Below are 143,178 nucleotides of genomic sequence, written 5' to 3'. Positions count from 1 at the left end.
TCTTCAGAGCAGCAGGCCTTCAGTCAGCGACTCTCCCCTTAGGTTGGGACAGACCCTGGCAGAGGTTGCTGCTGGGGAGGGACCTGTACTTGGCACTGGTGAGGCTGCACCTCAAATACTGTTTTCAGTTTTGGGCCCCTCACTACAAGAAAGACATTGAGGTGCTGGAGCGAGTCCAAAGAAGGGCAGCGAAGCTGGTGAAGGGTCTAGAGCACAAGTCTTATGAGGAGTAGCTGAGGGAACTGGGGTCGTTTAGTCTGGAGAGAAGGAGGCTCAGGGGAGACCTTATTGCTCTCTACAGGTACCTGAAAAGAGGTTGTGGCGAGGCGGGTGTCAGTCTCTTCTCCCAGGTAACAAGTGATAGTATGAGAGGAAACAGCCTCAAGTTGTGCTGGGGGAGGTTCAGATTGGATATCAGGAAAAATTTCTTCACTGAAAAGGTTATCAAACACTGGAACACGCTGCCCAGGAAAGTGGTGGAGTCACCATCCCTGGAGGTATTTAAAAGATGAGTAGATGTGGTGCTTAGGGATATGGTTTAGTGGTGGACCTGGTAGTGTTAGGTTAATGGTTGGACTCGATGATCTTAAAGGTCCTTTCCAACAAAAGCGATTCTATGATTCTACGATTCTATGACCCGGGTCAGGCACTGGATTGGCACCTGCTTCAAGTGCTGTCTCCATGCATCCCTACTGCGTTCACCAAGGTGTTCTTAGGAAGATTGAAGTCCTCCATTGGACTTGCAATCTAGATATACCTGTGCACATGTAAATGCTGAAGGAATATGGCCTGGGTGATTGCCAGGTCTGTGACAGAGCAAAAAGTATCTGGTTGGTTGTCTGGAGCCAGAATCTGGCCCAAGACCTCGCCACAAGGCAACACTGGCTTTGCTCTCACCGACGAGTGTAACCACATTGTGCCTCCTGGATTCATCTTGTTTCTTGTGGTGTTTACAGTACATTAAAGCCTTCTATATTGATCCTTCTGAAATGCTACTGCTGGATCAAAGAAAAAGTGTGCATTTGTTTCAGTGGCATCTCACCCGTCTGGTTTTACCAAAGCAGGGTAAGAAACGTCAGCAAGGCAGTCTACCCTATTTAATTTCCAGGGTTGTCAGTCATCTGATTTCACAAGTACTTCTCTATTCTCCTAAAAGAAAATAAGTTCAATTATATCTCAGGTTACTTCATGTATATGATGAAAACTCAGCATTAGCATTAAGCTAAAAGAATTTAGGCCTTTAGTGGAAGTGTCACAGAAATTTATCTCTGCTTGAGCCTCCATGAAGTCTGGCATAAAACATGAGATAGATATCTGAGGGGTTTCAAAGGCCTGTGACCAGCCATGGTGTCTTTCCTTGACTATTAAGACTATATTCTAGATGTTTCATTATCTCCTCAAAAAGCAACTTGTGCTGTGTGTTCATTGTTGGTAATAACAGGAATCAATTTTCTTCAAGCCATGAGGGTATATGGACATGCTGCCCACACACAGCTGGTGCAGAAGGGGACATCATCTTCTTGAAACTGTTTCCTTTGCTCCTTGGACTTATTCCAGCTGCCAGCGGAGCAGAAAGAGCTTCATCTGTGTCTCCTGCCCTTCCCAGTGCAGCAAGGCGGATCTGCTTGCTGCCTCCCCAGGTGTAACAAGCTCCTTGGGAACTCACAGGATCCAGGTGTGATCCTCTCTCTATGCCAGTCATACATTTTTTTCTGCTCTTGTCTTATGATAGCAGCTCTCAGACCAGTCTCTGCAATTTGTATAAGGCAGTCATCTTTTGTCCTTTTCTTCTGCTGGAGAAAATGCTGGGACCTAGGGCTGTTGTTCAAGTATCTTGGTATTCTGGGATACAGATTCACCATGATTTGTGTGAGAACATCCTTTAAAGCATTAAGGAAGCATATTCATTCAAGTCACATAAAGCATAGAAGCAGCATAGAAGCCAAGCTAGCTGTATGGAGGGTCTCCTATAAGGAGTAGTCCAGGAGGCACAAGTAGATTTCATCCTTTTCTGAAGTCTTACATATTTCTAACTCATTAGAAGTCATTCTTGTCTGACTTTCCTGGAGATAGAAATGCTAATTTCTAGGATAGGTACCTTCCCTGCACCTAACCTCCTCCTTCAGTCGGTGACCCAGTGTGTGAATTGTGGCGGAGAGGGTCTCCACTCAGCCTTACACTGCAGATCCGTGTGCACACTCACAACTACCCTTCACACAGAACTGTACTTGAAATAGGTAGATGTAGCTCATGATCAATTCTTATCTGGGCTCAGAGATGGTAGTAATTAATGGTGGTGGGGTGCTGGTGGGTTTGGGAGAGCTGACTCCTTCCCCCCAGGAACACAACAAAGGAGCAAGATGAGACCTTTCCAGACCATTCCTTGTTCTTGTTTTCCCTTCACTTTGATCACAGTAAGCCACAAAGAAACCCTCTGTTTGTAAATGAACCTAATATTAACCTTCTTTCCTAGGGGGATTGTGAGATATTTTTCCCCACTAATAAAGTGCTTTGAGATCTACAGAGAAAAAGCTGCTATGGTAGTATGAAGGAGCTGATGCTAGAGACTGCAAGAGTCAAAAAAGCAGAAAGGAGCGCTATATTAAAGTATCCTGGATCCTTGACTTCTGCCGGGATAAGCCACAGGCATCTTTGCCAAGCTGAGGCTCTCATGGGATTTCTTACTTCTCTCCCTGCAGCAGAGCACATGCTACCATCCTCATCCCCATCCTCATCCCCATCCTCATCCCTATCCTCATCCCCATCGCCATCCCCTGCATTTTGCCTTTGAGAGGAACTTCACAGCACAATGGAGATGGGAATGTCTCGTTCATGCCAGCGCTTCCCCATAAGCTTGACCTGGTTCAGTTAAAGGTGTCTATTCACCCAACTCTCACCAAAGCACAAGGGAAATCTCTCCAGAGACTTTCTTGGTGTATCACCCTACATGTAAGCGCTATATTTGCCTACATGACCGGAGAAATTATCACGGGGGACACAGCAATAGGACTGCTCCAATACTAACCAGAGTGACTGCGCTGATGTGGTGTTTGCTCTGAAAGCAGCAGAAAGTGAAATTAGGTCAAACTGTTCTTTCCATGCACACTGTTTACATAGTATTAATTTAGTAATACGTTTACGTACTCCGGGTGCTTTGCATCTCTTTGATCTTTGCAATCGCACAAGTTACAGCAGAAACAGAACAGGGTCTGCAGGAAATAATAGTGTTGCGTGCCTTTGTTTGCAGCAAGCATGACCTCAGGGGTTGCATTTCAGATGGGTCTACAGTACGAGAACCTTGGCTGTGTTGAGAAACAGGTACTGCAGAATAAAAATAATAAAACCATTGCAGATAAAAATAATAAAACCATTGCTCTGCTGTTTTCCAGTGGAATGTCTTACAAAGGACATGTGGCAAGGTATTTTAGGTAAACTTTGAATCAGATGAAAAAAGTAGTCAAAGTATTTAACATCACAAATACAATATTGTGGGATTCTGGGCTGTAAAATAATCTTTGTCCTGCCTTTTCTTCAATACCTCAAGCTGATTCTTAACAGGAGCAATATATGTCAGCATAGGTTCTTAGCAAAATTTTAGGGAATTTTTCTTCAAACTAATGAAGCAAAGAAGCTCAAAGTACCAGAGAAACCTGTAGCCCCAGAGTAGAAGACAGGTTTCTGTTCTTCACCAGTTAGGTACACCCTATATAAAGCAGAGGTGTCAGTTGGTCATGTCTATCGTGTTCTGATTTTCAGGGGACACACCAAGATTTTCAATGACCTGATGCTCTACCCATCACCTGCTACGTTTCATTTGCCACCCAGGGGACATACTCTGGCAATGGAGAATGTGTTTGTGTCTGCACACAGCAAAGCACGTGCGATCTCAGGGGCCATGGGGAAGAGCAGGTGCTGGATCAGATCCGCGGGCCGTTGGCCATTGCCTCTTGGAGCAAACAGCAATGCAGCAAGCTGCTCGGTGCCAATGGCAGCCATTGTCACCCATCCTTGACCAGGCTACTACATATGTTGGGTTAAATGAAGTGATTTTCTTTGTCTCTGAAGATGGTGTTTCCTATTCTCTTTGAAGATTAACAGAGAAATAATTTCCTCTCCCATGCATGGGTATCCAGAGTAGAACCTCAAAATAATGGGCCTAAGTGAACAGAAGAAACTTGACCTACAAAGTAAAGAACAACTTTCCTTAATCCTCAGCCCAACTTTGGAGATAAAAGTGCCCTGAAGAGTAATACATGTACTAGCTAATGAAACTCACTGCTGGCAATGTCCTTTTATAGGAAGAGTGGGCTTCTAGCTCAAAAGCTACTACCAATTTTAAATAAGACAGCAATGAACAACAAGAATCACAGACTCTTTGTTAAGCAATACCAAGTCCCAAAGACCATTCTGGATGTTTTGAGTTAAAATCAGCATCTTGGATTTTATCCATGACTTGAAATGGTCAGTATCGCTTCAAACAGAGGGGTCAAAGACATGGGTGAAATTCAATTACAGAAGTGAAATTCAGACCCATGGGGTCACCTCAGTTAAAGTTTGGGGACCACCCTAGATCTCAATAGACCCATTTTTCATACAGTTGGCCTTATTTTGAAGTAGTTTTCTGGCCTGGCTATGTATTACCCTCTGTTACTGTGATCCAGTCCCAATGTAAGATAAGCACAGGTAACTGAGACAAAGTTTGCATAGAAAAAGGCATGGTTGGAAAGATGCCTAGGTACACCGAACACTCCTCTTTCTCCAGGAGCAGGCCAGGCTATCGTAATACTTCTGTTTTTTTATGTGCTTATATTACAAGTGGCAGCTGAGTCCCATCCATCGGGTACACGGATATAGTTGTCACTTTTGCTTCTGGTTCCTTTCCAGAAATGAGGTAGGTTATCTCAGGCCTCGCTGTGCCGAGGCATTGCCAGGTGGCTCTCACCCGAGGCCAGGACTCACCTGAACACTGGATTCTTTGTTCCACTGCCCTTCCTCAGGTCAGACAAGGAGCAAATAATCAGATTGCTGTTCACCAATAACCTGTTTTCCTTAGACTAAGATCAAAATGTTCAATGACTGGGTTTATTTTTTGTCAAATCTTCAGCTAGCCTCCAGTATTTTTGGTGTAGTTAAAGTGCTAAGCTCCTAAATGGAGACAACCATACAGGCAGTTAACTGCAGGAGTGTTTTACTCCAAATAGGATGCATGTCCATGGATACACAGAAATATTTATTTCTTTTGTTTGGAAAACACTTTGCTTGTGGATTAGCAGCAGAATTGCTTTTCTTCTCACTGTCACACCAGTGAGGACAGCTGGAGTGTGCATACTCTTCAAAACTGAATGGTTCCTATTAAAAGCCAAACAATATGGCTCATTTCCTTTGTGGCTATCAATAAATGCGCTTTACTTGCTTATCAGTTCTCTAATGGTGTAGCTGATATCTTGTATTTTGCAGTCCTTTATGTTATCTGTGCATTATAGAAAGAATGAAGGACTCGTCTAGGGCTGTCTGTGTCTCACCTCTGTTAACAACATAATGATTGCATGTATCAAACAGGAATCCATCCAGACTTCCTGAAACCTAAAATAAGAAAGAAAATGTCATATTAACAGCAGCCTTCCATAATCAAGCTCAGCTTGTTCAGTCATCTTTAAAAGCCCAACAACAGAGATGAGCATGGCTACAGGCTGTGGATGCTATCAGATTTGAATCATTTTGGTTTCAGGAGGCGAGGAACTGATGTCCAGCCTCAGATTGTAAAATCCACTCTGCTAGCGCCTGCCAGAGCTGCTGGAGTAGCATGTTCCCTGCCATAGCTGTATCAAGATAGCCTAGAGATCTCAGATTTTAGGCATTTCAGATTCAGTAAAAACCAGCTCAAACTCAGCCCCCTAACCAGCACACCATTAGTATGGAGTGTGGGATCTGGGGTTTTGTGAACACAGCGATGCTATACATTCCTGTGGTCCAGCCTGTGTCTTGTGTGCCTACAAGTGTGTACATAGGACCCCGTGTAAGGAGAGTCACGAGGCTGCAGGTAGCGGGGTGATAAAATTGCTACTCATAATGAAGCCCGTGATGTTTTGACTGCAAGGAGTAGGTAGGATTAGGTAAGAGCATTAGGTTCAGCAGACTTTTGCAGTGCAGAAGGGAGAGTGCAACAGCTTGGCATCCTACAAGTAGTAATTGATGTCTGTACATAGCTGAGGACAGGCAGAGGAAGAGGTTTTAGGCTCTTCCCTCTCTTTGTTGATTTTCCCTCTTTGAGCTTGCTGGTTTAGCCAAAGCATTGTGCATTGAACATCTGTTTCGTTCTCTCTTTCATGTCACTGCTTTTACACTCTCCTGGCTTTCGGGCATTAAAGCTTTCAGTGACGAGGAAGGTAAGCTGGGCTTTGATGTTCTTCTTGTGCATTGTGTCTTTAGTGTCCTGTATCTCTAGGTAGAGGTTGAGAGTCTGGACGGGAGGAGGGAATCAATGCTCACGTGTATTAGCACAAGGTGACAGCAGAGCCAGCCCTGGCCCCATGCTTCTCACTTGTACAGTACAAGCCAGATCCAGATAAAGCAAGAACAATGTGAATTAGGACAGTGTTAATATACAAAAATGACAGTCCTAAAGCACTGTATTGTATTAGTCACTGACATTATGAAAAGGTCCACTCTACATTCCACTAACTGCAAGATAATGAAAATTATTGTGTTAGTTTGGGGAGACTTGCTTTTCTTGTAACTCTTGAAAGACATTACTGTACTGAATATACAATGAATGCTGTGTTTTGTCTGTGCTGCGCAAAAAATGTATATGAAGTATGGACATTTATCATCCTTTAGCATAATGTAGCCACGCCTCTCTAGCCAGTTATTTTTAGGATGAGGTGAATCAAGTACACATAACCCAGCAACCAGTCACTGTTCTGTGACCATCTGCACAGGTCAAGGGCACTCACCCTACCTGACCCTCAATGCAGAATGGTAGACACTCATCTGAGAACAAATGCTGCAGCTCCAGCTGGGGGATCTCCACCATCTACCCCAGCATTGGCCGATTCATCTACCCAGACGGAGATGCTGAAGGGAGAGGCTGCAGTGCAGACTTCAGGCTGCAGGAAGTGCCTTGACCTTTCTCCTGGGGCAGGGATGGGCAGCAGACCTGCCTGCATCAGGTGTGCCCAGGTGAAGGACCTCCTGCAGCTGGTGTCTGAGCTGCGGGAGGCAGTGAGGAGGAGGAGGGGAACCTCAGTCCATCCCACTCCTACCCGTTTGATGACAGTGCCAGCAATAGATGCCCAGAGCCTGGAGTACCTGGGGAAAAAACACAAGGTGAAACATGCTGGGATGGTGCTGGCAAAAGGGCATGCGCCATACAGCACAGATGTGGCCAGTTATTAGTGGTTTCACGGATGGATTAAGAGCATCTTGCAAGATCACTGGAGATGTACTGAACTGATGGCTGTTTGGGCTTTGCAGCCTGAGAAAGGAGCTGCCACTGGGGCTGACCACAGGGGAGCATCAAACCTGACTCCAGAATGTGAGTGTGCAACCAGCCACCTTGCTCTGCTTAAACAAGTTAGTGGTCAACTACATTATAAGCTCATTAGGGCAGGGACCATCTTTTTTGTTCTGTTTTGTTCTCTGCTTTTTGTCCTGACATTGTCACAGTAGAGATAATAATGCTTTTATTAAAACGTATTACAAGATTGGTGTAATAAATCATCTTCTGACCAAAGGTATTGGTATTTATGAGTGTTAGGCACAGAATGGTATAAATAAGTTAATTTCATTGTGTATAAAAATAAAACACTCTTTTGTAAAGTAATTTATCTTTGTTTTGTAAAATAATTTCTCTTTTACATTTTTGAACAAGAATTATAAGTGCCATACTAGTCATTAAGCCGATTGGGACAAGTTTAGTAAGATTAATTTTGCATTCTGATGCTGTGTACTCTTCTGGCCAAATGAAAAGCAATTAACTATAATGAACCTTCAGATTTGCTATTCTAGCAAATACTAGCTGCATCTAAACCTTGTCAATCCCACTAGACCCATTAAGAATGAATAATTTTGGGCTTTTCTCCCTATTTTAATTTTCTCCGTGCACTTTCTCCACACTGCGGGAGAGACTAGATTCATAATGCCAGAGAGGGGGAGGAAGGTTCACTGTAAGGGTCAAGATTTTGAAATAAATACCAGAAAGGCAATATCAGATGTCACAGACTGTAAAACAAGTAGAGTAACTTCCTTTTACTGCATTGCCCTGTTTTTCTGGGATCTGATTTGGGCAGTGGCTGAGCACTGGAAGGAGGGGACCTCACTGTGAGCGGCTCATAAGGCTGGAGCTTTAAATCAGCACCTGGAAACACAAAAGCACACTTGTGCAAAGTGCTCATCTCTGGTTTTAGGCAGTCATTACCTCTGAGAGGGTGCTCAGAACATGTATAGGAGTTTCCCTCTGCCAAGAGAATATTTTGAGATGTCTGGTTTTTGACATCCCCATTTTCTTTGCATGCTTCAACTCCTTGACTTCGCTTCCTGATGAGACAGTTCTGTCAAGGATTTGTAATCTTTTCGATTCGAAGAGATTAGTAAATCTAACCAGGGTGAAATCCTGCTAAAAAAAAAAAATAGTAGAGAAGGCTTTCTATTTTTTGGAGCAAATATTATCTGAGTTTTTAAAAAACAAATTTAAAATACAAATTTAAATATAATTTTTTAAAAAATCAACCCACATCTGCAGGTCGTCTTGACTGTCTCCTAGCATTGCTCAGAATTAAGAACGGGTTACCAGGATTGTTCAGACACAGAGCACCAAGGTGGTCCCCCGTGCATCACCCACAGCTCCCTGGCAAACACCACGCACTTCCCAAATTCAACAGGCACCCCGGCACTGGTAGCCCATCAGCAACCTCTTTGCTCCTTAAAAGCAGATGCGGGCTGCCGTTTGTCCCCTTGCTTTTACACCAGCACAGGGAAGGGGGGGGTGAGAAATAGCTCTTTAGAGATGGTATGAAGGCAGCACTGAAGAAATGAGGTTACCTTCCAGTGCTGCTGGCATGCACAGCCACGTGCTCCTTCTCTCACTGCTGCTCTCCTTCCTTTCCTTCAGCTTGTCTTTCCCTCAGCACCATGAATATCCCTTTCCTTCTAAAAGGTTTTAAATCTGCTCAAATTATTTGGTAATTTTTAAGGTAGCAAAAAAAGTCCACCCCATTTGAGTCACCATATTTCACCCTCTACTAATGAACGTAGTTTCAGCTATCTAAGTATGCTATCTCTATGTAGTTATTATCACATACAGCATCCTAGGGACAATCTCCATTTATGTTTAATTTGATTCAAAGGACATTAGTCCTAATATGGACAAAAAATTAAATATGTATCATCGTAAGTGATTTTTAAACCACTGATCTCAGCGTGGTAAGTGCAGGTAGCATACAGTAGTTAAAATGTCACTTTTACCCATTTTTGCACTTGTGGATAAGTTTAAGAACAGACAAATATTTATCCTTACAGCAGACATTTGTTTCTAATCACATTTTTGAGACAACAGTAAAAAAGATTTTCACAGAATCACAGAGTCACATTTTCCCTGGTTTATCGTGAAAAGGGAGTTTAGCACAAAGTTTCCCAGTTTATTATTAGTACTGAAATATTCCATTCATTTCAGGGAAGTCTCCTCTAATTTACAGTGATGATAAAACAGATCAGAATCCTGTCTGTTCTCTGATACTCCTCACGCGGGCATAAAGTATATCTGGCTAATAAGGTATATTCAGTTATATGAACAGGAATAAAGACATATCTGAATTTTCAGTGAAGATTGTCTGTATAATGAGCTTTGCTGAGGAGGTGATAAATTGAACTTTTGCTTAACAAGTACCTATAAACACAGGGAAAGTCTGGACCAGCCGCACACTGACAGAGAAGACAGCTCACAGTCCTCCCAGAACCTGGAAATGAGTCATCTTCTGTCCTTTGGAGTTAAATATAGGAATTGTTAAGCAACTGTTGCCAGCTGCCAGATCTTTTCCTGAGGAAGCACAGCCTTGTCTCCAATGCAGCTGTGTACAATATAGAAAAAAGAATTACTTTGTTTTTTTTACCCTGCCTTCAACTTGCTTGTTGAGAGTTGCTGCGTGGTTACCTGCCAACAGCTACAAAGCTGCCTGCCAAGCGTTCAGACATTGTAGTTGATAACAACATGGGGAAGTCCTCATCTGGTACATGGCAATGTGATATGGCACGTTTTTCTAACAGGTTGGGGTTAGTTTTTTGTCTAAAATGCCATGAGGCATCAGTCTCAATGCTCATCTGGCTTTGTGTTTGTGGTAAAACAGAAGGTGGCACTCCCCAGTTGTACATGTACTTGGACTCTTATGAAGTTTCCAAAACTAGCATGCTTGTTGCCATAAGCCGTGACAAACATAAAGCAGGCAATTCTGTGAGCACTCGGATCTCCTCTGGCTTATCCTCCCCAGTGCTAGATGACCATGTTCCTACAAACATACAAAGAGTGTCAGAAAAAGAAGTAGGATATAGATTATGCAATAAAAATCCTCCTGAGGATGCAAGTGCACTGGAGTCAGAGCATGAAATGAATGCTTTGTGTTATTTGTGAGGTCTAAAGAGTGGTCCCTTCTAGCTATAATGTCTATAAAATGGATGAGCTTCAGCCTGCTGACCCCTAAGAAGCTGCTATTGAAGGGGACGGTGTAGGGCAGGAAGGCCCAGCCCCCGCTCGACCGTCCATGACCAAAGTCATGCTGTGGTGTCTAAAATGCAAATTTCTACATGAATGTGAAATAGTTGTATAAATTCAAACAGCTTCCTGTATGATGTGTTTCACAAGTCATTTTTTGTTGGTGACACTCAAATGGTAATTATACATATTAATTTGTATGCACACGATACTGGATTTCAGGCTGCAGAGTTGCTACGTGACTCTTGGCATGTGCCTCTGTAGTTTGGTGCACATCAGGTTGCTCGTCCTGTTTCGTCAGGATTTGGCGATCACATTTTCTTCTTCCACAGAGCTACTTAAATATCAATGAGCATGGTGCTGTCATCGTTTATGCTGGTGAGGTAAAGGCTCATATCTTAGGGATTCGGAAAGTAGAAGATGATACATTTAACTCTTCTTGCAGGAAAGGGAACTGTTACCTGCAGTCTATATGCAAACTATTACACTTCTAAAAATGAACCTCATGAGGTTCAACAAGGTCAAGTGCAAGGTCCTTAACCTAGGTCAAGGCAACCCCTGGTATCAACACAGGCTGGGGGATGAAGGGATTGAGAGCAGCCCTGAGGAGAAGGACTTGGGGGTACTGGTGGATGACAAGTTCAACATGAGCCGGCAATGTGCACTTGCAACCCAGAAGGCCAACTGTATCCTGGGCTGCATCAAAAGCAGCGTGGCCAACAGGTCGAGGGAGGTGGTTCTGCCCATCTGCTCCGCTCTCGTGAGACCCCACCTGGAGTACTGCGTCCAGCTCTGGGGCCCCCAACATGAGAAGTATGTGGAGCTGTTGGAGCAAGTCCAGAGGAGGTCCACGAAGATGATCAGAGGTCTGGAGCACCTCTCCTGTGAAGAGAGGCTGAGAGAGTTGGGGCTGTTCAGTCTGGAGAAGAGAAGGCTCCGGGGAAACCTTACAGCAGCCTTTCAGTGCTTAAAGGGGGCTTATAAGAAAGATGGAAAGACACTTTTTGCTAGTCCCTGTTGCAACAGGACAAGGGGTAATGGTTTTAAACTAAAAGACAGTAAATTCAGACTAGATATAAGGAAGAAATGTTTTACACTGAGGGTGGTGAGATACTGGCACAGGTTGCCCAGAGAAGCTGTGGATGCCCCCTCCCCGGCAGCGTTCAAGGCCAGGGTGGAAGGGGCTTTGAGCAACCTGGTCTAGTGGAAGTTTTCCCTGACCGTGGCACAGGGGTTGGACTAGATGACCTTTAGAGGTCCCTTCCAACCCAAACCATTCTATGGTTCTATCTTTTTCAGAAATAGTGAGATCCAAAGCACCCTGCGTCGTATGAACTGAGGACTTTCTCTGGCTGCATCTGTACTCAGTAAAGTCTGGGGTGAACAGAAACAAGATGGAGATGCACTGTGCTCCTCAGTGCTAATCCTGATGTGAAATAGGAGGTGAACATTCATTTTCCAAAGTCAGGTGTGATTTTACTTTTTCATGTTATAGCAAATTGTTCTGCATTCATGGGTTTACCAGCTTTTTAAAATCGTTTTTGTTTCAATTGTGTTTCACCAGCCTAATCCCTCTTAAAGTGTTTGATTTTGTACAGCGCATGCTTAGGTTTATATATAACCAGTCCTTACTGATGGCAACAGGCAGGGAAAATGAAGACTAGAGTAGCACAATACATGGTAAAATTAGATGAAAACTGGGGGAAAAAAGGGTGAGAGAGATGTAGTGCAGGTAAAAATAAGAGGGTTTAAGAGCTGTGTGACAAATCAGTCATATGGAAAAGGCAGGGAAAGGGGTTTGGGGCTGGAACAGTGCTATTTTCCTTCAAAGCAGTGCCCTTCTCACCTAACACTGGGCTGGCAGCGGCACGTGCCTCTCCTGAGCCGAGAGGTGACCAAGTCCCCTAGATGGTGTTACAGCACTGCAGTTCTTGGTTACCTCTTAGTGCTTGCTCTACACTCTCAAGGGACTCGCTGGTAAAACAGGCAATATCCTAAGAAAGTCTTGTCTTTGGAGGAGACACGTCACGTTGGTAAATGCCACCCAATCTAATCAGCTAGTATTGGGTTGTTTTTCTGGAGTAATAGAGTGAAATACAACCATATTCTCTGAAAACTTGAATTTGCTTACTTAATAGCTGTTTCTTTCTGGATTTTGTTAGTGTGTACTTAAATTCTTGTCTTTTATATCAAACAAAATGCTTCTGCAGAAACAGGGGCTTATTTATATTGGCGATCTGGCCATGCAGCTTGTGTGCCAAATTTCTTTGAGTGGACTAGCTCTCCCAGCTGAGAAATTTTAATAAAAGAGCAAAGAGTAAATTCACAAACCTAATTTTCACCATAAATTGTGTATTTCTGTGTGTCTCTACAGTCTGGGACTGCCCATCAAGCGTTCTTTGTAGTAACACATCCGGGCTTTCAAACCCTGGGGAGAAAAGCCTGCTACTGGAGAAAGGCCAGCTACGTCCTTGCCTCCATTATAAGGAAAAAAGGATGGTTTCTGAATGGCTGTAGGGGATTGCTATTTAATGTTGCACAGTTTGTATTGCAGCTTATGTTCCTATGAGTACATGGTCCTTGGCTGCAGGAGGTGACCTTTCCATGCAGGGGTTTAGCTATCAGCACCATGCCTAGGGAGTGCAGCACTTTTTGATGTGAAATGATTGATCCATATTTGGAAACTTCATCGTAAGTTGTTGATGTGAAAGAATCAGCTATGTGCCTTACTGAGAGGAAAGGAAGAAAGGCTTGAAACTAAATTCCTTGTAAGTAGCAGGTATCAGGGCCATACTCGCTCAAACGCCATGGTGAGATGGCTCAGGCTGTCAGAGGTGCCTTGGTTTGCTTAGCAGGGTTTTCCAGTCTTGGTGCTTTATCACAGCCAAGGGTAGTAGTTAGTACTTGCATTCATATGCCTATTTCATCCAGCAGCACATAAAGACCTTTCATGTGCTTTTAAAATCAAAAAAAGGCACAAAATCTATGAAGGGCAAATGAAGACAGCTTCTTCACTCAGCCTGCTTCTCTCTCCAGTGCTGTGTTTGCTTTCAGTGTGCTCCCCACTGAGTGAGCTGCAGTCCCAGTCCACAGGGGTAAAAAAAGGGACCACTCTTCTCTTCCTTTGGATCTTCTCTCTGAAGATGTGTCCTCCCTACCACAGCTATTGAACTGCATTTCTATAACGGATGAGTAGCAGCCTCAGGTAGCTGGTATGAGGCACTCCTTCCTCTTTGTGTGTCTTCCCCAGGGATGCTGAGATGTTTGACTTCACGAGCCCAGAGCTGCGTTAGGTGTTAAGCTGTTTGGAGCAGGTACTGCTGGGCTAGAGATACTGTCAGGTCAGAGGTAGGTGCTGCAGCTCAATAACTGCCTGCCTGCCTGCCGAGGCAGTGCAACTGTCCATGCGTGCCCTTTGCTGGTCTGAGCTGTGAACTGTGGAACACCATCACTCGCATCAGCGTTCCCTGCAGCCCAGGTGTCTGGCTGGATAGTGCACGTGTGCACAGGCAGCGTTGTTAAATGGATGGGCAACAGCACATTCAGGTGTGGTGACCGGACCTGCAGTACGGTCCTGCGTTATGTGCTGCGCTCAAACTCCCCGTGCAAGAACAGTGGTGAGTTACAAATTTTCAGGCAGAGTTAGATACAGCTTTTAAGGTGCAGTTCATCTCACCTGTGAGTGGACAAGGAGCTGATCACCCCCGGGGTATGGTGCGTCACGCTCTCTGCAACGTGGTGACTTGGCTGTGCGGTTCCCCTGAGGTTTGAAGAGACTCGATGCTAATTTTGGAAGTGTGGGGAGGTGAATGAGTGGCATCAGTGGGCGGTAAGGCGGCAACAACGTCATCAGTCTGTCTTGTCTTCTGACAATGAAATAGACAGTGCTGATTTTTGTGATTATTTTGGGTCTCATCCTCTCCTGGGCTCCCAGGGCTGCACCAGGGCTAATAGATAAAAAGGGCCAGGGTTCCCCCTGCCTCTGAGGGCCAGCTGCACAGCACAGCTCCCTTCCTCATGGCTAAACACTCCCTGCCCGAAATTGGGTGATCTGAGCCCTGCTGCCTGCTGGGGAGGTCCCTGGCCTGTGTGCACCTTTTGAAAGACGTAGCAAGGGTGACAGCATCTGCAGGTGACAGTGTCTTCGTGCCCCGATTCCCTGGTGCTCAGAGCTCAGCCAGAGCTGCCTTGTGCAGGAGCGAGACCTGACTGGTCCTGATCATCTTGTCTTTTTTTGTCAGCATGAGCTCCTGCCACATGTTTGGAAATAGGAAAACAAATAAAAGGGGAAAAGAAATAAAGCAAGAAAGGAAAACAAGATCTGACACTCTGCTTTTGTCCCGACCTAGGGTTCATAGCTTTATGTGCACTGGAGATGGTCTCCAATGAAGTGCTCAGCTGCAGAGGAGTGTGGTGGACCTGGCTGCATCTCCAAGCCAGCTTCTGCCAGCCACTGGCACCACTTCCATACCTCCATCAGGATGGGAGTATGCAGGCTGGAGTGCTGGTTTTGTTTCAGCTATGAGCTCCCCGTCCTCGAGGAATACTGCACTGGCCGTCTGCAGCATCCCCCAGCGAGAGGATAACTGGAGTTATCTTGAAACACATTTTCATTGAATTGCCACATTTGACAGCTTGGTCTTTTGAGCTGGAGCTGTGATGTGAGTCTTTGCTCCGCGATTCACTTGCCCACTCTTCTCTGAACATGTCATTAGCTCCTGCTGGGTGGAAGATGGGTGCGGAGACTGGGTGTTCCTTGGCAGTGATGCCAACGGGCAGTTTGGTGCCGGCTGCATGACCACTCTCTTCCTTCTGCAAGGTGTCTGCAAGTGGCTCTGTGAACCGCCGCGTGGATTTTACACAGCTGTATGACACCCAGTTTTCCTTGAAATGTAACAGCCACAATAAAAGAAGAGCTGAGATGGCAGGGCTGCTTTGCCCCCTTTAAGTACTGGAAGGCTGCTGAAGGTCTCCCCAGAGCCTTTTCTTCTCCAGGCTGAACAACCCCAACTCTCTCAGCCTGTCTTCATAGGAGAGGTGCTCCAGTCCTCTGATCATCTTCGTTGCCCTCCTCTGGACTTGCTCCATCAGGTCCATGTTTGAACAAGGTGTATATGTCTGCAGAGGCTCAGTTTCTAGGGTCAGAGTGGCCAAAGAGACTGCTGTCACCTCAAGAAGCTGCTGTTGGGCACGCTACAGCATGCAGGTATTACTGCAGCATCCTTTATAGACTCATTCTGGAAACAATTTATTCCTTTTAAGAACTAGTTACACCCAAAGATCAGGTTTTATCAAAAAACAAAAAACCAAACATGAGGTTTTTGAGTATTATATTTGATAGATATGGTGTCACACTGGTGACTGGTCCTCATCTCGTCTCAGAAGATAAGCAGCAAACTGATATTTGCAAAGTCAGTGCACAGCTGGATGTGTTTACCGCACATGTTTTTGTTCAGATCACAAGCGCCCAAGCGCCGGGTGGCTTTCCCACAGGCAAGGCAGCAGCACATGAATTTTGGTGCACAGCTGGGGTTACTGCCTTTTCTTTACTCAGGCACCCATTTACACTGCATTTGAAGAAGATGCAGCCTTACTTCTGGCCCTTAGGGAGGGGAGATGGAGAAGGAATCAAGTGTTGACAGCTCAGAAATCAAAAACCTTAAAGCGGTTAGTTCGGATACTGGAACCGGCATGACTGCAAAGGAGGGGGGCTGCATCTTGCCCTGCAACCTGCACTGGAGGCTTTGCTCCCAGTTAGGCTGTGACTGGTACTTGGACGAGCTGGTTGAAAGCTGTATAAGGCATCTTTGTGCAAGGTGCTGTCATTTCTTTATTTTTTTGGGTAGGTGTGAAGAGGCTATGGAGGGAGCAGGGTGGAAGCACAGTAGGTGCAGGGGTGGCAGCTTGAGGGACACCACGTCCTGCTACACATCTAATGAAATATACCTGCTTTGTTTTCCCCCACCAGAATGAGCTAAAGTAAGCATGAAGCGTTTGCTCCCCCACCTGGCAGTGTTGCTATCACGGGGGCCTCACCCTCCAGTGTTTCAGCTCCTTTGATCATGGCAGGATGTGGCCTGGAGCTGAGCCACCGATTTATTCATCACGGTTCATTTAGGCAGGTATCTTCAGCCCCGTTATACAGATGTCATTTTCCAGCTGTCATCTTGTATGAAAAAGAAGTTTGTGGGACAACCAGTTCAGTCAGACTTCATAAATTCTTCCTGTTTCATGGGAAAACTCTTACCATTTCCCCCTGTACTCATCACTGGTGAGGCGGCACCTTGAATCCCGTTTTCAGTTTTGGGTCCCTCACTACAAGACAGACATTGAGGTGCTGGAGCGAGTCCAAAGAAGGTCAGCGAAGCTGGTGAAGGGTCTGGAGAACAAGTCTTATGAGGAGCGGCTGAAGGACCTGGGGTTGTTTAGTCTGGAGAAAAGGAGGCTCAGGGGAGACCTTATTGCTCTCTACCACTACCTGAAAGGAGGTTGCAGCAAGGCGGGTGTTAGTCTCTTCTCCCAAGTAACAAGTGACAGGACGAGAGGAAATGGCCTCAAGTTGTGCCAGGGGAGGTTTAGATTGGATATCAGGAAACATTTCTTCACCAAAAGGGTTGTCAAGCATTGGAAGAGGCTGCCCAGGGAAGTGGTGGAGTCACCATCCCTGGAGGTATTTAAAAGACGAGTAGACGTGGTGCTTAGGGACATGGTTTAGCGGTGGACTTGGCAGTTAACGGTTGGGCTCGATGATCTTAAAAGTCCTTTCCAACCAAAACGATTCTATGATTCTATGAAAAAAACATAGGTGTTTAAAAAAGTGGAAAGCCCTGAAGCGTGAGGAGATGTGCAGAAGTGGAACACTGCTCCATCACCTCCATGCTTCCTGGGCAGGGATGTGGGTGCTGCGAAATTTATAAGTGGATCTAGTTATAATATTGCTTGAATAATAAAACCAAAGGCATCTGAGACTGCCAGTGTGAAGGGGAGTATGTTGTAGGAAGGGGCACGTGCCAGGAGCCAGAGCCCACAGCAGGGAGTGTTACCCCCAGGATTACCTGGCCAGGGACACTGTCCTCCTGCGCAAGCAGGAGGACCAAGTCAGAGACAACATCTTCCTCTGCAGACTGCATGCTGGAAATAATAGTTTAGCCTTTTCTTCATGTAGGTCCCAGAGGTGTGGTGATCTGCCAAGGGATGTAGAATGTTTTAACAGGTAGGCTTGACCCTGGTGCTGTACCAGAACCAGCGTGAGGTGCCTGTCCCCTGGGGTCACTCTGTGTCCTGCCAGCGCTTTGGCACCGCAAGAGGTTGAAGCCAGAAGGGGCTGTGTGAGGGGTGTTTCACTCAGGTCACATGAAGTAGCTGACATGAGAGAATACTATAAAACTAATTAGCTTTTTCCATTCATCAATACATCAGAAATTAATTCTATCTCCTTTTCTAATTTGTCATTTGAGGGTGGATTAGCCATAAATTAAAATGTGTCTTGGTCTTCAAAAATAAGCAGATACCTAGTTAGACAATTACACAATTATTTAGAAAATATTATACATTTTATCAGTGTATTAGTAATAGGAAAAGTTTGCCCCTATGTTATTGACACATCAACAGTAAATCTGGCTTTCTTTACTATTTTTCTCCCCATCTTAATTATTAAAAAAGCTTTGTCAGCCCTGTAGTAGTTCAAACACCAGTATAATTGGGTCACACCATTTGATTTGAAGTGACCCATCCCTGTGAGGCCTCATTACTGAAATCTGCCCATTTGATTTGATTTCTGTGCATGGGGATGTCAGGGCCCAAGTCCAGTATGGGCCAGATTCCCACCTTGGTTATAGCCATAAAGCCAATTATTTTCTTCAAACCCTCTAACAGCACACAGGGATTGTGCAAAGTGCAGGGAGTGGCATCAGACACTATAAAAATCTTAATGTATTAAATGTGATAATGCATTAGCAGCTCATCTGTAGGTAGATTAGGGTACGGCGACCGGAAAATCTCGGGCTGTAACAGAAGGTAGGCGTGGCGAAAGGAGCAGGATGTGTCATTATCGTGCGAGTTCTTACGGGACAAGACGACTATATAAGGCTGTTGCACAGTTAAATAAACGCCATTTGTTGCATCCTCACATTGGTGTCAGTGCTCAATGGCCCTGGGGTGCGGATAGCCTCAGGCCAGCCAGCAACCGAACGGAGCTTGCTGCAGACAAGCGGCAAAAAGTGGTGACCCCGACGTGATTGCTGGGCTGGCGGACCGCAGGCGGTCGGAGTGGGTTCGCGAACCATGGAAACCTTGATAAAGGTGATTTCGTTACTGGGCGGGGAATTTAAGATTTCTGTGAAATCGAAAGACGTAGCCCAGTGTGTGGACCGTCTCGTTAAAGGGGGGGGCGGTGGCAGGACCGGCTGATTGTTTACAGCCGAATACCTGGGAGCGGTGCTCGATGCAGCTCGCTGAGCGAGCTATGGCAGCGGGTTCTGCCAAAGAATTAAAAAAATGGGGAGTTATCTTGTGGCTGCTACGGGCTGCGCGGGAGGACTGGGCGACATGGGATGCGGCTCGGACGTGTTTACATGGGGTCTACCCTGACCAAGACAGAAGTGGCAGTGGTGAAACTCCTCCAACATATACTCTCTGAGAGAGGAATTAAATATGACGAAGCTGCGTTAAAGCAGTTACTGTTTTGGGCAAAAGATAAAGGACATTTTACAACCTTTAATGATGTCTTTGAAGTGCCTTTATGGGAGAAGATTGGTGACTCTCTCTGGAATGTGGTGTCAAGTGATGATAAGGAAGCCTTTAAATTGTCTGCTACATGGAGGCTGGTTAGTGAAGCGTTAAAAGGAATAAAAGCAGAGAGAGAAGTCACACATACAGCTTTTATGGCTTTAGGACCACAGGCGCCTACTACCCCCTCACTGTTTGCGGGACCAACACCTCCCATGGCCCCGGTGGCTGTACCGGTGGCAGCTCCTTTATCACCATGGGTACGGACGGCTCCGAAAAAAGCTGAGGAGCGGGGAGCGAGAAAAATAGATACAGATCCATTAGAACCGGTAGTGCACCCTAAAACACAAACTTGATTTGAACTAATTGATTCAGACGCTGAACAGGAGACTTGGCAGAAACCCCCTCCGAAACCCCCTCCCTCTCATTGATCTCTCTACGGATGAGGCTGAGCAGGAGGACAAGAAGGAGGGTGAACATGCTTTGTACCCACCTTTACCGGATTAGCCATTTACGGAGTCAGCAGTACCAGAGTCACAAGGACTTAAAGGACTGTTACCATCACGAAATGGACACGAACTTGACATGACAGAGCTTGGTAGATGACTGGAAGAATTAAAGACGGAATTGCAGCAGCATCGTTCAGCCAACGCCTCGGGACACGTGACTATGTCTCCCCCAAAAACCCCCCTCTGTGTTCGAGACAAGTATTAGGGCCACCTCAACCTCCTTTACAACTCCCTACTCCACCTTTAGATCAGGGCTGGGGGGGAGGTTTGCGTCCATCTGGTAATGTGGGAGGTGGCGGAGAGGGTCAGCTTCCGCCCGCGTATACAGGGGAAGGGGGGGGAGGTGAGGGAGGAGTGAAATGGGTCATTCGAGATGCGTTATTAGAAGGAGTTATAATTCCACAAGCATATCCGGTGATTGTGGGTGCGGGTCCTGAGGGAAGAAATATTTGGCAACTGTTAGATTGGAAAATTGTAAAAGAAGCATTACCACTATAGTTAGCGAAAGACAACACAGGTGAGGACTGCAGAAAAGTTGTTGCAGGGATGGCAAATAGTAATGCCACCTTAACTGAGCTAATGGATGCTTGTGAGAAAGTAGGAACCACCACATTTCAGATGGAGCATTTAGCAAAAACTTTTGCGGCGGCAATTAAGGTAGCTCATCGTTGTTATACATGCGAACAGGAAGGTCACTTTAAGAAAAACTGCCTTAAGAAGTTGAAGCTGAGTGGGAGAGATAACTCTGTTTTGATGTGTCATTGCTGTGGGAAGCTAGGGCATTTTGTGAAGCTGTGCAGGTCTCAGTATAATGCTCAAGGTCAGCTGATAACAACCAGCTGCAGAATACAGGGAAACTGGAGAAAGAACGCGGAGGGGGGAACTGTATGCTGACACAAATGAATCTTCCCAACCAGTTCCAGGCCTATGCAGTTAACTCGCAGCCCAAACCGCAGGGAGCGCAGCACTGGTGTTTCCACGCAGGGTTAACCTGTGCGGCTGCCAAGCCTTGGACCTGTGGCAAACAGGGATAATGCTAATGCTGATTGTCAAAAGATCATTGAAGCTTTACCTGGAAAAACAGATTTGAATGCTATGATAAAGGCATGTGCAAAAGTGGGTACTGTGGAACATAAGGCTCAAGTTATGGCTGCGGCCGTACTTGGGGCTTACGTCGTCACAATTGCAGTCTCTATTCCAATTATTAGCAGGGGACACAACTTTAACAGCACCACGACACACTACTTCAGAGATACAGCAACTGATTACAGAAATAGAAAGCAGGCTACATTCCAAATTTGTACATCGTATTGATTTGAATCAGGAAATACAAATTATCACTTTGTTTGATAGGCAAATTCCATATGCAATAATTGGTCAATGGAATTCAGAATGATCAGATTCGTTACAGAGCTATTGGCACAGATTATTCATCAAAGGACGGATGCGATGTCGGGAGCTTGTGGCCAGAGATCCCTGCATCACTAACCGTTCCTATTGCAGCTCAATATTTTGAGTGGTGTATGGCTAATAGCTTTGCTTTGCAAACAGCTATGGAGAATTTCTCGGGACAGGTTGTTTACCACTTGCCCTCCCATCCTGTTATAAAATTGAGTGTGGAACTTCCAATTGCCACAGGAGTGTGGTGCGCAGACACTCCTGTGGATGGAACTACCATTTTTATGGATGGATCTGGGAACACAGGCAAGGCGGGCCTTGTCTGGTATTCTGATGGCAAGTGGGAATCTATGATAGTACAACAAAAGGGTTCACCTCAGTTGGTAGAATTACGAGCTGTATTAAAAATATTTCAGAATTTTCCCATTCCCTTTAATTTGATTACTGATTCAGCACATGTAGCTGGCATTATAAAGCAATTGGATAGATCTGTTATAGAGCATATATGTAATCAGTGTGTTTTTGAATTGCTGCGAGCTCTGTGGCAAGAAATTCAAATCCGAACTGCATTGTTTTATGTTTTACATGTAAGAAATCATACTAATTTGCCTGGGTTTATTGTAGAAGACAATGCTCGAGTGGACTCTTTGGTTTTTCATCCTAAAACAACACTTTGTACCAGAGTGGAAGCAATAGCACAATTGCTTCTCAAAGTACATAAAAGGATTACAGACATTACCGGACTAGACTCAGATGCTATCTATTTACCTATCAGAAAGGAATATCTACAGTGGTTAACAAATCAGTCAACTCTTTTTCAAATGGCCTTACAGGACTTTACTGGACAATTGTTAACACATTTGCCAAGAGATAAAAAGCTACAGTTTATTTGCAAACAGGATTGGGAAGAAAAACCTATCAGATCAGAGATACCTGTGACTGGACTAACTGTTTTTACTGATGCAGGAAAGCGATCACATTCAGCAGTTATTACCTGACAAAAGGATGGACAATGGAAACATTGTAAATTCTCAGGAATTTACTGAGGACTCATTGCAGACACTTGAATTTTTTGCGATATATCAGGTTTTTGTAAAATGGAAGGATTTACCTGTAAATATTGTAACAGACTCTCTTTATGCAACAGGCATTGTAAATCGAATTGAAAGAGCTTTTATACGACCAATAAGAAATATGCGACTTTACACCATTTTGCTACAGTTGCATCAAGCAATAAACCTCAGAGAGATACCTTATTTTGTCACCCACATTCGTAGTCATCAATTTGATCAAGATTTGAGCATTGGAAATAATAAAGCAGACACACTTGTGTCCTATACGCAAATATCACCAAATTTATTTGAACAAGTACACCTATCCCATCAATTCTTTCATCAATCAGCGAAAATGTTAGCGAAACAATTTAACCTCACCATGGCACAAGCACGTGAATTAGTTAGTGTTTGTCCTAGTTGTCAGAAAATTGGCATGGGAATTGGAATAGGGGTAAATCCTCGAGGATTGAGTGCGTTGCAACTGTGGCAAATGGACGTTACTCACATTGCAGAATTTGGAAGGCTCAAATATGTTCATGTATCTGTTGATACGTTTTCACATATAATATGGGCAACAGCACAAACTGGGGAAATAGGTCGTCATGTCAAATGACATTTACTTGCTTGCTTTACAAGTCTTGGGGTTCCACAACAACTTAAGACTGATAATGGACCAGCATACTGTTCATAAATTTTTCGTCAATTTTGTCAACTATGGGGTATTACACATGTCACCGGGATCCCTCATTTGCCTACGGGTCAGGCGATTGTGGAACGTGCTCATAGTACATTGAAACAGCTTCTGCAAAAACAAAAAGGGGGAGAGGAAACTGAACCTTCTGAGAGACTTGCAAAAGCTGTTTATGTACTTAACCATTTAACTTTAGCAGGAGATAAGGAGCGACCCCCAATTGTAATACATTGGGAGGCAGTTCGACAGGGAGCAAGCTATGTGCAAAACAAAGGCAAAGTGTGGTATAGGGAACCAGGTACTAACGAGTGGTTGGGACCAGGGGAACTATTACTAATGGGTCGAGGTTATGTTTCTGTCTCTACAGGCGCAGGAGTACGGTGGATTGTTTCTAAAAGGATGATTAGCCACATTATTAGAGGGAATAGTTTATTTAGTTGTGATTATAATTATCATAGGGATCTGCGTGGGTTGTGTTGAGGCAATCATTGAGAATAGTATATGGAAGTAGTGAGATAATAAATCTAACTACTTCCAAAGGGGGAAATTGATACCGGATGGTTTAGCAACGGTTTAGCAAGAGTAGGCCTCAGAGTAGGCTCTAAAAGGCCTGATCTGTGTTACCTTTAAACAGAATCAGCTTTCCTGTCAGTAATTTTCCTTTCAGCTAGAATAATAGAGAATAACAGTATGTTCTGAAATAAACTGCATGTTTTGTAGATAGAGTCTGCTTATGGGAATGTTTATAATAGGCATTATCCTACTTGTGTTACCCTGTTTGTTTGCATGTTTGCAGAAAACTGTGCAACGAATGGTCAATACAACCTTTGTGGCTCAACAACAGAGAGCAGGATTTATGGGTAACCAAGGCTGGGATTCTCTGACTGGGCTCTGCGAGACACAGGGAACCAGGTTTGAGTAAGAAACAAAAACACAGAATTAAGATTCTTGGGGAGGGGGAAGGATTCCCAGACGTAATTCCTGTCAACTACCAATCTCACATTTTACATCAGCCTCTTTATTCTTTAAATCATTTTGCCCGGGGAGACCAACAGCGTGCCCCAATTGAGCGACACTGGGGTCCAGGGGTGCCAGAAGTGGGCCCCCCAGTCAAGGTTCGGTTCCCTGGGACAGCGGAGTGGGAAACAGGTTGGGAGCTGCTACATCACGGGAGGGGGTATGCCACCATCAAACGGGATGATGTTATACAGTGGGTCCCTACACGCTGTTTGCGCCCTGATTTAAAACAAAAACCTAACCCGAAGTAATATGTACGCTGTCCGAGCTTTATGTTTTGCAGGAGTACCTGTGGGGGAAGCCGAAACAGCACCAGCCTCGACCTTCAGACGTGAGGAGTCATGACAGTACAGAGAGTCTAGTAAAGTGGCGGGGCGCCAAGAAAGATGAGGAACAGCGGCCGTTGCTGAGTGAAACAAAAGCTTTAAACAATGCGCTTATGATTAGCTTGCTTTTGCTTTGCATCTCAGGAGTTGCAGGGGAATCTTACTGGAGAACCTGGGCTCGGGATGTTGTATCCGCCAGCTACGCTTATGCTTTGACGCAAGGCTCCAGAATCAGCGATACGCTTTACTTCGCATGACTTGAAGCATGGGGAGGGGGAAATGTAGGTAGATTAGGGTACGGCGACCGGAAAATCTCGGGCTGTAACGGAAGGTAGGCGTGGCGAAAGGAGAAGGATGTGTCATTATCGTGCGAGTTCTTACGGGACAAGACGACTATATAAGGCTGTTGCACAGTTAAATAAACGCCATTTGTTGCATCCTCACATTGGTGTCAGTGCTCAATGGCCCTGGGGTGCAGATAGCCTCAGGCCAGCCAGCAACCGAACGGAGCTTGCTGCAGACAAGCGGCAACACTCATCAAAAACAGTTTATCACTAAATCACTCCAAATTTAAATAAGTTATTTCACAGTTCACATCACTCCTGGTGATTGATGTTGATAAAGAGCCCGTCGAGGCAGAAGGCTGGGTAATGGGGTTGGTGGCCCACCCTAATTCCAGCATCATGAGGTAAGGCTTTTCTAACACAGTCGCTATTATCGCTGTGGCTGCTTTCCTTATTAGGGCAGTCTGAGGTTTAATTTCTACTTGGACCGCCTCAGACAAATCAAATCATCACTGAACTGTAAGACTGCAAAATCCTTACTGGTAACACTCACAGCTGACCCAAACTCCAGGAAATGGGTAAAAGAGGAGGGAGGACAGCCTGCGGATGCTGAACAGCCCAAATTACCTCCGGCCATGGCCAAATTCTTGCTGAAGAGCCAGAGGTAGTGGCTCATCTGGTGAGCCTGGTTGTACAGCATGAGGCTTTGCTCCTGCGCCAAAGTGTGTGGCTTTGGGGGACCCAAGAGCAGCACCAGTGCCTATGGGGAGGGCATGGAGGAGCTGGAGCCGGGCTCTGCATGGCGGTGCAGGGCAAGAGGACAACAGGCAACAAGCACAAGCTTAAACATGAGAGGTTCAGATAGAAGCTTTTTCCTGATGAAGACATCCACCCAGCCACCCAGAGAGGCTCTGCAGCCTCCCTCCTTGGAGGCTTTCAAGGCCCAACTGAGTGACGCTCTGAGCAGCTGAGGCTGATCTTGGAGCCAATCATCTCCTGAGGACCCTTGCAGCCTGACTTTTCTTCTCATACTGTGGAAAACCTAATCACAGAATCACAGAATGTTAGGGATTGGAAGGGACCTCGAAAGATCATCTAGTCCAATCCCCCTGCCGGGGCAGGATTGCCTAGACCATATCACACAGGAACGCGTCCAGGCGGGTTTTGAATGTCTCCAGAGAAGGAGACTCCACAAACTCTCTGGGCAGCCTGTTCCAGTGTTCAGTCACCCTTACAGTAAAGAAGTTTTTCCTCAAATTTAAGTGGAACCTCCTGTGCTCCAGCTTGCACCCATTGCCCCTTGTCCTGTCAAGGGATGTCACTGAGAAGAGCCTGGCTTCATCCTCTTGACACTTGCCCTTTACATATTTATAAACATTAATGAGGTCACCCCTCAGTCTCCTCTTCTCTAAGCTAAAGAGACCCAGCTCCCTCAGCCTCTCCTCATAAGGGAGATGTTCCACTCCCTTAATCATCTTCGTGGCTCTGCGCTGGACTCTCTCTAGCAGTTCCCTGTCCTTCTTGAACTGAGGGGCCCAGAACTGGACACAATACTCCAGATGCGGCCTCACCAGGGCAGAGTAGAGAGGGAGGAGAACCTCTCTCGACCTGCTGACCACACCCCTTCTAATACACCCCAGGATGCCATTGGCCTTCTTGGCCACAAGGGCACACTGCTGGCTCATGGTCATCCTGTTGTCCACTAGGACCCCCAGGTCCCTTTCCCCTACGCTGGTCTCCAACAGCTCTGTCCCCAACTTGTACTGGTACATGGGGTTGTTCTTACCCAGATGCAGGACTCTACACTTGCCCTTGTTATATTTCATTAAATTTCTCCCCGCCCAACTCTCCAGCCTGTCCAGGTCTCTCTGAATGGCTGCGCAGCCTTCCGGTGTGTCAGCCACTCCTCCCAGTTTTGTGTCATCAGCGAACTTGCTGACAGCGCACTCTAATCCCTCATCCAAGTCATTAATGAATATATTGAATAGAACTGGTCCCAGAACCGACCCTTGCGGGACTCCGCTAGACACAGACCTCCAACTGGACTCTGTCCCATTGACCACCACTCTCTGGCTTCTTTCCTTCAGCCAGTTTACAATCCACCTCACTACCCGATCATCCAGACCACACTTCCCCAGTTTAGCTGCGAGGATGCTGTGGGAGACCTTGTCAAACGCTTTACTGAAATCGAGATAGACCACATCCACAGCTTTACCATCATCTATCCACCGGGTAACATCCTCATAAAAGGCTATCAAGTTGGTTGAGCAAGACTTCCCGTTGGTGAAGCCATGCTGAGTGCCCCTAATGATCCCCCTATCCTTGATGTGCCTAGAGACAGCACCAAGAACAAGTTGCTCCATCACCTTTCCAGAGATGGAGGTGAGGCTGACTGGTCTATAGTTACCCGGGTCCTCCTTCCTGCCCTTTTTGAAGACTGGAGTGACATTCGCTTTCCTCCAGTCCTCAGGCACCTCTCCCGTTGCCCACGACTTAGCAAAGATGATGGAGAGTGGCCTAGCAATGACTTCCGCCAGCTCCCTCAGCACCCGCGGGTGCATCCCATCAGGGCCCATGGACTTATGGACATCCAGGTTGCTTAATTGGTCCCTGACCCAGCCCTCATCAACCAAGACAGATTCCTCCTCTATCCTGACTTCTTCTGAGGCCGCAGGGGTCCAGGGCTCCTCAGGACAGCCTCCAACAGTATAGACAGAGGCAAAGAAGGCATTCAGTAACTCCGCCTTCTTTTTATCCTCTGTCTCCAGGGCCCCCACCTCATTCATCAGTGGGCCTGCATTGCCTCTAGTGTTGGCTTTACCTGCAATGTATTTGAAGAAGCCCTTTCTGTTGTCCTTGACCTCTCTTGCAAGGTTTAATTCCAAGGAGGCCTTAGCTTTCCTAGTTGCCTCCCTACATCCTCTGACAACAGACTTATATTCCTCCCAAGTGGCCAGCCCCTCCTTCCACGATCTGTACACCTTCTTCTTCCACTTGAGTTTGCCCAGCAGTTCCCTGTTCAACCATGCAGGTCTCCTGGTACCCTTCCTTGACTTCCTACCTGTTAGGATGCTCTGATCTTGAGCTCGGAAGAAGCAGTCCTTGAACGCTAACCAACTATCTTGGGCCCCCTTACCTTCTAGTACCCTGTCCCATGGGATTTCCCCTAGCAATTGCTTGAAAAGGCCAAAGTTGGCCCTCCTGAAGTTCAGGGTTGTGATTCTGCTAGCTATTCTGTTCCTGCCACATGAGATCCTGAACTCTACCATCTCATGGTCGCTACAACCAAGGCTGCCCTCAACCTTCACCTCTACAACCAGACCCTCCTTGTTAGTGAGGATCAGATCCAGCAGCGCTCCTCTCCTAGTTGGCTCATCCACCATTTGCATCAGAAAGTTATCATCAATGCACTGGAGGAACCTCCTGGACTGGGGATGGCTGGCTGAGTAGGCCTCCCAGCAAATATCAGGGTAGTTGAAATCCTCCACAACAACCAGGCCCTGTAATTGCGAGACTGCTCTCAGCTGCCTGTAGAAGGCCTCATCACCCTCCTCATCCTGATCCGGTGGCCTGTAATAGACACCCACAACAGTATCACCCCTGCCAGCCTGCCCCTTAATTCGCACCCACAAACTCTCAACTCACTCCTGATCTGCCTCTGGATAGAACTCAATACATTCTAGCTGCTCACTCACATAAAGAGCAACTCCACCACCTCTCCTTAGCGGCCTGTCTTTCCTGAACAGGACATAGCCATCCATGACCACATTCCAGTCATGCGAGGCGTCCCACCAAGTCTCTGTAATTGCCACTAGATCATAGCCCCCCGACCGAACACGGATTTCTAACTCCTCCTGCTTATTCCCCATGCTGCGTGCATTGGTGTACAGGCATTTCAGGGAGCGAGCTGGGCACACCGATTTCATCCCAGATTCACCCCCTGATTTCACCCCAGGGGGATGGGGGGCCTCTTGGTCTACCTCAACACTAGAGCATTGCCCCAGTGGTGCAAGCCCAGCTACCACCCCATCCCCCTTCGAATCTAGTTTAAAGCTCTCCGAATGAGCCCTGCTAATTCCTGTCCCAGAACCCTTTTGCCCCTACGACATAAACCTTTCCCATGTATCACTGTCACGCCTGTTGTCTTATAAAACCAGCCATTTTTTACCATATGCTAAAATCAACCATAATGCTACCCAGGGAAATGAAGGCAGGCAGGAAAATATCAAGTAGGAGTAGATGAGGTACTGTACCTCCTTGTTTGGCAGTGTTGTGATAATTCTTGACCTGTGATGGTTTCAGTAACCATTTAATGCTGGGACCGTTTAGGGGTGAGTCACAGATTTAATGAAGTATTGGGAAAAGTGCCTTTGTCGTGAGATTCTTAATGAGCTCGTCTACTTAGCTTAACAGAGTGAAGATAGATTGAGAGTCAACTTTGATCCCTGTAGATGTTTATTTGAGGAACAAATTTGCTTATGGACTTTCGAGTATATCACATAAAGTCACAGCAAAATCCAGTGGCTGAAGTCAAAGCTAGATGGATTCAGAAGAGAGGTCATTATTAATCATTAATAAATCATTTTAATAAGATATTTGATTTTTGGAAAAAGTTGTTGTGGGTCATGATCAGCCTTCTACTATGAGCTGTCTTTAAATCAAATATATATATTTTACAGATATGATCTACCTCAAAGGAGAATGTGTTCAGGTGAGTCCCATGCTCCACATTGGTGCAAGCTGAGATGGTTGAATAGGTGAACCTGAGCAGCTGGTGCTGGCCTCGTCCCTTGGACCAGTGCGACCCAGGGCAGGCACACAAAGCTGCGCTCGGGAGCCTGGCACAAAACCACAGCTTTGTCTCTTATGCTCTCTTTAGTCACTTGGAGAGACGTTCAGCAAAATGCTTGGTCTTGCTGTAAGAGTGTAAATGCTTCCATCATCAAAAAACAGCTTAAATTACACTTAGTTCCCATGACTTGGTCTCATGGATGGTCTATCTTTCCGTGCTTCACTTTCTATAACTGTCAGATACAGATAATGACTCACTAAAATGCAGCATTTCATTATTCATCTCTGTAATTCACAAAATGGGAAGCACTTTTGATGAAAACCACATATGAACATCACTGTGTTGCAACAAATTGACATTCACAGTCTTAACCTATATTTCAAATAATGCAAACTTAATGTGAGCTCACAGTAGAAAATGTACACACTTTGTCCTCTCCATGTTTAACCAGCACTCACAATGTCCTCCATTTTATGGAGCAGTTTTCATCATGAGGTTTAAATACATTTAAGTATTATCTAATTGACTGCCCAGCATTTTTGTGAGAAGGATGAGCAATAGTAAGGTAATGGTTTGAATTTAAGAGCACGTGCTGAGGACCAGCAGTACACTGAGCCTAATTCCAGATGTTAACAGTGGTCTCTGCAGCCCTGGACACTATCTTTTCAAGAGGATTTTTATTTAGAAAAGTGTATTTAAATTTTAAACAACCTAACATTGGCTAGTGTCACAATAATTGCCAGCTAGCAGTTGTCAGAGTGCTGCCAGCTGAGGTGTGAATGGGTATTGAGAAGCACAGATGGATAAGCAGATTCATGAGTAATGATTCATCTGGAAGTTGTGGGAGCCAGGAATAGAGCCCTAACCAGGAATCAGACCTCCCAGGCCACCCGCTCTGTATGTTACATATCGCCTTCCATGCTGATGGAGAAATGTGAAGACTTTCTTCTTCTAGTCCACAAACAACTCCCATAATTATTGCTGAGCACAGAGAAGTGATTTGTAATAAAATGAGAGCGTGGCATCACCTTGAACAATGAGAATGTCCTAAATGTCGTATGTAACAGTGGATAATCTCACATATGTTATAAAACTGTTCTGTTCTTTGACTTGATAGTAAAATCAGCCAAAGACGGCCATGGGTGTTGAGGTTCCCCAGCTGGTAAACGTCACCGCAGGATTCAGGACAGGGACAGGTATCTGAGGTTTCTTCTTTTCCTTTTCATAGGAGGAAAAGGAATCCTCCACAGTCCAGGAGCCTGAACAGGTTCAGCACTTACCTGCTCTGTGATTGTTTTTCCCCCAGAAAATACATATACAAAAACTTTAAAGTTTTAATGTTTCTGATTTCTATGAGGAAATTGAATGTAGACAGACACTGCTAATTTTATATCAGTGGATGTCTTTCTCCTCCCAAGTCCAACAAATTGCGTAGATGCAGAGGCTGCATTCGCAGTGAAGGGTCATGGTGTCACACACATTGCTTGCCTCTGTCTCTGCTGTTAGTGACACATTCACCTCCCCACCTCCTGACACACAGCTCAGATGACTATACGAAATGTGTGGTTGCTGTAGGCTCCACTGTTAGACAGTGAAGAAGAGTGTGCAGCTCCAGGAAGGTAACCATATCTTACAAGGGCTGAGCCCTTCTTCAGTGATGCTCAGCTCATGCAGTGACTGCATAGGGATCCTAGGGCAGGGCAGGATCCTAGGACTTAGCTGCTACAAGTGTATCCTTAGGTGAGATAAATCTGAGCTTAAATTCACTTACATTTGGGAAATATACTATATCTAAATACCTGGATCTGTGTGCTTTTGTCTTCTCTGTTGTTTCAACACTCAAAATGTCACAGCTGTGGTCTGGAAGAAATGTATCCCTTGGTTCCTTGCATGCAACCTGAATGGCGTAACCCTGAGTTACATCATGCTGAGCAAATGTGCGCTTGCAGCCCAGAAGGCCAACTGCATCCTGCGCTGCGTCACAAGCAGCATGGCCAGCAGGTCGTGGGAGGGGATTCTGCCCCTCAACTCTGCTCTTGTGAGACCCCACCTGCAGTGCTGCGTTCAGCTCTGAGTGCCCCAACATAAGAAGGACATGGAGCTGTTGGAGTAAGTCCAGAGGAGGGCCACGAAGATGATGAGAGGGCTGGAGCACCTCTCTTATGAAGAGAGGCTGAGAGAGTTGGGGCTGTTCAGCCTGGAGAAGAGAAGGCTCTGGGGAGACCTTCTAGCAGCCTTCCAGTACCTGAAGGGACCTCCAGGAAAGCTGGAGAGGGACTTTTTACAAGGGTGTGTAATGATAGAATGAGGGGTAATGGTTTTAAACTGAAAGAGGGTAGATTTAGATTAGATATTAGGAAGAAATTCTTGACTATGAGGGTGGTGAGACACTGGCACAGGTTGCCCTGAGAAGCTCTGGCTGCCCCCTCCCTGGCAGTGTTCAAGGCCAGGGTGGATGGGGCTTTGAGCAACCTGGTCTAGTGGAAGGTGTCCCTGCCTGTGGCAGGGGGGTTGGAACTAGATGACCTTTAAGGTCCCTTCCAACCCAAACCATTCTATGATTTTGTGAAATGTTTGGCATCTGCATGCAGCCCAGTGAAGAGAGCCAAGCTAAGAGGGAGTAACATTGTTCATAAGATATCTGCCACGCTTAGAGTTATGAGAAAATGTTCAATTCAAAAGCACGCCATATACCTGGACCGAATGAAGAAGTGTATGACTATTTTTAGCATTTCTTCATCTAATAAAACTTGTCTTGCCTTAACTATTTTACAGAAAATCTTACATTTTTAAAATGACAACTGTATATTACAATTCCAATATGGAACTTGCTGACAGAGTCGTTAGTTACATTGCAAAGGGTGCATAGCAATCCATGTTAACTTTTTTTATTGCTTTAGGATGATTGCAGTTCATTAAAAATACAAGACATTGCATATAGACCAATTTCACTGGTGTCGTCTTAGATTTTAAAGGTAAGTCCTAATATATGTCCCTCCTGGAAGAGAAAAATACACCAGTAGAATTTCTCTTAAAGTAATTCACATAAATCTGATTCCCCAGTTTCTTACAGCAGTTCTGTGTTGCTGCCAAAGCAATTTTAGAGTGAAGAGTAGAGTGAAGTAATAACCTTAATGGCCAGGAAACTATATTAAATAGGCATTGCAACAGATAGGTAATATATTCTGAAATCATGGAAGAAGTCTGCAGTTGGATATTTCATAACATTCAAAATCAGCGTTGAAGGTGTCATGGACAAGAAAGGCTCTCTTAGAATATAAACAAGAGGGTTTAGTGCTCATGAGCATGAAAATCTCTTCCACCTCCTGCCGCGTGGGTTCAGTGGGCACCAGCACTGCCACCTGCGCAGAAGCTTCTTTCTGATACTCAAGAGGTCCAGGGGAGCCTTGGAGATGCTGAGCAAGATGCAGCTTTCTATATGTGGTTCCTGGTGAATAGAAGGGTACATGGTGGGATGGTAGGCTCTGCCCAGGCTGGTGTTGGGCACAGGGAAGCCTTTCCCTGGCTGGAGCTGCCTGGAGGTCCTCAGGGACATGGGGGGCATTGCCACGCACTGCAAAGTCTTCCCAGAAAGCTTGCAGCTGCTAAAAAACTGCTAAATGTGCTTGTGGTCTGAACCTGTTGTTAGTGTGCCTGTGTTATGGCTTCTGGCCATGAAGAGCATCTCTAGTAGTTGCGGGAGAGGGGCTAACAGCTAATGTCTGCTCTTTCTGTGCTAGTGTTCAGGGAAGACTGCAAGTTTCGGTGAGCACTGGCTGGAAGTGTGGCTTGGACCCTGGGCCATCTGGGACCATTCCTTCTGGAACAAGACAGCGTCTGTAAAAACAATTATTTAAATATATTTGCATATCTGCAGACAACACACACACATGCACTATGGTGAAAGAAAAAAATGACAAAGATTGAAATGCTTGGTCTCACTTGTCTTGAAAGATGACTGAATAGAGAAGGCATCACAGCAGGCATCCCACCATGGCGTCTCAGTGCACATCACAGCAGACACCCCAGTAGGTAGCACAGCAGGAGTTACCGCAGGCGTCCCACCAGTGCATCTCAGCAGGCATGAGACCAGGCAACTCACCAGACAACACATCATCTCACCAGGATATCATAGCAGGAACCACGACAGGGTGGCTCTTTGCTGCCAGCCCTGTTTTTGAGCCTGGTGGGGGCAGATGGATGAGGAAGGCAGGGCTGTTGCATGGGCAGAAGCAGGCAGCGCAGGTGACTGACTACCAGGTTAGCCTGAGTGGGACGACGAAGGGCTCAGGGAGGGAGAAAGAGTAGCCTCTGAGAGCATCCAGTTGTCGTGTTGGTGGAAAGAAGAGTCCTGAAGATGTCATGCCTGCTCCTCAGCTGACTTTTAAGGATCTTTATGCATGTTTAGTCCAAAAATGGTAAAAAATGGCTTTCCTTCCACGAAGTATATATATATATATATCATGTCCCCAAAAATAGTTTTCATAGTGAAATTGAGCCTCTGGCTGAACATGCAGACCATGACCTTGGGTGGCCCATGCCCACCAGCAATGAAGAGAGCAATCCTACGACAGCACTGTGTACAGCAATGGTATTTCCCTGGGGCTTGTCTCTCTCAGACAAAAAGAAAGAAGTAGGAGTGATGCGGATGAGAAGTGACCATTTAGTTTCTTCAAATGCTTCTTTCGCGGGGTCTGGTCAGCTTGTGAGTACCCCATCCCCATGAGCAGGGGGAACAGAGAGGCCATAGGGAGCCAAGCCTGGAGCTGCCCAACTGGCTTCTCTGTCTAGTGAAGGAAATAACTTCATACCATAAAAATGATTTTCAGAAATCTCGCTGGAATCTCAAGGCTGCCAATACAGACTTGCTCCAACTCTCTCTTGCATTAGAGAGGGGAAAATATTTGGGTTTATACTTAAAATGAGGAATAATCTGTTCTCTCAGTTAGGACAGTTGAGGACTTTGTGTGCCTGGTGTAGCGCAGCATCATGAATTATGATATTTAAATTCACATTCTGGTGTCCAGGAGCAAACCCTTCCCTAATACCCTGAGACGTGGGACATAAATAAACCATGTCTTACTCTGCAGGCACACACATTTAACTTCTGGATTCCTTTTCAAGGTCGCTTCTCCATTTACAGAATTGTTTTTTACTGTCCTTTCAAGAGATTTCAAATAAAGTTTCATTGCATCCTAGGGGTATTTTTGCTACATAATATGAACGTTGAATTGCTAAAAATATATTATGCTGCACTTTTTTTCTGACCTCATTCTGTTGTTAATCTTGATACTGAGGTAGTTTTGGTAAGGAAACAGGCATTGGCCCAGATGGTTGTGAAAATGAACCTTCACGTCAATGTAGTGCAGCGTAGGAACAGATGAAGATGTTAAACCAGACTGACACATGGGCTGGAAATGGAGGAAATGCTCTAGGCCTTGCTCTGGGTTCAGCTTGTACAACTCGAGAGAGTCATTATGTTCTTCGTGTCTCCCCACCATGGTTACTTGAAGAGGACCATGCTCAGGCAGCGGCTGCAGTGCAAATTTGGCTCCCAAAAGACATAACTTGTAGTGATGAACTAGGACGAAGCCTTTTCTGCAGGGAGTTCATACATTTCCAGTCCACCCTTGCTGGACACCAGTGGGTTTCTGTCCAAACTGTTTCCACATGGTGTTGGAGGAAAGCACAGTGTTTGGCCGTGCAAATACGGCACCAAGTAACGCTCTTACTGTGGTTTGAATTTTATGTGGTGCAAGCATTGCTACGCAAGTAACGAGTCCAAGGAGCTAAAAAGATCAGATCACACATTTCAAATGGCAGTGTTTTGTGGGTTTCCTGTTTATATTTCAAATATTAGGAGGCTAATTCATTTATAGATGTTCATTTCATTTATAGATGGTTTGGCTGAGGCTGGCGTCCAGTATTTGTCCAGCCCTGCTGTTTTTGCAGTAGCTGTTTCCTGTATTTGACAACTCCCTGTGTTTTATCCACACGCTGGGCCAAGCTCTTCCCCCAGCTCTCATCCACGTGGTGGTTATAGGAGAACTGAGCTGTATGTGACTGTGAGTTTAAATACTGGCACATGAACAGCTGACATACTCTTAAACAGTAAGAAAACTTTCTGGAAATTGTTTTCAAGAAGGAGTGAAGGGAAAAGGATCACATGAGTTTATTTATTTGAGGGCAGGGAGAACTGTCAGAGACAAGGAAAACCTGTCTTTATTAATATATCAATAAGAGATCTCTCAATATCCAAATTTATTTCAGTTTTTAGTATCTTGCCATCCCCAGCTGGATCAGAAGTTCTTTAAATAAATGTAATGGGGCTGTTAAACATGTATACTTCATGCAAAGGCGATAGTTGCACTTCTGTGCTTTCTTTTCAAACTCTTTTCAAAAGAATTCCTTTCAAAATAAGTAAATTAATTTCAAAATAAGTAAATTCATTTCAAAATAAGAGTGAGTGGGAGTTTTAACAGGATAAAACTGGGTTTGACTCAATGTTTTCATTCCCTGGTAACATTGCAGCATAATAATTTGTGGATCAAGGAAAGCTATGGGATATTCAAGCATCAGTATCCAATACTTTACATTTTTATAGAAAGAACTTACTTTTACAGCAAACGGCTAACTCGCAGAGGTGGTAAGGACCAGGAGGTGCATGTCACCTTGCAATATCTCACCTTGCATTTTATCCACGGCCTGAAGGCCCACGTGTGGCTCTGGACTCTGCCCTGGCAGCCCCAGAACAAGAGCTGGGTCCAGCAGTATCTGACTTCTAGGGACCCTCTCTCCTGCCTGGATCTAGCCCTGGAGCATCTCAGCTGTTGGAGCTGCGTGCGTTCACGGGCACGGCAGCCACTCGGCTTCCGACAGGAGGTCTCCCCATGCAGTACATTGATTAATAACAGTAACATTTCAAACACCTTTTTTTTTTTTTTAACCACAGAGACTAAATAAAGCCAAACACTGAATGTGAGGATGGTTTTATTTAGAACAGGTTTGAATCCAGCATCTAATTTAGCCTATATAGTTTGAATTATATATAGATTTCACATTTACTCTTGAGAAGCTTAAGGTTCCTTAAAAGGTCATATTTCATTTTGTATTAGAACATGCCACGTTGGCTTTCTGCTCGTGGTTTTTTTGCATGTATGAGCACTTAAGGTAATACGTTTTCTTTTTCCAAAAGCAGCAAGTGTACAGACACTTAATAAAAAAATGTTTTCTTCATGCCCGTTTCTGGTCAGTAGGAATTTTTCTTCTCTTTTTTGAGCATCAGGGTAGAGGAATTCAGGCTGATATCGTCAGGTTTCAATCTCAGATTCTCCAGAGAGCAATGAATACCGTAATAATACAAAATTATTCTTCATGTTCAGCACCATTCCCGAACGATTTGCCTGTCTAACTCATCACGCTGATCTCAGCTGCCCGCTTTGTTTTTATGAGTTCTGGGAAATCAAAACACAAACCAATTTTGCTTTAGCAATTGTAACTTCAACCAGACAAGAAACAAAGCATGTGTGAGTCCTCCTCCCTTCCCCATCAGGTTTAAAAGCATCATGACTGAAGTTAGGGGAGTAACACCCGCATTACAACTACCAGAGTAAACCAGAAGAGAATGAAGCCCATGATATTTACTCTAAGTTTTACAAGAGTGGTCTGGTTTTGACTCTTTGGTGAAGCTCCAAAGTAAAGTGGCAGGAAAAAATGATATGGTCCCTGCAGTCATGGAGCCGTGAAGAAAAAGTCAACTCTGAAAATGAGAAAGTGTGAAGTATCCCTGAACTGAAACTGAAATCACTGCAAAGTGCAAGGAAAAGAATTGGAGAATGGAGAAAGAGGACAAAATGCGTGTGTGTGTCTGTCTGTCTGTGTAAAAGAGAGACAGAGACACAGTTAGGCTACAGGAAGAAATGCTGTCTTCCGCCTGATCCATCAGCAGCAGATGACTTATGGTTTATTAAAATCACCTGCTAATTGCAGTCCAGAGAATAGCCACAGTCTCCTACCTGCTTCTTTAGAGTTTTGTGGATGACTCAACTGAAACATGATATCTTGGTTCAATGGCAGGCAAAGGAGCATCATTTTTCTAGCACACCAGTGTGTAGGGCTCCATTTCTCTCTGGAGCCAGCTGCTGCCATGTGCAGATGCAGCTACGGCATGGAGCATCCATCTGCCATGCTCACCAACACTTCAGTCTGCCTGAACACACCATCAGTAAAAACGGACTGAGGAAATACCCAAAGGGAAAACACAGAGTGCCTAAAATGCCAGGAGGAAACTAAGTTTGCAGAACACCATCTCGTCCTGGGAAAACCCTCATAGCTCATCGGCACGCTTCACCTAGCAGGTGTGGGAGAGCCATAGAATAGAATCATAGAATCATTTTTGTTGGAAAGGACCTTTAAGATCATCAGGTCCAACCATTAACCCAGCACTGCCAAGTCCACCAATAAACCATGTCCCTAAGCACCACATCTACACGTCTTTTAAATACCTCCAGGGATGGTGACTCCACCATTTCCCTGGGCAGCCTGTTCCAATGCTTGATAACCCTTTCAGTGAAGAAATTTTCCTGATGTCCAATCTAAACCTCCCCTGGCACAACTTGAGGCCTCTTCCTCTTGTTCTATCGCTTGTTACTTGGGAGAAAAAAACAACACCTGCCTCACTACAACCTTCTTTCAGGTAGTTGTAGACAGCGATAAGGTCTCCTCTGAACCTGCTTTTCTCCAGACTAAACAACCCCGGTTCGCTCAGCTGCTTCTCATAAGACTTGTGCTCTAGACCCTTCATCAGCTTCGTTGTCCTTCTTTGGACTCGCTCCAGCACCTCAATGTCTTTCTTGTAGTGAGGGGCCCAAAACTGAACACAGTACTCGAGGTGCCGCCTCACCAGTGCCGAGTACAGAGGAACAATCCCTGACCTAGTCCTGCTGGCCACGCTATTTCTGATACAAACCAGAATGCTGTTGGCCTTCTTGTCCACCTGGGCACACTGCTGGCTCATATTCAGCCGGCCATCGATCAACACCCCCAGGTCCTTTTCTGCATGCCTAATTTAGCTTTGCAAATATGTCAGTGGGCACAGGATGGAAATCTGTCTAAAGTTTAAGAAACGGAAAGAATTTATAAGATCCCGAATTGTAAACAGAAGAAATATAGACCAAAGCTCACTGTAGGTGCCCCAGCTCCAGCCCTCCTGCAGCACAGGAACTGCAGAGAGTGGCTGCCTTCTACCAGCTATGGCTCATCTAAACTGGTCATTTGAGTGCTGGTGTCAGTGAAGTGAGAAAGAGATGCAGCTTTTGAGGGTGAATCAGCCCATCCCAAGTCAGGAATTTGGTGTGATTCATCTCATCCTGAAAGTAAGCACCTCCGTTCATGTGGGATGAATTTTACAGCTTAAATTAGGTGAAGCTGATCACATCCATGTACCCATTCCAGATTAGAAAACTTTGAATGTAGTCTTCAGTTGTAGATCCATGTTGGGTGGGAATCATCTCCCCTCTTTAGGACATTCAGAAATTGGATATCCAATTCTGAAGTAATTGCTTTAGGGGTTGCTTTAGGCTTTCTCTGTCATCAGTGGAGAAGAATGGGCACCTCTGGAGGGAGTTTAATCTGGTTTAGGAGAGCTGGTAGGTTGGTTGGCTGAATCATCCTCTGGAAATGCTTATGGCCTACTGTTAAGGCAAGTCACTGTTAACAAAAACTGCTTATAAATAAGAAAAAATGCCTTTTGGGAATATAGAAAATATTTTATGAGCTAGAAATGCAGGGGTTTGCTAGCAGGTGGAGAACCTGGGACTGATTGGTAGTTGCAGGTGCACTGCTGAAAGCACTGGACAGAAGCGGAGGGGAGGTTAGCCCAAAGCTGACTTACACATGTGCCGAAAAATAAAAACCCACAAGTTCTCTGAGCTCAGACAAAATAAGGAGTGTGACTCCCAGAGTAGCCTCTGAGGATGGGACTTCAAACACTGCTTGATCAGGCTATTCCAGCTGTGTTGGATGCAGCTTCACAGAGCTGACACCTGAGCGAAGGTGTCTGCCTGGGAGCTGGCTGTCCAGCCCTGCACATATATATATCTGTATGTATATACAAACACATGGAGAGAATTCAAATGGACTGACATGGAAGGAGCTGCTGAAGCTCACTTTATGCTCCAGCATAGAAGTTAAAAGAGCAAAGAGCTCAGAATGGTTGCACAAGACAGACTAATTTTCTCCACTGAAAGCACTGGGTCAGTCAATGGGAGGAGAAGCTGCCATGTTGCACCATGTGTAATTCATATTGCCAGTTACTACAGGCTGAGTCTGCTTGTGCACTCAGAGTTAGGAATTTATGCTGGTAAAAATAGCAAAGCAGTTTTATCTGAAATAGGTATTTCTGTACCAAAAGTTCATTGGCATGTGACATAACAATTGAGTTTTGCGCTCAGGTACTGTGTAGGTGAAGCTGGTGGGAGGTGTTGGTTGCCCTGTCACTCAGTAAATGCATTTCTCTTAGCTACGTGCTAACCCATGTGTAGGTAAAAATGGTGTGTGCTCTACTTTTATGGATGATGTGGCGTTAACTTGGCCCAAGTTTTCCTAGCTTTTATTATTAAATTGCATGCAAAATCCATACATAGTAATCAGAAATGATAAACCTCTGCATACTGAGCAATAGGGAACTATCATCCTTAAAGCTGTATATACTTTGCCCTCTTCTACATCTTGCTGGATGAAGGGTTTTGCTGAATGAAAGGTTTTGCTGAATGAAGGGTTTGGGGTTTGCTTTTGTGTTACTCTTAACATAAGATTATTGAGACAGCGATGCCGCTTTAGATATGCTTGCAACATCTTTCAAACCTAAGTAATCGTATTAATTTGTTATAGACCTCTGTAATTTCATAACAGAAGACGACAAATTAAAGGATATTTCTTTCTATTGACAGAAATACATATTATTTTTGAAAAGCAGCACAGACTTTTTAGATGCAGAATACACATAGATGCAGTTAATTACACAACGAATTTTCCTGCAAAGTGATGCTTCATTTATTTCTGAGTAGTCCCTTTAATTTTAATAGGCCTACATGCTAGAATAAAATTAAGCAGATGAATGTTTGCATGTCACAGCCTTAGGGGGCCAGTATATACCAGCCAAAATGTATAATACAGCTCAGTGCTGTATATACGAGTTACAACTGCTCTTTTAAAAATAGATTCCTGGGTTAGAAGAGGATGGGACTGAACTATTTAAACTAAAAGAGGACATAGGTTAAGAACAAATGGACATAAACTGCTCCTGAATGTATTTAGATTGGAAATGAGAAGAAGGTCTTTAACCATCAGAAGGTGAGAACATCCTTATACTAGGAAAAACGGATATAGTGGATGAAACTAGCTGTGAGATATACCTTGGTTGGTTTAGCACAATTTCATGATAGGACTCCTTGCGCCAGACAGCAATGGAGTATGATGATCCAGGAGCTCCGCTCCAGCTGTCTTCTGGTTCTGGTATAAAATAATGAATACTTTTATGTAAATAACATCCATGGTTCTTCACAATGAGTGCTTGGATCCACACTAATCACCATTGAGCTCATTGTGTTCAAGCACTTCAACATGAAAGCTGTAAGGTAGAATCAGGTCCTTTTCTGCAGAGGTAGTTGGGCCAGTGGAAATGGCTGATGACCTTCAGTGACTGCAGCTGGAGGTGGGAAGACAAAGGCGCTTGCAATGTGTCCCTGAGCGTGAGCGGCATCAAAGAGAACACATTAACCAAAGAGAAACAAAAGAGGGCAGAAGAATGACTGATCTGAGAACAACACCTCATCTTGCTTGTTAGCTGGAAAATCCAACTGCAGCAAACGTCCTCAGCGGTCACAGACTGTGAAAACCTGGGGGATGATGCACAGTGAAAAGTGGCTGTGAAATAGGTAAATTAATGTCTAGATGCACAAGTAGGAAAGTTGGAAAGAAAATGAAAGTGATGGTACCTGATCCTTGAAGATGTCAGGTGTTTGTACCCCTACAGTGAAACATGGGCTTTTCTGTGAAAAGTATTTGAATTTTGCAATGACAACTATTCTGGATTTTTAAGAAACACATCACCCTCTGATGTAGTAAGCATATTATTCCCCTGCGCAGTGCTGATAAAGGCTCATCTGGCCTGGGCTGTGGAGGGAATACCCTGACCTTGAGCCTCCCACATCGGATGGGCACAGAGGAGCTTCACAGTCTGCAGCTATGGTGATGATTTTCCTCGAGACGGAGAAATTTGGAAATGCTGCCAGCAGCCCTTCTATATATCCAATAAATTTGATTAAGTTCTGAAGAAAATGTCATTATACTAATAATAAGCTCTATAACTTGTTGGCCAGGTTACATTAGTGTACTCTTAGGCATCATTAATGTCAGAAACAAGAAACTGGACTTGACGGCCATCAGTCTGCTCTGCTCCACTGCCTTTTGGTGTTAGCAAGGGCTAGGGACAAGTACTGAGAAAGCAGTTAAGGGTTATCTTGTTTCTCATGGTCTGGCTTGGAATTAGTTTCCTCCTGTGGCTGCTGTTTCACCAGCTGTTTGGTGGCTGCAGAGCTGCTCCTTCAGGAAAGCAAGCAGATGGTTCTTTCCTCACACATGAAATGCTCCAGTCTCCGTAATTCAGGTGCCACATGACTGCAGCGAAACAAGGCAGTTGCTTGTGCAAGATGGTACACTCAGAAACAGAGAGCTAGCTGCTGCTTCTGGTCGTGTTCAATGTGGGTGTCCCACAATCTCCATACTGAAGGTATGAGAAAATTCAAAGGTATCATTGCAATAGCTTTCTGGGATGTTCTTCACACAAAGATTAGAGAGGGCTTTGCAAGAATCTACAAAGAATCAAGAGGAAAAAATACAGTGTCCCTGAAAGACACCATAAACTGTAGAAGCCATCTTCTGTAAGTACTGAGGTTGCCAAAACCAACCTGAATTGCAATTACACAGCTACAGCTTCCACCTACCTCTACAAACGGCAGACAGACTTGGGATTCACACACTCTTCTGTGATTTTAGAGTTTCCTCTTCATCTTTTGAGGGGAGCTGCCTCTTTTGGGACTGTTTCCCATTCTTGTTCTTTGGAGGTACTCTCCTCTCAGGGCTGGGCTGGTTGGTGAGACCTGCAGCATCCCCTGGGGAGGGGATGCAGCAGCTGCAGGAGGCTGTTGGGGAGTCCATGGGCTGGGACTTGCTTGGCATCACCTCCCCTCCCACATCACCTCCACATGGGGGGCACATCTGCCACCCCACAACCTTCCACCCTGACTAGCGGAGCAGGACAAGTGGCTCCGGGGGGCTGTGTCATTTCAGGAGGGGTCCCCTCTGCCCTGCCACGGGCAAGCCCAGGAAGACCATCTACTTTTGTGCCTCAGCAAAGCACGGCAAGCATGGCACACCTTGCTGGGGGGTTATTTTGAAGGGGGGATGCAGCATAGCAGTGGGGCTGGTGCAGAAACCCCTGGCTCCATCCCCTGCCCTGTGCTTGGGTGGGAGGCGGTTGCAGGGTGTCAGCTTGGCAGTAGCTTTCCTCCAGACCATTTTAGGACTGTGCTGATCCCCTAAATTTAACCAGTGATGTCAAAGGCTCATGTTAGCTCCCTGCACCGAGTCCTGCACCCACACACGCTGATATGAGCCAGGAATAACTCCACCACCACGTAGATTTTAATCCCATCCCAAGCAATGCCGCTGGATGCCCATTTTCATAACACAGACCCCTGAGCCATTGCTGTGCAGGTGGAGCAGCACCAGAGCTGGGGGCAAGGAGATGCTGGGGCTGGGCAAAGTCCCCACAGGAGAGTTGGATACAGCTGGCAGGGTAAGGAGAGACCTTTCAAGGTAAGCTGGAAATGGAGTGGTGTTATTTTTGATCCAGTGCTGACTGGAGAGCAGGCGTGGGGACGGCTGTGTTTGGTTTGGCTGCTGAACTGACAGATTGGAGGAGGAAAGAAAACCCACTCCGGTGTGGATTTAAATGGATGTTACTTTTTGTTGTTGTTGTTGTTTTTGTCATTAAAACTGCAAAGGAAAGAAGAGAAAGTTCTGTTCAAAACAAAATGTTGGATAGGGCTGGAGATGGCTGTTTCCACTTTGGGTGCCGGTAGAGGAAAACAAGGGAAACGAAGGGCTCATTTCACAGAAATGCTGGAAGGGTGGCAGACCCCCCCAGCCAGGTTCCCGTCTGCCCCCTTCCTTCCCTTCCTGCCCCCGAGAGGCAGCGGTGCAGCACCCCACCAGTGTTGGGGACATGGACAAGCTCCCACCCAAACTCATCCCTGAGCTGCCCTGCGAGGGGTTGCCCAGAAAGGCTTTCCTAGGAAAAAGTGTCTGTTTTCAGACAGAATTTGCCAGCCACAGTGGGACGGCCTTTCTCATCCCCTTGCCTGGTGTGACTCTCTCCATTCACCCCACACTCTTAGGGGAGCGCAGTGCTTGCAGCTGGGCAGATGTTTATCAGAAGACAGGCCCCCATGTGAAGACCTTTCCCCCACCAGTTCAGAAGAACTGGTGATCAGGATGAGCTGAGAGGAATGGGAGTTTTGACATGAAGGTGTTTCAGTGGGGCATTGTCATTTGTGAGGACGGACTTGTTTGGTGCTGTTTTAGGGAAAAGCAGTCATGACCATGCATGGTGTTTTACTGCCCGGGCAGGACATGGACGGGCAGAAGGCTTGAGCAGAGTTAGCACAGGACATCCATCACCTCCACATTTCAGCCTGGCCGCAGGCTGTTAAACACCTGCTGAAGCCTGTAGCCCTTCTTGTCTCCTAGAGCTGAGCAGCAGAGAGCAGCCGCAGTGTGGATGGTGCAATCTTGGATCAGGGTACACAGACATCATGGGAAATGGGTGGAGAACATTCCTTGCGAGTAAAACAGCCTGAGCTATGGCTGGGAAGAAACACTTTCCTAGCTTTATCCTTTTTCCCCAACCTCGCAGGAGGATCAAACCTCATCCTTTATATTTTTTGATTTATTGTTTTTGTTGGGAAAAGAGCTAGATCCTAAGATCATACCCAAAGGGTTAAGGATGTGGGAAGCTCACGTCTGAGATCTGCATTTGAAACAGGCCATCTGAGGTCCCACCGTTGCCCTGCTGTAACTGCTAGCTGCTGGTGCCTCCCAGGTGGCTTTTCCACACGTGGATTAAAAATTCCAGCCTAAGAAACTTTTCCTGGCAGAAGTTTTGTTGAAAGTGGTACGTTCCCAAAATGAGAAAAAAAAAAGGATTAACTGATATTTTCCAGGGAATATCAATTTCCCAGGCAACTGGGAGTCAGCGGCATGGGCACAGGGGCTGTGGGAGCCGCTGCTGACCCCCTTGTGTGCAAGCATTGGGTGGATGAGGCTCTTCCATGGGCAAGGAGCAGCCCTGGGGCCTCCGTGTGTCCTGGCCACAGATGACATAAATGACAGCCCTTCGGAAGACTGTGGAGGCTGGTGTGCGGGCTCCAGTGCCTGGGAAAAAAACCCCACAGTGGAAACCCCATTGGCACAGTCCAAGACGCAGACAACCAAGAATAAGCTGTTACAGCTTGCTCGTGGGGGGAAAGAGGTAGATTGGTCTTCTTCAGTTCCCATCCAGGGCACATAATCAATATTTCATCCTTCATTAAAAAAATCTTGGAGGAAAAGCCTAATTCTTGTTTTTTCAGATAACCCAAGCTGTACATCCAGTGTGGTTCGCTGTCCCTATAGGAGAGCAGAATGTGGGTTTGCAGGGGACCCTGCCTGCTCGGTGGGGAGAGAAGGGACTGAGATATAGAGGGAATCAAGGAGTACCATCATTTTTTAGGGGGGAGCTTGGGGTAAGTGGCTACTGGAAGGTGGGAAAAGGGAAAAGGCAGCCTCTGTCACACCATCTTTTGGGGAAGAGCCATGGGATTGCTCCATGCCCTAGAAGAAGGTGCCTCCTGTTTGCCCAGAGCTACCAGGCATGCTTCCAATATGTGGGTCACAGCAAGAACAGAAAAAGTCTTGAGAGGAGTTGGTTTTCTTTGGGGCATAGAGAGTCAGGCAAAAATTAATGTATTTAATAGAATTTAAAGCTTATTCTTCATTTATGAGTGGTAGCAAAAAAACCCTAAACAACCTTCTGAAAAGAGTTCATATCTACGATATCTCTGATCAGAGAATCATAGTGACCACCGTGGGTAGGATTGACTGTTATGGTGAACTGCCTGGTAAACCCACAGGAAGGTTTTTTAGTTTGTTGGCAGCATCACAAACATGTCAGTGTTAAAGGAGGTATCTTCCTGGCTATTGAGAAGTGTAGGGCAGTTTTTGTGTATCATACAGTGAAAAGATAGAGCTATCCCCATCCACTCACTTTGTTGCAACTGGAGGTTCTGGTCTGTCATCTCTTGAAGTCAACAGGGAGAACATTGCTGACCTGAGGAGGTCTCTCTGCCCCACACCTGGAGCTGTTTCCATTTGAGAAGTGCTACCCACCAACATCAGATTGCTGATGAATTTTTCAGTAATGTGCATGTGAAAGTGTATGGAAATGTGTATGTGAAAGTGAAAGAAATGGCTGTGTATTACCTCAAGGGATGATTAAATCACCTGGTGTCGCAGTCTCCAGAATGCAGCTGGACACATCCTGTTAGACACTGTGCTTCCATAATTGACCTGAGCAAGCGTTCTTATGGTTGTTCCTCACCAATAGCTCCTACTAGGTACACAGCATCACTGTGTTCATCAGAGTCTCTCGTGAATCACCGGACCATGGGGTGGATAATTGTTACTTTGGTTCCTTGCTGAGAATTTAAATAACATGCACAAATCAAAAGCCCTGTATTTTTACAAAATGCAAGTCTAAAGAATACTGAAGCAATAATGTGAAAGGAGAAGAGGAGCTGGAACAAATGCCACTGCAATGCTGATATTTTTATGGTGGAGACAGGTTTGTTTTTTTTTTCTTAAGCAGAAAGTAGACCTGGCTGGAAAATGGCATTGCTCTTTTATGAGTTATTTAGAAGTTTCAACTTCTGGTTTTGTTCTGACGTGGAGCAAAACCAAGGTCTTCTCTGGTTTTTCACTACAACTGAAGAGAGTGAAGCAGGGACTTGGTGCCTCCACCATCCACATCTGAGACTGGTGGCCAAACCTTTGCTCAGTGTAATTAGTGGTGCGGGCTTATAATTGCACCATCCTCATGCCCAGTGAGCAGCCCTGGCTCCTTCCATGGCAGCGAGCAGAAGGGACCCTGCGTCAGGTGGGGCTGAGCCTTGGGTGAATCCAGGTCCTCCTGCAATTAGAGGAGGGACCTGCAGAGGATGTGGGGCAGGAGGTGACCACAGTGTCCCACTGCACAGTTTGCAAGGAAGGGCGGGCAGCCAGGAGAAAATCGTGAGAAAGTGGCTGGCAGCTGCATTTCTTTGATCCCAGTGCCAATATATTCAATGTCTGTGCCACGACTGACCCTGGAGGCAGAGCTCACACCCTCATAAATCAGCACTGGACTCTTGGGGGTAAAGAGACTTATTTCTTTTGGTGAAAGAAGGAGGGAGATTTGTTTCTTTTCTCCCCACCACCACGGCAGGGCTTTCACACTCCATTTTATGTGGTAAACGTGAGCAAGCTTGTGGCTTACTGTCATCTCGAGGTCCCACTTGGTCTACTTTTCAAATACCCCAGCCTGCCCAAACAAGACTCGAGTCTTCCCCCTTCCACCCATGTGAAGCCATCAATGAGCATCCTTCTGTGCATCTGTCCAACAAGAGTGCCACAAGGCCAGCTAGGTGGCCGGCCAGGACCCGGGAGCCCTGCACCAGCACCTCCTGAGTGCCAGTATCTTTCGCTGATGGAGCTGGAGCTGGGGTGCCCGGCTGCCCTGCTCCCACAGCCCAGGGAGAGGCACTCCGGGTGCCGGATGAGCTGAGAGCGAGCACAGGCTTGCCCTTGGATGGTGAAATACAGGTCAGAGCCATGCGTGGGTGAGCCACAGGGAGCAAAGTTGCTGGGTTAACCCTGAGCTGAAGGAGGATGGATTAGGAGCCAGATTAGGTGCAGGATGCCATATCCCCTATATGCAGTCAGATACGGAGGACAAGGCATACTTTACATAAAATCACAGAATGGTTGGGGTTGGAAGGGGCCTCTGGAGATCATCAAGTCCAACCCCCTGCCAAAGCAGGTTCCCCTAGAGCACGTTGCACAGGGTCGTGTCCAGGCAGGCTTTGAATATCTCCAGGGAAGGAGACTCCACAACCTCCCTGGGCAGCCTGTTCCAGTGCTCTGTCACCCTCAAAGTAAAGAAGTTTTTCCTCATATTGAGATGGGCCATGGGCATTACATGGGCCACTGAGGTCTGGTTTTGCCATTAACTCCTCCCACAGTCACCACCACCACCACTGCCTTTTCAGCTCTTGTCTGACCCTGAGGAAGCCATTGAATAAGAGGCCAGTTGGATTCCCTCTTTATTTTTCCCTGCAGATTTTGTTTAGCACAGGATGACATCCCCAAAAGCAGCTTCCTCTGAAGAGAGAGCTGTGAATATTTTATGTCTAACTCAGTCCCCTAAAAAACACTGCAGCTTAAACAAAAAGCTGAAGTGTTTCCCATCTGCCAGCAGAGATCCTGCCTGAGCCTCAATTGCACTGAATGCTGTACTTGGGTTTTTGAACAAAGAAGCTTCCTCAGCCTGCTCTTGTCCTTCACCAGGGAGAAAATTATGATGATTATGGCTGTGATGTCCATCGGGGGTCTCAGTGAGACAGAGCTCTGCTCTGACTCTCCCACTGTTGAGTAACTCAAGAGCTGCTGCCCGTCTCTGCCTGCCCCACAAGTGACCTGAGACTCACTGCTGCCTGTGGCTGGCCCAGGACCTACCTCCTTCCTCCCACCAGCCACCTTCCCTCCTCTCCCTTGCTTGGCACAGGTAACTCAGCAGTGTTGCTGAATGGGAGAGCATGATGTGCACGGCGCAGTGACTAGGGCATGGGGACAGAGGACAAACCAGCCCTCTGAAGCTGCTCAAGAGGCAGCAGTGCAGCAGCCCACCAGTGTTTGGGACATGGACCCAAACCATCCAACCTCATCCCTGACCTGCCCTGAGAGGTGGTGCCCAGAAAGGCTTTCCTGGGAAAGTGTCTGTTTTCAGACAGAATTTGCCAGCCACAGTGGGATGGCCTTTCACATCCCCTTGTCTGGTGTGACCCCCTCTCTCCATTCACCCCTCTCTTTTCGGGGGGTTCAGTGTTTGCAGCTGGGCAGATGTTTATCAGAAGACAGGCCCCAGTGTGAAGACCTTTCCCCAACAATTCAGAAGAACTGGTGAGCAGGACGATCTGTGAGGGATGGGAGTTTTGACATGGGCACCTGTGTGCAAGGCTCAGGCGACGTGACTGGAGAAGGGACAGGAGGCTGGTGACATCCAGCACCACCCCCTGACCCTAGCACAGGGTGGGAAGAGATGAGAGACACCCCCTTTGTGGGTAAACCCTTCTGCAGCAGATACAAGGCCGTGCTCATCGCTGGCTTTGCCCTGTGTCACCCGGGAGCTTGGCTTGGGCTGCAACCATCCGCTCCGTTTGTCTCTGAGGCAGATCGGTGCCGCTGGCTGTAAATCTGCCGAGGAGCTCATGACTCACAGTGTAAGAGCCGTGGAGAGCCGTGAATTACACGGCGCCGACTGCTCACCTTTCTGAAGGCGGTTTTGGCTCCCCAGGATGTTTGTGCAGGAATGAAAGAGATTGTGCCATGGTGGGGCAGCCACAGCCCCGGACGGACACACTAGGAGGAGGGTAAGAGTGTGCCCCATGTCAGCAGGCCTGGAAAAGCCATCAGGACTCAGTGTCGCTGTAATTACAAGACTACTACATAGGATTTTTTTTTTGAAAAAACAAGCAAAGAGCAAAGGCCACCGATCAGAGTTGACTCAAACGCTGCACAGCACATTTCTCTTTGTCATTCAGTGCACATGGGTGCTTGAAGTCCTCCTGGTCCTGGTCCTGGGAGCTGTTTGCCTCCCAGGTGTAAGGTTTTCTCTCTAACCTGGTGGCTGGAAGTCCTTCACAGCTGAGCCCATAATTTTGAAATCACCTCCTGAGTACCATAAGCTGTCAAGAGAGATGATGGATGGAGCTGGTCTTTGGGGAGACAGAGCAAAAACCAAGATCCATTCACATCCGCCTCAGGTGCATGGGCTGCCTACGCTCAAGTGAGATTGCTGCTGTCACCCACCAATTGGAGCTTTACTTCTGACATGTCCTCGTTAGAAGTCATCTGGGAAAACTGGCAACTCTGACAAAACATTGCAGGGTGTGAACTCTGCTGGAGCCATTTGCTCCATGATAAGCCCATATTCTTCCTTGCGAGAAGATGGTGTAATCAAGGCCCCCTTCACTGTTTGTTCTCCGTCTTCAGCCTTCTCTACTCCCTTATGCTTGGCACAAGGGGCTCAGCTACGTGGTATCCCATTCTCTCGTGGTATCTATTCCTCCTCTGAGACTGCCTGAGGTGGCATTTGATCATGGCAGAAATCCCTTTCCTGGTATCACCTTTCCCCGGGTGCTTCTGACTCAACGGAAAACCCAGGAAGACACCCACCATCCTTATCAAGATGTAACTAGCCCAGACACTGCCGCATCACATCGTTTTTTCAGCCCGTATCACCAATGACTCAGCCTCCATTAACAGCAGTCATCAGGGACTATTTCACCCTACCTTTCCTCCTGGCCGGAGGCCACCCCGTAACCTGTGCAACCCACTGAGCTTCAGATCATCTCTTCCAGTGCTGTGGCTGCTTTCGAGACCTTGTTATTCCTTCTCCTCAGCACTCCCCGCATGTGCTGCTGCAAACTGCAGGCACTGAAAGCGGACAGCCCAGCATCTCTGCTAGCTTTGACGTTTGGGACATAGGAATTAGCAAAGCCTCTGTTTGAGGTGTTCTTGCAGGGCCACTGCCGACCGTTGAGGGATTTATATGGCCAGTTGTTTTTTTTTTCCTCCCCTGCGTTTCTGCAGCTTACTTTCCCAAAGATAATTATATGACTCAGGAAGACAAACGCATACCTCGCATACTTGCGGGAACCATCATGCCGATAGGTGCTGTAGAGCATTTTGAAGCTCTTTGAACACACAAGAGCAGCTGAATTCCCGTGACTTACCTACCCAAACCAAAGCAAGTCCAGGCAACGGCTACATAGTTTTCGTGGAGCCCTTGCCCAACAGAGAACAAACGTCTCCCCAAAAAAGCTTTGGTCTTGCAGCACCGAGGCACAGAGGCTTTTTGTTGCCAGAGAAATCACGGGTGTTTTGTCAGGTAAGATTTACCATTTCTATTTTACTGGTTTTTGAAAGATCTTGTCCAAACTGTGGCTGGAACGGGAACATTTTCTACTATGAATGCAAAAAAAGGCAGTCGTGTGCTTTCTGAGAGGTCACGGGAACAGCACAGAGAAATTATCCTTTCTTTACTAGATAAGTGATTGTTATGGCTAAAATAACCTGTGAGCTAATCACCTGTGAAGATAACTGTCAGAAATGAGGCGCGGTGGTGTTTCATATCGCTGGTTTAGCACAGACAGCTCTGAAAAAGACACAAAGGGAGACACAGGCTTTGCTTCAAGTGGTTTAACATTTGAATCGTTGAGTTGCAATTCAATTTGCTGATTTTGGAAGAAAACCAGAGAAGTAAGAAAGAGAAATTTTATTCCATGTGTAACTTGGAGGAACTTACAGGTCTTAAAACCACCCCAGATCTGGGTTGGCATGTGCATCCAGCATCTCCTGTACCTTGTCATCAGAGCAGTGGTCCTGGAGCTCTGTGAGGTGGCTCATGGCATCCTGCCACGTCTGCACGATGGCTGGGACAGGCTTGTGAGCTCCTTCAGGACCGTTTTGGGGAAGCACCCTTGCTCAGAAGTGAGAGTAAGAGCTTGGCTGAAATCGAAGCTAGCATTTTCAAAGCTCTTCAAACTTTTGTTCTGGTTCCTGGGTATCTGTGTAGATGTTTGTCCCTAGCTAGGGATGAGCTATTCAACTGAAATCATGACATGTAAATAGGCATGTATTTATTGATTTGTCTTCTACCTTTATATTCAAAGGGATATAGAGGATATAGAGGAGCTTCTAGCTCCTCTCCCCATCAGTGTGGGTGACGTGAAACTACCCACCTGCCAGTATCTCCCCTGAGACCAGACTGGGACAGGTCCTCCAGAAGGGCTTTGTCATGCAGAGGGTTTATCAGAAATGCCTTGGGGTCCCAGAGCAATACCAGGAGCCTGCCCCTGAGCCCCTTCCTGCTCTGGCCATCCTCACAGCCCTGAACTGAGGCAGGGGAATGGTGGCTGCACTTGTGGGAAGGCTTCCTTCGGAGGAGATCATGTGTTTGCTGGCTCCTGAATGTTTTTATTTGTCAGGATGAGGGGAGCGATACGACTTGCAGCTTGTCCTGACATGTGCCTGCTGTGTGTAAACCCACAGCTTTTATATAAAGGGCTCCTGTCCTGGGGACTGTAGAGCCTTCAAGGGCTTCTTGGCTCTGGGCTTCTCCTTTAGCTGTCGTAAGATCAGATTAATGATGTATTAGTTTGAGATAACTTCCATGAGATCATGCAATTAACTTGTGATCATGGTCTGTGCCAGTTGGCCGAAACTCGCTGCTTTTAAAAAAACCTCTTTCAGACCAGCTACAAATAGAGCTTTTTGAATGACGGCATTAACAAATAGCTCATTAGTCACCTTTTGGGCTAATTAAGGGAGGGCACATCCAAGGCAGTAAAGAACAGCAGTGAGTGATTAAAGGCAGCAGTCAGGCTGAGCTCTTCTGAGGGGAAGCAGTTTACCACCTTGTGCCCTTCGCCGTGGCCATCGTGCTCCCAGTTCCACGGGTTTGTGATGTCCCCCTCCAGGGCCTGATCCTGCCCTGCTCAGCTCTGTCAGGCTCAGTCAGACCGTCTCGTTCCTGCTCGTGTTGCCCTTGGGCAGATGAATAGCTGCAGAGAGGTGGGTGCAGAAAGGCGACGCCTTCGCAGGGCAGCGATACCTGCCCAAGAGCCGCTGCTGCTTGTCCAAGCGATATGACTTCACCTCGGCACTGTTCCCACGTTTGGCATACGTGGCCTTTTTTGACACATAAAAGTTTTGCTTCAAGCAAAACTGAGGGTCAGGGGATGCCTTAACATCTCTGGACTCACTGGGAGTGGGAAGAATCTGGGTTACTGTGTAGGCACCGTAAGGATGTAGATACCATTTTGGTGATCACTGGGCTGGAAGAGGCACCGTAAGGATGTATTTTGGTGGCCGCGGGGATGGACATTTCCAGCCCATGTCTGGTAAGAGGAAGGCTGTGTTGCTATCCCAGCATTTTTGCAGGGCGCTGGGAAACATCCCAGGGAAAGGGATCTCTCTCGTAGCATTTAATCCCATACGTGGCTGCTGCAAGGCTGCTGCCTGAGACCTCCCGCAGTCTGCCCAAGCTCTCTCCCTCTTCTCCAGCTGGACCAAGCTCTCTTCTTCAGTCCCTGCTTCTTGCCTCAGCCTCAGTCCTGCCTTGGCTGCCCACCTCATCCCTTTGACATGGTGAATGTCCATCCCAAACCCCACAAATTGCTCAGAGGTGCAGGTTAGGGTCAGTGCCCTCTCTAGCTGGAAAACACACTAGCAATGGCCAGTCCCCACTGTAGGGTTTGAAACATGAACAGAAACAGAGATTTCTCTACCCTGTCCCACTCTCCCTCGCCAAACTGATACCCAGCCCCACTCTCCTTGGTGTCCTCCCTGTTGCCCCATATACCAGATCTCCTGTGGCTGGTGGCCACCTCAGCTGTTGTGTAGCCCTTTCTCTTGCCCCAGTGTCTGTCAATGCTCACTCCCCCTTTACACCAGGCTGCGATATGCTGGTGGTGGGTCTGCAGTCACCCTCCCTGGCCTGGTCAGCAAGACCTGTGATGGTGTGGCTTGGGGTTCCTCTGCTGCCCAGGAACCAACTGTATGTACCTCACACTGCCCAACTCCCCTGGGTCAGATCCTGCTCAGAAGGGCTCACATGTGAGTTCTTAGGTGCTACAAGGGGTTGTAAAGGTTGTTCATCTAAACAAACAAATCGTGAAGCACAAAGGGCTCCTGTGTGCTGCTCTGGGGTCTTGGACCCGCAAGGTGGTGTGTGGTTATCACCAGCCCTAGGTGGTTATCAGTCCTGGGTGATCACAAGCCCTAGGTGGTCACCAGCCCTAGGTGGTCACCAGCCTTAGCAATGCCTGGGGCAGATTGGACTGAGCATTTATGAAACTGTTCCCTCCTTCATTCCTCATGGAGGAGAGGAGAAGTAGCTGAGTCTGCGTCTTCTGGAAGATGCCACTGATTTTTATCCCCAGTCAAGTAGGTGGATGCAGCTAGAGCTCTGAAGTGGAACCGTATGCAAAGAGATATGATAGCTCAGAGAAATGGGAGTTCCTTCATACAGCGTGTGCATTTCCACTCAGCAGTGCCTGGTGTTGGTGAGCAGTGTGGTTGGAGCCAATTCTGAGGGCAGTTCTTGGGCAAATGCTGCTGGCTTCTTCTTGTCCTTCAGATCAAGCCCCTGCATGCTGGAGTGTTTAGGTTTGACGCTTTAATCTCTTGTCTGTCTGGGTTAGTCTCAGGTCATTAACTTTTATTTTCCTGCTGTTCTGGCTGTGTGAATTCTGCAGTTTATGGTACTAAAAAAAAAATCCCTGTGCAGCTGCTGAGTGCCCAGAGAGGCTGCGTGGCAGATTGTCTTGAACTGGAAACGCTCCAGAAGAGGAGCTTAACTGAGGCTTGTCCTCTGACAGCCACTTCTTACAGATTAGAGGTTGTAAAATATTGCTGAAATGATCATTCCAATATTATGCTATTTTATTCTGCAGTTTGGAAGAGATTTACAGGTTAGGCCGAAGATGGACAGTGGTTTGTGATCCGTGTGGATGTTATTGAGGTGAAGTGAAAGGAATCTTAATTCATTCAGCCTCTATTATTTTTTTAGATTGTATCAGGATATGACATATAGCAGGAATATGAGTCAAGTCTTTTCTTATCTTGTTTTTTCTTAGAGGCCTGGTGGAAGCTGCAGGTGTGTAAAATGAGCTCCCCCTGCCCTAAATGAAGTCTGAACCCAGGATCTGAGTGCAGGCACTTTGGAAAATCTGACATTTGATTTGTCATCTTCTTAAGAGATGGAGGTAATAGGTGTTGATTATTGACTGCAACAAGGCTGAGCGCTTCAAGCAGCTGGAGCAAAAATCCCAGCCCTCGTGAGACACCAGGCTGAGCGGCAATGCCTCTTTCTTCAGCTTTGCATTTTAGTGAGAAGTCTATGACATGAACGTTAATGCAGCTAGTGGGCCCCGGTCCGTGTTCGTATCCATCCCTTTTCCTCCTGTCCCATCCTGCTGGGCACCCGCAGCAGAGGGTGGGCATGACAGATGCTCTGTGGTGAGACAGGGACCGCAAACACATCCCCGATCCTGTGATGCTGGCCCTGAGGACCTGACACTACTAGCCTCTGCTGGCACCACCAGGCTCTGCTGGCACCACCAAAGCTCTGCTGTGACCACCAAAGCTCTGCTGTGAAGGGAAAGGATGGACGCCCCAGAGCTGCAGCAATGACTGAGGTTTATGATCTTTTAGATGTTTCTCATTACCAGTATTATTGTCCCCAATAAATTTTGGCTTTTGCTCTCTCTAGTATTGGTTGGACCTCATGTATTGGTAAAGTCAGGAGTTTTACATTTGCAATTAAACTTCTATGCGATGGGAGCTCAGGACTTGCGTCTATACGATTTCATGTCTATATGATTCTGAATGGAGGGGGACAGTGGGAGAAGGGCTGAGGTCTGGAGTTTTGCTTTTTTCTTCTTTCAGAGAAATGAGGGAATATGGAAAAGTCATTTTATCTTCTACACTATGTTGATAAATTGCCCTTTCGTTCTTTCTCTCTCATACTTTTATTGAACTTGCAGACAAACCTCTCCCTTGGCAGGTGGAAAGAATAAATTGCCAGCAGTACACATCATTGACGGGATGCCTTTCAGTAGCGGAGCTGTACAAATAATAGGTTTTTCATTTCAGTGGCTGAACGGAAAAATTGAAAATACTTTTTGTTTTGGGTCACCCCCTAAAGGAGAATGTTTCTTTTCTTCTTTGATTTCTTTTCATAAGCATTGCACGAGACATTTTGGCTTGAGATTATTTAGTGCTTTTCATAACTTAAAAAAAGAAGAAAAAAGAAAAGAAAAAGCAAACTAGGTCACTTTCTAACTAAAAACATCATTTGAAAGAGCAACAAAAAAGTTTCATTTTTAAAATGTCAAATGGAGCCTTGCAGCTTTTCTCAGAACTTTTTTTCTTCTCTTTCAGCTAAAATTCATTACATATTCAACTCAAATTCACCCAGAGTCTCAGTACCTATTAATTGCCCTTTGGGTGAATTTACTACATCAAAAAACCCCAGTCAAGCTCCACCTGCACACAGCAGTGACCAGCCCTGTTTGCTGCTCAGCAAACACATACACACAATTATTTAATTCTGCTTAGTTAAAGTGTTGAGCAATAGACCAAGTGAAATGACCTCTCGCAGGTCTGGGCAGCCAGGGAAGCACCGGCACAGCCATGATTCACCCTGGTCAGACCCAGCAGCATGCTGGGGCAGGGGTCGTGCAGGAGCCACCGGGGCGATACGCTGATGTGGGGCTGCTGCCCCTTCCCACAGACCCCCCAGCTCCGGCATCTCCCCCCAGTGGGATGGTGGCTGAGGTGCGCCAGTGCTTGGGAAATGCAATGCGGTGGCTCAGCCACACTTCGCTTCCCCATGGGGACAGGGCTCATCTGTCTCTTTCTTTGCCTGTTTTCCTAAGGAAATGGTGCTTGTGTGATGGTGTCCCTCCATTGCTACCTGCCCATCCCACCCAGGACCACCCTGAATTCAGGGCCCTAGCAGCATTAAATTACAACAAAGTCCTACAAATGATGAGGATGAAAATCAGGGGCTGAGTAGAGATGCACAGCTTCCAGTGTGGTGGATCCCAGGGGACTCACTTCACCATGAAACCAGCTTCATCAGTGCCATTAGTGCCATGGTCTAGTTGACACAATGGTGTTAGGTCAAAGGTTGGACTTGATGATCCCAGAGGTCTCTTCCAACCTAGTTGAGTCTGTGAGATTCTGTGAGATTTGGGGTCTGGGTTTGGCTCAGACAATGTTAGGGAAATTCTCTGTTGTCATCTCCTCTTCAGCATCTTCCCACAGAGGCAAAAAAGCTCTGCAGTAACTTTTTGTTGCATCCTAACACTGATGTGTGCTTCCTTGATAAATTAGAGTTTGTTGATGCTGGAAGGGCTCTATTCCACCCCAAATCCATGTAAACCTGAAAGTTTAGGGATGGATGAAATGCCCCTGTGTTCTTACCCTGCCAGGGATGCACAGGTCCAAGGGGTCAGGGAGGGAAAGTGACTCCTCCACGTATTCCCATGGACTCCCAGCTGCAGCAAACCTGTAGGTAGCACCGAATGGCCGATAGACAGGAAGATAATTCAGTGTCTACACCAGAAAGGGACTTTTTGGGGTTAGGAACTCCAGCTTTAACTGCTCAATAATCTCCACTCTTCCCTGGTGGCCCACAGCCGCTGCTCCGGGGCTGGGGCAGCTGTGAGAGCCATGGCCAGTGGTAGCATTGGCTTGTAATGTGTAACTGGTAACTCTCAGCCTGTAACTCCTGTCCATGGAGGAGCTGGGATGTGGGAGCAAGGGCCAACACCCCTGCCCCCTCACCTCACCAGCCGGGACCCTGGGGAGCAGCCAGGCTGGGCATGTAGAGCCAAGACATCCCCAATGGATGTCCTTGTGGCATGTCACCCTGCTCAGAAATAAAGTCCCATCCCTGCCAATATTGTGAGGGATTAGGAATTTCTCAGTGTTGGTCAGACTGACAACATAAAAAGGAAGAGATCCAAGCATTGGTGGCCTTTTGACACAGCAGGGAGACTTGTTGATGTGATAAGCCAAGGCTTGGCAGAGTCAGCTACTCCTTGATCCAATAGTCCCCTGTGAGCCATGCGATTTTTTTCTGGTCCTTTTTTCGTGAAATATTGACAAAGCATTTTCCTCTGCTGAGGAAAGCTTCTCAGCAGCTGGCCATGGTGCAGACCATGACAGGCACTCAGAGTATCTTCTGGTTATTCCCTAGAGAGAGCGGCAGGAGGCATTGCAAGCAGATCTTTGATGCTGCAGATCAGAGATGGACCCTGGTGAAAACTGGAAGCTGGATGAAACCAACTGGTTGTCTCATGGTGGGATCCATCCCTTTGCCAGTGTGAAAGGAGGTAGGACATGATTGCTGGTTTTTAATCCACCCCGTGAATGTGCTGGGAGCCTTCCCGATGTGCTGCTGCCCTTCACTGCGCTTGCAGTGGTTCCAGGGGGTTTGCTGGACTGTGTCCAGAGGAAGGCAGTACTCAATATGAAGGTGGGAATGGTCTGACCCAAACCGCAGTGTCTCACCAGGAGCTGGCACATTGACACAAGTGCTCTGTCTGTGGCTTGTCTTCCTTCTCTGGAGTGGCCTTTTGCCAAAAAAAAAACCCCCAACACCCACCTTTTGGCAAGTTAATATGCCATTTGTGCTAGATGTGACCACCCTCATTCTCCACAAGCAGGACTCTGCAGATGACAGTGGTTGGGGAGGAATGAGGTAGTGAATAGTAAAATACTCCCTTCTCTCACCAATCATATTTACATGGGACAATTTAGGATGGATCCAGGGAGACATGCTGTCGCAGCAGCAACAGGAGCGCTGAGGGCTGCCCTGGCTGGAGCTCCCTGTGCAGGACCTCTCAAGGTTTCAGCCCACCCGGGCATGACACAAGACCTCCCAGCCCAAGGCTGGGGTCCATCGCTCTCCAGAAACTGCCAATCTCAGGAAAGTGCTCGGGGCTGATGCAATAGGAAATGGCCAGAACTATTTCCTCTGTCAATTCAACTCTACCTAATTTCCAGACAGCTGCTGTAATTTGCTTTTTAATCTCCATTTGAACATTTGGTAGAAGCAGCCACATGTGCTCCCTGCTCAGCCCCAGCTCATCTTTGTCACCTGAGGTCCCCATCCCAGCACAAGCTGCCCCTCCTTGGGTAAAGTTCCTTGTTTGGCTGGGACATGCTATGCCCCAGACTAAACCCAAAATAAACCCACAGACTTCCAGATGACAGCACCTTGGGAACGGAAACATTTTTCTTTGTGCTTATCTCCATCTGTTTCCCTCAGCTTCCCGTTGATAGCCCAGGAAGGGGAAGGGGACAGTCCGAGTTGTGGCATTGCCTCCTTTTCCACAAGAGTTGGATTAGATAAGATTTATGCTTTTGCACCCAGCAGCCCCAGGTTCAATCTCCCCAGCCAAGCAGCACTAGATGGCATCCTTATGATAGCACATCTGCTGCTTCTGCAGGTACCCAGCCCAGGGTGGCTCCAAGGGACCAGCACAGGGATGCTTGCTGCAGTCCATCCTTTTTGCCTGTTAGGACAATCTGTACTTCTGTTACATCATGTGCGTGGTCTGTGTTACCGTTTATAGGTTGGGTTATACTGCTGGGTTTGGGACCCCACTGTGCTTGGTTGGGTCTGTAGTGCAGAGGAGGGCAGAGTAGTTGCCATGAGCAGTTTATAAAAATCCAAACCAGTTAAGTGTGGATATACATTGGCCTTTGGTTTTGTATGCAGCCTGTTGCTATCCTGACCTAGTGGCTCACAGCTTTTTCTAACTGATGGGCCTAAGGGCATTTTATAGTGGGGGGCAAGACCTCTTAGAAATGTCACAGGTATGGATTACTATATGGTGTCATGCACCTGCCCTTCTTAAACATCCACCCTGAACCCCCTAGGAGCAGTGCACAGATTCCAGACCACAAGCTTTTTTAGTCTAACCCATGCCATGAACCTGAAAGGAAAAAAACAACCCAAAAGCCAACAGGAAAAAACCCACACTCTGCAAATTTATTTTGTTTTTTTTTTTTTTTTTAAATTGCATTGAATTTCTGCAATTTAGCAGCATTTTGACGTGGAAAGAAATGTTAGAAAATAAAGAAAACCCCACCAACTCCAAGGCACAAATGGCATTTAACACTTGGCCGCATGCTCCTATATGGCTGCAGGTCCTTCTGGCAGTGAGGGATCCCAGCGTGCTCTGGTCCTCAGCTGGGAGCGGGCGAGGATGGGTGGGCTCGTGATGGGCTTGGGCTTGGGATCCAAAATAATCTCCCATGATTTTTCAGTGAGAGATGCCACCAGCTCAGGAGTTTCCAGAGCTCATGGTCTAACCTGCCACAGGCACTGAGTTACAGTAATATTATTATCAGATAACTCAAGGGTTTGCTCAGCCTCTGAAAAATCCCAGCAGGAGCATTTATCGCTCTCTACAACTGCCTGAAAGGAGGCTGTAGCAAGGAGGGTGTCGGTCTCTTCTCCCAGATAATAAGCGATAGCACAAGAGGAAACGGCCTCAGGTTGTGCCAGGGGAGGTTTAGATTGGATATCAGGAAAAATTTCTTCACCGAAAGGGTTGTCAAGCATTGGAACAGGCTGCTCAGGGAAGTGGTTGAGTCACCATCCTTGGAGGTGTTTAAAAGACGAGTAGATGTGGTACTTAGGGACATGGTTTAGTGGTGGGCTTGGCAGTGCTGGGTTAACAGTTGGACTTGATGATCTTAAAGGTCCTTTACAACTAAAATTATTCTATGATTTTATGATTTTCCTGCTCTGGCTGGTTCAACCTACCCCAGATGCCATTGTTGGAGGAGACTGTAGCACACAGGGAAGCTTTGCCATGGGCAGGATGCTCCTGGCCATGCCCTGAGACCCGGGTGAGCCGGGGAAAGGGAGCAGAGAGCCATGGCATGGCCAAAAAGGGGATCCCAGCGTGGGCAGAGACAGGGCAGCAGAGCTTTTGCTCTTTGGCAATGTTGGAGGGGGATAAGGGTTCGTCCTGCCAAGTCTCCGCCTTGAGCTGACTCCAAGGTTTTTCGATAACAGCTGGATTAAAAGAAACACACATAAAGGCTGTCAGGGGGGAACTGGAAGCAAGTTGAGCAGGGGCTGTGTGATTAGAACAGCGTTGTCACCCCAGCTCTCCACACCTCCCTCGCCAACTGACCTTTCCAAGCATTTGTTCTTCTTCCCTCAGACAATGATCTCTCCGAAGGTGCCCCAGCCCTCTTTGCTCTGGATCAGCTGGGTAAGTCCGTGTGTGATACATTTTCCTCTTCCTTTTTTCCTACGTAGAGTAATTAGGAGGTGACTTAAAACACAGGGCATCCGCTGAATGCTTTCCACTGCATAAATTCACCACCACCGGTGCCTCCTTTCTGTGTTGCTTTTGAATGCCATCCATGAGAGGGATGGGACAGCTCGATGCTAGATGTGTTCAGTACCTTTCTGTGTTAAATTAATGTGGATTTTTTTTCCCTGGGAGAGAAGCTGTCACCTTTTTGGTGCAGAGCACTTTCAGGTGCTACTGCTTCTTGGCCCGGGGTTTGAGGTTCAGCCCACGGCTGGCACTGGAGCTTCTGTGACTTTCTGGTGCCTTGCAACTCAATGAGCGTTTCTTTTTTTCCCTCGGGAGGCAGTAGTAGAGGTGTGTAAAGTGAGAATGAAGAGTAAGAGACTCAGGGAGAAAACAACCTCAAATGGCTATGGGAAGCTGAAGGCTTCAGAGGCTGAATCCATGGGGGATCCCTAATCTAGCAATGATCTCCCCTTAATCCCAGTGCCAAGGTCAAAAAAGATGTATTGCTCCAGAGGAGTTAGAGGCGCTCAAGGTAAGGTGGGGGTGAGGACCTGAGCTGCATGCTGGGAAGGTTCTGCAGGAGGTCTGACATGCAGGGAAGGGGGAAATCAAGTCCCCAACCCCTCCTAAGAATATGAGGGAAGGCTGGAGATGGAGCATGCGGGAAAGTGCGAATTAGATATGTTCGGAGAGATGCCGGGCTCAGGTCTGTGCACCTTGCCTTGCTCTTTGTTATCATGGTGGGACTCCCCCCTCCCCGCACACTGCAATGCCTGTCACCTTAGACGACAGAACACCAGCCCCTCCCCCCGAGGAAAAGGCACCCTTCTCTTCACTTCCAGGGCAATGAATTCTCCATCCTTGGAGATACTCAAAAGCTGTCTGGACATGGGTCACCCAGAAGCGTGACCAGCTCTAGGTGGCCCTGCTTGGGCAGAGCAGTTGAACCAGATGACCTCCAGAGGTCCCTGCCAACCTCAACCAGTCTGTGATTCTGAGACTTCCCCACTACTCTGGAAGCCCACCTTGTCCCCCGTAAGGATGCTCTGTGTGCATGCCCCGGGGTGCTCACCACATGCGGCACTGGTGGAAAGTTGGGGTAAGAAGGTAATACCTCGCTGAAGGTATTTAAAAGACATGTAGATGTTGTGCTTAGGGACATGGTTTAGTGGTGGACTTGGCAGTGCTGGGTTAATGGTTGGACTTGATGATCTTAAAGGTCCTTTCCACCCAAAACGATTCTATGAGTCTATGATTCTAAAAACTGCAGGAGCCCAGAATGGTGATTTTTATCATGTGTAACTATCTCTGCTGTAAACCTCTGCTGCTAAGAGCCAGGATCTTGAAAATACTCCTAGAAATACAAAAATGCCTATAACTTGTATGATGCCTCTCTGGTTCTTGAGGGAGTGAGTGGCTGGGCTGGCAGCTGTCCTCACTGGCAGTCTCATACACTTGGTCATATTTTAAAGGAGTCTTTGTGATCTCTCTCCACTTGGTGTCAGGATAGAGACTGCTCTGACATGCGTTCACCCAGAGGAGTTTCTAACAGGGAATGGGAATAAAGCCAAGAGCCTTCCCTTGGCTGCCTCATTCATTACCCGATTGCTGTTAAAACAAGTCAAGGAACTTTAAAATGCATTTTCTGTGACAGTTTCCACCAGCAACTTTTCTTCTTGATCTTCCTCATCTTACCCCTTGACTGGTGCCTTCCCTAGTGACACATGCCCATTTCTCCTAACCTTGGCAAACCCTCCAAGTCTTAGCAAATGTATTCAGCGACAAAGAACGAGCTCCCTCTCCTAAATAACAAGATTTGGTTGGTTTTAGCTGAGTAGCAAAGAAAAGCATTAGCAGCTAGACTTTAGATGTGCAAAATGAGGCTCATGGTGACCCTTGGTCAAGGGGCAGACCCTGGACGGGCAGGAACCAGGGCTGTAACATGGGATAACCGGCTTCCTGGCATCCTTCTCGTGTTAATGAGGAAATAGTTTGTGGCATCCAGTGTGATCCTTTGCCTCCTGAGGTGGTGGTTGGCATCTCCCAGGGCTTCTGCACAGCCCTGCTCCCAGCCAAGGGGCAGCAGGAGCTCCTCAGACACCCCTTTCCTCTGCACGGCAGTATTAGACATCCCTCAGTCTGGAACAGATTATTCAAACCAGTGCTTGTATCACCTTACATTTCCACTCTGCTTTCCAAACACAGCACAAGACGTGATTGCTCCATCCAAGGTAGAAAAGACAGACAAAGGATGTGAGATAGCAGAAAAAGTAATGGAAAACTGATCTCTCCTCTTGCCTCCCTCCCGGCTGGTGAGTTTTCAGCTGGATCAATCTCCTGACCTGAGTCATGCACAGCTGCATGGTCCCTGGTGCCAGGCAAGCGAGGGGGTAAGAGCAAGCACATGTTGGAGTGGGAGAGGACAAGACCATCCCAGTAGCAGCTCAGATTTATGCTGTGTTGAAGTGATTGTGTAACCAGGTCCTGAGAATACTGGGTCAAAAATACTCAGCCCTGGTCAAACTAGCCACCTGAACAGCAGGAGTTATTGGTAGAGGAGCAGAGAATAAAGCAGCATTATAATAACAATGTCCTGAGACAAAATGTCAGTATCATAACAAAGCATCATCACCATAAAAATCACAGAAAAGCAGGTCTGAGCAGGACTTCAAGAGGTCAGCTACACCTCTTTTCTGTCCAGAGGCAGGGCTAGTGCCTCCTGTTCACCCAGCACCCCCCCGGAGAGAACCAGCCTGTCCTAGCAGCCTTCCCAGGCAATCCACCCTGGTGCTTCACTGCACTGGAAGGGTTTTCTTGCTGTCTAATTAAACTTCTGTAATTTAAGCCAGTTAAGCATTATGCTTCTGAAGGCAGGCATAAGCAGGGAAAAGCCCTTCCATGGGTCAGACCAAGAGTTTCTTGTTCTCTTTGTGGGGGCTGGAGGAGGATCCCAACGGAGGACCACTGGATCACATCCTTTTTTCCCTGCTCATCAAGTCTGCCTTGACCTCTAGTCCTGCATCCAACTTTCTGGCAGCTTGTCCCAGCCTCCTGTCAACCGCAAACATAAAAAGCTGTGCTTGGATTTTGAGTCATTCGTGGAAATGCTGATCAGTACCAGATTTACGAGAGGCTTTTTGTGTCACCTCATGCCATGAATAACTAACCTCCAAGACAGGTTTTGACCAGTCATGCAGCCACCTATTCATACCTTCTCCTAGTCCATGTCCCTCTCTTGCTTATAGCGATACCATATGACACAGTATCACAAGCCTTACTTATATACCAACATATATAAAATCTGCACCTCGCCCCCCCATCTACAAGGTTTATTATCTCATTGCAGAAGATTCGATGAGTCTGAACAGCTCTCTTCTTGCTGAATCTGCACTGGCTATTACTCATATCCTCCTTTTCTACGTGTTTGCAAAGCCTTGGTCATTCCAGTGCTTCCAAGGATGGAATTAACAACGACTGGGAAATCACTTCCTAACTCTTCTTTCTCTCCTTGTCTTAAAGATTAGTGCTTTGCTTTTCATGCCCAGCCTTTGGAAACCTCTCTGTGGTCTGCTGCTGTGTAAGTCAGTGCACGGCTCACCTGTAACTTGAGCAGTGAGAGCATTTCTGAGGTTCCCTGGAAAAGTACCAGGCAAGGGAGGCAAAGGTGACTGAGGGACAGAGCAGCTTCTATGAAGCTCTGGGGAAACTCATCAATGTGTATAAATACTGGAAGGGAGGGTGCAAAGAAGATGGAGCCAGGCTCATTTTGGTCGTGCCCAGGGACAGGACAAGAGGCAATGGGCACAACCTGAAACACAGGAGGTTCCCTCTGAATATCAGGAAACACTTTTTTTACAGTGAGGGTCACTGAGCACTGGCACAGGTTGCCCAGGGAGTTTGTGGAGTCGCTATCCTTGGAGATATCCAAAAGCCATCTGGACATGGTCCCAGGCAACTGTTTCTAGGTGGCCTTGCTTGAGCAGTGGGGTTGGACCAGATGACCTCCAGAGACACCTCCCAACCTCAATCATTCTGTGATTCTGTGAAATAAGGAAAGGCTTAAAACAACCCAAAGGAAGTATGTCTTCACACAGCGCACAATTACATTGTGCAACTGGCTGCCACAGGATGTCCAGGGTGCCAAAAGTATGAACGGACTCAAAAAGTGATGAAAAAACATCATGGAAGAAAGGTCTATGAGGGCTCTCAAATGTGATGATGCAGCCACAACCGTCGGCTCAGGAAGGGGAACAGGATCATGTACTAGAGGAAACAGCACTTGCGCTTGTACCATTCCTTGTATTTTCTCTGCAGTCATCTACCAGAGGCCACACCAGAGAGAGGACACCAGGGGCTCTTAAACTTTGGTATAATGCCACGTGGTCCTTCTTGTCTTTCCTTAGGTCCACAGTGACTAACCAGAAGAAAAAAAAACAAACGAAACCCACACCTCCTCTTCCTTTCCTTTCTTCATCTGTCTCTCCTCTCCCACAGCTTTGGCTGCTGGATTTCAGCAGATATGAATCAGATGGTGACTCTTGTGTTCCTTTTGTTCTGTAAATGATTAAACCAGAACATTTCACACTTGCTTTGTGGCCCAGCAGAGGAATGCTGCATTGTCTCCTTGGCAAGTGCCGAGGTGGAATTTCTGGCCGTGGAGAAAGTGAGGTCAGGGAGAGAGAAACTCTCTGAACAGGGAACATGTGCAGACTGCTTCACGCTCTCTCTCTCCTGTGCTTGCATGTCTTCTCCCTGTCTCCCACTCCTTCATCCCCTCTCTCCTTTCCACCTCCTTCCCGTCCCACTGGCAATTTTTCTGCTTGCTGCTTTAAGATGGTTTCGCTGAATATCAGAAAAAAGAAAGAAGACTGATTGAAAAATGCAAGGTGAAAGCCCCCACCCCGGGAAGCCTTGGGTAGACTAATGAGAATGTGATGAAATGCAAAAATAAAGTGGGAGTGGGGGATATGAACCCCCACCCTGCCAAAATCAAGATGAAAATGCTTGTGTAGGAGATGCAGTATCTCAGTGGAAACCCCTGTGCCTCACATTTCCCGACAGCCGAGCAGAGGAGGGATTAGCTGGCTGTGCTATTTATACCTGCGCCCTGGGTACGGTCAGGCTGCCGGAGCAGGCTCCCCACGACGGCAGCTTGCAGGAAACACTGCTTTTGTGATACCGTCTGCCGGGGGAATAAATACGCCCAGGAATGAAATCCCATTGGATAAATAAAAAGGGAAGGAAAGAAAAAGCCCTGGTCCCTGCCCTGTTTGTTCCCACTGCTCTGTAGCCATCCAGCTGTTTCTTTTTCTTTGTTGTCCTGACCTCATCTCGCCCTGGAGTGAATCCAGAGAGTGAGTGCTCTGCTTAGCCGTCTCCTGCCAGAAACCAAACAGGTCAAGTTGTTAGAGAAAAATGAAAGCTCTTTGGCAGAACTGGAAAAACAGATGTGCGGAGATATTTCTGCTGCCTCCAAATACAATGCTGCCCGTTAAGTGTGTATCAGAGGGGACCTGATAGATATGCACAGTTGTCATTGTGAAAATCTTAACAGTGGCTATTAATTTATCAGGATAAGTTTCTTTGGGGCTCCCTGAGCTGCTGAGCTCACTGGCTGCCTGGTAGCAAAATTGCTTAAAAACCTTCTGCAGATGTGTGTTTGAAAGCGCTGCTCCAGCACTGCAAGAGGATTTGCCTCTGCTCAGTAGTTAGAGATGCTTCGGGGATGCTGAGGATGGGTGAAAGGGTCTGTGCGCTGACATGAGATATGTGTGCCGGGTGAGTGAAGCCTGTGACTATCAAGAAGAGGTGGGATTATCTCCAGCTGAGATAACGGTAAGGGCATCTTTCATGTCAAAGGCTCTGTGCCTTTTATTTACTAAACTTACCTGGGTGAAGCTTTCTACACAATCTATTCAGATTTCTTGGTTCAGCTCTTGCTGGGGCCTCAGCATCGCATGGCGGTTGTTCGTGCTGTCCCCAGCAGTGGCATTAACGGGGCTGTAACTCTCTGGCTGCCCATCGGCCGTCATTAAAAGCAGCAGCGACAGCAAGAAGTGAAATCACGTGCAGGCATTTGGGGTGGCCACGGCGTCAGGCGGAGCGGGACAACTGTTTGTTTGCTTGCAGCGCTAGGAATCTGTGGGATTACACGCATGGGTGGGTGCAAATGTAATGAGCGTCAATACCCGGGCGTGCTTGCGGGTTGGGATGGCTGTGTCCCTTCTGCAGGGCCTCGGTGGTCCAGCCATGGGTCTGGTGGTAGCAACTGCTCATATCTCCCCAGCCATGGGGGATTCGGGATGGCGCAGGGATGCTGAGTGATCCTGGGGCTGCTAATGGCTGAGCCAGGGAAGCACCTGGAAATGCTTCTCCCTTCCCACGCAGCTCACTGAAATGCTTGGGAAATCCACGAGAGGTGTTTATACCCCATGGCAGAGTATAACAGACATGTGCTTCCAGCCTGCGGGTCATGTGTGTCCCCTGGATCTGTAGGTACCAGGGAGAAGCTGGAGGGAGGTAGTGAAGCGAGGCGGCACTGTCAGCTCTGCTCCGCTGACCTGACAGCTGGAGTCGTGGTGGCACTTGGCCCCGGCTAAGCAGGTTAAGACCAAAAGGAATGGAAGGATGAATTTCTCCAAATTCAGTGGAGGAATAACATAAAAAATATAAACAAAAAATATATAAATATATATTAAAAAATAGTGGAGGTATTCCAAAATTCATTGGGGGAACAATATATTTAATATATATTATATATTTAATATATATTGTTATGTATATTAAATTTATATATTATACATTAGATTAATTTAATATATATGACAATATACTTAATATTTTTATTGCCTTGCCCTCCTGGGCAGACACAGCTCCCCAGCAGTTATCAGATGTGCCAAACCACAGAGAGATTAGAGAACTCCCTCTCCAATCTGCCATCGTTAGTTTATCAAATCAAAATAGAGCTGAACAGGAAAAAGACTTTTAAAATCACTTTGAAACATGTGCCAGAAAATGAATAATGTGGGGGAGAAGAGAAACGACACTTTTACCCAAGCAGAAACAAAGGCTGTTTTCCTTGGAAATGTAACAGCGTTGTTCACGAGGTCCTTGAGATGCTACTGAAAGACAAGACAGCAGGTAATCCTTTTTCTTGATATATTTGTTCTTCTAGCACTGAAATCATCAGTGATCATCATGGAGCAGTAGGGAAAAGGGAAGCGTAGACTGTGGGGCCAGAATGAGACACAAAACAAGCCCTTGGACAGGCTGGCTCTGCTTGGCTGCGGGTAGTACAGCCCGATCGCACTGGAGTCGCCCAGTCCCCAATGACACAGGCAATGAAGCAGCATAACCAAAATAATAACGTGTCCCATTTTGCCCAACCGAATGATACAGTTGGAGCATGACAAACATAGCGCTTGAATTGCCATTCTGAACTGGGCTCGGCGAGCAGTGCCCTCGTCCAACTTTATCCACCGCTGCAAACAGGCACCCAACAAGCCGAAGGCAAAATTTCGCCTTCATTTACAGCTGAGCAGGTTCGTGGTTTGCCCCTGTCTACAAGCAAAGCCAACATTTATCTCTGGGGGAGGTAGGAGAGGGCACATATACACAATGGGAAAAACTGAAGGCCAGTTCCTCCAGGGGACCAAAGTGTCTAACTCTATCGTTAAGGTTCCCCATGATGTTGCAGAGGATTTAGATATTTTAAAACCTTAATTTGGGTCTGACTTGCTCAGAGATACTCAGGACATCTGCAGGAGACGAGAACTGAACACCACCCTCTCGTCCAAGTCTGGTGTCCTAAGCACTAGCCTGTGTTTTTTCCCCTGAGGAGGCCAGGGATGCAATGGTTCGTAGAATAGAATCATAGAATCATAGAATTGTTTTGGTAGGAAAGGACCTTTAAGATCATTGAGTCCAACCATTAACCTAACACTAGCAAGTCCACCACTAAACGGAGGTTGTACTGGAGTGGGAGTCGGCCTCTTCTCCCAGGCAACTAGCGATAGGACAAGAGGACATAGCCTCAAGCTTTGCCAGGGGAGGTTCAGGTTGGACATTAGGAAGAATTTCTTTTCAGAAAGGGTTATTAGACATTGGAACGGGCTGCCCAGGGAGGTGGTGGAGTCACCGTCTCTGGATGTGTTTAAGAAAAGACTGGACATGGCACTTAGTGCCATGGTCTAGTTGACATGGTGGTGTCAGGGCAATGGTTGGCCTTGATGATCCCAGAGGTCTCTTCCAACCTGATTGAATCTGTGATTCAGTGATTCTGTAAACCATGTCCCTAAGCACCACATCTGCTCATCTTTTAAATACCTCCAGGGATGGTGACAGGGATGGTTCCCCTCGCCTCCCCCTCAAACAGCAGCATATTTTGTATTTGCAGTTCTCTGCTCTCCTGCTCCAGCGTAACCCCGGGCTGCGTTAGGTGACCTCAGGGAGACAGCTCATAGCTGCCTCAGTTTCAAAGCTTCAGAGAGGCACCCGCAGGGCCAGCACTCAACTGTCACCTCGCCTTTCACGCCAACACGGAGGGGAAGGGCACCTCTGAGGATGCTCAGCTCACATGGGAAATGTAGATTCTGGGAGATGTGCAGAAGTGGGAACTGAGGGACCTGATTTCACCACCAATATTTTTTCCCTCTTTGGTCATTTCCCATATCCTATAGTTTCCCCATGTTTTGCACCTAAGCAAAACCCAAACTCAGAGCAAATCTGGGTTTTGCGATTCAAAAAAGCAATGCCTCAGCCTGCTGTGATTCACAGCACATTCCCAGGGCCTGGAGCTGCAGGGAGTCCCTGCTGCATCCATCCAGCCCTGCAGCAATGGTACCGGCCCAGCTCCCATCTTGCTGCACCCCTTTACAGGGATGTGGTTGCATTGAACGCGTTCCTCTCCAGCCCGTTGCTGCATTTCTACCTGCTTTTACTCCTTTGGAGCAGTATTTTGGGAGGCAGAAGCCACTGTCAGTCTCTTTGGGGCCTGAAAAGCTTGTCCGTGTGTTAAGAGCTGGGGGAAATGAGTACAAATGGAAAGGGTAATCCCAGCATCACTGGGCATTGTGCTGCACTGAGGGAGGTTGGAGCAATGAGATGGGGAAACCCAAGCAGCGTGCTGGCAGTGCTAGTCATCTGAAAAGAGGTTTGCCCTGTGGGGCAGTGCTGGGAAAAGGATGCAGAGGGGCTGCTGAACCCAATTTGTGCCCACACGGCCCTGAGAAGGGGAACGAAGCGCGGTGCAAACACCCGAGGAGATTTCCCATGCTGTCCCCCATGCCAGACCCTCAGCAGCAGGGCTGGAGTGGGCTGGGGAGACGAAGCAGTGGCTCCAACCCTAATGAAAATGCATCCCATGGAGCTGATGTGCCGGACTGCAAAGAAACCCGGAGCTGACAAACGTCCTGTGTTCCTGTTAGCACGGTGCTCATGTCCAGCACTGGCCACAAACCCCTCGACATCAAGGGATACGTGCATCTGCTGCTTGTGAAAATGCGTGATGAAGCAGGTGGGCAGCAGGGGAAAGGGGCTGCTTTTAAGAGCAGGGGGGCTGCATTTAAGAGCGGGGGCTGCCCCAGCTCTGCCCTGGCTAGATACAGCCCGCTCGCTCCCCAAACAGCCACCCACTCCTCCACGCGCAGGGGAAGCAGCCGGAGCCCTGGAAGGCGGGGACGATGCCTGGGGTTAATGCACGGGCTTGGGACTCGCGGTGACTCCTATCAACTGCGCATTGCCTGCGAGGCTTGGGGTGGGGTGTGGGGAGCCTGTGTTGGGATCTAGGATGGGACTTAGGTCCCAAGCATGAGGTGGGGAGGCCGTGCTGCCACACGGGCTCACCCCTGGGTGCATCCAGGTGTCTTCGGTGGCTCCGTTTGGGGTGCTAAGCTCCAGCAAAGCCCGTGGCCCAGCCAGGGAGGCTCAGGCTCCCTCTGAGCGTGCTGGCCCCGTAGCACTTGGGGCCAAGCCACCGCGGGTGCTGCCCGGGCGGTGCTCGGCCGCTGGCCCCCCTCCTTCGGGAGCTGCAGGGCCCGCCTGGCCCCGCCCCTGACCACTCCCCCGCCCCGCCCCAGCGGCTGGCCTCGCCCCCACCGCCTGGCCCCGCCCCGCCGTGCTGCCGGCCCCGCCCCAGAGGCTGGCCCCTCCCCGTCGCCTGGCCCCGCCCCATCGCCTGGCCCCGCCCCGCCGTGCTGCCGGCCCCGCCCCGCCCCGCCCCGGCCGGCGGAGCGCGCCCGGGGGCGGCGGGGAGCGGCGCGGATGGCCAAGGTGCTGCCGGGGCGCGGAGCCGGAGGTAACGGAGACGGGCGGGCGGGTGTGTGCGCCTGTATGTCACTGCACGAGCGCGTGTGTGTGCGCACGTGTGTGTGCGCGCGTGTGTCTGCGGGCACCCGCGTGCGTGGGGGTGCGCGTGCCTTTGTCCACGTGTGTACCGGCGGGTGCACCGGGGGGTGTTCGGGTGTGGGTACCGCTGTGTGCGGGAGTGCCGGTGCGGGCTGGCCCTGCTCCTGCCCACCCGTGCGTGGAGCGCGTGCTGCGTGGGGTGCCGGGCCGGGGTCGTTGCTCCCCGGAGAGGTGCCCTGCCGCTCCCCCGGGGACCGGGAGGATGCGGGGAGGCCAGGGCAACCCCCAGCAGGCTCCTGGACCCAGCTGCCCCCGGGATGCGTGGAAACCCCCCCGGTGTGTAAGCGGGGGCGAGTTTATCGTTCCCCCGCCCCGCTGCACCGTTAGGGCCGAGCGGCGCAGCCCGTCCGCGGGATACTCCATGTTTCCCGGCGCCCTGAACCCTCCCCAAGTTACTGCTGCCAATTTCCTCCGCTCCGGAAAGGCAAAACCCGGCGGGTGTCGGGGCCCGGGGTTAGCACCGGAGCAGCCACCGCTCACAGCGGGATGTTTGCGGTTTGTTTGCCTCCGGCTTTCCCGGGGCCGAGCGAAGCGAGGGGCCGGAGCCGCCGGGGGGACGTTTCCAGCTGGAGCCGGAGCGGCCGCTTGTGTTTCCGATCGCAGCGTCCCCGCGGGTCCCTCCGCGCCGGGCTGTCACCGCTGGTCCCGGCCCCACGACCCGCTGGAGCGGGAGGGCTCGGAGGGGCCCCCCGGGAGCACCCGCAGGGGTGGCGGCGCGGCCATCCCGGCTCCTCCGCCGAGGACGGGGCGAGCGTGGCCGCGTCCCGCTGCGGGAGCGTGGTGAGGGCGGGCGGCCAGAGCCGGGGGGCGGACAAGGGGGGGCCTCCCCCGCCGGGAGAGCGTTTTCTCACGTTGTTTGTTGTTGTAGGGGGATGGTGAGAGGGAACTTTTATATTTAACCTTCCCACCCCTGCGGGGAGAGCGAAGATAAACTCCGGTTTAAAGGGGTGGGGGGAAAGCATTGAAAGAGGAGGAAAAAAACCCACGTGAATTTAACTCGGATCCTCCTGCCAGGTTTTGTGATTCATAGTTGAAATACAGGAAGGTCGCTGCTTTTTCCTCTTTCGATGGAAAGAGAGGTGGGTTTTTTGTTTTGTGTTTTTTTTTTTTTTTCTCTTTCCTGGTGCTGTGTGAACGTCCCGGGCTCAGGCAGCAGCCGCCTGCGGAGCGCCGGGCTGGGCTGCTGCACGCCCGAGAGCCGGGGCTGGCTGCTGGGGGCTCTGCGAGGCCCTTAGCGGGCAGCCGCGGAGCTGAGGCTTGGTCTTTTTTTTGTTTGTTTTTTTTTTTTTATAAAAATAAGCCTAAAAAGCTTTCTGAGAGAGGGGTGGCCGTGAAGATGAGGAGCCCCCTGATTTTTCCCGTGCGCAGCTAGCTGTCAGGGCCGTTCCTGCTCACAGGTGTGCATGGAGATACATATTTTTTAGTATATATATACTTAATATTTTTTAATATGTGTAGAGATATATAAAAATATGTATAGATATATGTTTATATATTTTTATATATTTACATATATGTAGATATATGACTACATATATATTATATATAAATATAAAATATATGACATATATATTTTTATATCACAGAATCACAGAATGTTAGGGATTGGAAGGGACCTCGAAAGATCATCTAGTCCAATCCCCCTGCCGAAGCAGGATTGCCTAGACCAATATATGTTTTTAATATATTTTTAATATATTTATCATATTAAACAATATGTTTTTAATATATTTTTTATATATATGTGTATATATAAAAATATGTATTTTTATATATATGTAGTCATTGCTAATGGCCAGAAAAGCTCTTAAAAGGGTCCTATAAAGACCTTATCAAGAAATGCTGGAGCGATGAGGGCAGGGAATATCGGGTGGGTGAGAGCCCATGGTAACACCCTCTCCGGGGTAGTGCTGGGTGCGTGCCGTGGCCCCGCATGGAGGGATCTCATCCTGCCCAGCCTTCCTCATCCCCAACCCTGACTGGAGCCATGGTGTGAAGGGGTGAAGTCGGGAGGGGGGGGGGGCTGATTTTAGGTTGTTAAGTAGGGAGGGATGTGCGCCCCAGCATTGCTGGGGCTGGTCCACCCAGTTTCCCCAGGCTGTGTGGGGCTGATGGGAGTCCCCTCATCACCTGCATGTCCGTCGTCCTCCTCCTCTGTCCTGCATGCATCGCTCCTCTTTGCACCCTGCCACTGTTTGGCAGGGGGGGCTCTGCTGTCCCTTTTCTTTGGGAAAACACTCGGCTGCTGGAGGAGGGAAGCTTCGACCGACACAAGCACGTGCTGCCCCTCGAAGCCCACAGGATCAGTGGTTGCTCTCGCTTGTTTTTCATTTCCATGCACATGCTGCTCCTGAGACATCATGGATGGGCATAGGGGCAGTTCCCGGGGTCCTGGCCCTGTAGAGCGATCTGGACCAAACCCTCTGCATCCTGGATGGAGGGACAGATGCACAGAGACAGCTCCGGTGCTCCTCACGAGAGCTCCTCTGCGAGGAAACGCCAGCACAGAGCTGAAGGCATTGCATTTCTCCAGTGCAGACACACTGAAGGGGGTTTGCAGGGATCCCCCTTTGTAGCAGCTCCAGGAGGGATGTGCGTGGGGCTGCTCACGAGTTCAGGCTCAGCTGGACTCCGCAGATGCACATGGAGATGTTATTGCTGCCCATCGCAGCTTTCGTTCGGGAGACAAAAGCCTTATGCTCCTCAGTGTCATTTTTTTTAGTACTGATAGGTGTATAACTCTCTTTAAAGGCCAGATCTGGTATAAATGTGGTTCGGTGCTAAGGTGGGAGTACGTGCCTTGTGCAGCCTCCTTGTTCTGGAAACCATTAGGAGGACGGCTGCGTACTCAGGTTTTCACACAGAGACTATCTGCTAATGTAATAGTCCCAGTGGAAACTTTAGTGCTCGGGAATATTTTGCGGATTTGGGAAAAATCCCAGGAGGATTTTTGGTTTTATACAGCAATTGCTTTTTGGCAGCTTTGGGACAGATGTAATCTGGTTCCCATTTGTGTCCTGAATTTTTAAATGGAACAGCCTGCCTTCAGCTCAGGGCAGAAGTAGAAATAGATGGAAGGAAATAGAAAATAATAGTAATAACAACAAGAACAACATTACCTATATAAAAAAATTGTTACAGCAGTTTTTCTATTGAAATGTTGCATTTAGGAAGTGTATCTGTTCTTTTTTGGTCCTTTAAGTGACTTTTTCAGCAGGTGAGATGCTGCTGTCGGTGTAAATCTGGAGTAAATCTGTAGAAGCTGGTGAAATAACTCTGGATTTCAACCAGCGCAGGTGAGAGCAGAGCTTTGCCTCACAGGAAGGTATATCCTGCGTGCGGCAGCAGGTCTCACAGCTTTTGCTGGCACGTCTGCTTGTCACTGCCTCTCGGTGGCCTTGCCACAGCCCCGGTGTGTCCCACCGTGGTGCGTGGCCGTGCCTTTCCCCATGCGCGACTCTACCACGTCTTGAAGTTGTAGCAGGTCCTTATTGCATGAGCCAGGCAATGACGGCTGGCACGCGTCGAGGCAGCACCTTTCGAGGAGTGGGGTGATCTACAGGAGGATGCCACGTCTCAGGAAAACATAGCCTGGGATTAAATAATTGAGCGATACTTGGGATTATTTGCTCTGACCATATTGGTTAGCAGAAATATAAACGTGCTTTAGACATCGGTAACTCCAGTGACCAAGGCTCAGGCGGGAAAATAATGACATTATTTTATTAATTTAATTTAACTTAGTGATAGTTTTATGAATTAAAATGCTTTTAGTAAAATTCAGTCTTCATTTAAGATGTAAGCCAACTGAAATAATTAAAAACCTGTTATTCCTCTGCCCTCCCTCCTCAGTGTGTGCATTATGCACAGATATTTCAGTGAAGTCCCTGCCAGGCTGGGGGATGACATGTGGGTCCCTTGAGGTGCTGGAGGGCAGGAGGCACTCATGAACTCCCAGCGGTGTGGTCTGGGCTCCTGCATCCCGCAGAGGCAGGGAGCCACTTCTCGGGGGGACTCCCCCCCAGGATGGCTACCTGGGGTGGGCAGGGGGTCCCTGCTAGTGACACGTCCCATCCCCCGGGACGTGTCCCTCTGCTTGCGACGTGCATGGGTTTTGGGCCATTTTCGAGGCGATGGCTCGACGCCGTCGGCCATTGCAGTGATTTTCCCTGTTCTAAATCTGAGCTCAGCCATCTGGGAGCAGGAACTAAAGGCAGTTATCTTGTTAGCACTTCTGTGTATAATACCTTGATTAAATTTCTGCATTTTAAAAGTGGCTGAATATAAATTGCGTGTAATGATTTAGTAACGGAAAGCTCATAATTTTAATATATATTCTGGTGGGAAGAAGGTTTAATTTCTTTTTCCTTTAGTCATCACACTTAAGAATAATGCAAAGGCTCCGCTCGGTGTAGGGTTATCACGAGCAGTTCTTCACACGGATCAAATGAAGCCCTGAGGATCCTCAGCCTATGGTTTGTTGCCTGGATTAAAAACAAAATGGAAAAGCTCTAGGAATCTGAAGATCCATACGACAGGGTTCAATGCCTGCATTTTCAGTTAGAGAGTACTGTACAGTCTTTGTACTATTTTTGTTCGGTCCTTATCCCAGGCTCCTTTGTACACTGCAAGCTTGTGGGAATGACTCAGGGAGAAAGCTATTTAACCTAAAGGACACCACTGGCAAAAAAAAAATAGTTGGATAAAGAGCGATGTCAGTGACTGAGAGCGGGAACTGCGAGGAGTATTTGTGTGGATCAGAGGACGAGGATCCTGAAACCGCCTCCAAATGGGGTGAAAAAAAATCCTCCTCTTCAGATGCTGTTTGTTCAGCTCAAGAAGGGAGTTTTATAATATGGTTGCTCAAAGTAACAAGGAACTAGACTTAATGATCCACAGTCCTAGGTCCTATTTCACTTCTGGTTAATTAATGGAAGAGCTTAAATATCCAAGTGACACGGATCATGCCAGTGCTTTTCTGTAACATGATCATTTTTAAATGCAGTAAGTACAGCAAAGTTAATCATAGCTTAAACTCCTGCTCTGTGAGAGTCTTGCCTGTATGTTGTAGCTGGTTGATTTATGATTTTTTTTTTTTTTTCCCAGTGGGGAAAAAAAATCCTTCCCTAAGAATCTGCATGATTAGTTTTTATCTTGGAGGTTTTTTTATCGCTTGGAAATCAGAATTTACGGTGTAGTGAAAATGTCTGCAGACTCTTTGCTGTGCTGAGAAGTGGTGCGGCTGAAGCAGAAGCGTTGTGTCACTTGCAGGCTCCTTGTCAGCCTTTGTATTTCACCCTTTTACAGAGAGTTTCTTCCCTTACTTTCAGCTCTGGATAATACTTACCCTTTTATCTTGGAGCAGCAACGCTGACATGAGTCATCATTGTGCCACTGGCACTTTGATCAAAGTAGAAATTTCAATTATTCATTCAATTCTTTGAATAAATTTAAGTTGGCTGCATCTTGTAGACTCAATGTTATAGCTGCAGAGACAAATTTATAGCTTATGCTATATAGAGGCCTTAAAAATGCACATATTTGTGCAAACCCTAGTGCAGCCACCTGAGGAACACGCATCCCTTCCTCTGTCGGGTTGATGACCAGGTGACTGCTCGGCGCCTGGAGCTGCAACAAAAATACTGTGCCTGCACCCTGCCTCTCTGAGGGTGAGCCTGGGAGGGGGCTAAAAACCAGTGGATTATTCTAATGTCATAAAACCTTTAACCATTCAAGATGAAAGAGCTGTGACGGGCACTGTTTGCCCCCACACGCCCGCACACCTGATTTCCATCGGGAAGGTGGAGAGGTGTGAGCATCCGTGGGGATCTCCCATGCAGGCAGACTTGGCTCTGCTCTTTCCAGTATCCATCTGATCTCATGCCAGGTTTGGGAGCTGCTTTCAAGGCGCCTTTGCTTTGCTCGTAGCTTTTTTGCTCCTCCGCTTTGTTTTTTTGCTGAGGGAAAGCGTATATGAAAATAAGCGCGTGAGGCAGAAGTTTCACAGAAAGCGTTCATCCTTGTAGGCAGTTAAATTTGGACGTGTTAGCACGATTCCTTGGGAGAGACAGGATTTGGCTGCCTCCATCGCCTTTCCTCATCAGTCTTGCTAGTGCTTTCTTGGACGGGGCGCTTTTTGGAGAGTGAAATGACGATACCCAGGCTGGGAGACTCCAGGAGCTCTTCTCGAGCAAGGGAATAGCACAGCATGGATCCCGGAGCTAATACTGGGATGAGGATTTCTTTCCCCAGCGCAGTGAGCTGTGGATGCAGGGCTCGATCCGGTGAATCCTGCCAGGCACAGGGGTGAGGCTTCTCCTGGCCCAGATGTGGTAGATCCCCAGCTTTCCTGTGGGAAACGAGAGGTGCCACTCGCTCACATCTGGTGTGCGTTATGTGGGCTGGATTTCTGTCCTGCAAGATGTTGCGTTGCTCCTGTGAAAATAATATTAGTGATGCTTGTTCAGCCCTCACGGGGCTCAGGAGCCTTGGCAGTGGATGTGGGGTTCCCAAGCAGAATTACGGGGTGCAGGGGTGAGCCGGCCACCCCAGAAGTGACCTAGAAAACCTGCACATTGACCGGGGAGCTGCCAATGGGAAACGATTGCCAACGTCTGCCTGAGCCACTGCACTTTGTCAGAGCTGGGGCTGCAAAGGAGTCCCAGCACTTCTGGGGGAGAGCTCCTGGAGGTACCAAGAGCATCCTTTGCGGTGCTGTTGGAAGTGGTGTCTCCACTTTTTGTACCTAAACCAAGATGCGGGACATGTGAGTTATCTTTTTCTGAGCCAAAGGAAACTCAAATCTTCCTTCCAGCCTTGGGAGAGTGGCACGGCTGTGTGGCTGGCGTACGGCAATCCCCCTTCTTGAAACTAGGCTGATGCTTGGGAGAGAAACTAAGATTCATGGGCTGGGATGCACATGGAGGGGTGTCCAGCCTTGATGGAGGGTCCCTTGCACCCGCTGGAGGGACTGATGGGTCCACCCTGGGGAGTTCATGGCACAGCCTTCAGGCAGCCCCTGGAACCCTGGACCGCTTCAACCGTCCTTTCATTATTTCCCTTAAATAATTATTTTTCTTTCTTGTTGACCTGAGATTTTTATGCAGCGACAGGGCAGGGAAAATGTTTTAAATGTGGAATAAGGTATTTATACTCCTTTCTGGCTTGGCTATGAGACAGAAGGACAGACGTGGGCTTGGAAACGATGTCATTTTTTGTTCTGTCGTTTTTGGACCTCCCTGACAAACCGCGGCGGAGTTTATAGGAAAGTGTAAAGCTGCCTGACTTACTTTTAATTTCAGATGGTTGCTTTGGATGATATTTGAAACAGTAGGGTACAAATTGGATGAGGATTTTTTTGGAGGACAACTGTGTGGTTTTGTTTGGCTTGGGTGGCTTTTGGGTGGCAGAGGAGGAGCCGTACGTGCCAGCAGCGCGGGCTGTGCCGCAGAGCGGTACCCGGGCGGGCAGCGGGGCGCGATGCAGAAACTCATCACCACGTCATTGCCTCGAGGTGTTGCCTCTAAATAGCGGCAAACTGTCTTTGCACAACGGGCATTTTTTGGTGTTTTACTGAAGGTGGGAGTAATAGTACAGTCTGGCTGTAAGAAAACCATCTTCTCCAACTATTTTTTTTGAGGCGGAAATTTGCATTTTGGGGATGCTGTTAGTGCTCTAAAAACATGGCTTTCCTATAATGTCCGAGCAATGAGCTTCCTGTGAGGTTTTGCTTGAGATCCTTTTCAAAACCAGACTGAAACCACATCAGAAGCTGGAAATATTTAAGCGTTGCTCCTTTGTCTTGCTGACTGTCTGGTGTTAATCTTAGCAAATGATTCATTGAAATAATTCTGAGTCGTTAAATGAATCGCGCTGCTATGTAGTAACCCTCCAGGATAATATGTCTGCTTCTGTATGGCATAATGCGTGTTTATCTTAAAAAAAAAAAAAAAAAGGGAAAACCAACGAGTTGTTGTCAGGCAATCACTTAGATGTGGGAGAGTCAGCAGAGATGCAGAAACGAGGGCCTGGAGCAGCTGCCCAATTCAGCAAGGACTGAACCCCTCCAGAAATGTGATCGTGTCTTATAGGGTTGGCTATAAGAGACACCAGGTAGGTGGCAATTGAAGAGGTGATGTCTATGGACCAGGTTGTATCCTGGCATGGGGGGGCTTTCCTGGCTTTGGGAAGAGGAGAGGAGGGGGCACAGCACAGCCGGCAGCTGCCTGCAGGCACCTACGAAGGTGATGGGGTTGGCTCTTCTTGGCAGCAGCAGCAACAAAACACAGGGCAGAAGCTGTGGTTTGTGGCTTGGGATGTTTGGGCTGGATGTGGGTAGAAAGCCCTTTCCTGGGGACGCGTCCTTGGAGGGGTGATGGTCTCCATCCTAGGTTGCCCTCAACCGGCTGCTTATTCATGGCCCCTGGGCACCACTGCTCTGGCACCAGGATTCAGCTTTAGGGATGGAAATTGCTTTTTCGGTGAACCTCATAGAAGAATGGGGAGGTTTGGGGAAGGAGGAGGTGCCTGAGCATCAGAAGGGTGGCTTGCACCCTATTAGAGCTGGGTGTAGCAAACCCTTCCCCTCTGAAGAGGGGAGCGGGGATTTGGGAGGCTCCAGTGACAGCAAGGGGGGAAAGAAAACAGGCTTGTGCCTTGCTCCAGATGGCTCGTGAGGCTTCACTAAGCTTTCAAGTGTTGTGTTATTGCCAGTGATCTGGATTGTCACCGCACACCAAGCACTGATCTTTCATCAACTGTTACCTGTTTTACACATAAACTGGCTTCCTGTGCTGGTTACAGCTGACACTTAATTAAAACCTACCGTGAATGAACATAAAACATTGTTACATCATTGTTAACTTCATAAAACATCATGACATCATTTTATGGTAAAACATCAATATGGGTACAGCAAAGTGCAGTGGTTTCTGTCTGGGTCAGAGCTACTTGATTTTGACTCCGATATAACAGAGATCAGCAACTGAGCCGCTTGGCAGATGCCAGCATCTACCGGTCCTGATTTTAGTACAGTATTGCTTTGCCATGACCACAGCCCCCAAAGACAAGTGGTTAGGTGAGAATTTCTGCTCTTATTACAGAAAAAACAAGGCTTTATTCTCCATTTTACATCTTGGAAAATTTGAAACCATGACCCAAGGCTGCCTACAGACTCAATGCAGAAGGCGAGTGAACAGTTTTACTAAGTTGATTTCTTTTAAATTCTGTTTGGTGAGTGGTGAGGCTGAGCTGGTAGTTGCTGGCTGTTCAGGTCGCCTGTAATGCTTGAAACCGTTTGACTTCCTTGGGTATGCGGATTTTCTTTGTTTCACCCCAATACGCTTTTTATTCATAAAACAAGCCCGGGCTTAGAACTCCCTTATTTCACACAGGATTCCCGATTCCAAGGCAGGACCATGTGTGAAGGAGCAGTGAAGGGTGTCTTTAATGTTATTCTGTACCAGAACAGGGTAATAATGTTGGAAATTAGAGTTCTTGAGATTTCTGCTGGGTCTGTATCAGCATCAGCACAAATTCCAGACCAGTCTACCATGCTCATTTTCACAAACATATTCGGCTTAGATCTACTCAAGTGAGCAATCTTTCCCTCTTGCTCTCTAAATATAGATAACTGCCATACACATTCATGCATAATATGAATGGTAAAGTGATTAATTGATTAACATTTCACAGAAATGCCTATTTCGTCTCCTTTGGGCACAGAAGAAAATAGTATCTGCATCTTCATGGCTGCAGAGAGGACGGGCTGGATCCTGCCCCCCACTACCCCCCTGCTACCCTACTTCATGGAGGGTTGTGGGGTTAGTGATGACCTGTACATAAGGAGAGCAAAGCAACCTCCCCGTGTGATATGTGCCAGTGAGCATGCAGTAGCTGAGCACAAACCAAGCGGTCAGGATTAATAAGTCCAGATCATCTGTGGCCAGTGTTTTTTCCCACAGAGCAGGGTGCTTGTGGTTCCTGTGCTCATGGGCTTGCTGCCCCACTGGGATGGATGGATGCTCTGATGGGATGAATGGGCACCCCACTGGTGCCTCTGTGAGCCCTCTACCTCCTGCTCAAGCGAGTCCCTTGGCAGTGGCTGGTGCTGGAGGTCGATGGCCATTCCCTTAGTCTAAAACCTATGGCAACCAGTGGTGTAAATGGAGCGTGATTCTGCTGTGTCCCTGCTGCACCAGGGTACTTGGGGCCAGGAGATGCTCACCTCCAAGGTTTGGACCTCAAAAAGCCTTCTTCTTACAAAAATGAGGTAGTGCTCAGAAAAATAAGTAGGAAGTGGAAAATTGTAGAATCATAGAACAGCCTAGGTTGGAAGGGACCTCAAAAGGTCATCTGGTCCAACCTTTTGTGGGAAGGGGAACCTATGTGAGATTATCTAGCACCATGTCCAATCACATCTGGAAAATCTCCAGTGATGGGGACTCTACCATGCCACTGAGAAGGTTGTTCCAGTGAATGATTGTCCTCACTCTACAGAATTTCTTTCTTACATCAAAATAAAACCTCTCAGTGCAAGTTGTACGCATTGCCCCTTATCTTCTCCATGTAGCTTCTTGTGCAGAGAGAGCCTCTGTCTTCTTTGTAGTCACCCTTTAAGTAGTGGAACACTGTGATGAGGTGTTTGTCCCATCCTCCCCCACCCTGAGCCTTCTCTTCTCCAGGGAGAAAAGACCTAACTCCTTCAGCCTTTCCTCACAGGGCAGGTTCTGCAGCCCTTTGATCATCTTCCTGGCCCTCATTTGGACCCTCTCCAGTCTGTCTGTTTCTTTCTTGAAATGTGGGGTCAAGCCAATGTCATTCCTGTCTTAACACTGCTGTGATGCATTTTGTATGAACTTGTTAAAACAAGCACTGCTGGAGAAAGCCATCCCTGAGAACAGACTGAGGATGAGCCTTGTTGCTTGCCAGGAGAGCTAGTTCCTGCTCACTGATTCTGAAAGGGGCTGGGGGACTAGTACAGCCGTCGATGTCTGTGGGATGCTGGAGTTCGGGTGTGCGGCTGCTGTGCAGTCAGTCTGCCGGACACATTCCCATGGCCCTCCAGCTACATCCTCTTCTTACCATATTAAGAACATCTGGACAAAGTGATTTATAAACTTTCTCTCTTGATAGCGTTGACTGTATTTTGTCTCAGTAATTTTCTGTGTTACTGAACTATTATTCCTGAGTGGATTTTGTGGTAAAGCCTTTCCCAGACTTCAGCCCTATTGAATGTGTGGCTGGATCCTCACCTGTCCTTCTTTCCTTCTTTTTGCCCACTCCCTCTTTTAGTTTTACACTGGCTTTGTTGGCTTCGTGTCCCAGGGCCGTGCCGTGATTTGTGAGCTTGTCACTGTCAGCTCGTACAAGCTGGGCTGTGCCAGCCTTGCTTTGTATCTGGTCTGGGGACCTCAAAGGCCAGGTTGGGTTGGTGCATGAAACAGCACTGATGACTTGGTGGCTGTTTCTTGCTCCTCAGAGCTAATGTGTTATTTGGATGGTGAGAACAGCAGAGGTGGTTGGCTCAGTGGCCTCAGCAGGGTTTCTCAGGTACCTAACCATGCTCAAGAAAACTTTTTGGACTTTTGTCATAATTCATGGCTTTCTATTTTCTCACTCAAGTGGTTTATTTACTGACATCCCATTCTTCTTTCTTGCAGGCTCCACATCTGTTTGTTACAAGCCTACTAGCCCAGCCCAGGTGCTGGAAGACACGGGCTTTCTTTACCAGGATCACCAGTTGTTTGCTGGCAGGCATGAAGTTTCTCCGCTAACAGCTGAAGCGATCGGTGCCAAAGAAAAAGCTGGTAAGTGTGTGCCCACACTTCCATACGAACCCACTGCATTTACTTCCAGCTTTTTCCTGAAGCATAAGTTGAGCAGTTTACACCATTTACAAATAATATTTACAGAGTTGAAGGCCAGCTTCTTATCCTCGGTAGAGTCAAAGGGGAGTTACCTTTGACTTGAGTGTTACGACCCGCCATCATTTGTCACCCGTGCTTGTGGAGGATGCAGTGTTTCTGCTTGTCCTTCAGGACATGGCTGCTCTTCACTGCATGGCTGGACCAAGGTCCATAGCTTTTTGTCGATGGAGCAGGACCGCAGGCACCCCGTGGAAGGCTCACTGTGGTCGATCCTATTGGACCTCAGTAATAGGCAACTAAAGTACATCTCCCAAATATAAGGATGCTAACAGATGACTAGCACAGAGGTGAAAATCCTTCTGATGTATGATAAACAGCTGCCTTGACCATGTGACGTTGACTTTAATCACTTTCTTCAGGCTTATCTCCAGCGTTGTCTAACAACATAGGCTGTGAGCTTTCTGGTATGTTAGGGAGACTTTTATTGCATGTCTGCAAAAATGTCCAATATGGTGAGGCTTCTGTGCACTGCGATAATATGAGTAAAGCAGTAAGAGTTTGCTGTAACTGCAGGGACATGTAAAGTAGACAGATACTTGGTTCTTTTGCAGACAGGTAGATGGAAATGTGTGTGTCTGTGCATCTTGCTGGCTCAAACACCGGCCGGGGAAGCTGGCAGACCCTCTGAAAGCTGGTGGCCAGGCTGCAATGCCAGCGAGTCAGGCTGGCAGGCAGGTAACATTATCTCAGGGGAAGCAGGAGAAGTGTATTTCATGAGGCAGGCATGGAGTGAAACAGCCTGGGAATCTTCTCTCCCCCTCGAGCCCCAGAATCATCTGTGAGGCTTTGCTGCAAAAATGTTAGTGGAAATGACCTATTCTCGTAGTCAGGAGTCAAAGGCTTTTCTTCCTCTGGGTTGTGTATAAGTTATCCCACAGCACGTGCAGTAACTGATGAAACCTCAGGGAAATACCAGACCTCAAGAGAAAGTTTACTTTTTAACTACTTTCGAGTGCCAAAAAAAGAATCTTAAGTCCTTCTGACGAACTCCTCTGAGAACTGGAAACAGCAGGAGAGAAAGTTGCCAAGAATGACCTCAAAAAACTGAACTGAAAACAGCACCTCCTTCTTGCTCAGGGACATGGGAGCACTCTGTCCAGAGCTGTGGACTTATTCTCACTTTTATCCACACTGAGGTCTTTCAGGAGCACCCCTCTGGGCTCAGACACTGTTCAGGCAGATGTCTTACACCACTTTTGGGATGGGTGCAGGAGGAGGGCTCCAGGAGGGAGGGATCCCATCCTCCCAGCCGTGGTTATATGCCATTAGACACTTAGCTCTGGGCAAGTTCCACTGTGTATATGGTGCAAAAATGATGCCGTTGCCTCTGAGTGGCTTCAGTAGCCTGTGTTAGGGTTGTGTAGCTGATCCATCTGTGCTCTTTTTAAAATGTTGGCATTACATCTATGACCGTAACACCTTCCTTGTATTCACCCAGCAAAATTACAGAAGTTAGTATTGACTCCCTTAGAAATAGTGTTATTGGCCAGAAGGGAAATTGCAGTTTTATGGGGAGATGGCAGAGCACAGATTCCTCTTTAACTACACTTTTAGGACCCTTTTATTTTTAGTGTAATTTCAGAGTTTTTCTGCGACGCATTCTGTGTTTTCTTTTATCGTGGCAGGCAGTGCACATAGGAGGGGATTCAACTCATCTAACTTTGGCCATCAAAAATGCAGCATCTTGTTCAGTATTGCCATGCAGGCTGCCTCTGTGAGCCGTACAAGGCATCTCCAGGGGGGATTTACCCCATTTGTGTCTTAGAAAAGACCAAATTTCCCTGTGACATTGCCTGCCCATCTGTTGACTTAGGAGGGGGTTTAGAGACGTGGGTATGGGGTGCATGGAGAATATGGAGGGGAGGGGATGGGGAGAGGGTAGATTTAGATTAGATATTAGGAAGAAATTCTTTACCGTGAGGGTAGTGAGACACTGGCACAGGTTGCCCAGAGAAGCTGTGGGTGCCCCCTCCCTGGCAGTGTTCAAGGTCAGGTTGGATGGGGCTTTGAGCAACCTGGTCCCTGCCCATGGCAGGGGGTTTGGAACTAGGTGATCTTTAAGGTCCCTTCCAACCCAAACCATTCTGTGATACTATGATGAATATGTTTTTAGGGGTCACTGCAGCCAGAATTAGGGATGAGCTGGGCTGGGAGGGTGAGTGGGGAGCAGTGCCCTCCCTCCTTCCACTGCTTCCAGCCATGTCCCCTCTGCTCCCAGGAGACTCTGGCAGGCCACTGCCCCAGGGCTGCATCCTGGGCACGGGGTCACAGCCGTGGGGTGTCGGAGGGGAAAAAAGAGGGGGGGATCGGACCTCCCGGGCAGCAGAGCTAATGTCCGCCTCTCTCTCTCCCTGCCCAGCCGAGGAGGCCCTCTGCACCCTGCGCCCACCCAGCTTCCGCCGGGTCCCAGAGGCGGAGATGCGAGGGGCGGAGGAGGTGGCAGCCAGCACCGTCCTGCAGCGCCTGATCCAGGAGCGGCTGAGGTATGGCAACCCCAGCGAGAACATGAACCTGCTGGCCATCCAGCACCAGGCGACGGGCAGCGCCGGCCCCTCCAACAGCACTGCCAGCACTCTCTCTTCCGCAGAAAACCTCGTGCCCGAAGAGCCGCCAATGGTCCAGCCGTCGGGGCGGCAGGAACCGCAGGGGCAGGAGCACCAGGGGGACGGTGCTGCCATGGAGAAGCAGCCCCGCGCCCCGCAGCCCCCGCACGGCACCGAGGAGCTCCCCACCTACGAGGAGGCCAAGGCCCAGTCTCAGTTTTTCCGAGGCCAGCCAGCCGCCGCCGCTGCGCCGGGCTTTTATGGCGCATCGGGCCAGAAGTCCAGGACGGAGGGGAGGCCGACGGTGAACCGGGCCAACAGTGGGCAGGCACATAAGGACGAGGCGCTGAAGGAGCTGAAGCAGGGCCACGTCCGCTCGCTGAGCGAGAGGATCATGCAGCTCTCGCTGGAGAGGAACGGGGCCAAGCAGCACCCCCCGGCCCCGGGGGGCGGGAAGGGCTTCAAGGCGGCCCCGCCGCCCGGCAAGGCCACGGACCCGCGAGGCCCGCCGCCCGAGTACCCCTACAAAGGCAAGGCGGTGGTGGGCCCCAGCAGCAAGGCGCAGGAGCACGGGCTCTTCTATGGCGAGCAGCCGGCGCAGGATGTCCTCAAGGCCTCCTACACCGCCCCACAGCCCGCCCGGGCAGAGGTGGCCCTTGTCCGCTACCAGCCGCCCCCGGAGTATGGGGTCAGCAGGTAATGGCTGTCATAGTGTGTGGGGGGGGTCTGCTGGAGGGGCCTGATCCTGCCCTCCCTGGGGGAGCCGGCTTCTGCGGGGCTTGGGCCTTGCGTAGACACGGCCCCTGTGAGCTTCAGCCACACGGAGCGGGGACATCACACCCCCGCGGCTGGGCTGCACGGGACGGCTGGTGGAGGCACCTGCATCTCCAGGAGGGCTATAGAAAGCATATACGCTGCTTATGCCCTGCTTAAATCTTCCCAACAGAGCTCACGTGGGGCTTTCACAGTACCGGGCCCCTTGTGCCGGGCCTCCCCGTGAGCACGGGTTTATTCCAAGCACATTAAAAGTAATCCGGAGCATTTACTCGTTGTGAGCTGATCCCTGAGAGCAGTGTGGGTCCTGCCCAGTGCCCAGGCAGGTTTGCTGCCTTCAGAGGTGAGCCTGTGCGTTGAGGGCTCCCTTTTCCTTGCTGTACCTAAATATAAGTGTTTCTCTGTCTCATCCCTGTCTCTTTGACCTCCCGGACAGTATTTTGCTGGATTTGGAAGGCTGGAGTTGTCTAGTGTGAATGTGAGTGGTTTTCATATTGCAAGTTGCCTCGTTAGGTCTTTACTGACCCCAGAATCCCCAAAGGTTTTGTTGGCGTTGACTTAAGTTGTACACACTTTATTTTGCCACAGCACAGGCACAGAGAAAAGGTGGCGCAGCTGACCCGGCTCTTCCTTTCCAAAATTCATAAGGCATGAAATGAGGGAGCGAATGCTCTGCCTTCCCATGTTTGCAGAAGTGATGGGTTTCATGTCAAGATGGGGAGGAACTCGCAGCGTGGCTTTAATGAACGTTGCAAGGCAGTTGTGACAAGCAGAGGGCCTGCGCTGAGCGCCACTGGCCTTCCTCCAGCTACACGTTTTGATTACCAGCCTACCACTGCACAGAGTTTGTGCAATTTTTTCAGAGCGAGATGATATTTTTAAGAGCTCAGCGAAAATCTTTGTTTATGCTAAGAAACAGCTATACAAACTCGAGGGCGAGGGGGTCGAGCTGGGGCCGTACTTTGCCGCAGCCATTCACGGTGCTGACAAACCTCTGGCACCAAGCGGATTCATCCCCACAGAAAAGGAGCTGGTTTGGGGTTTTTTATCATTCTTGGAAAATGCTGATTCAATACCCACACAGTCTGTTCTGCTGAGTCTGTGTAAGTGAGCGGACCTGGGTGCTGCACTGGTTTCCAGTGGGAAACCTTTTGGGGCCACTTCCAAAACCTTTCCCAGGTGCCTGATCAGCAAGGTTAATGCTGAGAAACTCCTTGATTTCAGTGCAGCTTTCCACACCAGCAGCGCAGGCCGGCCCCCAGCCTTATCCCAAGGTGCTGCTGGATCACCCCAGCAGCTGTGGGGAGAAACCCCCCAGCTTGTGATGGTAGTTACTGTTCATTCCCAGTAAGGCAGCACGGTTTAACCCTCAAATCACACTGCAGAGGGGATGCCTGCTACCCCTGTGTGCTGTTTTCTTTCCATGACGATGGAGAAACGTCCCTCCTGGTAGGTGCAGGGGCACCGGGGCGGTGTGTTGTGCAGCAGAGGACTGGCAGTGTGGCAGAGCAAAGCCGCTGAAGTTTACAGACATATTAAAAAACGTTGGGTGATGTCTTTCTTGCAGCTCAGCAAGGGCCTTAATACCTCTCCGTCTGTATATATCTCTGCTGACTACTCCAGCATGCATTTCCAGGGGTAGGTTAGGAGGTTGGCATAGCTGTGGGGTGTTTCACCAAAGCTAGGTTTGATCTAAGGCGTGTGGTCTCCTTGTGCTTTCTCTAAGGCAGCTCCGAGTCCTTGTGCGCAGACGGGGATTTTCAGGTCCCTCTTGGCTCCTTTCACATGGTGCCTGGATTATGGGGGATGTTTTCCTGCCTATGTGTTCCTGCTGGCTACATGTGAGGCAGCAGTTAGCACTAGTAGGACAGTTGCTGGCTTGCAGACTGTATCTTGTGCCATTGCTTTGCACAGTGCCAGCAGCTGAGGGGACGTTTGGCTGCACAGGAGATGAGGTCTTCATCTTCATCTCAGGCTTTTTTCTGTGATGTTTTTTGATACAGGAATGTCAACCTTTCACTTTGCTTGGGCGCACTGAAATATTCACTGTTGGCGTTACCCAGACTTTTTCTTAATTGGCATGAACTGGTTTGGTTTCTTCTCGTGTGTCATATCCCAGCTTATAACTGGCCCCACGGGCTGCAGGATCCCCTTACGGCCCTGTTACCTGGGAAGATTTGGGTGACAAAAACCTTTAGGAAGTGGCACTAATCCCAGCGTGCTCATCACTTGCCATCTCTCTGTCTGCAGCAGCTGTGCTCCGGTGCATCCCTGCACGCATCTCGGGCTGCGTCGCAGGATGTGCTTGCCCAGGTCTGGAGCGAGCATGGTTAAAATGCAATTTCACAAAATGCCTCTGCCCCAAATATTCCTCTCTATGGAGAGGGTAAAGGCAGGTTACCTCTTTGGGGATGTCAGCCCCATCTCTGCTGGAGGACTTGTCTGGACAGCAGCCCCTGAGCACTGCTGGAGGAGAGCCAGGGGCTGTGTTACACTGCTGGTTGCTCCCAAGCGCTAACCTGTGCCTCTGCTCTTGCTCATTGCTTCTGCCCTTACCTGGGCTCTGGGCAGGCTTGCAGCCAGCCATCTGGCTGGGGTGGAGGACCTTGATAAGAGAGGTTGAGGTAGGGGACTACCCGGTTTCATTAAGGTTAATGGAAGAGTAGGGTTTGGAGAGGCTGTTTTTTCTGTTAGAGGAGCAAGCAAGGTGAGAAATTCCAGCTTTCATCTCATCGGGAGGGCCTGGGAAAGAAGCTAATGGAAACAGAGCTTTGCCTGTGGTCAGATGGGAATCTCATATATCCCAGCATCTCCTCCCTTCTGTCCTGCCCATATCTGTTCCCCATCCAGGCATCCTCTGGCCAGGGACTGTGCAAAAGACTTCCGCCTTCCAGAAAAGAGAGAAGCACAGAGCTGCATCAGTCCAGAGGAAGCACCCACAGATACCTGGGATGGAAAAGACCTGTAGGGTCACCAATCCCCCACTCCCCCCCAGTCCGTCTGTGATGAGGGAAATGTGGCTGGAAAGCTGGCAGGGAGCTGTTGAAGGAGACAGGATAACTGCAGCTGCTGCTTAACTTGCTTTTTTGGTTTGGCTTTTTTTTTTCTTGCACATGGCTGGTTTTAAAGGGAACGTTGCCTTTATAATGACCGTGGTGAAATCTCGCAACTTTACTGTAAATCTCAAGATATTTGGTATTGTCCTGAAGACCTCCTAGAGTCATATGATGCTGTGGTAATCTCAGCATTTGTATAAATTAGACTTAGTGACCACTGCTTTATGGACATCACGATTGCAGGGCAGAGCTTGAACCCTGAAGCTTAAAAGGCAAAAAAAACAGAAGGCAAATAAAAAGGAGCTGTTATTGGTTCCTGTTTTAAAATATCAATATTCTTAAGCCAGTTGCATGATGCTTGGGGCCCTGACTCTCGACTTCTGCATGCTTTAAGTTGGCCAAGTGTAATCATCTTTACAAAACCTTTCCTTTCCTAGATGTGCAGCTATTCCTAAATGGTGTCTTTGCTAACTTTCCTTAGGTGCATATTCAGGGAATCACAGCTTGTCAGGTAAAAGGGCTTGGAAATAATCTAGTTTAGTCTTTAGCACAACGCCGTGAATTAATTCCAGTTTGTGAAACATTCAGTCCTGGTGATTATAACACTCTCCGTCTGGAGAGTCCATCACGGCCTTTACAGACTTGTTCCACTAGCTAATTGCCATCTCTGGCACAGATCTGCATCTTAGTTTTAGCCTGTATTTTCTAGTTACCAGTTGGGATTTTGCCATATGTTTGTCAGATACAGCGAGGAGCCCTGTGCTATCGGTCCTTTAATGCTTTTAACAGATGGAGCCAAGAGCCCCTTAATTATTTCACTGTTGTCAAAAACCCTTTTTTCACTGTGGAAGGCCCACCTGGACACAGTTGCAGTACCAGCTGAACCAGAGGCTAATCAGATATAATATCACCTCTGCAAGGTGACTCTGTTCCTCCTTACGTAGTCCATTAACACTTGCCGTTTCAGACGTTGGCACCCTGGGAGCTCCCCATCCAGCTTGTTACCCGGTCAGGCATGTGAGGATAGTCACAGCCCAGGGTAGGATTTCCCACTCTTATGCTGTAGCTTTTTGTATTTATTCCTGGGTGGATGAACTTGGACCTGCTCAAGTCCATATTGTTTCCCCATGCCCTGCTTAGGCAGCGATCCAGATCACTCAGTGCAATGAATCCTCTTCATTGCTCCCAGTGGCCCATGTCAGATCCTGGTGTCTTTTATCCGGAATGATTTCTTTCTTTGCACTGTTAATAAAAAGAGTGTATAATGCAAATGAAGCCTTGACTGGAAACACCATCGCTTGGTGAGGGGACTTCATTCATGGCTACAGGCAGAAGTCAATCATGCAGGCGCCTTTTAATTCTGATTGAATCCATGCATTTTAAAAGACAGCATGCAACCGAAGAATAAATCTGGGCTGTTTTTAAAGATATCCCAGTTTTTTATGTGCCTCGTAAAATTCCACCCTGCCTGGATGTAGAAGCCTGTATTTAACTGCTGGAATAGACTGTGGCTTCTCTGGTTATTTGTGTACTAACCCCCCACACACATTACTGCTGTTTTCAGACAACCTGTTGATATTTACTCATTCAACCACATGTCTGTGGCTTCTGAGGGGACTACAAGGAGCTCCTTCTCCTCCCCGAGACACCCCAGGCAGGCGGGCGTGCTGGCAGGGTGGCCAAGCCAAGGGATGTCACACCCAAGCTGACTTCTGCTGGCGTTTTTCTGTGAGGACAGCCCAAGCGCAAGCATGGGTCAAAGGCTGTGCTTCCAGCTGATGTGGATGCTGGCAGCCCTGCAGAAGAGCTTTGTATCATCTCCTTCTGGTCTAATCTGCCTTCATTAAAATAAATGAAAGAGAAATGAAGCCCTTCCCACAGCTTGGGTGATGCCCGTGTCACTTCTCTTTACCCTCTGTGTTATTATCCTGGTTGGTTCCTCTAGGAGCACAGAGGTTGATGAAGGCACCTCTTCCTTTGCTGAACATCAGCTGGGCTTTAGAAAGAGTATCTGTTCTGAGTGTGGATACCTGTGAACAAATACAATATCCTGCCCCTCTCTTAATGACAGACGCTATGTTTAATACAGTGTGTGTCTTTTCAGATGATAATTTTGCCATGCAAATCTTAATAGAATCATCCCCCGAAGAAGCCAGGCCAAGTCTTCCCAGCACTAACAAACATCACGAACAAATTAGTGATCTCTGAAGATGTGAGTCCAAGTCTGCAAAATCGTTTTGAAATAAACCTTTGTGTTTACAAGGTGCTGCAACTGTTGCATAAGCCAGAGGGTACCATGAGGGCTGTGTTTTGGCTATGGAAAGTTTTCTCCCATTTCTGGCTGTATCAGCATTTAGTGATGGGTTTATAACTGTGTTTCCTTGCATCATGACCATCAGGCTGGGCTTACTGACTTCCCCAGGATCCTGTCTTTTTCCCACATGGTGACAATACCGATTCCTCTACGTTATTCACAGCTACAAAATATAGCACTTGAAGTCTGCTTCGTGACTGCAGAAATCATAGCTGAAGTCAGGTAGACACCTGGGTCTGAGGTCAGTATCCAGACTCAAGGCTCCCGGTCAATGGGCAGGAATAAGCACCTTTCACGCACTTTTTAATCTCGTTGTAAGGTAAAAGCTCAGCTAGAGCATCCACAGTGGATGTGTGAAATTGTGAGGTGAAATCCCTTGGGGAGAATCTTCAAGAGATGTAGACCAGTCTGCCCTAGAGGCAAAGGAAGGCAGAGCATTCAGAGAGAGATGAGCTGAATAGGTTAGAGGAGGGCATTTTAATTATGAATGTAAATGCCATGATATGTTGGAAACAAAGTCCTTCCTCCACTGACCACTCTCCCTCCCTACATAGAGGAGAGCTGCATTGTACCTGTAGCAGGGCAGAAGTGGACTTTCCTTTCCAGAACACTTATAGGTATTTTTGTTTTATTACTTCCCAATTCTGCCCTGCTTTACCAGGCAGTAGCTCTTCTGTATTTACAATTTCCTGGTGGTCAACAGTAAGTGGACTTTATCATTATTGTCCTTTCAGGGTTTCTTATTCCTACATAAGACTACAAATTCCCCCGAAATTCCTCTGTGATGGTCATTTTTGCTCCCAGGGGTTCCAGTATAAGAGGTGTGTTAAGACCATGCCTAAATTTGGGGGCTTGGGTGGCCTTGCTGAATTCTTATGAAAGTGAGGTCCATGGTCAAGTATTTTGCTGAAGACACTGACTTGCAAGCTATATATAGCAAGCTATTATTTATATTGCGAGCTGTACATCACTTAAAAGAGAGCGTGCAGTCTGGTGACCCTGGCATGGTAGCCCTTTAAAAGCTCACTGCCTCCCTGGTGCTCCCTATTCTAAAATCTGATTTCCTTATTTTTTTCTTTTTTTTTTCTTCTTTACGTTGCATTGCAGAAGTATACACGAGCCCTACTTCTACAATAATGTCAACAAAAAATATGTTTTCAATAGAAGTGTAGCTGAAGTGTTACAGAGATATCCAAAACTCATAATGTCCCACAGTTTCATGCTTTTAAGAAGGACAATTTTCGATGAAAATGTGTTTGGCTGGAAGATTTTAACCTGCTCTAATGCAGAGTAAGATCAATGTGTAAAATACAGTAGAAGCATTTTGAGAATGTCACTCTTTACTAAGCCTGAAGCAGCTCAGGATAATCCTGATTGCTTCATTTCTTTGGAGCTTTACGTGAGAGGTTGGATGTGGACTAAGCTGATGTTATAACTCTCCTATTTCTACAAGTGTTGATTTGTTAATGTAAATTGCCGTGTTGATTTTGTTGCATATACGCTCAGAGATTTTACAGTTGCCTTAGTCAGAATAAAATTGGGACAGATTAAACGAGTAAAAGGAAAGTCAGAAAAGTGTTCATTATGTTGAACAGCCGCACTTCAAAAGGCGTAATGTCGATTGTGCCTGTTCAGTTCCCAAGCTGGAAAACACTTTGGAGAATCCCTCCTGTGGCCCTGGCTCTTGAGGCTCTGGTGCCTGGCTGCTGCTACAGGGTGTAAGTCTTTAGTAGCTCAATAAGTGGTTTGCAGTTCAAGAAGATGGAGACCCCGGGGATCTCTCCTCCCTCTGTAGCGTAAAGCTAGACAGACTGAAGTACACGTGAAAGGTTAAATTGATGGGAGGTTGAAATTTCCCTAAAGTACGGTGTCAAGAGTTTCTGCAAGCATTTAAAGGGTGTATCTGCGACCAAAGATTGTACTGCTTCGTTAAGAAAAAGAGAAATTGCTATATCTCCACTGTTTAGATTGAGATATCAATTTAATGATATTGCTGTAAGCTATTTCCTTAAAGACGTGAGAAAATCTGTACCTGTAGCAAATCTGTGTCTTTGTAGCGGTATAACTGTGTCCAGACAGATGGGCTTTTACTTGCATAAAATCAGCTGTGGCCTTTATTTTGGTAAAGACAAACAAACTCACACTTAGTTGAATTAATTGCCGCGGTAAAACACGCAAGTGCAGGCTGGCTGTCAGCAGGGCTGAGGAGGTGCCGCGTGCTTCGCTGTGTTCGCACATGCTTGTGGAGCATCTTTTGCATCGTGAGTGACATCCCTCGCTCATGTTGTTCTTATTGTTTAGATTTTCGAGCAAAAAATAATTCCAGTCTTGCGATAGGTGCAAGGTCCCTTGCTGGGTTATATGTGTTGGTGCCCCAGAAAGAAAGGGGCACTGTGGGGATCGTGTGAGAGCTGTGCCCATGGCGGGCTGTCCTTGCGATTTGCAGAGCAGCTTGGCACCGGGTTCACTGGCTCCCACGGCCTCGGGTCACCAGGTACTGCTAGGAGACATGGTTTTGGTCTCAGGAAGGTAAAATGAGCCCCCTAGGTCAGTGTGACCCCCCCCAGGGCATCCTGCTGCAAGATCCTAGTGGCAGACAGAAGTGGTGAGGCTGACGAGGCAGTAAACTCCAAAGGCAGATGAGCAGGGAGCAGCATCTTAACCCAGTGCCAGTGTCCAGGAGCTCTGGGGCTACCTTGGGCCTGTTGCTTTGAGGGGATTTCAGGGGAGGTCGTGACGTTCTTCCCTTTGCAGCCCCAGGCTTTGCTGAGCACCATCTGAAGGCCACAGTGCAGATGCACCAGACAGAAAGTTAGCCTGAGGCGTACACGCTCCTTTCCTTTCTGATGACAAATGCCAGAGCAAGGCAGCCTAACACCCTGAACCAAAATGATATGCTCCCTGTTGGAATGCTCCCCGTCCTCCTAAGGTGATGTCGAGCACTGCAGCAAGTCACTGCAGTAAGTCACTGCAGTCAGCACAGAGGAAAGAGCTGTAGCATCATCCTCTCCTCTGGTGGGGTGGGATGGTTTTTGGCTCCAGCTAGCGTGGCATTTGGTGAGGGTTTGTTTTTTTTTTTGTGTAGCTGCTGTAGTTTCCTTTCTCCCCCTTCTCTGTGCTGTTGTGTTGCCACTGTGGTACGTGCTGCAGCACGGGATGGGTGAGCAGGGGCCGGTGCGGGCAGAGCTTTCACCAGCAGTGACAGATAAAACTTTGTAGCGTTTCTTAAGAAATGGTAGGATCATGGAACAGATCCTCCTGGAAGCTGCGTGGAAACATTTGGAAGACAGGGAGGTGATTAGAGACAGCCGACATGGCTTCACCAAGGGCAAAGAGTGCCTGACTAATCTAAGGGCCTTCTATGGTGGAGTGATTGCATCAGTGGACGAGGGAAGAGTTATGGATAACATCTAGCTAGACTCTTGTAAGGCCTTTGATACAGTCCCCCACAACATCCTTACCTCTAAATTGGAGAGATATGGGTTTGATGGGTGGACTGTTAGATGGGTAAGGACCTGGCCAGATGGCCACGTTCAGAGAGTTACAGTCAATGGCTCAACGTCCCTGTGGAAGCCAGGAATGAGTAGTGTCCCTCAACGGTCCGTACTGAGACTGATACTATTTAATATCTTCATCAATGACATAGACAGTGGGATCAAGTGCACTCTCAGCAAGTTTGCAGAGGACACCAATCTGAGTGGTGCGGTTGACATGCCTGATGGATGGGATGCCATCCAGAGGGACCTGGACAAGCTTGAGGAGTGGGCCCATGTGAACCTCATGAGGTTCAATAAGGCTAAGTACAAGGTCCTGCACCTGGGTCGGGGCAACCCCAGTATCAGTACAGGCTGGGGGATGAGGGAATTGAGAGCAGCCCTGAGGGGAAGGACTTGGGAGTACTGGTGGATGTAAAATTGGATGTGAGTCAGCAATGTACACTCACAGCCCAGAAAGCCAAGCGCATCCTGGGCTGCATCAAAAACAGCGTGGCCAGCAGGTCGAGGGAGGTGATTCTGCCTCTCTACTCTGCTCTCATGAGAGTCATAGAATCGTTTTGGTTGGAAAGGACTTTTAAGATCATCGAGTCCAACTGTTAACCTCACACTGCCAAGTCCACCACTAAACCATGTCCCTAAGCACCACATCTACACGTCTTTTAAATACCTCCAGGGATGGTGACTCCACCACTTCCCTGGTCAGCCTCTTCCAATGCTTGACAACCCTTTCAGTGAAGAAATTTTTCCTGATATCCAACCTAAACCTCCCCTGCCGCAACTTGAGGCCACTTCCTCTTGTTCTATCGCTTGTTACTTGGGAGAAGAAACCAACACTCGCCTCGCTACAACCTCCTTTCAGGTAGTTGTAGAGAGCGATAAGGTCTCCCCTGAGCCTCCTTTTCTCCAGACTAAACAACCCCAGTTCCCTCAGCCGCTCCTCATAAGACTTGTTCTCCAGACCCTTCACCAGCTTCATTGGCCTCCTTTGGACTCGCTCCAGCACCTCAATGTCTTGTAGTGAGCCTTTCCATGCTATGGTGGACGTATCGGGCAAAGCATGAGAGCCGGGATGGGAGCGCGGGGCTGTGTGTGCACTGTGTCTGGGGGGCTTGCAGAGCCCCATTTGGTTTCCCTCTAGTTTGGACCGAAAACACGACCAAACTGCTGGCTTTCCTCACTGTTGTGTGGCTTGTTGAGGACAAGCTTGTTAGAGCAGCGCTGTTCACTTTTAGGGCAGGGCTTTGAAATTGCCTTTGCGTTTCATCTTGTTCTGCTGCAGCTGAAGGCAGTGACAGGTTATTATCAGCAGAATTAAGCCAATGCTGAGAGCTTTTGAAAACCCTGCTTTGAGAAACCATGTAGGTGCTGAAGACAACGGTAATCATATTTATTATGTATTTATATAGCACAAAATCGTCTGTCTAGAAAATAGCATTCATAGATCTTTGAGGCCAAATGGGGTAAATACATCTGCTCGTTAGGTCTCCTGCCTCGTGTAGGGTACAGAAATAAAGGCAACGATAGCTACAGCAAGCCTGATAACTGGTGGTTAAGCTAAAATACAACTTTCAGAAGATGCTTGATTGCGGACTTCAGGTGGGGTCCAGCAGCCAGCTTATTTTCCAGCCAAACTGGGCTCTGACACAGATGTCCCACGTGGTCTGGGTTGAGTCTCTTAGACAAGTGCGGTGTAGAAATTTCACAACTTTGGCATCTAGGCTGAGGAGTGGCTCAGCCTGTGCACAGCAAGGCTCTGTGTGGGGCCGCACACCCTGGCCGAGGCTTTGAGGCTGCCTGTGCGGTGGCTGCAGGGATGGAGATGGATCCGATGCAGACAAGCTTTGAGCTGCTCCCTGCCTGTATTTCCCCCTTTTGAAACAGGGGCAGTCTCCTTTCTTGAGCTCACAGGGCTGAAATTCAGGACAGAAGTGGGGGACTCCGGTCCCGCCTGGCCACCAGCCCCAGAGTTTCCCTCAGGGCTAAGATGTCCTCCTGGGTTATCCTCCAACCATTGCAAATTGTGGCTCAGGTGGGTTAAAGAGCCGCCCGCCATCAGAAAGCCGAGCCCACGAGCAGGTCCACCGCCAACTCGCTTATCCTTCCCCAACCTGAGCCTGGTGCGTGACGGATGCCGTTAGTCGGGGAGTGACACAATGAGGTCTCGCACTGGAAGATGGCTCTCGTGGCTCGCCGTGATTGACTGGGACTGTGCCTCCAGCAGCCTCGCGGCAGCCCTTCCCTTAGCCGCTTGCTACAGCTGCTCAGGACGCTGCTTTGCTCACATCACTTCCTCTCGCCTCCCCGTTTGGCCGATCAGCTGGTCTCGCTCCAGGCAGGGAGCGGTGTTCAAAGGGTGAGTAATGCATCCCTGGTGTTCCCTTCGAGCCCGCCGGCTTACGCTTCGCAGCGGTGGGGTTTGTGACGAGGGGGGGCAGGGAGAGGCTGGCTGGCTGCTGAAATATTAGCTGCGCACCTAGGCAAAAATGCTGGTTTCAAGTCAATGCTTCCTTTATCCCTCGTGCCAGATGTGTACATCACTGTCAAGAGCAGGCGAGGAGACAATTTACGCGGTCCCTGCCGCGATTGTTGGTATTTAGGAGCGATTAAGGACCGGAATCACGACCGTACAGTTATAACCCGGTTGATAAACCGTGCAGTCATTAGGTGAAAGCTCCTGTGTGCACTTCAAGGGCGCGCGGCTCTAACGCCTCCCCCTGTGTGCTTCCTCGCAGCCGACAATGCCAGCCGCCCTTCCCGGCGCCGCCGGCCCAGCAGCACAGCCCCATGTCCTCGCAGGCCACCGCCGCCACCGGCCCTCTACTCCCGGGAGCCTTGCCACCGCTGCCGGCCCCTGCCACTGCCCAGCCGCCGACGCCAACGCCGCTGGGCCAGCAGCTGACGCCCGACGCCTTCGCCATCGTGGAGCGGGCACAGCAGATGGTGGAGATGCTCTCCGAGGAGAACCACGTCCTGCGGCAGGAGCTCGAGGGGTACTACGAGAAGGCAGACAAGCTGCAGAAGGTACGTGGAGAGGTGGGGATGGGGCCTATGTAGGGCAACTGTCTTCATGCTCCTGCATTTAGGTACCCCAAGGTGTTCTTCATAGTCACGCTACTGCAACGGGGACACACCAGTGGCCACCTCTAACCGTTACCTCTCCATGGTGGCCTCCCAGAAGTGTAATCCTGTGCCCATGGCCTCTGGGCTCCCCTGCCTTTAGGGCAAAATGGGGCAGCCCATCACACATCTCTCAGTTGGGGACTTTCCCCTTCCATCCTTCTGTGCCGGCCTCACCAGAGCTTTCCCTGGAAGTCTCCCATGGGCAGAGTCTGCTCCTGGTGCAGCTGGGTCCTGCACCATCTGCACTGGTGGTAGAGCTGCGGGTGAGGAGCGTTTGAAGAGCATGGCCACATCTGTCCTGAACGGTCTTGTCCACCACAATACTCTCACATGGTGCTTCACACTCTTTGGAAGTGTAACAGCTGTCGGTGGGGTTGCCTGTTATTTGGAAATGCATTAACTTGGTTGTCTCAGAGGCTTTCAGTGGCTGCTCTATGCGTTTCTAAGAACTGATGTTAGACACCCACCTTTGAACATGTTGGTTCAAAAAGCACTGCCCTCTTATCCGAAAGAACCATTTGGTAAAGATTTTGTTCAAAAACCCTTTTGCAAAGCAATCCTGCACCTTCTTTTCTGTATGCAAGCTGGCATTTTCAGTGGAGCAGGGCGATGTCTTGCACGCTGCCTGGGGTGACAAGATGAAGAGTCAAATCAAACAAAGTAGAAATTGCTTAAAAATGAGAGGAGCTCACTGAAGGCAATGCAGAGATGCTCCCCAGATCTGCTGGCTTTGGGTCCCAAGGGCCCAGACCAAATGAGTTATTTAGGATCCTACACTGCTGTTTCATTTATCTCTTCCCACTGCTTATACACAAGTGGGCTTAGGCTGAAAGTCTTTTCTATCTGAGTTTAGGAGTCTAAATAGGAGCTCGTTTTTTTTCTGTGCTGTGTGGGATCAGGGTGTTCTTGGAGAGACCCTTCACAGAAGAAGAGGAAGCTCTGAGAGATCACGTTCCAGTCTCAGTTTTGGCAAAAATCTGTGACAATCTGTTCAAACAGGTTAGAAGAATGACCTGTTGTTTTTTAGCTGCTGTCGTCTTTTCGGCCTCCTCCTCTGCAACCAGACGAGTTGAGTTTGTTCACAGAATTTCCTAAACTTAGTTGAGAAATTTTTGCAGCAACATTAACTATTTGTGAAGACGTCTGCAAAGATTTTAACACTGACTTCCCTGTGGCCTTTGTGGGCAAAAAGGAATATTCCAGCTATGAATTTTACAAAAGCTGTGTTGTTCAGTAGAAGGTAGTTGAGTGCGATGCCCTAAAAATATTCCAATTTCCTTTTACACTCTTGGAAACGGCTCTCTCTTTATCTTGGATGCCCCGCGAATCGATTGCATCAGACACCAACAGAAAGGTATTCAAGCATGGGCTGAAGTCTCACTTCAGTCAACAGAGCATGGACTCGAGTCCCATTGACTTTGGGGGAATGTAAGCAGAGTATTAAAGTGAAACACATCCTCAAGTGCGTTCTTTCTTCAGGAAAATGTCCTGAACCAAAGCCTTAACACACAGTATCCCTCTCATGCTGTTTTTTCTGTTTGAACACAAGGACAGGGCAGGTCCTCCTCTGTTCCCACGGTTTCAGCTGAACATCACCTCTGAAATCGTGAGTGAGTTAAATTACATAGTTTGGGTGTGAAAACTCTTCCCTCTTGTTGGAAGTGGAAGAGTCACGAGGAGTACTTCTTGTTTGTCTGTGCGTAACAAGTTTATTCTAGGCAGGGCCACCCTCCCATCACTTTTATTCATTACAGGAGAAGAAATTAGAGAAAATCAGCTTGACATGGAGGGCTCCCTGGGCATTTGTACGACCAGATCAGCCCTGAGGGTTGTCAAATTCTCAGTCATGTCTGAACAGACTTTTTTGCAGAAAGGTGCAAGGTGGTGATTAATCCATGTGCTGTGTGATGACTTGTCTGGTTTTCTTACCTAAAAAGAGTTGGAAAGGAAGAGGGGTTGTACACGTTTTATTTTGAGCTTTTTTTGCAAAAGCAAAACATTACTTTCTCTCTTTTTTTTTTTTTTTTTCCTACTGTTTTTTTGTTGGGTGATGTTACCTTGCTGAAGTTTAATTGCCAGGCTGGGCTGGCTCTTCCTCATGCCGTGTGTGTGGGTTGTTTGAGTGGGTTGGCTCTAGGAGCTATCAGGCAGAGAAGAGGCTGAACTGTTTTTTTCCCCTCCTTAGAAGAAGAGGAAGGAAATCCCAGAGCTGCTGAGAAACGCCGACACAATTTATGGCTGTTCTTCTGCTCTCCTTTAATTTTGTTCAGCGTTGGTGGAAGTTCTTTCTTTTCCTGCAGCAAATCTTTGCCTCTGGGGCTGCAGGAGACTTGTGTGGTGATGTGTTTTGGGAAATAATGGCAGATAACGGATAGAGCAGAGCCCTTGTGGTAACCAGCAGCATTGGGCAGGACTGTTGGGCTGTGTAAACCCCCTGCCATCTCGGCAAATCTGCTTCGCTGTGGTAGGAGCTCTCTGGAGCAGGCATCTTCTCCTGCAGATAGTGGCTCTCCCGGGAGAGGGAAGGTGCAGGAACCGGCAGGTATCAGGGCACCCAACTGGGCACAGTGTCTGGTTGGGATTGTGTAGTTAAAATTCGGAAAGGTGCTTTAGAAATTGTTTTTTACTAAGCCAAACCTTCCTTTCAAGGAGAGAGAAGCTCAGTCTGCTTAAATGGTCAAGGAGAGCAATGTGAGGTAGCTTGAATATAGCCTCTAACTACCTACAGGAAGAGAAAACTTTTGCTAGTGGAGGTCATACAGATCTAAAGAAAAAGCTGTAACAGAATCAAGTAGCTGGAACAATGCTGTTACTGGAGTAACTAATCGACATGTCATTTTGATTCTTGAAAATTCACAAGAAACAGATTTTCTCAAAAAAGTTCAGACTTTTGATGAGGCTTTGCACAAGCTTGTGTTGCTATGCATATGAGGAAAAATAAAACTCACTGACTTTTTTTGAACCACAGTAAAGTTCAGTCTGAATTTCAAACAGGTTTGGACTTGTGCAGTGTTCCTCTATGAGTGCTGTCCTCATGGTGGGAACATGGTTGGTGTCTGGCCATGCAGCAGCAGGGTGGGGAAGGACCTGCTTTTCTAGATGTGGTTAGGGAAATGTAACGGGGCTTCCTGGAGCTCCTGCTTTAAAAAACAAAAAAGAAAGTCCGAATAATCTGACTAAGTTTGTAGTTCACCCAAGAAGGAGTGTCACTGTCAGTTCAACAGGTCATCTTCTTCTTGGAGCTGTGGAGAGTTGTCAGCTGAGAACTAGTCTACATATGGCACCTTTTAATGTTATGCATCTAGGGGAGTGGCTTGTATGTGTGTGAAATACCTGCGAGCTGTTAAATCACCGCTGGTGTGAGATAGGTGATGTGATACCCAGCAAGGTACTAATTCAAAGCTGCTGGTGTCACGGGGGCCACACTGTGAGCTTTGCACATCACCACTTGTTTCAGCTTTTGTGCCTGCGCGAGCTGAAAGCAGAAATCGGGGAAGGTAACCCGGTTTCCCCATCACGGCTCTGCCTCGGTGCGTGGTTTGGAGGTGCCGCGTGCCCATGGGCCGTATCCAGACAGAGTGGCCCTGGCATCGTGGGAGGCACAAGACCAGGCTTCTGGAGCCTGGCTGCAGGTTACTGCACAGGCATCGGGGTGACAGCTCCAATGTCCCTGGAGCTTTTATTCTATAAATGCTGTGGCTGGCAAATTGCACATAAAGCTTAACGAACCCTGGAGAGGGACCTACCTCCATAGCAAGTGGAGGTGGGCTCACACCCTGTCTTCACAAATCATTAATCTGTCCCACATGCGATTCAAGAGGCTAAAAAAGAGACAGATTTAGAAAGGTATGTGGGAGGCTATATATATCTCTTGGTTTTCCAGCCTGTGCACATTATCAAGCTTTTCTCCACAAACACAAGGGTTAGGCATGCAGGAGCAGATTCCCACATCAGTGTTGATCATTCCTGCAGCAATGATTTCAGCAAAACACATAACAAGACATTAGCTTATTAAAAGAGCTGGATAGGATTGACCTGAACAGCAAAACTCTGCTTGGGACTGTCCTCCTGTCAGTTTTTGGGTTTGGGTCTTAAGATGCAGGTTCACCCCTAAGGGCTTCCCCTGCATCCTTTGCCTGCAGTTTGCCAGATTTCAAGGAGATGAAGTTAAGAAGACTGAAAACCCAAAACAAATGGTTTGGTTTATTATAGTTTCTTTTTGTATAGAGCAGTCTTTGGTCAAGGATGGAAAGGAGTGGACCACAATAGTTTAAGACTGACATGAGGTCAGAGCTGAGCCTAAAGCATTTCTGGTGGTGCGCAGAGCTTAAAGCTAAGTTTTGGATCAAGGATCTGGCAGAGTAATAAATCTTGCCTCCTAAAACCCTTTATAGGAAAGAGTACAGTCCACACAAATACACCATTTCCTTTGCTTCTCCTCTTAGACGGTGTTAAAGCAGCCACCTCGGTCATAGAGTGAAGGCAACTGAGCAGTTACGTCAAGCCCAGCCCATCCTGAGCTCATTTGGGAGCTGCCAGCAGGGTGTTACGGGGTGTTGTGGCATGGTGAGCTGTCCCACGGGGCAATTGCAGGGGTCCAGCAATCGCTCCCCGCTGCAGGAGCCTCCAGCACCACTGGGGCTTTGTACCATCCTCCACCAGGGAGATTGGTCATTGCAGAGCTGGTGGCTGGTGTGACACTCGGCATGGGCATTGCCCCAACCCCTGCAGCCCATCGAAACGCGCTGGGCGAATGCTGGAATGGGATGTGTTCCTGCTGGGCTCTAACGGGAACTCTCTCTCCTTTCAGTTTGAAATAGAGATTCAGAGGATTTCAGAAGCTTATGAGGGCCTGGTCAAGACCACCACTAAGAGGGAGTCTCTGGACAAAGCGATGAGAAACAAACTCGAAGGAGAAATTAGGAGACTTCATGACTTCAACAGGGATCTCCGTGGTATGTTATACTTGCTTGTGTGTGGTTTTTTTTCCCCAGTTGATATTGTGTTCCACTTCTCACAAGCTCTAGGGTAGCAGACTTTAAAGGAGTGGATTCACACATATTTTAGATAAACTACTTGAGAAATCAGTCTCTGCTCACTGGAGTAAGAGAAAACTGCTGTTACCCCCTCAGTTGCAAAGAAACCCTGTGGCAGAATATGAGAGTCAGTTTCAGACCATGCCTTTGACTATGACTTTGACTTTGAGCTATTACCTGTCCAGATGCCTGATGGGAATACTTTGGTATGTCTTTGGGCAGCAAGATGCTTTCTGCAAGCTGGCTCATGCTTTTTGCAACAGTGCAAGGGAGCTGGATGGCCGTTTTGGAGGAGGGGGGCACCTGAAGGCAGGCCATTCCCAGAGGAATCTGTCCCCTGCTGCAGAAAACTGTTCCTTTCCCAGGGCATCCCCAAGGGTCACTGTCACCAGGCTGGGGGCTTGCCTTCCCCCAGGGTGTCTTGCTGCACCAGGGGCCTCACTCCACTGCGGGAAGGCACCCGTCCCCTTGCAAAGCTGGGTGATTCAGATTGCAAATGCCTTATGCATTTGGGACAGCGTGAAAGATGAACTGCTCGGACACGTCAGCCACAGATGGCAAAGGCTCTTCCCCCAGTTTCTGTAAATCTGAACGACACAGCTTCATGGAAGAGGTCAAAGGCCTCATCTTTTATGTATGTGTCAGCCTCCATTTTAATGTCCTCCTTCAGAGAGTCTATTTATACCGCTCTGCTGGCATGCATCTTATTTTCTTGGTTGGCCTACAATTTTATATACATATATTTATACTTGAAGTATTTCCTGTTTTTTGCAGAACGACTGGAGACGGCCAATAGGCAGCTCGCCAGCAGAGACTTCGATGGGCATGAGGATAAGTCAACAGAGGGCCTTTATGTCACTCAGAGTGAGTACTGTGCTAATCTGTTTTGAAGGTGCATGTATGTATATGCACGCATATATACGTGCTGGAGTGGAGGTGAATACTTTGCTATTAATTCTTGTTGTCCTTATGGCTTGGTTTTACTCAGCTAATTCATCACATACTCTTATTTAAGCTTCAGACTGGATTGTTTGGGCTGGTTTATTTTCTCTCTGAGCACAAGAACCAGGCAGTGGGAGTTAATGGTAACACAGCTTAGCTTATTTTTGATAAATATTTATCTGAAATTGTGAAACGATGCTTTGTGGGAACATCTCTGGAGGTGCATGCTTCTTAGAGAAGCCAGATTCTTCTCTTGGCTGGGATAAGCCCAGAGCAACCTCTGCTGACAGTGACAGAGGTTGACTAACAGGAGGCAGAGCAGAGCTGGACCCTCCTTTTCACAAAGAGTGGAAGAGACAAAGATTTTACAACTTGTACTGCTATGAAAAACATCCATTCCTGTCAAGTTTTAGGCTCCTGTAATGACTGAACACAGTGCTGCAGCATTTCCCTGCCATGTGCTGATGGCTCCGTGTGAGCAGCCAAACCAAAACCTGAGCATCTGGATGCTGCATGACAGCGCGTGGCTTCACGTGTGTCGTGAGCATCTTCAGCACGCTTCCAGGGGGGCTTGGCCACCTGTGAGCTCTGCAGTACCTTGCGAGATTAAATCCCATTGAAGCTAAATGCTATGTACAACTGATCCTTCAGTTTTATTTATTGCATTGGTGCAATAAATTTGAAGATGAGCTGCAACTGCAAATCCTTAGGTGGAGAACTGGCCACCTCCTTTAGCAGTGTGGTGTTTGACACCACTCAGCGTGCCTCACTACCAGCCCTGCAACATCCACCAGCTGCTCCAAATGCAGGAGAGCCTTCTCCTAGCTCCCACCAGCAGTGACAATGCCAGTATGGCAACTTCCCTGATAATTTGGTGCATGTGTGCACAAACCAGAAGAGAATCTCATGATCTTTTCCGTGACTCTGTTAGCTCTGCCGTATTAGCAGATGCCACAAGGGCGTGTAGATACTGCTGAAAATCCAAGGGGATGATCTGTTAAGAAAATAGCATTGCTATGTAAGTCTTGTCATCCTTGGGAAGAGGTCAAACAGGGTAAGTTGAATAGGGCAAATTGCAGACTGGGGTCTGCTGTCTTCTATAGAGACAGCTTGGCAGTGTTCCCATATACTGGTAGCTACAAGGGGGAGTTAAATCCCTGGGATGGTCTCAGTTTGAGTCATTTTCCAGCACATAAACATGCTCTGTGCTTCTACTGATAAATATCTAGCAATAAAACTTTGCACTATGCACTCAGCATATTACTGCTATCAGTTCACAGCTTATGAACAAATATAGCTTTTCGGATCCTATCACAGAAGATGGGCTGGATGCTTGGAGTGTCTCCCGGCTAGGCCTGAGAGCTAAATGTTACCAATGCGATGCAGGGTGCTTCCAAGAATAGAAAAATGGGCACGTGTAAAGCAGGTCCTCTTCAGTCGTGTTCTTTGGGCTGCTGGGACACATGCAGTAATGACCTGGATGTCAGGGTATCAGCCTAAAACACCCCGCTGAGAGCCTGTAAAGGGTTTTGCGTGGAAATCCGCTGTTGGTGACTGCATTTATATGCTGATGTTTGTGAGTCTTCCCCAGGGGCAGAGCATGACTGGGGTTGCACCCCAGTGCCAACATGGGGGTTTTGCAAGCACGGTCTGTACCCTCCTTGTGTCTTTTGATGGGATACCCAGGCAGAACACTGAGAGGAGAAGGGGTACAGCTTGTTTTAGCTGCTGTGTATACACTTGTCTACTGAGACTGAAATAGTAATTTTTAAAAGAAGAGAAAAAATGGTGCCTACATGTGCTCCCATCAGCTGCTGTGGTTTTGTTGTGAAACTCGTGTTTGTTTTTTTCCTAAGGGTAGCAGCTTATTAAGTCAGATTAGTAAATGCAAATCTTAGTTTTCATTAGGAAAGCAAAAGCAGATTTCTAGTCCCTACATTTGTGGAAAACAGCCTGAAAACTTGACCCTTAACATAGAATCATAGAATGCTTTGGGTTGGAAGGGACCTTGAAGATCACCTAGTTCCAACCCCCCTGCCACGGGCAGGGACACCTTCCACTAGACCACAGAATCACAGAATCAACCAGGTTGGAAGAGACCTTAGGGATCATCGAGTCCAACTGTTGCCCTGACACCACGCTGTCAACTAGACCATGGCACTAAGTGCCATGTCCAGTCTTTTCTTAAACACATCCAGAGATGGTGACTCCACCACCTCCCTGGGCAGCCCATTCCAATGTCTAATAACCCTTTCTGAAAAGAAATTCTTCCTAATGTCCAACTCTTCCTAATGTCCAACCTGAACCTCCCCTGGCGAACCTGACCAGGTTGCTCAGAGCCCCATCCAACCTGGCCTTGGACACTGCCAGGGAGGGGGCATCCACAGCTTCTCTGGGCAACCCGTGCCAGTGTCTCACCACCCTCACAGTAAAGAATTTCTTCCTAAAATCTAACATGCCTTTGTAAAAAGTCCCTCTCCAGCTTTCCTACAGGCCGCCTTCAGGTGCTGGAAGGCTGCTAGAAGGTCTCCCCGGAGCCTTCTCTTCTCCAGGCTGAACAATCCCAACTCTCTCAGCCTGTCTTCACGGGAGAGGTGCTCCAGCCCTCTGATCATCTTCATGGCCCTCCTCTGGACCCACTCCAACAGGTCCATGTCCTTCTTATGTTGGAGGCCCCAGAGCTGGACGCAGCACTGCAGGTGGGGTCTCACAAGAGCGGAGCAGAGGGGCAGAATCCCCTCCCTCGACCTGCTGGCCACACTGCTTGTGATGCAGCCCAGGATACGGGTGGCCTTCTGGCTGCAAGTGCACATGCAACATCCCCAACCCAAGTTATGTAAAACACTCCAACATCAGCAGGTTCCTAAAAGTTATCATTTTTAAGCCAGTCTCATGATGAGATGAAGAAGTAAAGGTGAAACTCATGAGGTTGTTTTAACACTAGTCCTTGGTAGTACTGCAAACGTAGAATTAATACTGTGGTAAAACTCCAATAATAGGAAAAACTCCCTGAAAAAGAAGTCTGGCAAGGCAGGACGTGCAGGGATCATTTCTCAGCTCTTCGCAGAGCTCTCCATTAGCAGTGCAACAGCGCAGAGCGGTCGTGCGCTCTGAGGTGGAGAGCAGAGGTGACAAAAACTCTTATTCTTTGTAATAGCAATCGGCAAAGCCAGGCTGCGTGCCTCGAAGTATTAAGCGCTCAGCATTTGTGCCTAAGAAAAATGCTGCTGTTGTATCGGGGTAGGAGAGAACTCACAGCCTATTAGTTTCATGATAATTATGTGATGTTTTGTCTGTGAAAAAGGTTCTTTTAAGGAAAGACATGAAGCAGTGACCGATGAAGGTGTATGGGCCCATACAGGCGAGAGACGAGCCAGGCAGGAGGAGGCTGAGAGATGCTGTGGAAAGGCCGAGGCAGAAAGACTGAGGAAGGTTTCCAGGGCATAGGGCAGAGAGAAAGCTTATAATACAGCATATCACAGGAAAACTTTGTTTTGGTGGAGTCTGAGAATTTTGTGTGTTTTTCTGGGATTTCTTGGCTTACAGACACTCTGTCAGAGCAGGGGTTCCTCCAAGGGGCTGTTTTTTTAGGTGTCTGAGGCAGATCGAGGTCTGTGCCCATCCATGCAGCTCTGCACCTGTTAGTGGGGATGCGTGGACAGTTTTGGCAGCGTGTTGGTAGAGCCTCACGCTTTGGGGGAGCGTGCAGTGGATGTGCCGTGTACGACTTGTGCATACATCTGTCCAAAATATCCCTTGTGAAGAAATATTCCCATTCAATGAATCCAACCAAAGAAAATGCTCACAATAGATGTTTTGGGGAGTGGGGTTTTGGGCAGACTAAGAGCCATTTGGTATTAAGACAAGAAATAGCCAGGGCAGAGGCAGAAGTTTCGGGGGCGAGCGGAAGGGAGCTCCTTGCCCTCTCATTTCACAGCCATGAGCTGCATGTGGGGAGGTGGGGAGCCGCTGCCCCCCTGCACCCAGAGCCAAGGGCACTTGGGCAGGGAGCAGCATCCTGAAGAAACGGTGTCGTATAGAAAAATGCATCTGTTCTGCGTGACTTCCCCCTGCACTCCGAAGGGAAGGGGAGTGGGGAATCTGATTTCAGTTTCTAACACGTGAAGGTCAAATTCTCCCCTGATTTGTACTTCATGACATGCAAATGGAACTGTCCTAACTGTAAATCAGACCATGCGTAGGCTGCCTGCGATGCTTTGTAGGATGAGGAAAGCCATCACGAGTTTCGGTGGAGATTTGGTGATTTCCTTTGATAACCGAGCATCAAATCTTTCTGCATCCCTGCTTAGGTGGTTGGTGACCACAAGTAACCATGTACCAAACCATTTATTAAGTACGTTACAATTATTCATAATTAATAATGCCAGTGCAGAATCCCTGTTAATCGCCACATGAGAAAACGGACTCGGGGACCTTGAGCACGACCTCCTGCAGCTTCTCAGCCTTTTCTTGGTGCTGGCATGGTCCAAACTCCAGAGAGTTGTTGGGAGTGTGCCGTTTGGGGGTGAAACTGGAGGAGGAGAAGATTGCACTGAGCTGTGTTGGTGTTTGGCCGGGATGCAGGGGTTAACGAACCGCTCCTCGTGAAGCGTGCAGGGTGGACCTGTGCTATCTATAATGTAGTGTTTAGTTGTGAGTGGCTTTGAGGGCACACATTCAACTGATAGAGAGTAATGGTACGTTAAAAACATATTTCTTGTTTTTCTTTCAAGGTTGATCAGATCAAAACCTTCTGTTAAGCATGGGGTCTGTGTGAAAAGCTGGGGGTCACATCTGAGCATAGTGAAGGGGTGGCAGAGATTGAGTGTATCTTTCTGTCTAATGTTGCTGCTTCAAAGCAGGGTCAAGACTGGTCTACTCTTGGTGTACCTACCCAGCTTGACAACTCAAAAAGCCTGTTAGCAAAGCACCGAAGCAGACTTTTGGCTTTATCTCCTTTCTTCTACCCAGCCACAGAGTATCGGTGTAACATCCTCAGTGCGTTGAGGTACAACAGTCAGAGGCAGTGGGTAGAAAGCTGTGAGATTACAACTGTAATCTACAGCAGAGAAGCCTTTTGGGGACTGTTCAGTAATGGGATGTAGCAGTGACCCACAAGAAAACAGAAATAGTTTTCTATGGAGTCTGTCAGGTAAAAAGCACATGCCTGGGCAGAAGGTACATGCAAGTGTAGCACAGTAAAACAGTATTTTTAGACTTTGTAGACTTTAAGCATACCTGTATGTACTTGAAGAGAATTTAAGGTATGTTCAACAAAGATCTTCTTTACTAAAAATTAATGCAATATAGGAAAGTACTTAGAAAATGTGCCTCCAGCATTTTGCAGGGAGAAGCTAATGTGGAGAAGTGTTGAGAGCTGTTAAGTAAATTGTTCTTGTCAGCTTTCTAGTGGGTTCAGTGGTCATTTTGTGTACCGCATAATCTTGTCTTCCTTTTAGGGTGGGATAGAAAACGTAATGCAGCAGAGCAAGCTGAGTGCTTTGAGTTCCTTGGATGAAAGTTGAAAGTGAAAATCCCAAGTCCTTTTTTTTCTCTATGCTGTCCTCCTATAATATGGGTTTCAAATCTGTAGCACAGCGAGTGTGGTCCCAGCACAAGATGGTGGAGTGTCACAGGGCTGAAACAGCATTCATCTTCCAGCTTCTTCACCCTCTAATGAAATTAGCTGCTTCATAATTTGCCCAGATTTACACTTTGGTGCAATAGATATTAATGTTCCTTCTGGTGAATCTGGTTGAAGTAAATGTCTTTGCGTTGAAGGAAGAGACCTGCACGTCCAATATAAAATTTCTTGCTGACATGGGAAGATTAAGGCCATGTCATGGGGCACTCAGCATGGCTTCACCAACGGGAAGTCTTGCTCAACCAACTTGATAGCCTTTTATGAGGATGTTACCCGGTGGATAGATGATGGTAAAGCTGTGGATGTGGTCTATCTCGATTTCAGTAAAGCGTTTGACACGGTCTCCCACAGCATCCTCGCAGCTAAACTGAGGAAGTGTGGTCTGGATGATCGGGTAGTGAGGTGGATTGTGAACTGGCTGAAGGAAAGAAGCCAGAGAGTAGTGGTCAGTGGGACAGAGTCCAGTTGGAGGTCTGTGTCTAGCGGAGTCCCGCAAGGGTCGGTTCTGGGACCAGTTCTATTCAATATATTCATTAATGACTTGGATGAGGGATTAGAGTGCGCTGTCAGCAAGTTCGCTGATGACACAAAACTGGGAGGAGTGGCTGATGCACCGGAAGGCTGCGCAGCCATTCAGAGAGACCTGGACAGGCTGGAGAGTTGGGCGGGGAGAAATTTAATGAAATATAACAAGGGCAAGTGTAGAGTCCTGCATCTGGGCAAGAACAACCCCATGTACCAGTACAAGTTGGGGGCAGAGCTGTTGGAGAGCAGCGTAGGGGAAAGGGACCTGGGGGTCCTAGTGGACAACAGGATGACCATGAGCCAGCAGTGTGCCCTTGTGGCCAAGAAGGCCAATGGCATCCTGGGGTGTATTAGAAGGGGTGTGGTCAGCAGGTCAAGAGAGGTTCTCCTCCCCCTCTACTCTGCCCTGGTTAGGCCGCATCTGGAGTATTGTGTCCAGTTCTGGGCCCCTCAGTTCAAGAAGGACAGGGAACTGCTAGAGAGAGTCCAGCGCAGAGCCACGAAGATGATTAAGGGAGTGGAACATCTCCCTTATGAGGAGAGGCTGAGGGAGCTGGGTCTCTTTAGCTTGGAGAAGAGGAGACTGAGGGGTGACCTCATTAATGTTTATAAATATGTAAAGGGCAAGTGTCAAGAGGATGGAGCCAGGCTCTTCTCAGTGACATCCCTTGACAGGACAAGGGGCAATGGGTGCAAGCTGGAACACAGGAGGTTCCACTTAAATTTGAGGAAAAACTTCTTTACGGTGAGGGTGACCGAACACTGGAACAGGCTGCCCAGAGAGGTTGTGGAGTCTCCTTCTCCGGAGACATTCAAAACCCGCCTGGACGCGTTCCTGTGTGATATGGTCTAGGCAATCCTGCCCCGGCAGGGGGATTGGACTAGATGATCTTTCGAGGTCCCTTCCAATCCCTAACATTCTGTGATTCTGTGTGATTCTGTGATACCGAGGTGGCTCATGGTGGTAGTCAGTGGTGCAGTGTGTGCAGCACTCGCTGGGCTTTGCTCGTGGGCTTTGCAGAGGCCAATGGGCCGGTGTTACTGCCAGGGAATGTTTTTGTGAGGCGTTGAATTCCTTCTTTTAGGATAAATGGGAAGACAGCTTGGGTGGCTTTGGGCTCACCTCGTCCACTTGTGCCTTGTTGCACATGGCTCGGCTTGTACGCATCTCACCTCGCTGCCCGCATCTACTGATAGTGTGTAAATTAAACCTGTCCTCATCCCACCTGTAATTAAGGAAGAATAAGGCCCTTCTGGGGGTAGTTCAGGTCTGAAATGAGCTGGCTTTGGACATGTGAAGTTTCCTGACCCTCCTCAGGGGGAGGTGGATGGTGGGGCTTCCAGCTTGAGTGGTCACGCTTGGGTGGGATGGGCTGGGTATTAGGGGCAGATTTTCCACGTTTCAATGTTTTTGGAGCAACTTTTTACTTCAGTTAGAAAATAATAAATTCTGTAATGCTGTATTTAAAAAGTCAAAAATCAAAACAAGGTTTAATTGACGCCAAATTAATTTTTGGAGGAAATTTGCCTTCCTGGAGGCTTGCCAAGTGCTCTATTTTTGTTGTCATTCAGAACGAAGGCCAGAATTTGAAATCTCAGATTTCACTGAATGAAACCTCCATCCCCTGCTCCCTCCAATCGTTAACTGTTTGCAGTCCAATGTCGGGACTGGCCAGTGATGCTTGTGTTCCCTGAAATGGCTTCTCAGCACTGTCAGGGCAGAGGCAGATGGAGCCAAGCCTTTTCCCAGGCAGCTTGTGAACGAAGTCAGTGGTGGACATGCAGTTTGTTGCTGAAAAAAAAGATGTGAGCAAAGCTGACTGAATTTAGCCAGTTTTTTTTTTAATGTCATTTTAAATCTTATCCAAAAAAGGGATCATTTTTCAGCACAGAGGTTATCTACATGTTTTAGTCTTGCTCTTGGTGCTTTAAGGTGCTTAATAAGGGAGAAGCACCGATCACTGGACCCTTGGAGGAGGACTGGAAAGTCACCCAGGGCCCCCACAGGGTTGGAATGCCTCCCACAGCCCCCCTTTCTCTGTATGGCCAGAGAAAGCCTCTTCAGATCCCTTCTATCTTATTCTTCCTTATTGCTTTCCCCTCTTTCTGTTTTCAAGCTGTCTAGCACAGATCTGTGTTTATTATTTGGCTTCTTCACCTGTTCTGTATCTCATGATCTCCATCGTTGCAAATAAAATGGACCAAGCACGGCACCCGTGGCTGAGGTTTCTTGCCCCTTAGAGAAAGGCAGCAGCATCCAAGCTGGCAGTTATAAAGAGTCCTTGATGTGGGCTGTCCTCAGGCAGGGCTGGGTCTTGCATGGGAAAGGAGCAGCTGATGCGAGCCAAAATTTCGCTTGGGAATTGTGCTAGTGATTCAGCAGAATGGAGAATTACGAGGCAGTGCTTGAGTCCGCAAGCTCTGCTAGTGCACATACAGCCCAAGCTGCCACTTGTTTCTGCTGCTGGCACTCACATAGGCTGGGGCATTGAGGGGCTGAGCCTTGGCACTGGAAACTCCTTGCCTGCTGTGTCTCAGCACTGCGTTGTAATGGCCCCACTCACTGCTGCCTCACATAATTTTTGCTTTTCTAGGGACGTGGCAGCTTACCTCTGGTGTATGGCCCAGGGCCTGTGAGCTGTCCTCCTGGAGAAGCTCTTGTTCTTGTCTTTCTTCCAGACAAAGAGCACTTGAAGGAGAAGGAGAAGTTGGAGATGGAGCTGGCAGCTGTGCGCTCTGCCAATGAGGACCAGCGGAGGCACATCGAAATCCTTGACCAGGCCCTAAACAATGCGCAAGCCAAGGTCATCAAACTGGAAGAGGAGGTGAGGCATGGGCAACATTTCTCTGCTCTGAGGCTAGCAGTGGCTCATGGTTAGCGCTTTCTCCATCCAATTCCTGGATCTCTTCTTGTCATGGTGTGGCAGGTCTTCCTGCTCCCCTTGCACTGGCCCTGTTCTGGAGAAAATGTGTAGTTATACCATACTGGGCCAAACAAGCAAGCAAAGACGACCACAACCATAGATGTTTTCAGAGCAAAGCCTTCAACATGTAACCGGGAGGAACACCAAATTCAGGTAGCTGGTGGCTGAGGTAGTGGTAGGACTTACCAGAAATATCAAATAACAAGCTGACTACTCACTGACTTGGGACTGTGATGCAAAAATGTGATGTTGGTGCATCCCATTTCTACCCAAAGAATGCCAGAAGGCTTTTGGGATGTGCACAGCAGCACAGCAGTGCAGGGCTTGGTAACTTGGCATCTGAACAGTGGTCTTAAAAGAACTGACTGATCTGGCTGGAGGCAGACCTTCTGGGATTTAAAGCTACAAATAGTTACAGGTTTTATGTGAGAGCTGGAAAAAACCTATCATACCATGAGACCCAAGAAGTACCATCTGCACAAAACGCCCAAGAGGTCTTTAAGGCTTCTATAAGCCTGATAGTGAAAATAGGTATTAAGGTGGGAAGAGAAGTCGCAGGAACAGAGGGCTCCTCAAACTGACAGACAAGTACAGAACAATATCTCATAGCTGGAAGCTGGAGTTACACAAATTCAAAGTGGAAATAATGCTCAGGTTTAACTATAACTAAGAGTGGTGTCAGTTCTCCATTATTGGAGGTCTCTGAATGTCAAATTATTTTGTTCCTTAAGACCTTCAACCCAAAGGTGTGGATTTAATAACTAACTGAAAGTCTATGCACTCTGGCAGGTCAGGCAAGGCTATCAAAACAGGCCTTTTTGGCCCTAAAATCTCTAGCCCTGTGACCGGCAAAGAGGGAGGGTGTTTTACGGGGAATAAAATAAAGATAATCTTTACTATCTGAGCAGGCAGGCCGTTGGTGAGGGGAAGGATGCTCACCTAGCAGGCTTGGGTAGAGGTTCATGCTCTAGCACAGACTGCTGGCATGAGCTTGGGCAAGTCTTTACCCCTTCAGTGCCTCATTTCCCACCCGCACCTTCCCCAGGGCTGGCCTGGGGGTGCATCCACAGGAGCCCACTGGGTGCACGGATGCAAGGGGTCTTGTGAGGAGCAGGGAAGGTCCTTCCTCAAATACTTGCAAGTAACTTAAGTGCAGTTCATTGTCTTGGAAAGATGAAGGGTGAGTTGACCTCAGTGATATTTGAATGTGTTTTTTAATCAGGATATCCAGCATGACAGACCCCCTATTAGGCTAAGTAATGGTTACTTAGAGTCTGGAAGATTTAAGGTACTATATGTAAGTGCCGAAGGCATTGCTGTTTTGTTCCTGACCATTAGATGGTTCTGACTTCCTATGTAGAACCATTTTAAAAACTCCATTGCCTCCAGTGGATACACTCAGAAGCAACAGGAGGATCACATTCAGTTAAACTGCTCCTTTGTTAGTTAGACTAAAGCCTGCTCACTGTCACAGTGTATTTGGGACAGTCCCTTTGGGGTAACTGCGTACCTTTAATCTGTACATAATTCACTTGACACTGTTTGCCTTAAAGGCAACCAGAGGTTTTCTATTTGCATTTCATTACAAAGTGTCTGAATAAAGGAATGGTTTAGGTGGCAACACCTGCTCCTACAGTCGTGGCATCACGCAGGGGATGGAAAGAAATACGTTTAGCTCCTGGCTGCTCCACAGACTGTCGGTGGGGTATTGGCAGGTAACATTAACTTGCTGAATACACACTGGTGAAGGCAGCAGAGGCATAAACGCAGATTTCCAGGCAGGTGGTGTAAGAAGCTACCCTGTGCCTGCTGGGTTGTAGTAAACACGTTTGCAGCCTTAGGGTTCTGTCTCTAAGAGCTTTGCAGTTGCCAGTTTCTAGTCTAGTCATCCAACAGAAATGTGCTTCTGCTGGGGATCAGAGCTAGGATCCTGGATTGTGGAGTGGTGTAGCGGAGGAGAGGGCAAATGTTCCCCTTTAGAGAGCTGCTGATCTCCTGCTCAGGGCATGGTAGATGTTATGGAGGTGGTAACCTCCTGTCTGGGGCATGGTAGGTGTTATGGAGATGGTAACCTCCTGCCTGGGGCATGGTAGGTGTTATGGAGGTGGTAACCTCCTGCCTAGGGCATGGTAGGTGTTATGGAGGTGGTAACCTCCTGCCTGGGGCATGGTAGGTGTTATGGAGGTGGTAACCTCCTGCCTGGGGCATGGTAGGTGTTATGGAGATGGTAACCTCCTGCCTAGGGCATGGTAGGTGTTATGGAGGTGGTAACCTCCTGCCTAGGGCATGGTAGGTGTTGTGGAGGTGGTAACCTCCTGCCTGGGGCATGGTAGATCTCAGAGGTGACAACCTATGAAGGTGATGCAACAGTATTTGCCAGAGTTTTTCTGTCAGAGTCCTCAGCCTGAGCAAACCCATGTTGACCTGCTTTTTTCATTCTAGGGGGAGTTCGAATGAATTTTATCCCAGCTGCTGTTCAAGGCAGTGTCCTGCAGCTTGGGTGAAGTGCAGTTAATCTGTGGCTGCCAGCGTGTGCCCAAGCTCCTGTGCTCCCTTTCCCTTGCTTCTGGCCTGCTTCGTCAGTAAATCAGAGCACCTTTTCAACAGTCTCCAGTATTTCTGGAGCTCAGTTTGACACATATGCAGTAGATATTGTTGAAGTTTTGAACCTTCATCTTAAACCAGGGATTTTTACTATAATTTGGAATATATTGAAGGAAACACAGAAACACTCAAATGAAAATGGCTATTATTATTATTAACAGAGCTCTACCTCATGCTCTGCTTTGTAAATCCACACAGATTTCTTCTACCACCGGAATGTAATTAAGTTTAAAAGCTTTTTAAATCAAGGCTTGAGAAATAAGCAGTAGCTACTAAGTTGAATTAACATAAGATAGTGTACTATGTAAATCTACATTATCCTGAGTGCCTGCTAGTAGAAGGACTTAATTCAAAAATATGTAGGTGGTATTATCACCACATGTCATTTAGGACACTGCTGCTGGAATCCTGTGTCTGGTCCATGATTTGGATAGAAGACTGAAAAATTGGAGAGGGTTCAGAAAACAGCTGTAGAATTCATTTGGGGCCCAGAAGCTGTTCTATGCTGTGAACAATTAAAGTGAAGAGGTGGCTGAGGTCCAGTCCGTGCACATGAACGTGAAGAAGGGATTGCTGTCAGCTAGATTAAACATTGCTCTTTAACGTAAGAAGAAATAATGACATGCAGTGTTTGTGGGCTGAAGCTGAGTAAATCAGTCTGGAAATAAAGCGTTAGAAACTGAAACAACCTACGTAAGCTAATAGTGGATTCTCCATCTCCTTAGAGTCTTCAACTCAAATCTCATATCTATAGAATAGATATTCTATAGCTCAAACAGGAGTTGTGTTCCTAGTGCAGATATTTTTCCAAGACCCACTCATCTTTACTCAGACTTATTTGCTTGGATCATCCCCTTTCAGCCTTAGATCTTCTTCATCTTTATTTTCCTAATCCCTGGGACAAGGGCAGTGTTCAGGCAAGTTTGCTGATCTTGTGAATATGTGAATTGTTTCGTTAAATGCTTCTTGCTCTAGCAGATCACAATTTGGAAACAGAACAAGAAGTAATTTGCTTAAATTGCATAAGAGGAAGCCAGATTAGGCGTTAGGGAAAACATTTCTGTCAGTAAAGGAAAATAAGCCATGAAGTCGTTTGCAGGGGGAGGTTGTGGAGTCCTTACCCCTGGAATATACAGATACGTGCCAGGTTTTAGGTAGAGTTGATCCTACCTTGCAGCAGGAAGATGGGCTGGTACCTCTCCAGGCGCCATCCAGCTTTTTTTTTTCATTTGAGTCTGTGTGTCTGTCAGGTAGTAGAGCTTAGTATCATGTATTTCTGATTCTGCATAGATGCATACTGCACTGACAAGCCCATTAATTTAAATGACAACATTTTGTACTTTGTTTTTTAAATATGTGGGTGAATTTTTTACTTATGAATCTACAGGCAGGATAGAAAAGTAGGAATTGACTCAAGAACCTCCCTATAAATTTATGAATGTGGGAACTGTCTTGTTGCATATCTCCAACAAAATTGTTTTCTAAGGCGGTGGACGCGTGTGCATGGCCTCACCCACGCGGGCAGACGTGCACTCATGCGCAAGCGTGTGAACCCTGGGGCTTAGAGGGCTGCTGCAAAGCCAAATTCTGGCTGCTGTGGTACAGATGGACCCTCCAGCATCCAGCAGGACGTGGGGGAGCGGATGAGGTCTTCTGCTGAGGAGGGACCCTGGAGGAGCCCCCTTGCCCTCTCTGATCCACGCTGGTACAGCTGGGAGGTAGCACAGGCACCTTCCTACTGCCAAAATAGCACATTCAGCAAGAAGCCGATGCTGTGCCTGTCTTGGCAAGTTGTGAGCTCCCGAGGAATGCAATCCGTGCTGCTGCCAGACACTAGTGGGGATTATAATCTCATTAATTTTCATGGAAAGCCCCGGGAGCCGGGAGCGCTAGCCCAGATTACAGCAGGGCTAGGGAGGTCACGCTGCCGGCTGTTGGCTGTGGCTGGGGGAGATTTGTTTAGGCCAAGCTTTGCTTTTGCTGTGGACAAGCCCGTATTTCACTTCACCTGTGACACGGATGGATTTAGGGTGGCAGAAGAGGAATTTCAAGAAAAAGTGATTTTATTATTATTGTAATCAGTAGGAAGGGACCTAGGTGAATCCAGCATCACACAAGTGGAAAAAAACTTCTTTGGAGCGTGGGAGTCCTGGGCTAAGCAGAGGACTCCGGGTGAAGGGGAGTCCCACAGAGCTGGGGGGACCCAGCACTGATCTTTGTTTGCTCCACATGCCCAGGAACCAGGCAGCAAACTTCTCACTACATCCCCTAGATATTTAGACACAAATATTTTGTGGCTATAGCTCCTATATCATAACCCACATTGCAGTTAATTTCAATAGTGATTTAAGTACTTAAAAAAAAGGTAGGCACCAGGGTATCATTTTGGCCCTGGCCTCGCCAGCTCACAGCACCCCTCTAGCCTCTGTTATTTATCTAGTTCCCCAGCATTGACTGGCGTTAATGTGTTTTGACTCCTGTTTTGCTTCTGGAAAACTTCAGGTCTCAAACAAGCGTCCAAATAAATGAGGGAGACTAGAAGTCCTAAAGAGGATCTTAGTGATCATGGCAATGACCTTGAGCATCCTCCATTAACCCCCAGGCTGCAGATGGGGTCCGACTGAGGCTTGGCAAAGTCTGAGTGATCCAGCACACAAAACAATTCACCCTCCCTTTCCCAGTCAGGGGGTTAAGTCGAGAGTGTTTTGGGGTCTTTAGGAGTTCACTGAGGTCTTTTGGGGTTTGCAGCTTCAATCTGTGTGCACTGTTGCTTTCTCTACTACAAGGCAGATATCTTTAGAAAGGTAAATTTATTCATGCTTGTGAAGAGAAAATTCATGACAAAAGGTTGGGAGAGGAGAGGGGAACTGGGTTTCCCGAGGTTGGGACTGGAGCCCATGGGGTGAGCAGGTTTCCCCTGGAGAAACTCTCTGAAGCCAACGGCCAAAGCCATGCTCAGCCCAATGCATGCCTGCAAGTGTGCGGGGGTCCCGGCAGGCCAGGGTGGGGTTACGGTGCCCCCCAGCACTGCTGAGCCCCTGTCCCCTGCAGCTGCGCAGGAAGCAGGCCTATGTGGAGAAGGTGGAGAAGCTGCAGCAGGCGCTGACGCAGCTGCAGGCGGCCTGCGAGAAGAGGGAGCAGATGGAGCGGCGGCTGCGCACGCGCCTGGAGCGGGAGCTGGACTCGCTGCGGATGCAGCAGGTGAGGACGGGGTGGTCTGTGCGGGAGCCCAGCACGGGGCCTTCGGTGTTGCTTTTAAAGAGGGATGGTTGCTTGCAGCCCTGCCAGGTGCCACCTTGCTTGTGGGTTCAGGTCATTGGGCTTTCCACCTAAGCCTTTCCTTTGGATGGGGTTGGGGATGCCGCATCATTGGAAGTGTTCAAGGTCAGGCTGGACAGGGCTTTGAGCCACTTGATCTAGTGGAAGATGTCCCTGGCCATGACAGGGGGGTTGGACTTAGATGGTCTTTGAAGGTCCCTTCCAACCCAAACTACTCTATGATTCTAACTCCTGATCTTCAGCGGAGGATGGGGGAGCTCTGCAGTGGGGCTGCTGGACACAGCTGAGCCCTGCCTGCTGCGGGACTGGGAGGTCCCACACCTGCCAGGGGAGAATGTACTTCCAGGTTTCCCTCCAGCAATCACAGATTGTGCAAGAGCAGCTCCACACTGAAGGAGGAGAGCAAAGGTGCAGTACACGTGGGCGTGGGATTTGGCCCACAGATTTTGGCTGATCTTTTATTGAAAAAGCAAAGTGGGATGATGTGGGATTAGGTGGGAGCAAGGGCTCGGGCAGTATTCATTCTGGACAAAGATGATGTACTTAGTTCACCGAAGCCTCAGTCCATAACAGATCTGGAGACAAATCATAGAATCATTGAATATCTTGAGTTGGAAGAGACCCATAAGGATCATCGAGTCCAATGGTGTCATCATCTTCAGACAATAAATTATTTAAAATCAGTCCAGTGCAGTCTGGTTAGAAGTGTAGTTTTGCATGTCTGTCCCCTTGTTTTTTTTGGCAGCCCTGTGTCCAGAGGGATAGTGTTATGCTGGTATTTTACACACAGTTATTCCTTCGGGTAGGTAACCTGGTCTCTCACATTCTCCTCCATCCCCAAGTTCCAAAGTCCAGTCATCTGTGAAAAGAGGGGAAAGAAGCATGGGCAGGTTGCAGGGAGGATTTCCAGGTTACAGCCAGCACCGAGTGCTGAATACATGGACACTGGCAAGCGGATGTACTAAGTGTATCAAACCAGCACTTGGGGAAAAACCAGCAACATAAGTAAAGCATGATGCTCTTGTAACTCTTGAAGGGCTCACTCATATCTCTGTCAAGAAATGCATCTGCTACAATAACCCTGTTACATCTGCTACAATAACCCAGCTGTTACACAGAGCTTGTGCTTCCACAAAGCAGAGGGTCTGATCCTGCAGGCAGGCTGCAGCTGGGACATAGCTCTACGGGCAATATCAGCAGTTTGCAGAATCACGAGGTGGCTGGACCCAAGAGCATCTCCCTCTCACTGGCAGACCCAGGGCAAGGCAGGTCCCCCAGCACCCCTCCAAAAGCATCTCTGTCACTGCTGCTCCCTGGAGACCCTTCCCAGCCATCTTGGCTCTTCGTTGCTGCTGTATAAGTACGTTAAGTCTTTCTTGCCGTGTCCACCATGGGCTTGTTGTTCCTGTCTTCTTCCAGTAGCTCTTCTCAATTGCCCCTTAGCCTGCTCTCCAATTTAAAAAAGAAATTACATGGGGTATGACATGCTAATGCTGGTGTAAATGAAAAAACATTAGAGAAAATACAATTCAAATACAAGTGAAGGTAAAACTAGAACTAGAAAAGGTTTTGTTCTCTGGGCTGAAATATAGGGACAAATCGATATATTAAGTAACTGGGATGGACTGTTGACAAAGTCCTTGTCTTGGGAGTTCAGGCTACGTCTGCTCATTTTCGCAGAAAATTCCTCTGTAACTTACAGGTTGCTTCATTTTTAATTTTTTTTTTGGCACTGTAATCAGCAACTGCATTTTGGCTTGCTGTAGTTCTCACATGCCTTTTAGGAAGAAAGATCCTCTGACTTCACATCTTACTATCAGCTTTGAGAGGAGACTTTGAGGTATTTTTTGCTGTTTATACTTTTTGTTTTACCAGCCACAACCCTGCAAGGAATCATGTTGCTTCAAAATGCCCCAACTTTTTACTTCAGAGCTGTCTTCTCTGAGTTATCAAAGTTATAGCTACTGAAATATTTTGTTATTGCAGAGGGGAAAAAAGAGCTTTTTTCTCCTTTTTACTGGAGTCAGCAGAAGGAGACAGCGAGCCAGAATCTCTTTGAGTCCAGACGGCAAATCTTCATTATTGCTGATCCGTGAGCTAGGACGAAAAGAAACCCCCTAGACTTAGCGTTGCAGGCTGAGCGTGCAGGGCTGGCGGAGGTTTTGACTGAGAATGAAGATGAAAGGCACCTGCAATGTCCCAAGGTGCCATTTACAGACCAGGACCGTGCTTCCAAAATATTACCTTCCTGCCAGGGATTTGACAATATTTGAAGTGTAAGTGCTGATTTTTGCAGGAGCAGAGTCGCGGCTGTTGCTCCTAAGGGCTGCTCCATATCGCACTTCCAGAAAGCAGTTTCCAAACGTGGTGTTACCGCACCAAAGGCGAAGGCTGCAGCCCTCCCCTGGCATCTCTAGGTTCCCGTAAGCAGGAGATAAGTGTCCAGAAGGAGGAAATGTGGTTTGGGAAATGGGAACAGCTGCTGCAGCCCTCGCTCTGGTGTGCTGGTACTGTGCCAGGGAACCGCTTTGCCAGTGGGAGTTTGTGGTGTAGCACGGATGTGAATCCGGTGCTCCTGAGACACAATTTCCCCGTTAACACAATACTGTGCTCTGTGGAGTGTAACAAATCTCTTGCATTTTTTGAAAAAAAATTTTTTTTGAAAAAAACATTTACTTCTACTGACTTCTCCCAGAGCTTCGTGCCTCTCCTTCTGGTGTGGGCACATCCCACCCAGCCTCTGCTGAGCTGAGGGCTGGATCTTCATCCTCCTCCACTCCACCAGGAGTGCAAGGAGCTTGAGGCAGCCACCCATGCCACTTAGGTACTTTAATTAAGTGCCTGTAACTGGGTGGGATAAATCCTGTCTGGGTAGAGTGCTTTCCTTGCCACATAGATTCAAAGGGTTATGCACCCGTTGCTGCTTGTTAGCATCTCATGGGAGTCACCCTGCAGCTCCTGGGGATCTTCTGCCCCTCAGCTTGGAAAGTTACCTGCTGCACCACAGAGGGCATCTCCTGAGGGCACATGGGAACTAATGTGCCAGAAGAGACAAGCATAAATCTGTGTCCAGGGTATTTTCCCAGCTGCTGTTTTAAATAGGTTACATGTAGCTAGATTACATGATGCTTTTTTTTCTGCTTTTATATATAAACCCTCTGATAATAACTGCCTGTCCATACTGAGCACTGCCCAGCTGTGGGATGAAGTCCCAGCAAGAAGAGTATCTTTTAAAGCTTCATTGCTTCTTTTTTCCTACCAGCTTTTTTGCCTACCTTTTCCCTTGGCTTGGGGCATCCCATGAAATCCCTGCACATCCAGGGTGCAGCCGGACCCCTACTACCTGTTCTCCTGCAGCATAAGAGTTTTAGCCTGGGGTTTCCAACTGCCCTGGGGATGTCAAAAGGCATGGGGAAGTCTTTGTGCTTTCTGGAGAAGATGTGGGGAAAAAAGGGCTGGCAGCTCCTGTACTTGGCAAAGGGTGAATATCTGTCACTGTTTACACTGGCAGAGGCAGGGCAGCTACCAGGCAAGCAGCCTTCCGGAGCACAATGCCCCAGCCCTGATGGAACTGGTGCGGGAGAAGGAGGAGAGGATCTTGGCCCTGGAAGCCGACATGACCAAGTGGGAGCAGAAGTACCTGGAGGAGAGTACGATCAGGCACTTTGCCATGAATGCCGCAGCCACAGCTGCAACAGAGAGGTAAGATGGTCTTGCTGCAAGCAGGCAGTCCTCTTCACCATGGAAAGCATGGGGGAATAATAAGAAATGGATGTTTTCTTAAGGCTGGATTTTGCTTGCCTTTCCCTGCTTAGTCATGCCATCAGGGTTAATGCATCTCTCCGTGGTGTCATGCTAGCGAGATACAGTAGTCGGTTAAGACAGGATTTACCCTTCTGACCAGGCCCAAGAGTTTATCAAATCCAGGCACCAGACTGAAGCAATGGCCTCAAGGGCAAACTCTCAGGCTGACAAATTACACAGCATGGGTAAGGCAACTCCTCCCTACCGCACTGATGGAGTGAGCAGGGACTGTTGGTATATGGCTGCATCCATCCCACAGTCTGCAGCGTGGTTGTTTAACCTAGTTTTAAAAACCTGTAACAAGGGAAATTTTGTGGCCCAAGTCCCCTCTTTCACCAATTCATTAAGCTTCAAATTAAAAAGGTTCTCCTGATAGCTAAGCTAAACCTCTTTACTGCAAATTACCTCAATTGATTCTTGTCCTTCCCAGGTGTACACGATGAACAACAGATCACTGTTGACGTTGTAACAGCCTTGTAAATATTGGAAGACAGATATCCCCTGTTGTATCTTCCCTGGCCTGAACTAACTTACTTCCTTCAGCCATTCCTCACATGTCCTAGTGTAAACCCCATCCGATTCCTGTTGCATTTGTCTGGACTCGCTCCAGTTTGTGTCAAAGCGTGGTGCCCAAAAGCACACAAGGCACTGCAGCAAGGCTTTCCAGCGATGAGGAGGATAATTAACTTCTTGCCCCAGTTTCTTAGAAGCCAAATCCCCTGAAAACATCCTAAAATGAGATTTCCCTTTGAAATGAGGTTAAGTGCATGACTCAGGATGATCCTTTTCTTTTGTGCTCCAGTCTAGGCAGCAATTCCTGTGCTATTTTTCACCTTCCAAAGTGTACAATTTTGTTTCTTCTTTGCAATGTAGTCTGGTTTGGCTTGGGACCATTTCCCCGCTGAGTGAGTCCCTCTGATGTCTGACCCTTCAGGATGGTTGTTAGCCCCATGGGGGTCACCCACGATTTCGGCATGCTCTCTGTCCCATCAGCCCAGTTAATTAATGGCGTTAATGACTAAACCCAAGCCAAGAGTAGCCCGCAGCAAGACGACCCAATGCCAGATAGCCATCCACTTGACAGGCAACCATCGCTAGCTTGCTCTTTAAACGTGGGTTTGGGGTTTTCTTTGCAAGTGCCAATCTCACTTGCAGAAGCCACCCTCGTGGTCTCAGGAGCCCAACTCACCATGTTGAACCGCTTTGCCAGGGACACCTCGGCCCCGAGCCACTCACGCAACGGCAGCTACGGCGAGAGCACACTGGAGGTGCGGGGCTGGCAAGAGGAGGAGGAGATCGTACAAGCCAACCGGCGCTGCCAGGACATGGAGTACACGTAAGGGGCCATCGGGACGTACCTGCTTGTCGTGGGGTTTGGGTTGGGTTCAGATAAACCAGGATGCCCTTCTGTTCCTTCATGCATGCCTGGAAAGGATGGCCTTAGCTTCACTTTGACTTAGTTTTGTTCTTCAGCATTAAAACAGGGATTAAAGAGTTGCTGTCGTTCGATAACTTCCTCTCTACCTTCCCATTAAACCTTCTCTGTGCCAAAAACAACCTCCTTACAAAACAGAGGCTGTTCCACTATTAAAAGTAGGTTGGCATGCGAGGAAGCTGAGTGCTTGTTTAATCTCTGTGAAAATGCCCTTCTGGAAACAAGAGCATCTGGTTGTAAAAACTGAAGCTGTAATCCCACTCCTACATAATCAGCAACGTGAGGGCTTGCCTTTGCCTCGCTCTTCGCTCCTTGCCTGCTTATTGCTCTTACTAGGTACACTTAAGTTTCCCACATCCAAGTTGTGTGACAGTCACATTGGCGTTTAGGAACAAACCTGCAAGATTTAGCACCACTAAAAAAGATGCATTTACAAGTAGTAGAAGATACAAAATAAACTTTTTTGGGGGCAGGCAGTCAGTGAGAGTAAAGTTCATTGTTGCAGGTACTTCTCCATTTTCAGCACACAAGTGGACATGTGGCCATGTAGTTCAATGAGCGTTAGACCTGGACAGTATTTTTAATCCAGACCTTGTTCCTGGTGAAAAGTGGCCTTTTGATGAATAAAAATCCTTTGAGAAAATTTGTGTATTTTTCTAGGTTTTTACTGAAAAACTGTTTAATATCTGTTCTTCAGTGCTGGGTTCCCCACAAAAACACTGGTCTGCAGAACACTTTTATAAAAAGATATATTTGTTGCTTGTGGAAAATATCAATGATTGTTTTTACTGGGTTTGGTTTTTGTTTTCCACTCACAGATGAAGGCTAATCCTGCTTCCAGTGAAGTAACAGAGTTTTGCCATTGGCTTCATTAAAGATAGATTAGGATCTTGTGTTTTCAGTGCAAATTAGACATCTGATTGTGAAAACTAATGCCAACATGAAGTTACTAGCTATCTCCCTTGTATGTATAGGTTTTCCAGATGCTGCATTTTTTTAGCTTTCACTGCTTCACAAAATGCAGCTGCATTGGACTATATATTGTACATCACAGTCAAGCTATAGTCATCTGGCTGTCATATCGTACATGGACAATTATATTTTTTAAAATGTTTGATTTGGTGTTAATCATTCCTGGAGAAAAGTCTCAGATAATCCTATTTTTTTGTGATTTGAGAGTCTTTGGGGTCTGTATGAGAGAAGTAGTGAGCTTTACTCAGCTCTGCACACCACATGCTGATTGTTTCTGCAGTGGTGAGGGAGAAGCAAGAGCCCAGCCCAGCTGTTAGAGGAACCGAAGGGAACCTTTCTGCTTGCTTCAGCAGGTCTTTACTCCAGCTGATGACAGACACGAATCGTGGGCTTAGCTCAGCCTGCCAAAGGAGGGTTTCCAGATTTGGCCCCGATGTATTACGGAGGTGGAAATTGCCAGTATGTTTGTGTTCTGGTGAAGGCAGGAGCCTGCAGCCTGGTCAGGATACTGCCCTAATTGCTCCTGCTGGCTTGGGAGAGCCACAGCAATAGATGGGTTCAGTTAACCTTGCAGAAAAGAGTTCCCAGTTTTGGCTTAATAGCTACAAACGCTGCTTGTTTCGAAGTGCGTGATTATCCTCAGAGGAACTGGTGGGAGCTGCGTTGTCCGAGTTGCTCAAAACCAGAGGGGACAGAGCAGCAGGGCACGTACCCGGGGACCCATCCTGCTGCCCCAGGGTGGGGAGAGCTGCCTGTATAAACGCTTCTTCCATTCCTGTAAGCAAGGCATTCATATTTTGGCAGAATAAAGAATCTTCATGCAAAAATAATTGAGAAGGATGCCATGATCAAGGTCCTTCAGCAGCGGTCACGGAAGGACCCCGGGAAAGCTGACAGCGCCAGTCTGCGACCAGCTCGGTCCGTCCCCTCCATCGCTGCTGCTACGGGCACGCATTCGCGCCAGACCTCGCTCACCAGCAACCAGATAGCTGAGGAGAAGAAGGAAGAGAAGATCTGGAAGGGAAGCATAGGTGAGCTCAGTTTTTGCTTAAGCTTTGGCTCATCCATCACGTTGTCCTAATCCTTCTGCTTGAGCTTAGCAAAAGTGCCCCTGGCCATGGCACACATTGCCCTGACAGCTCATTTCCAGAGCACTTCCCATGGGAAGAACGTGTGTCCTTGTGCTGAAGTAAAAAATTAGTCATTTTTTAACCTTGCATTGTATCTTAATTATATCTTTAATCATATTAAATCATCCTGCACTGATTATAGAAAGTCATAGTTGGGGGAAAACCTACCAGAAACAAGCAGATGATGTTTGCAGCTTCGTGGAAGTAAATAACAAATTTGGGCTAGAAAAAAAAGCCTGATTAAACAAAAGGGTGAGCATCCCTTTGTGTAGGAGTGCGTGATGTGATGCAGCAGCTAAATGGGAAAATGAGTGCAGGACTGTGGTTTAGGGCCACATGGGACAGGGGGTATGGAGGTATGTGAGGGTGTGCTGGGGGTGTTGCTGGGACGGGCATGCAGAAGGGGATGCAAAAAAAGGGCAGCTGCTTTCGGAAGGCTGGTTTTGTAGGAAAGTGCCATGTGGATGTCAGGAGAAGAGCAACAGGCAGTGTCGAGGGGAAGAGAAAAGCTGAGCTAAAGGGCTGGAGACATATCCAGACCAGCACCTTGTAGCTCTGGAGTGGGACAAGGGGACAGCACTTACGTTCGAGCCGGGATGTGACTGACCACCTTGTGTTTTCAGGGCTGCTCCTGGGGAAGGAGCACCACGACCACCCATCGGGACCCTCGCTGCCTCCTCCGCTGCCCTCCTTGTCCTGCATGTCCGTCCCGGCACCAGCGGCCTCCCACACGAAGACGGGCAGCAAAGACAGCAGCACCCAGACGGACAAAAGCGCCGAGCTCTTCTGGCCTGCCACCGCCTCCTTCCCCGGCCGTGGACGGCTGGGTACCACCCCGTCACACAGCCCGGCCCCACGGCCCCCGGGGACACGAGTGGCTGGTGAGAAACTGGGTGAGCTCTGCCAGATCCCCATGTTGGTGTGAAACACCAGCACCCCCAGGGCTGTCAGCGGACAGAGACACCCCAGTATTGGTGGAGGGGGGAGATGCCTTCACCGTTTGTACAGTGGTGGGGAGGTTTCTTCAGAGAAACTAAAATCATAGGGAGAGAACTTTCCAAGGTTGCCCGGTCTGGCTTTGCAGAGCTTCGTGCTCGGCAGCTTCTGTAAAGCTCTCCTTGCCTGCGGTGGGCAGAGTTTCCAACAAATACAATTATTCATGCTGCCAAAGATAAGATTATGGAGTTTCACACCTTGAAAACTCTCCACACCTGCTCACGTACTCAGACCCTTCTCTTTTTTTTCACCTTAAACCATGGTTAGTGAAGGCACCATTTTCTCCCTAATTTTTAAAGGAAACTTGGTGGGGGGAAATAATAAGGAGAAAGTGAAGGTTTTGTGGGAGAGGGAGGTGTAAAGAAATAAAATTTTAATTATTTTTGAAAGGTGGAAACTGCTCGTTTGTAGCCCTAGCAAGGGAGACATTTATTTTATGCACATTACTTTGGAAAAGCCAGTGTCCTACATATTCATCTTGTCTCAAAAGCAAGCCTTCCCTCTAAAAACATGCCATGTATCATTAATAGGGCTGAATATCACTGATTCCTTGAAAGTCTGGATTACTGTGTTTTGGGCAATCCAGACTGGGATTTGTTTCCAGGTACTCTTAAAATAGCCTTTCAAGCTATTCCTGCTTGTAAGAAATTAGAGTCCTCCTTCTCCCTGAATTTGACTTTCGAGAACTTTGGTGATGAACATCTAACAATGTCTATCATGCATTGTGATGATTGGCCAGATACATTCTCTTAGCCCATCCCACTGGCAAAGTAATACATTTTCGATTAAACCACCTACCTGGTTATTTGTGTGCTGCCTTTGGGGTGTTATAAACTCCTAAATTTTGTACCTGATGCAGAAAAGGAGCATACATGTGGAGAGCTACCATGGATCAGATGACAAGTAGTGACTTGGTAAAGTGATGTAGACCTTTCACGAATGTCTGTTTCTCTCTAGGGCCACAGCTGAAGAGGTACTTTGGTCTGTATCTCTTAAATACCATCTTTACGGCTGCCCTTGGGGTCTATGCACACCAACACACCTACTGTCATTGTGCAGGGAATTCAGCATGACATGTTCTCGGCCTCCTGATCAAATTTGGCTTTCAGTATGTAGGACATACAGTTAAGATGTGCTCCACCACCACTCAAAAAATTGATTTTATATTTGCTTTGAACAATTTGCTGTTGAATTTGAGCTGAAAACCAACTTTCCTTTCTTCTCATTGCAGAGAACTCAAGCCACGGGAAGCTGCCTGACAGCAAAGGCAGAGTGAGCAGCTTGCTCCACAAGCCGGAGTTTCCAGATACGGACATGATGGAAGTCCTCATCTGAGCAGAGGATGGCACCTCTGGGGTTCCATGTGCGTACAGCCAGGTCCAAGATGGTCCTTGGTGTGCCAACCTTAAAAACTAACCCTGAGAGTTTGAAGAAACATAGAGAAAGTTTGTGCCCGAAACGAAGCTTGAGTCTGATATGTTGAGACTTTGGACCAGGCGAGAAGTCAAGAGCGCTGAAGAGGAGCGCTGAAATGAACATCTGGGATTGAAAATGGGATGTGGCGTGAGAAGGGGATCGTTGAGGGAAAAGGAAACTGCATTTTCTGATGTAAAGAGAAGGCAGTGAAGTTACAGACTGGGTGCAAACTGCTGCTCTGTTTTCCTGCCTCTCTGCAGCCAGGACAGGGAGTGAAATCCCGGCTCTTTTGAGGCCAGAGGGAGTTTCTGAATAACCCGTGAGAAACTTTCATCTTCCTCAGTATCAATTCATTTCTGAAAAGTATTCACTGCTTAATTTCGGTGAATAATTGGTCTGTAGATGTACACAGCAGGTTCTTGTAAGTATTTGTTTGAAGTGGTGTGGTGTGGTTTTCCTGGGCAGGTAGGTCAGGTGCCTCTTTCCTGGCTGGACAAGTGTTGCTCTTGGAGCTGGATTTGTAGTGCAAATATTCGTGTCTTGTAACCTCTGAGCTTGCTGAGGCTTCTTTTTTTTTGGTAGAAGCAGTTGTTGGCTCGAATTCCCATGGAGGGTGAAAATAGAGGGGGGGAAGAGGACCCTGCTGAAGCAATGGCTTTTGTAAGGATGGGAAGGTTTCAGGATGGAAAGTCGAGGGAGGACCCCGGCAGCTCCCCGAAGGGCTGTGCAGTGCAGAAGCTCATTCACAGGTGGGTTGTGTGGGTGCGTTTCCAGTGGACTTAAGCTGGGCTTGCATGTGAGATCAGAAGATGCCTCTAACTGTGCACTGGTTCATAGTAGTGGGAGAATCAGTGTGTTTGTGGTAAGAACAGGATTTTTCCTTATTTTCAATGCCTACAGCCAAATCCTACGTTCCTTGAGCATACAAACCTGCCGTTCAAGCTGACATGAGACTGAGCATTAAGGAATGTAGGATCAGGCTGGGAAGAGTTTAACTGCAAAGCAAAGCATGAGCATCATCTGTTTTCTGTGCTGAGCTGCAGTTTCTTTTCACCTTGTTTTACCCAGGATGGAACTTTTCTCATTTTTAGCTTAGTCCCTGATTTCTGTAAGAGGTGGCGACTGTCTTTACAAAGACAGCCACCTCACCAGCAGTGTTAATCATGGCATACCATTAGTTTCATGCATTGCCCATGCTGATCAGGAAATTTTCCTCTTGGAGGTATTTTTGTATTGGCTTTGTGGTTCCTGAACCTTGTGCTGCACCGTAATGATGTGAGGAAGAGCTTGGCTTTGGGAAAAAGGGTGATGGGATTTTATGTGAAGCTGCCTAGAGTGGAAAATTGGTGGGTGCTGGAAGTAATCGTGTGCTCAGGGCTGGCTCAAGGTCACGCCTTCCTGTAGGTATCGGATCAGAGCCCTTGATTGTGAAAACACCAGGCACTTTAAACTTTGCTGTTGCTGAAAACTGAAGTCCTTGCAACCTCAATGCCTGCAGGGGCCAGAGCCCTGCATTCAACACTGCCTGGCTGATACCTTTTTTTTTAAAAACAAAATTGCTATGTTAAATCTATGCACTTATTTTTGTGTGTTTGTAGAATTAGACGTACGTTGGTGTTGCCCTCTTTCTGATTTTTGCACTTGTTAAACGAAATAGTGGTAGGTAGGTTGTGCAGGCAAGTGAACTGCGTGTTTCGAGTATTAGCAGCTTTGCATTGTGAAACCACATGTGTAAAACCCTTGGAAGATGTTACATGGCTTAATATATGCCTTGTAAAATATTTTTTTTGTCTACAGTTAATTTAAAGGTTGTAAGTGGTTGCATAAAAGCTGGGCCCATGCGTGGCAGGAGCACTGGCCCACCTCTGTGGCCCTTCCTTGAGTGTCTGCAGTGGGAGCGGGGCAGGAGGAAAGCAAAGCAAGGGAATACAAGTAAAATAATGGTGAATATGTCATGCCATGATTTTTCTCCAAGAAGTAAGGATGCCTGGGTGCTTGGAAGTCCCTAAATATTTTATTACCGGCTGTATTATTTCTTTTGATGAAACTATTTAATAATTTGTGTACAGGCAGACAGCTAGGCGTCCAGCAGAAACAGTGTTGGATCAGCGTGCGTGATGTGGCTTTCAGTTATGTTCGGTAGTGGTGCAGCTCAGCTTCTCCAAGTCAGCTGGAGTACAGCACTCCTCCTGCTCCGCCTGGAGACCACGGTCCCTCCAGTTTGTGGTATTCCAAGATGTGTTCACAACCGATTCTGCCCCAGATTCATGGTCACATATGGGAAACCGCTTGTTAGAGACTCCGGTGTAGGCAACTCTGTTTGCTTTTGGAGTCCCAGCTCAAATAGACTCATAAGTTCATTCTCCTCAATTATGTTGAACTCAAGAGATGTTAGTTTTCCTGGAGGGAAGGTCTGGATGACCAGCGGGTCTCCCCCCAGCCCGAGCACTAGCAGGACTTGCGTGGAGCACTACTGCCATGAATCAGCCCTCTCAGCAGAGCGGTGCGACTCCATTTGTGCTGGTTTTCACAGCTCTTTGAACTGTGTTGTGTTTTGGGAAACTGTGCTGTAGCCATTCCAGTTGACGTTGGTACCTAGTTGTAAAATACTGTCATTTTTTATTGTCGTTGGTTGTATAGAGAAGTTGGTGTACAGTGTTGTACAGCTGGAGGGTTATTTGTACATAGGGGGCAAAATGAAGATCGTTATGTGTCACCCCCAGCAAATATTGATATTGTTGGTCAGCCAAAGATTTCTTGTTCTTTGCTGTTTAAACTTGTGCCTTAATATTGTATATAATAAATGTATAAACATGTTTCTTTTCTCACTTTTCCAGTGTGAATGTATTCAGCCCCAAGAAGAAAGGACTTTTTAAACAGTTCTCTAACCTTTGCTAAGACGTGCTAAGACTAGGAAGTGATACTGTTGGGACTTTAAGGTGGCATCTCCTCTGTTTTTCATAGCTGTTATGAAAGGCACCACAGCAGGTGCCATTGGTAGGTGTGTGTGGGCCCGAAATCAGTGGATCTGCAAAGCAGATGATCAAACTGAAAGCTTTGCCAAGCAAGAAGAGCAGGATTTTAGGGAGATCATCTTCACCTGAAGGAAATGAGGGTGGAAACTTAATGAGACACTTTGGGGAAGATCTGAAGATCCTTTAGCCCTACGTTCCCACTAAGGGTAGCATTCCCATTGATTTTTTTTTTTGTTCTTGAGGGTCTGAGGCTTCTTTATTTGACAGGTGTTGGATCAGTGTGAGTAAGATACCTAAATACCTTCTAGATCTAGATATTCTTGAATTACTATAATGTCCTCAGTAAGGAATAAGGATCAGATCCCATTTCAAGCTGTTGTGCGGGCAAGGGGAGTGCTTTGGCCCTGTGGAAATCTTGCTTGTATGTTTGCTTATGCAACTGAAATAAACTGGGGGAGGGGAGCAAAAGTTCCCCAAGTGTCTGGCTTTGAGTAAGGGAGGTTTGCTCAGCAGGCTCTCACATGCTCTTGAAAGTGTCTGTTAGAAAATTCCTGAATCAGGTCCCAGGGAGCTGCAGGCATGAAAGGCATGAAAGCCACTAAGGGCAGCTCTTCCCTGTGGGCTCTCCTCTGCCTGTCCCAACCTCCTCGCCCCAAATCCTCACACACATTATAAAAAAACAACCTGTGCTGGGCAGGAGTGTGTCAGCAAAGACCCAGGGGGTTTGCAGAAACTCGAGCAGCAGTTTGCTTCACCCACATTCCAGCACCTTGTGTTCCCCGTGTGAGCACAGGTCGGCCTGACCCATCTGATTGCTCCATCTTCAAGACGTGGCAGATGAAAATATTTTTAGTGCCCTGGCTCTTTACCACCAAGAAAAAAAATATTGATGATTGCTGAGATTGTGGCTTTTCAGCTTTCTTCAAGTCAAGATTTGACAGTAAGATTTGGGGCTTAGCTTGGTTTTTCAAGGTCATGCGAGAAGAGAAAACAACAGAAGAAAAACCAGTATTACGGTAGGGAAAGCCTCGTGGCCGGCTGTGTTCAGGTATAACAAGGCAGGGTTTTATCCCATTTTTGGGTTGTGCCTTCACCATGGATGCTCCAGCCAAAAAACAAGAACATCACTGCAGCACTGTCTCCAAGTTAAGTACATTTGGCATTTTAACCTTGGGGGGAAAAACAGCATAAAGAAGCAAACTTCAGAGTCAATTTGTTTAAACGTTAAAATTCCTGATTACTGAATGTTCCTAAAAGTAGGTACTGGACAGTGGTCTCCTTACTTGCTGCATACAGGGAGAGAGCTCAGGAGAGCTAAAAATATTAACAAAATTGCCATTTAGAGGCATTCAAAAATCACGAGTCTCGTCCCACCCAGAGTGATGAGGGCTTTTCAGGGTTCACTTGCATTCAGTGCACTGTACAGCTGCGACGTCTCTTCAGCTCTGGTTTGTTACCATGTTCAGGGCTTTCTCTTCCCTACATTGTAGGAACAAACGTACAACTAGCAGTGAGGTGCGTTGTTGGGGAAAAGCTGTGACTTCTCACATCGTTAAATACCTCTCGGAACTGGACTTAAGGCACACTGCAGTGAAATGTGCGCACAGTGCAGGGATCCCTCACCGGCAGGAAGGATGCTGCTGGGTGTCCTCCCACCACTGGGACCCCCAGCCTGGGGTCTGGATGCAACCCAACGAACCGGGCTGGGTTTGAGCATCCTGATGTGTTCCTGGACCACCTTTAGCGAGGTTTTTGGATACCCTGCAGTGGATCAGCTTCTCACCCAGAAAGTGGACACCATGGAGGTGAGGGGAGCCCCGGTGAGTCGGTGGTACCTGGTGGGGTCCGTGCTGGGATGCCCTTCCTGGCTGTCAGCCTGCAGTGATGGGGGCTTGAGAGACCACCTGCACATGGACCTCGAGCCCCATCTTCTTATGGATCTCTAGCTCTTATTACAGAGATCACGGTAATTTGGGAAACACTCCTCCTCACCCCCATGGTGCAAGAGTGCTGTTCAAACGGCAGCCTGGGGGGAAAAGCAAAGCACGGGGACGTGCCCAAGGTTGGTGCCGAGCTGCCTGCAGTGCTGGAAGGACACTGGTGTGCTGGGCATGGACCCCCCCTTGAATCCCAGTACTAAAACTGGTGGACACAGTGGTTCCTCAAGCCTGAAGGTAACATCCTCCCCACACACACAGACCAAATCAAATGTCTCAGACCAGTGGGGAAAACAGGGTGCAACGTGCAGAAGTGCGACACCCCCTGAACGCCGGGTAAAAAACAAGCAGCTGTCATCGTCCCCGCCGTGATTAATGCTCATCCAGACCTTAAGCTGCGGCTTCACAGCCTTGTAAAACCAACCGAGAGCGCCCGGCATTCCTGAGCTATAAAAGGCCCAGGAATTCATTGACTCGAGGTATGAAAGACCACGAGCTATGTTCTTTCATGCCGACCACTTCAGCTTTAGATGAATAAAATATCTGCGCATATTTTCCGGAGTAACCCTGGGTGGCCCTGCTGCAGCCCGGGCCTCGGTCCTTTGCCAGCACCCTCCGCTTTGACGCAAAGCAGGGCAGCAATGAGAGATGAGACCCAGGTCCGCATCAGTCCCCCCATCTTGCGAGGGTCTGAGGACCCATGGCAAAGCTTAGTGCTGGATGGAAGCTTGTGTTTTCCCAGGTACTGCTGGGAGAGGCAGCGAGGGAGCTAACAGCGAGCTAAAAGCTGGAGGGTGGCAGAGCCACCACCTCTCCTAGGAGGTCAAACCCACCTCTGGCCACTGTGGTGGCTTTCCTGGCTGCTCAGTGGCCTCTTTGACTCCCTGTTCACAGCTCTGGGAGCGCCCTCGGGCCCCTGCAGAAGCAGGGTGGGCAACCAGTGACCCTTCAGGCATGCGAAACTTCTCATGGGACAGCTGGGCTTGGGGTGAGGACAGGGGACCGTGGTGGAAGCCGACATCTCTCCATCAGTCCCTGGCTTGGGACTTGATCAACTCAGGCAGGAGAAATCCCGCTGGGAGGAAGCGCCGGGAGGGAGAAGGGTGTCGCAGGGCATGAGGAGATGGAGGTCCCCTCCCTTCGCCCGGTTACTCAGAGCATTTTTAAGAAGACCCTTTCTGGTATGCTCGCTCTTGTAATCATATTGCGATTTGGTGCGCGAAATAAATTGCTGCTCAGGGGATGAATTCCACCTGAATTCATAACACACCCAGAAACGAGCAAGCCAAGCACCAAATCCAGTGGTTCTCTGCTTTTATTGGAGGACAGGTGGCCACCATGTCTTTGCTCTGATGCTGTTTATGCCCCGAACCCATCAAAGCAGCGGTGGGACCTGGTGACCCCATGGGGAACATGGAGCACCTGAACCATCTGCCCCAGACTGGCGAGGGTGCAGGATCAGCCCACCATCCAGGTGCAGACCCAGGCCAGGGGAAGCCTCTCCCCTCCTTGCCACTGGGCGAAGCAGGATGGAGGGATGGGGAACCCCCAGGGCCTGTGGGTCTGGCCAGTTCTCACAGGGGCCGGAGAAGGGTCTGTGGACAGGACATGCTCACCCCACACTTGCAGGGAGCCCGTGTTGTGTGAGTTTGGCCCCAGTCAGGTTTGAGGTTGAAGCAGGTTAGAGAGCCGAAGCCACAACCTGCACAAACCCAGGTCTGGGGTGGGCATGGTGCCAGGGGCAGCAGTAACCTGTCTGCTTCCTCGGTGGGGAGTGGGGTGAGCAGAGGGGGCTACAGTGGGCTGCCCCCATCCATGCCCTGCTCCTCCACAGGGACACATCATCATCCATGCCCTGTTTTCCTGCAGGGGCACATCCTCATCCATATCCTGCTTCTCCACAGAGTCGTATCCCCATCCATGCCCTGATCCTCTGCAGGACATGTCCTTGTCCCCCACCCTGCTCACCCGTGCTGCCGCTGTGGGCTGGCAGGCCCATCCTTGCAGCACTCAATCATAGAATCATAGAATTGTTTTGGTTGGAAAAAACCTTTTAAGATCATCGAGTCCAACCATTAACCCAGCACTGCCAAGTCCACCACTAAACCATGTCCCCAAGCACCACATCTACTCATCTTTTAAATACCTCCAGGGATGGTGACTCCACCACTTCCCTGGGCAGCCTGTTCCGATGCTTGACAACCCTTTCAGTGAAGAAATTTTTCCTAATACCCAATCCCACCCTGCCTCTCTGCTCCATCCCCCTGCTCACCCTGCTGCCTCCCACATCTTTTTCTGACTCAACCCTGCCAGAAATAGGCAGGGAAAGCCCAGGCGTTCAGGTCCTCATGTGCCACCATTTCTCCACGTTTCCCTATTTAGTTTTAAGATTGAACAGCTGGGACAAGGGTTTGCCCTCATTTAGGTGTTTGTACAGCACCTTGCACAGTGGGGCCATTTGTGGTGGCCCAAAAGCACTATCTCAAGCTGTAAATATTATTATTATTATTATTATCATCAGCACACCAGCTCAGTGCGCCTCTACTTTTAAAATGAAATCATTGTACAAGTTCCCCAAGCCTAAATCTGGCACAGAATTAAGAGCCCTTTCACTTAGGTGTTAAATAATGCCTCTCCCCCACCACGGGGCTTTTTTTAGATGGATGAGCCTTCACTTTCGGATGCCCTGACCTCCTTATGGCGTTACCCAGATGGCTGTGTGTGCGCTGGCTCTTCTCCTGCCCGCAGGGCCCCGCAGCCTCACCTGACCCTGTCTGGGGCTGCACCACCAGCTTCCCTTGTCCCCATCCACAGGTCCCCAGCGCCGGTCTCCAGCAGCCACGTGCCAACTGCTGGGCAAAACCAGCCCGCACCAAGGGCTCTGCCTGTGTGCCGGAGCCGCGTGGGAGCCACTCGCCTCTGCTGCCCTGTCCTGCCGGCTCTTCCCCAGCACTTAAACTGGGAAGGCTCCGGGCTGAGGGTCATGGACACTTTGTGTTTGTGCAGCACACAGCACAGTCAGATTTTGGTCCAAAGGGTGGCTCCAGCCTGTCATGGTGATGGTGATGCTAATACCAATAATGATATAGTAACAGTAATTGTAGTAATAGCAATAGTAGAGGAAGAGCTAGAGCAAGAGGAATAAGACTAACTCTAGGAACAGGAATAAGAATAGGAGCAATCTGATCTAGTTGAAGAAGTTCCTGCTCATTGCAGAGCGGTTGGACTAGCTGACCTTCAAAGGTCCCTTCCAATCCAAACCATTCTATGATAAGAATAGGAATAGGAATAGAAGAAAGAAAAAGAAAAAGAAAAAGAAAAAGAAAAAGAAAAAGAAAAAGAAAAAGAAAAAGAATTGGAATAAGAATAGGAATTGGAATAGGAATAGGAATAAGAATAAGAAATTCAGTTCATCACAGGGAACAAGAAAATTAGTAATAAGACTAAGACTAAAAGAATAAGACTAAAAGAATAAGAATAAGAATAAGAATAATAAGAAATTTTTTCACTACAGGTGGCAAAAGAAGGGTTTGAAGGCAAAGAATTTGATTCCAGAGTATGCTGCACATCCATGCTAGGGGAAAATTGTCTGTTAGCCCCCTGTGACCACTGGCTGTGGCCAGGCCCACTCAAACTTAGGCCTTTTCAGGTAAAAAGCTCGACCCAAGCACAGGGCTTTGAGCTTGCATGGACAAAACAGAATGATGTGCTCGTGGGAACTGGGCTGCACTTGAGAACTCTTTATTTTATTACACAGCCTCTGGGTGTGTAAGTCCTCCTTGCCTCATCGTCCAGTTGATCTGTTGAGAACCAAAACAGCTACCACAGACTGGGATATTTCAGATTTAGAGAGGAATTTCATACACCTCTTTAGAGCAAACATTTCCCAGCACTTGGCAGCCTTCACGTGGCACATGTCGGCTTTCTCCTTGGATCCTTCACCAGCGGCAAGATTTTTCCCATGTGAAAAATGCACTTGATGTCCTACGTAGAAGAGAGTTTTTTGGCTGCACGGACTCACCCCCAGCTCACTGGGGAGGGGACCGCTGTTTCGAGGCCTGCCATACCCATGAAGCAAATTGTTCTTGGTCATGTTAATGTTTGTTTGGGCCTCAGGTTAGCGGTGTGCTGTATAGCTGTAAAGAGAAGAAGAGAAGAGCAGTGTTTTTTGGAAAAATGCCAGAGGAATCAGACCCGGCACAGTGCAGGCAGAGCAAGTTCCTGCAGGCTTCAAGCCATGGGACAGAGATGGTCTAAAGACCTGATCTTATCTCCAGAAAGCCAACAGAAGACCAGGAAAAGAGGATAAAACAATTCAGGACACTTCTGTCATTTATTGAGCTTTGCAATCACAGTGCTGAGAACCACTGGCAAGAGGTTGGTAGATATAGAGTTCCTCCTAAATCACCGGCAGATACTAACTTGTTGCAGTAATGGAGTAGCTATTTGACATCCCATTTGTACCTAGGTCCCAAAGAACTCAGCCTTCCGTGACCCATAAGCCTCAAAGCTCCTAAACCATGCCTGTTCCTGTGGACTGGGAGGATTACAAAGCTTCACAAGATGAAAGCAACAGAAAGACGAAAGAGAAGGCCAGAAGACAAGTGGAGAGAGAAGCTAGATTGGAGTCATCCTTGGCCTTGAGATTGAGCGTGGGGCCCAGGTTCCAACCAAGAACCTACAGGCACTTCCAAGTGACACCTTTATTAGGGGTCTAAAGTAAAGTGGGGTCTAATGAGCTTGGATTTGACTGAGACTCGTGGTGAAGGAAAGGGAAAGACAATAGAATAATTTTCAAAGAAGGGGTTGATTTTATATCAAAAAAAACAGCTGTTTCTCATGTCAGCTTCCAGAGTGAGTCTGCAGAAGATGATCAGGCAAACAGTTGGGTCAGGCTGGGGAAGTGTGTGGGAACTGATGAATGGGACATCATAGACTCAGGAGCAGGGATGGAGAGGAGTATGTGGACCTCGTAGTCACTCTGCAGAAACACGATCTAATGAGAGCACTAGCCTGGGAGAGAGGAATCACATCCTTCGGTGCCTTGGCTAGTACCTATCTAGGAGGTGTCAGCAGTGATGGGAAGGAGACAGGAGCATCAAAATGCCGTACAAGGTTAGTGCTGGCACTTTCCTCTAGATCATTAGGGCCAGATGTGGGTATGGACAGGGATTTCTGTGCTGTTGTCATAGGGCTGATACTGTCAGTCATGGGAGTGGTGTCTTTAATGAAGACCTTAACTTCCCGTCATGCTGCTAGTAATGATGAGATGTGGATACTCCTGGACACAACAGTCTGGTTTCTTCACTGAAGTGTCATTAATCCAACAGGAGAGAAGACTTTTGCTTGGCTTTGATAAGAAGTAAGGACATTATAAAGGAATTTGTCACAGAAAATATCTTGGATTGAATGCTCTCACGGTATTTCAATTTAAATAAAAAAGGAGAGGTTAACTTGCTGCTAACTTTTTCAGAGGCAGATTTTTGAGAAATTAAGGGAATTAATCAGGGAAATGAACTGAATTTACAACAATCTGGAATGCAATCCCAGTCATGAGAGTAAACCTCTCAGGGGAAAGGTCAAAGCCTTAACTGGATGAAGAATTACCACAAAATCATAGAATCATAGAATGTTAGGGGTTGGAAGGGACCTCTGGAGATCATCGAGTCCAACCCCCCTGCCAGAGCAGGACCAATCTAGGGCAGGTTACACAGGAACGCATCCAGACGGGTCTTGAAAGTCTCCAGAGAAGGAGACTCCACAACCTCTCTGGGGAGCTTGTTCCAGTGCTCTGTAACCCTTACAGTAAAGAAGTTCTTCCTCATGTTGAGGTTGAACTTCCTGTGCTCTAGCTTGCATCCATTGCTCCTTGTCCTATCGTAGGGCACAAGTGAAAAGAGGTTGCACCTTTCCTCTTGACACCCAGCCCTCATATATTTATACACATTAATCAGATCCCCTCTCAGTCTTCTCCAGACTAAAAAGCCCCAGGTCTCTCAACCTTTCCTCATAAGGCAGGTGTTCCTGTCCCTTAATCATCCTCATAGCCCTCCGTTGGACTCTCTCCAGTAAATCTCTGTCCCTCTTGAACTGGGGAGCCCAGAACTGAATGCAATACTCCAGGTGAGGTCTCACCAGGGTAGAGGGGGAGGAGGACCTCCCTCGATCTGCTGGACACACTCTTCTTAATGCACCCCAGGATACCATTGGCCTTCTTGTCCACAAGGGCACATTGCTGTCCCATGGATAACTTGTTGTCCACCAGGACTCCAAGGTCCTTCTCCACGGAGCTGCTCTCTAGCAGATCGCCTCCTAACCTATACTGGTGCATTTTATTACTCCTTCCCAGGTGCAGGACTCTGCACTTATTCTTGTTGAACCTCATTAGGTTCCTCTTTGCCCAGCTCTCCAGTCTGTTCAAATCATGCTGAATGGCCGCACAGCCTTCAGGTCTATCAGCCAAACCTCCCAGCTTCGTATCATCAGCAAACTTGCTGAGAAGACACTCTGTCCCTTCATCAAGGTTGTTGATGAAGATGTTGAACAGGACTGGACCCAGCACCTATCCTTGGGGGACTCCACTAGTTACAGGTCTCCAGCTGGACTTGGCACCATTGACTACCACTCTTTGGGCTCTATTGTGTAGCCAGTTCTTAATCCATCTCACTGTCTGTTCTGCTACCTCACACTTCCTGAGTTTGCTTACGAGGATATCATGGGAAACTGTGTCAAATGCCTTGCTAAGGTCAAGGTAGACTACATCCACTGGTCTCCCTGCATCTACCCATTTAGTCACGACATCATAGAATGCTATCAGGTTAGTCAAGCATGATTTCCCCTTGGTAAATCCATGCTGACTATTCCTGATAACCTTCTTCTCTTCCATGTGCTTAGACACGACCTCCAGAATGAGCCGCTCCATCATTTTTCCAGGGATGGAGGTGAGGCTGACTGGTCTGTAGTTTGCTGGATCTTCCTTCTTGCCTTTTTTGAAGACTGGAGTGACATTGGCTTTCCTCCAGTCCTCAGGCACCTCTCCTGTTTGCCACGATCTTGTGAAAATGATGGAGAGCGGTAGAGCAACAACGTCAACCAGCTCTCTCAACGCACTTGGGTGCATCTCATCAGGGCCCATGGACTTGTGTGTATTCAATTTCCATAACTGATCACCAACCCAGTCTTCACTGACTAGTGGAGAGTCTTCCCTCCTCCAGGCTTCCTCTCCTACATCCAGGGTCTGAAGATCACAAGGGCTGGTCTTAGGATTAAAGACCGAAGCAAAGAAGGTATTCAGCGACTCTGCCTTCTCTGCATCCTCGGTTATCAGGGCTGCCGCCTCATTCAGCAGAGGGCCCACACTTTCCCTGTTCTTCCTTTTGCTACTGATATATTTGAAGCAGCCCTTTTTGTTCTCTTTTACTTCCTTTGCCAGTTTTTGTTCTAAGAGGGCTTTGGCCTTTCTTGTTGCCTTCCTACATGTCCTGACAACTTCCCTATAGTTCTCCCAAGTGACAAGACCCTTCTTCCACGAACTGTAAATTTCTTTCTTCCGCGAGATTTCCTTCAGAAGCTCCTTGCTCATCCATGCAGGTCTCATGGCACGTCTACCCGATTTTTTACTCAAGGGAACGCACCTATCTTGGGCTTGGAGGAAGTGGTATTTAAAAATTGACCGACTTTCTTGGGCTCCTTTGCCCTCCAGAGTCTTAGCCCATGGGATTCCTGCAAGTAGATCTTTGAAGAGTTCAAATTTGGCCCTGTGGAAGTCCAGGGTTGCAATCCTACTTATTGCCCTACTTCTACCTTGTAAAATACTAAACTCCACCATGTCATGATCACTGTCGCCAAGGCTGTTCCCAACCTTAATGTCTGCAACTAGTCCTTCTTTATTCGTTAATGCAAGGTCCAGCAGTGGACCTCTTCTCATTGGTTCCTCCACTACCTGAATTAAGAAGTTATCATCAATACACGGGAAGAGCCTTTTTTGACTGAACATGTCTAGCTGTGTGGGCTTCCCAACAGATATGAGGGTGATTAAAGTCACCCATGAGTACCAAGGAGTGTGTTCTACAGGCTACCTCCAGTTGTCTGTAGAAGGCCTCATCAACATCTTCTTCTTGGTTTGGTGGTCTATAGTAGACCGCCACAACAGTTTCACTCCCCTTTGCATGTCCCTTAATTCTTCCCCACAAAAAGAATATTAGGAATAACCACAAGCCTCCAATGGATGGAAAAAGGGATTAACCAGCAAAGAGAGATTTATGTTAAAGGCCAGGCAGTGCAGGGGTTATGTGAGAATTGCCAAAGTCAAGCTGTGTCAGATCTTGCAAACTAAATTAAAACAACTAGAAAAATGTTCGTGAGTCACAAATGACAAAAGAAGAAAGAAATGTGGCTTCTGCATGCCCAGGGTAAAGATACTAAAGCTACGTCCCTCAGATGAGGTGGCTGTTTGGTGTCCAGCTTTGGGAAGAAAGAGGATGCTGAATCTCAGGCCAAACTGAAGATGGATGGACATCAGGATATGGAAATGACCACATCTGAAGGGGAAAGAAATCTCAGAGAGCTGGGTGCATGCAAATTGGAGGAACTGGACCAGCTCCACCCCAGAGTCAGGGAAGAAATGGCCATCAAATTGCAAGTTCAGCAGCAAGTATTTGAAATTAATCTATGGTGGTTTAGAAGCGGTGTTGGAAAATAGTAATTTAAGAAAGGCAAGAAAGATGCCCTGGGCAACTACAGTTCTGCTTGGCTGCAGTAGGTCTGCCAAATGAAATTCTTGCCAGAGAATTCTGCAAGCTTTCCTGAATGACTGATTTTCTGGGCAAAGGAGAGGCACTCAGTCATATTTTGCTGGACTTTAGCACATTTTTTTATGGTGTCCCATGTGAAATTATTAGTTAAAATGAGGAAGACAATACCTGGTGGGAGGAAACTGTGAGATGGGTGGCAAACAGACTAAGGGAGATACCAGTGCTCTGTCTCAGTAAGGGCTTTCTCAGGCTGCAGGGAGATAACTCCTGGAGATACTCAAGGGTCCGTTCGGGGATCATTTAGTATTTCTGACAATGCTGATGATGAATTTGTGGTAACATAAACATGCAATAGTTTTCAACAAAAAAAACCCAAAAGGATTACCATGCCATTTG

General features: G+C 47.8%; 1 protein-coding gene across 5 annotated transcripts; it reads left to right on the top strand.

Annotated features, from left to right (window-relative positions):
• Nucleotides 1-43,176: 43,176 nt before the first annotated feature.
• Nucleotides 43,177-131,933, top strand: AMOTL1 (angiomotin like 1). Of its 5 annotated transcripts, none has more exons than XM_068424982.1 (15): nt 43,177-43,359; nt 57,688-57,823; nt 60,674-60,724; nt 82,840-82,986; nt 85,466-86,345; nt 98,023-98,311; nt 103,221-103,365; nt 104,221-104,310; nt 113,237-113,382; nt 119,137-119,286; nt 122,876-123,066; nt 124,379-124,504; nt 126,380-126,606; nt 127,329-127,598; nt 128,933-131,933. In XM_068424982.1, the coding sequence occupies exons 2-15, from the start codon at nt 57,739-57,741 to the stop codon at nt 129,034-129,036; spliced, it is 2,901 nt and encodes a 966-aa protein (XP_068281083.1). In that variant the 5' UTR covers nt 43,177-43,359; nt 57,688-57,738; the 3' UTR covers nt 129,037-131,933. The 5 variants fall into 5 exon arrangements, with proteins under 5 accessions (XP_068281083.1, XP_068281084.1, XP_068281082.1 ...); XM_068424983.1 differs by having other exon boundaries at nt 43,177-43,379; nt 127,329-127,586; XM_068424981.1 differs by having other exon boundaries at nt 43,177-43,379.
• Nucleotides 131,934-143,178: the final 11,245 nt, after the last annotated feature.

Source organism: Nyctibius grandis, chromosome 2, assembly GCF_013368605.1.
Source record: "Nyctibius grandis isolate bNycGra1 chromosome 2, bNycGra1.pri, whole genome shotgun sequence".
Taxonomy (NCBI): Eukaryota; Metazoa; Chordata; class Aves; order Nyctibiiformes; family Nyctibiidae; genus Nyctibius; species Nyctibius grandis.
This window is presented reverse-complemented; position numbering and strand designations above follow the sequence as displayed.

Bases quoted from the DNA above. Each gene is read 5' to 3' on its own strand.
- AMOTL1 (XM_068424982.1), top strand. From the start codon at position 57,739: ATGGACCCTGGTGAAAACTGGAAGCTGGATGAAACCAACTGGTTGTCT. The intron at 86,346-98,022 runs GTAATGGCTGTC...GCTTCCTCGCAG, and splicing joins CCGGAGTATGGGGTCAGCAG to CCGACAATGCCAGCCGCCCT. The intron at 127,599-128,932 runs GTGAGCTCTGCC...TTCTCATTGCAG, and splicing joins AGTGGCTGGTGAGAAACTGG to AGAACTCAAGCCACGGGAAG.